The sequence below is a fragment of the Ochotona princeps genome, chromosome 6 (genome assembly GCF_030435755.1).
Source record: "Ochotona princeps isolate mOchPri1 chromosome 6, mOchPri1.hap1, whole genome shotgun sequence".
In the NCBI taxonomy this organism is placed as follows: Eukaryota; Metazoa; Chordata; class Mammalia; order Lagomorpha; family Ochotonidae; genus Ochotona; species Ochotona princeps.
The window spans coordinates 24,507,084-24,651,262 of NC_080837.1; the positions used below are offsets into that span (position 1 = coordinate 24,507,084).

Sequence of the window (144,179 nt, forward strand, 5' to 3'; positions counted from 1 at the left end):
AATTGTGTTGCAGTTTTAGTTTCTGTTTTAAGATTTATTGGAAAGGCTGGGAGAGAGAGGTGGGGAGAGGGGAGTGGAGAGTGCAGGGTGGAAGAACACGTCTTCAGTGTGCTGGTTTACTCCCCAGATGGCCACAACAGCATGGTCTAGACAAGGCCTTGTGCTCCCCAACCTGGAGGATGCCTCAGTCATCTGTGGCTGCCGGGAGGGCGTACTAGCAGGAAGCTGAATCTGAAACAGAACAGTGAGGACTGAGACAAGCACTCAGAGATGAGGCCGTTGCTTGCCCTGCTGTGCCACCAGGCCAGCCCCTGTGCTTTAGGACCTATTTCCTACATTCCTGAGCTCATTTGACTGTCATGTTTCTGAAATTATTTGGAACCAGTGTCTCCTTTCTGTTCAGATGCTGCCTCTGTGTCTGTGTCAATTAATTTGGAAATCTTAATGATGTGGGACTTAAACATCAACATGAGTAAGGATTAAAGTCTGTCACCCTATCTAATTTTCTCCTGTGGTGGGTTTGTTAAAGGGGCAGCAACAGTGTAATTCATTGCTCCTCACATTTCAGAAATTGAGATGATGCTGTCTTTAAGAAGACAAAATTGACAGGACATGAATGAATCATTTGGATGTTTAATTAAAAAAAAGTTGCTGCTATTATTAATACATACATACCATGTAGGATATATATTGCATGCTGCTCTGTTAATATGGTTTATATGTTTTATTATGTATAAGTTGTGTCATATAACCCATGCCATGCCTTTCATTATAGTTTGTAGTAAGACATTTTAAGAAAACAAAGTTGAGTCTGCTTAGGGAAAAAAATGAGGATTGATTGATTCATTCCATCATTTCAATTGGAAAGATTTGTACAGTTTGTTAAATACTTCAGACATGTCTGATCTCATGAATCTTTGAAAAAAATTATTTGGGGTTCAGTGAGGAAAATGTGCTAAATGGGAAATATGCTAACATTCAGAAATTAAGGCTGGGAGAGAGGCATTGTGGTCTAATTCAGTCATTTTCAAACTGTTTACACTGACATCTGTAAAACCATGTTTTACATCACGGCCCGCTATATTCATGGCTTCACTTTTTCTTTCTAACTAACAATGTATCCATTCATGCATCTGTCACCTATGTTGTATAACCAAGTTTCACAAAACAGTACCTAGCATACTAGACCTGAGCATTGTAACATTTTAAATGCTCTCTGTAGCCCACAGTTTGAGAAACCCTGGCCCCATGAAGATCATGAGCTGCAGAGGCAGACTTGGTGCAAATATCTGTCCTATATCTTTCCATGAACTTGGCAGTTACTTCTTCCCTTTCAATCTTGTCTTCATGTGTAAAATGAATGCAGTTGTTCTGACGAATGAAGACAGTTATGTGTAAAGGATGTGGCATGTGCACCAATGGGAAGATACCAAGATCATATTTTCTCATGCTTTTCCTTCTTCACCCCGCCATCGACTCACTGAAGGCAAGGCTGTTCTTGTGTACTTGCCTGTTCCGTGAATTGATGCAGTCTCTCGCTCCCTGTCATCAGCAATGGTCCAAGCAGGTGTTGGCTCTGAAGACAAGGTGAATAGCCTTGGATCACTCTCCCACCTTGCCTCCAGGCTCACCACAGGTTTGGATGCTGCAAGTTTCCTCCTCACTGTCCTTCGCCTGTACATACTGGAGGTTGGTTATGCTCCTCTTTGGCATCAGGCACCGTGCCCAGGGCTTCTGTGCTGTGTTATGGCTGCACAGGTTCCCAAATTCCCTCCCCCAGGCCTGCCCCTCTGGCACTCCAGAGACACAGCCTTAAGCACAGAGCTGAGGGACCTGGAGTGACTCAGCCTTCCCCTTCCCAAGGTGGACTCGGATCAGGCTCCTTCTGTTTTAGCTAAGTTAGAAAATTCCAATGTAACTAATATCATGTAAGTAGTTTTAAATGTTAGGTCTGGTTATTTTTGTTGTTGTTAGAAAAAAAATGCTATACATGCACCAAATTTGTTAAAGTGAGCACTTACGAAACAAAAAACAAATCCTTCTAAAGGTAAATACTTTGCTCCTATTTTTTTTTAAAGATTTATTTATTTTTTTGGAAAGGCAGATTTACAGTGAGAAGGAGAGACAGGGAGAGGAAGGTCTTCCGTCTGCTGGTTCACTCTCCAATTGGCCATAATGGCTGAAGCTGAGCCAGAACGAAACCAGGAGGGCCCAGCAGCGTGGCCTAGCGGCTAAGGTCCTCGCCTTGAACGCCCGGGATCCCATATGGGCGCCGGTTCTAATCCTGGCAGCTCCACTTCCCATCCAGCTCCCTGCTTGTGGCCTGGGAAAGCAGTCGAGGACGGCCCAAAGTCTTGGGACCCTGCACCCGTGTGGGAGACCCGGAAGAGGTTCCTGGTTCCCGGCTTCAGATCGGCGCAGCACCTGCTGTTGCAGCTCACTTGGGGAGTGAATCATCGGACAGAAGATATTTTTCTCTGTCTCTCCTCCTCTCTGTATATCTGACTTTGTAATAAAAATAAATAAATCTTAAAAAAAAATGAAACCAGGAGCCAGGAAACCAGGAAACCAGGGTCTCTTCCTGATTCTTCATGCAGGCTCAGGATCCCAAGGCTTTGTGCCTTCCTCTCACATTTTCCCAGGCTCCAGGCAGGGATCTGGAAGGGAAGTAGAATAGCTAACACATAAACTGGTACCCACATGGGGATCCTGGTGCTTGGAGGCAGAGGATCAGCCAATTGAGGCATTGTGCTGGGTCCCATAATCCTTTTTTTAAACCAGTAAGGGAAGCTGTGTGACTGCGAATCTAATGTGACCATTGTTGTTTCACCACTAACCAAATTTCAGTCTCTGTGTAACATGTGACAAATCCATCTGTAATTGTCATCTGGCACCACAAGTTTCATGCCCTGTGTATGCATACTTACGTGGCAATGCCATCCCTGATTCTGCTACCAGCTGACTTAGTTTTTAACACAATTCTGTGCTTATTCTGGCTGTGTCTCTACTTTGCTTCTTATCTACGCTTAGAACAGAAGAGTAAAAGTACAAAAAATGGCTACTTGAGACAACTATCCATGCCAAGGTAATGTATACATTGTATGGCATTTTAGATGAAAACAATTTTTATAAGGATATCCAGGTAAATTCTTCTGTGGTGTTCTGCAATCCTGGAACTGATGGTATACATGTTCTATAATTCCTGTCTACTTTCACTGGAGAATTCCCAAGGTCAGCAGCCTCCTATTTCCTGTAAACTTGATGAGGATGCGAGACAAGAGGGAGAGGAGAGAGCAAGAAGGCAAAAGAGCCATTGAACTGCACTTCAGTGTGGTGACAGAGAAACCATTAAATGTCTACCCCAACCCCCGGCAGTTATTTAGCCCTGGAACACATTATCTCCTATTCAGTCTGACTCCCAGATGATGATGGCTGATACCCAGAAACAGATTTCACTGCGTTAATGAAGCAATCAGATTCAACATATGGAAGCTTGCTGATTCCGAATCAAAGGGAGAAGTCACTTGCTAACTGCAAAGAACAGAGGCAAAGTACTAAAGGAAGTTACATACAATGTAGCCATTAAATGCAAAATTGCCACAAGGCAAGATGGCAAGACTTGAGTATTATGAAGTGCAAAAAGCTGCACAAACATTATATTTTAAACACTTCATCTATTTAACAAACTATGTACACTCTTCAGCTAAATAAGATGAATTGAGATTGGAGAGGCAGCACCGTACTGGCAAATCTCATCCTAAAGGCATCCATTAATATAAATCAACAGTAGCAATTTGGTTTGATCATTTATTCGCAGGAATCATTAAGGTTTATTAGCATAATTATTCCCCATGGGGTTTCATGTCGAGGAAATGAAAAATGACATTATCAATATTTAAAAGATAAGTGTGTAATGTTCAGAGTACTTAAGCAGGCATCTGCAGGTGGTGTCCAGCTGCAGCAAATTAGATTACATGTAGGCATTTTTTTCTGAATGAAACAAAAATTGTTTTAGTTGCTTCTTTTGAGAAAGCCACATTTTGGAAAACAATTTACTGTGCAGTTGGAAATCATAGTTCATACCTATTAACTCATCATCTTTCAGATTAACAATGGTTAACCCTGTTAGGTTGTAACTATTGGGCAGCATTAATCAGCATGATCAATCATTTCTTATTAGGAAGAGCTCACTTCCTTCGCCTCCTTAGGGCTTTTAGTAAAGACCTATAGATTAAAAGCTATTTTCTAAAGGATGTGAACTGAAGATTTCTCCTTAGTGCTGGGAGGGCTAAAATTACCCCCACCGCATTTTGTGTAGGTGGTGATCATTGATGCCGGGTGTGAGATAGATCATGCTAGACAAGTCTCAAAAGTATTATGGAGTCTTTATTAGCCAAGCTTGGTGATGGCGGGGCCCACTAGAAATTAGCAAATGACAAGTCCACGTGGTGATCTAATCTGAATCAAAACCTTAAGAGGAACAAATACTCATTACCTTGAAGTCCATTCATTAAACTGAAAACCTATGTCCCAGCTTCCCCAGCAATATAAGTTGCCCTAAGAGACGAGCAGCAAATAACCTGGACCCCCTTACAAAGCTGCAAACATGCACCTTTTCCTGGCTTCTCTGTCCATATTCCATTATTACTAGCTCTCACCTCTCCTGGAACTCTTGAAAGCACACAAATTAGAAATACAGAGCATCTTAGCGTTACCATCTTCCCTGACTGGCCCAAGCAGTGAGCAGAGGGTGAGGAATACAGACACACAGGGACCATGTTCAGAGACTACCTGTCCTCAGAGTCTGTCCACGGGAAGCCAGAGAGCAAGCAGGCACTGGGGAGGCCAAGAGTTGGAGTGGAAGAACGATGGAAGCCCTTGCTATCGTGGGCCTTTGTGGGGGCTTGTGAGGGGAGTGATTACACAACACAGTACTGCCCCCTCTCAGGTTCCAGATGATAGGAGAGCATCACAGGTGGGCAGAAAGGATCATGTAGGTGGGGAAGGTGTGGCTTTCAAGCTTGTAGCCCTGAACTAGCTGCCTAAGACCACAACAATAATTTACCATGCATTGATCTTTAATATTTTTTATAAATGCCATACAGTGCAAGATTATTCAGTGATTAAGACAAGTGTGCTATCAAGTCATGAAGAGTCTTGAAGGATGCTTCCATCCTCCAAGAAGTCAGCCTGCAAAGGCTTCATTTTGTGTCGCTTGACTCCAGGACAGTCTGGAGGAGGCCCAGGTATGGTGCTAGTGGACTGCCTCATGGTTCAGAGAAGGTCCAGAGGGATGTGCAGGAAGGGAGAGTCAGGGGTTCTTAGGATAGTGAAATTGTTCTTTGTGCTACTGTGAAGGGGCATACTATGGCTTTGTAGAAATCCGTAAAGCTATAAAAAGTGAACCTCAATGCAGAATAGGATCATTAATATTAATATCTAATGATTAATAATGTATCAATAGTAGTTCATCATTTATAACAAGCATATCACATACGTAAGGCTGATAATGGGGGAACTGAGTGAATGTGGAAATAGAACATAGGGACATTTTTTTGTGTCCATTTTTCCTAAAACAGATTTCTAAAACAAATCCAACCTGGGCCTGACGAGGTAGCCTAGTGGCTAAAGTCCTGACCTTGCATGCGCCGGGATCCCATGTGGGTGCCAGTTCCTGTCCTGGCTGCTCACCTTCCCATCCAGCTCCCTGCTTGTGGTCTGGGAAAGCAGTCCAAGATGGCCCAAAGCCTTGGGACCCTGCACCCACACGGGTGAGTACCAAGATGCTCTGGCCATTGTGGCCATTTGGGCAGGGGTAAGCCAGCAGATAGAAGATCTTTCTGTCTCTCCTTCTCTCCATAAATCTGACTTTCCAATAAAAAGAAATAAATCCTTACCCACCCACCCTTGACCCTAGTTACCCTAATCAACTATGTAAAAATCATCACAAATAAAAATAAGAATTTTTTAAAATCCCTGAGCAAGAAAAAAAAAATCTTTTTTAAAAGCCCAACCTTCTATGTTAAAAAAACGCAATAACTGTGAGTCTGTCATGTAAAGGGAAAAAACAGCTCATTATAATTGATTGGGTTTGTCTAATTTAGATTGATGTTCAGGTCAAAAATCCTTTCCTTAGCGGCTACTTTTTAAATTATGTAAGTCCTAGCATAGACATAGATAGGCTGGAAATAAGCAGCTATAGTACTTCAAAAAGTCTATGAAAAGATTGGATTAAAAGCTAAGGGTTTTTTTGTGTGTGTGTGTATGTGTATGCGTAAAATCATTTGAAATCCAGGATTGGTTTTTTTCATGATACGTATTTTCCCTGAAAATTTTGAAGAACTTTCATGTAACTAACAATTTGCCTTTTACTCAAAGGTCCTTAATCAGGAGGCCAGTAATATTGAAAAAATACATTCGTTTGCTGGAATTGTATGCAATATCATCATTTTGCTATTAGACCTGAAGTCCTGACCCACGCTGCTGGCTGTGTCACACTCATGTTCTCCACCACTACCGCAGAGACGGAGCCCTGGGGGCCTAGCTATGCCAAGAAGAGAAATCTTGGCAGGCTGCCTATGTGATCCTAAAGGTTGGTTTGTGCTTCTGTCTCTCTCGGACAGTAATGCCGCTGAGTGGAGCACCAGAGCTACCGGAGCTAAGCAACCATGTGGAAAATGGCCCAGGGACATGCAGCAGCACAAATGTTTGCAGCTCCCAGACATTCTTCTAAGGCTCAAGTTAAGCACATTGCATGCATGCTTCGTATTCTTTTCCTCATGATCTTGCTGCTTGCTGCATAAATGAGTGTCTTAACGCTCTTCAATAGAATTTCCAGCAGCGCTTATATCTGAGGATGTGTGGCCCTACTTTCGATTAGGACCCTACTTCTTCATTAGTGTACACTTTTTTTAAAAAATAGAAAGCCATTGCTTTAAAGTGGGGGGTCTTTTTCCAGGGCAAGTACGAGTACACTTTGACCAGGAACTAGCCCTGTACATCAGAGTCCTGTGAGGTGTCTGGTTCCCCTCACTTTTATGGTTAGGAAAGTGGTAACCATTCCATAGTTTGACTTTTTGAAAGTTCTGTTTTGCTTAGTTTCTTAATAGCTTATGTAGTTTCCCATTTATTTATACTAACCAATTGTGGTGCCTCTTTCCCTGTGCCCATTCCACGCACTGTTCATTGGGATAACCCGTCTAGTAATTCTGACACTCAAGTGACTCCATGCTAAACAGTCAGTGCTAAGCCATACTATGTTCGGAGTTCTGTGCTAGGCCAATGTGGGGAAAATTTAGATAATTAAGTGCATTTATACTATTGTTATACATAGTATACTGAAATATTAATTACATGCTTTAACAGGCAAGTGATGTTGATCAATTTAACTAAACTGATAATCTATATGTTGAGTGATATATTTTGTATGTTTTGTTAGTCTTTAACTTAAAACTATCCTTTCACAAAAATCAGCATGTTAGTGTGATATAGAGGTCTATGGGAAACGTGATTTCAGATTTAGAAAGTATGATACTATTTATTCTTAAAGATTTATTTATTTTTTTATTGGAAAGTCAGATATACAGAGAGGAGGAGAGACAGAGAGGAAGATCTTCCATCCGATGGTTCACTCCCCAAGTGAGCCACAATGGCCAGAACTGAGCCAATCCGAAGCCAGAAACTAGGAGCCAGGAGTTTCTTCCAAGTCTCCCACATGGGTGCAAAGTCCCAAGGCTTTGGGCCGTCCTCGACTGCTTTCTCAGGCCACAGGCAGGGAGCTGGATGGGAAGCGGGGCCACAGGATTAGAATTGGCACCCATATGAGATCCCGGCATGTTCAAGGTGAGGACTTCAACCACTACGCTATCGAGCTGGGCCCTATTCTTTTTCTTTTCTTTTTTCTTTTGAAAGATTCATAGAGAGGAGGACAGAAAGATCTTCCAGCTACTGGTTCACTCCCCGAACAGCTGCAACAGCCAGAGTTGAGCTTATGTGAAGCCAGGAGTTTCTTTTGGGTCTCCTACATGGGTGCAGGGTCCCAAGGAATTACGCCATCCTCCACTACTTTCCCAGGCCATAAGCATTGAGCAGGATTGTAAGTGGAGCAGCCAGGACAGAAATTGGCAACCATGTGGGATGCCAGTGCTACAGGTAGAGGATTAGCTTGCTATGCCACTGTGCTAGAACCACCATTTATTCTTCTAAAATGAATACTTGATGGTCATCTTTATATTTTGTTAATGATTTAAAGACATTTAAGTTAAGTTGACCAAAATGATTTGTTGGTTGGTTGCCAAAAAATCTGTTTGATGTGAAGAAATTGTAATGCATTTGGACTTTAGTGAAGTCTTGAAAAAGTCTCCAAGAAAACCTACAGAAATGTTGGTAGTGTGTTATTATTGGTGCATTGGTAACTAGTTAGATGATCATAGTCAAATGTGTATCTGTCCCACTGAGAAAGCTGTTAATACTGCTGTGGATCAGGGCTATGTCCTCACAGGCCTGTTTAAATGTGTATGATGTGTCTGAAAATAGTAAATATTGACTTATTTAGTGTGTAAATAACATGACTCTGGGAGGTTCTGAATTGCAAGACTGATGTATGGATATTTTGAAAAATAAAAGAATCAAGAGTGACAGTCAAGACTGTTAGCAGTGGATGCATTAAAGGAAGGGAACTGCTAGTGGCTTCTAGAGGATGAACATGGGAGAGAAAGGGATGGTATTGGCTTGTAGTTAGGACACTGGTTAATATGGCCCCATGTCTTCGGGGCCAGTGCCATGGTGTAGTAGCCTTAGCTTCCCCGTGGACACTGACACTCCATATGGGTGCCAGTTTAAGTCCCAGCTGCTCCACTTTCAACACAGCTACCTGCTTATGACCTGGAATTAATTCCTGGCTGTCAGCTTTAGCCTACCAACTCTTGTTCATTGTAGGCATTTTGGCAGTGAACAAGCAGATGGGAATGTCTCTCTCTCCCCCCCCACCCCCCTCCCTCTCTCTCCCTCTCTCTCTCTCCCTCTCTCCCTCTTAAGCAAGCAAATCATTTTAAAGGGATAAAGAAAAATATGAGAAAGTCAAAGATTTCCATCATATTTGATAATAGTTGGATTTTTCAAAGTTCTTTTTTTTTTATGATACAGCTCCTTAGGCTCAGGGGTTTCCCTCTTCCCCTCCCGCTGTTTTTTTCCTATATTGTAACACTAGATTCGTCCCACAACAACATCACAAGTCCTTCATTCTGCTATTTAAGCTGTATCCTGACACTGTAGGTATAGACAATGGTATAAAGCCCAGCAATCTAGTGTGAAGATATATTCAGCAGTTTCATTGGGAGTCCAGATAATCTGGATTTTAAAAGCAGTTAATGTAAAAATTTTATTTGTTGCAATCATTTCACCCTTGAGATGAAAGCAACAATGGTTATAGCAGTTAGGGATTGTGTTTGATTAACATTAGTACAATCCCAGGGAGGGGGATGGAAGCCTAGATGAATGTGCTTATGTTTCTTTGCTACGATGTGAAGTCAGGTATCAGGTAGCCTAGGGTTCATAGAGTAGCTCTGTGAACTTAACTAGCCAAGGCTTCTTCTGTGTTTCTGCTCATGAACAAGATGGGATCAGAGCTGCAGTCATCAGGTACTCTTACCAGGGGAGTAGAATGGGGAGTGCTGTGCAAGTCGATCCACACATAGGAAGGTCCGTTGGCAGAATGCAACTCAAAACCCCAGCAGAAGAGGCGTGCTTGTGAAAGGACCTTCCAACATTTTGTGGAGAGATGGAATTTTAAGGTAAGTGTAGGGGGAAGTAGTTAGCCTAATAGGGCTCCAGTCAGGCAGCCTGCATCCTACTTTGGAGTTCTTGGGTTCAATTCCTGTCGCCAGCTCCTAATTACAACCTCCTTTTAATGCAGACTCCGGGAGGCAGTGCGAAGGCCCGAGTAATTGAGTTCCTTGTATTCCCAAGCATAAACACAATTTACTTCAGCCTCTATTGCTTTATTCTAGGTATCAGTTTTTTTTTCTATATTCAGCTAGAAATAATGTGAGCCCTCAGATATTAAACATCAAGAAAACCGAATTTACATATGACCCAGTTGATAGCTATCATAGAGAACATTTTAAACCAATGGTGAATATATTTCAGGTTTAATGGAAAAGCAGACAGTGTACATGGAAAGATGGGGAACTTCAGCCGAGAGGATGAAGCAGGAAGATTGAACTGGCAATATTAGAGGGAAAACAAAACGTAGACATGAAGCGCATCTTTGACAGGTTCAGCAGAAGACTTAACACAGCTGAGGAAAAAGCTCCGCTTTCTCTGCAGCCTCACCAACATTTAATTTGGTTTTCTGTCTTTTCTTTCTCTTAAAATAGCCGTTCTTACAGAGGTGAAGTGATTATCTCCTTGTGACTTTGAGTTGATCTGCCTGATATGTAGTGACATTGTTTCGTTGTCTGTAGGTATATTTTTTTGTTTTCAGAACTAGCTATTCAGGTCTTTTGTGCATTTCTTAATGCGGTTGGTCTTTCTATGGAGCTTTTTGTGTTACTGATATATAGTCTGTATACTAATCCTTTCTTGGATAGGCAGCCGGCAAATATATTCTTCCCTGTGTCAGATGTCTTCACGCTGCTGCTTGATTCCTTTGCTATGAGAAGCTTCCTTTTGGTATAAGCCCATCTTGTCTGGTTTTGCTTTTGTTGTTTGTACTTTTGCAGTTCATCCAAGACATCATTGTATCACCTATACCAATTTCTTGAAGTGTTTCCTCTACAGTTTTTTTCCCCTAATAATTTATAATGTTGTGTAGGGCCCCCTGCATGTAGGCCTTCGATCCATCTTGAGTTGATTTTTGTATACGATAAGAGGTAAGGTCTTAATTTCATTATTCTACATAGTATGTTCAGTTTTGTGGGAACAAATTAATGAAAATACTCTCCTTTTTCCAATGTATGCTCACAGTACCTTTGTCAAAAACTAGTTGTCTGGACTCTGTTCTGTTTCATAGATATATGAATCAGTCTTTATTCTGGTGCCATACTCCTTTGGTTAATTTAATTTTATGGTGTCTATGAAATCAGGTATTGTGATGCGCCCAGCTTTTCGTTCTGCTCAGTATTACTTTGGCTATTCTCCGTCTTTTGTGCTTCTATATGAATATTAATATTTTTTCTAATTCCGTAGTGAATGTCATTTGTGTTTGGATAGATATTAAGTGTGCAGATTAGCAGTACTCATTATCGTAACTCATGAATAAGACACACTTTTGCATTTTTTGTGTACTTGATGTCTTTATTTTACTTAAGCTTATTCCTGTTATTAGTTTTCTAGCTATTCTGAGATTCTTTCCTAATTTTTCTTTCAGTAAGATCATTATTGTGCATAAAAAAACTGGTTTTACATTTTATGTTTGTTTTATGTGCATAGACTGAGTTAATCTGTTGTAACAGTGGTGGAGTGTTTAGGTTTTTCCATGCACGAAACGCTGCCATATGCAAATGTGGTTGTTCAGTTTTCCTCCTTTTCGACTTGCGTGACTTTGCTTCTTTCTCTTCACTAACTTGCTAATACTTTCAGTACTGTATTGAGTGGGTGACAAAAGTGACCAGTATTATCTTGTTCCAGATGTGTCTGATATTGGCAGTGGGTTTGTCACAGATAGCCTTCATAATTTTCAGTTATGTTCCTTCTGTACATAGCATAGTTATCATCATGAGAGGATGCTGAATCCTAGCAGATGTCTTCTCTGCATGAACTGAGATGATCATAGGATTCCTGTTCTTTATTTTGTAGTTCAATGCTTTATGATTATTGATTTGCAAATGTTAAGCCACTCAGGCCTCCCTGGGATAATTCTCACTTGATCATGATATAGATCTTCCTGATTTACTGCTGGATTCTGTTTGTCAATATTTTGTTGAGAATTCTTGCATCTATTTATGTAAGGAGCAACTCGAGCAGCGACCCCAAGACTGACCCTGCCATCCCGGTCCCAGTGTCCACCTTGAATATGTGCTTACCCAGCACTATCATCAATCCCCTAGGTTTCGTTCTCCTTAAGGCCCACTTGCCTAAGTAAACTTAGTGACCTTCAGGTTCAAACCATGCGCTCCACCAATCCGCTGAGGCGTTTATTCCTGGTGTCCACCCACGCCGCATCTGCCAATCCCGAGCCCCCACTGCCCAAACCCACCTAAGGCTATAGAGGTGCCTCTTCCCTTTGTCCTCTATCTGCACCCCCACTTTCTGCTGTCCCACAGCTACCTACCCCACTGAAATAAAAACCTCTCTTCTGGCTTGCTTATTGTGTCTGGAGTCTTGGGTTTGTGGCAGAAAAAGCTAACAATTTACATCAAGGACTTTAAAAAAAAAAAAACAAATCAAACCAAAAATAGCTATAAGCTTACCTGTTACTACTGTCTTTGCTGTATCTCACAATCTTCAATTGCTTCTAGTAATAGCTTTATTTCCACTTTTTCAGTGATTTAGTGGTCATCCAGTAGCATGTCGTTCAATATCTGTGTTCTGAATTTTCTGCTGTTTTTTTCTTGTTGATTTTTAGGGTTATTCCTTTATGCAAGAAGATACGTAAGGTTTTATTTTAAATTCTTGAATTTACTTAGACTTGATTTGTGAACTAATACATGTTCTGTCCTAGAAAATGTTCCTCGTGCTGATAAGAATGTGTATTCTCCAGCTGCTGGGTGAATGTTTTATGAATGTCTCATTTGTCCATTATCTCTTTAAGTAATGGTTCAATTCTGATAGATTTTTGTTGATTTTTTTTCCATCTAGTTGATTTGTAGCTTGATGACAATAGGGTGTTGAAGTCCCCTGCTTTTATTGGGGTCTCTCTCTCTTGTTGAATCATATTTGCTTTACATAATTGGATGGTCTAGTGCTAGATGCAAATATTTTATTATATATTCTTGCTGAATTACTACTCTTATGTAAGATTTTTTAAAAGATTTATTTATTTTATTACAAAGTCAGATATACAGAGAGGAGGAGAGACAGAGGAAGATCTTCCGTGCGATGATTCACTCCCCAAGTGAGCCACAACAGGCCGGTGCTGTGTCGATTCGAAGCCGGGAACCTGGAGCTTCTTCCGGGTTTCCCACGTGGGTGCACGGTCCCAGTGCACTGGGCCGTCCTCGACTGCTTTCCCAGGCCACAAGCAGGGAGCTGGATGGGAAGTAGAGCTGCCGGGATTAGAACCGGTGCCCACATGGGATCCCGGGGCGTTCAAGGCGAGGACTTTAGCCGCTAGGCCACGGCGCCGGGCCCTATGTAAGATTTTTTTAAACATTTCTGCTTAGCAGTCTGCTGTTAGTCTAATGAGGCTTCCTTTATTTTGAAATTTTTCTTTATCTCTCATAGTGTCTCATTGTCCTTGACAATTTGACTCTGATTTGTCTTGGAGAAAGCATTTTGGATGATCCTGGTGGGATCCTTTGAGTTCCCTCTATCTGGATGTCTATATTTCTTTCAAGTTTTGGGACATTCACTATTCTGTTTCATTCAAGGAGGTTTTCAATGCCCTTTTCCTCATTGTCTCCTTCAGGTATCAGTATAATACAAATATTTGTTTTCTAAGTGGTATCCCAAACATTTTTTAGGCTTTCTATTTTTTTTCAGGTATTTCATATATTTGCTTCAAATCAGGCTCTATTTCTAGAGAATCATTTTGTCCTTTGGAAGGTGTCATGCCTCTGCTTGTCTCCTTTGTCTCTGTGTGTTAGCTTTATGGAGGAGTATTCATTGGAAAGAATGTTCAGATGGAATGTGGGATATCCTCCAGACCCCATGGAGGAGATCTCTGGTGACTGTGGAATAGTGTCCAACGATCCCCATCTTGGAGCAGCAGGATTCCATCCCAGGTTTTGCTGGGGATTGTACACCAGCCTGTTCAAATCTAGGGAACAGGGGAACACAAATAGGGCCTTTCCAGGTCCCGTGCATGAGCACAGATGTCCCCAGGATGTACAGGACAGTCACAGACTCGCGGCTTCACTTAGCACTGTGGGGTCCTTATGTAGGTCCCTCACAGTGAAATCAGGTAACTCTGTAGAATACAGCTGCAAACTCAAATTCTCCAGGATTCAGGAGTCCTATTACACGGGTGCCTGGTTCTGCACTAGACCATGCACGCCTGGAGTACCAGTGGGTAGGGTCCTCCCCAGGCCTCACAAGGGAGTGCAGGTGGCCCTAGGACTTACAGCACCAGCAGTCCCAGCAGTGCAGGATGCAACGGGAGTCTTGTTACTCAGGACTCACAGGGTGAGTGCAGAGGACTAGCCTAACACAGACGAGCATGTGCAGGGCTCTCAGACCACACAAGTGAGTGCTGGGAATGTGGTACCAGCAATAGTCCTAGAGCTGCCACATGCAGGGGGGTTGTCCCTGGGCGTCTCAGGGCATGTTAGGGTGACACTGGGTCTTGTGCCCTGCATCCTGTGTTAAGAGATGCAGAAGAAAACTTTGTCAGGTTTGTTCCTCTGGCCTGAGCCTCAGGAAGCCAGTAAAGTAACTTCTCTGATGGCGCACAGTGAGGGAGCAGAGCTATGGGGAGCAGAAATTGTGCAACTTCAGGATGCAGCGAGGCCCTCTGTCTGCCTTAGAAATTACTGTGGCTTTGAGGGCTCCTGGTAGAAAGGGGGCTTCTTTTTTCTAAGAATGGGGTTCAGCAGCATTGTTTTTCTCTAAGAATGGGGAGTGGAGGAAGGATTGTGGTTTCCTTTTGTAGTGTGAAGTGGCTGTTCAGACTGTGCCATGCTCCTGTGTTAGGGCTTCCGGGCTGTGGCCATGGCCGGGGTGGTGGTGATTTCTGCTGGCCTTTGCCAGGCACCACGGCCTCCCCTCGGCTGGGGAGGCAGCGCAGGAGCCGCGGACTGCCTTACTCTTCTCTCCTTGCTGCCTTTCAGAGTCTCTGAGGTTTTTGAAATTCCCGTAACTACTGAAAATTTCTGTCTGTTGTATCCTGAAGACAAGGTCCTTGCTTTGCTGTCTGGCTTTGCTGTGTGGCCGAGGGGAGTCCAGGGCCTGTCTGGTCCTTCGTGTTGAGCTCTCTCCCTTCCCCTGGGCAGGTGTTTTATCATCTTATGGGTTCAGTTAATCTGTTAGTATTGCTGTTGTTTCTCAGTTTCACTGTATTTCTTAGCGCCTGTCCCACCCGAACGTGGCAGCAAGGCTGTGGTCACGGAGAGGCCTTTGGCTCAGGGAGGCCAGGGCTGTGGTCCCACGGGTGTAGCTCTCCTGTGGCTCCGTGCTTCCAGTAGATAGGTCTTGTTTACAGCTAGATTCTTTGTCCAAATTTCAGAGTTTGTCCTGATTTCAGCTGTATGACAGAAAAATGTTTTTTTTTTCTCATTCATCATTTTTTTTTCCTGATTGTAAAGCTCAGGTTGAGAACTAAGATTTTCACTTGTTGTATCTGAAACTGGATCTCCCTCCTATTTGTCACTACCTTTTCAGCAGACACATTGCGATTGTGCCATAGGATGTACTCTAAATTAGGACAGCGCAGCTCCATTAAATCATTTGAACTACTTGTTTTGGCAAAGATTTATTGTTTTATTGGAAAGTCAGATATACAGAGAGGAGAGACAGAGAGGAAGATCTTCTGTCCAGTGATTCACTCTCCAAGCGGCCACAATGGCTGGAGCTGAGCTGATCTGAAGCCAGGAGCCTCTTCTGGGTCTCACACATGGGTACAGGGCCACAGAGTCCCATGGCCCTGAGCCATCCTCGACTGCTTTCCCAGGCCACAAGCAGGGAGCTGGATGGAAAGTGGGGTTGCCAGGATTAGAACTGGCGTCCATAAGGGATCCTGGCGTGTGCAAAGTGAGGACTTTTAGCTTCTAGTCTACCGTGCCAGGCCCCAACTACTTTTTTTTTTTTTTTAAATTAAATATTTATTTATTTTTGTTGGAAAGGCAAAAAGGAGAGACAGAAAGAAAGATCTTCCATTTGCTGGTTCACTCCCCAAGTGGCTGCAGTGACTGGTGCTGAGCAGATCTGAAGCCAGGATCTTCTTCCAATTCTTCCACATGGGTGCAGGGTGCCAAGACCTCAGGCCGTCCTCCACTGCTTTCGCAGGACTCAAGCAGAGACGGAAGGGAAGCAGAGCAGCTGGAACACACGGAACCGGTGCCCATATGGGATGCCTGCCCTTGAGAGGGAGGATTAGCTAGTTGAGCTACTGCACCAGGCCCTTTGGAACTACTTTCAAAACAAATTTAATTTTGATAAGTTTCCTCTAAATATATTATCTCTAAAAATCCATTCTTGTCTTTACCATTCTTCCATTTACTGTTTTCTCTAATTTGTCAATGAAACAGAAATCAGACCAGCATCCTGTCGTCATCTGAGCTGCCGTCTGTTGGGTAACTGGACCACGTACAACAACAGTAGATACCTGTGGCTCGTGGCTTCTGCTTCCCAAGTTTCCAATGCTACCCTGGGAGATTTAGCCACTTTGCGCGGAGGCGGGGCCCCCCTGGGCTCCCTCACAGACCACGCAGGCCTTACGTCAGGACGCACGGCCTGAACTTCCCGCCCGAGCTGCCTGGGCCTATGGAAGCCGCGCTCCCGCGCGCGCCGGCGCAGCTCAGTGCCCATTGGGTGTTTGGGTGTCCTCGGGCGGGGCGCGCGGCGGCGGTTGCCGGGACACCGCGTCCACCGCGTCCACCGCGTCGGTGCAGCCTCCCCGGGCGGCCTCTGCGCGCCGCTGACCCTGCCTGGGTGGTCGCGGCAGCGGGACGGCGAGCTTGGCCCGTCGGGATGGTGAGCCTGTCGGGGGGCACTTGCACCTTTTCACGCCTGCTGTTAGTGGAGTGCTAGGTTAGAGCCGTGCCTGGGAGGTCGGAGTCTCGGGTGCTTATGTTAATGAGGCGCGCCTGCGGTAGTTTTCAGCTTTTTCACCCTGAAAACAGCCCTGGAAGACTTCGGAGCCAAGTGGAAGTAGAAGCGGCTGGCTTATTTGTGATGGGAAAACCTGAGCAGCACTGCGTGGCCGGGGCTGGTGAGAGGAGGCGACCCCGGCAGGCAGGGAAGAGCTGGGCCTGCAGAGCCCCGCTGCTTGCCTTTGAACCCTGGTCCAGGGCCGAGTTACTTTGCCTTTGCTTTACTTACTGGGTCCGCATATAATTTTCGGGGACTGTGCTAAAGTTAGGAAGGAAGCTACAGATTCTGCATTTATTACAATGGCTGATTTTATTTGTTTCGGAGTTTTACAGCAGCTTTTTATTTTAAACTAGGTTTTGGAATATCCTAAGTATGACTTTCCCCGCCCCCTCCCCTCCTGTTTTGTTGTCCTAGACTTCCAAAAGGAGAATCCTGAGCTTTAGTGAGAGGCACCAGAAATTGGTAGATGAGAACTACCGCAGGAAATTGCATGTTCAAGCCCTGCAAGAAATCGAGGCTGGGGTCAGAAACCAGGTGGTCAGGAACGAAAATGATAACCGCGCCGAGCAGAAGCGCTTCCTCCGGCTGTTGCAGGACGAGCAGTTCGAGTTGGATATGGAAGAGGCCATTCAGAAGGTACCAGATTCTGTTCATTGTTACCTTGTTTTTCCCTCCCTCCGTTGGTGCCTGGGAGATGAAAGCGAGTTGCTAAGGGCGGGATTGAGCAGACAGGCAGCGGCTGTGTGTCCTGAGGCCGTGCTGGTGTTGGGAGCTAGGCTGTCTGAGAGGCTGTGGCTGCTGCATGTGAGCTGCAGGACTGTGAATCGATAGCCTTACCTTAGGCTCCATCTTCAAAAGGAGGGTAACAGTCATGAGAGCATGAGGCTGCTAATTGTTCATGTCCATAGCTTTGTGGTGGCAAGTACAATTGTGCTGTTTCTATAAATGTCTAAGGGTAAAAAGCCTTGGGATGTGGCAGAGTGATAACCCCTTGAATAGGAGCCTAGGACTGCATATGGCTAGCCTGCCTACCTCTTACAGGAATGCATACTGATAGGTCACAAGCAGTTGTGCTTTGAAAATAATCGTTTTGCAGCTGGTAAAGCCCAGCACAGGCAAGAACCCTTAGAGCACACTACATGTTGAATGGGCATTAGAACACCATCAAACCTCACAAAAACAAGCAACAGTAATTGATTTTTGAGACATTACTTTTTAAACTTTTGAAAGATTTTTTTTTAACTTGAAAGGCCAATTTACAAAGATCTCTTTCATCCATGGGTTCTCTTCCCAAATGGCTGCCAGGGCTGGAGCTGAGCCAGTCTGAAGCCAAGGAGCCTAGAGCTTCCTCTGGGTTTCCCAGGTGGTTGCAGGGGCCTAAGGATTTCATCCATCTTTTGTGTCTTTCCCAGACACACTAGCAGGAAGTGGAGCAGATGGGACTTGAACCAGCGCCTGTGTGAGGTTCAGCACTGCAAGCAGAAGCATCAGGCTTAACTTGCTGTGCCACGATTACCTCCCTTGTGTCAGTTGTTGCTCTTGTTGTTTTGCTTTGTTTTATTTTAAAATATTTATGTATTTGAAAGAGTTAAAGAGAGAAGGAGAGAAAGAAAGGTCTTCCATCTGCTGGTTTACACCCCAAAAGGCCACCATGGCTAGAATTGGGCCTGCCAAACCCAGGAGCCAGGAAGTGCATCTCCCATGCAGGTGCTCAAGCGCTTGGTCTGTCTTCCTCTGCTTCCCCAGGTGCATTAGCAGGAAGCTGGATCAGCAGTGGGGCATCTGGGAAATCAGTTGATATGGGATGCTAATGTTGTAAGCAGTGGCTTAACCCGTGAGACCACAGCACTGGCTCCTGCAGTAGATTTTTGTTTATTTGAGAAGCAGAGAGAGAAAATGAACTACTACTATCTGTTGGTTCACTCATCAGATGCTTGCCACCTAGGGTGTCCAGTAGCAGGATGCTGGACTTGGGAACAGAGTCTATCCATGTGCGGGCATCGCACATGGTGTCTTAACCACGTTACCAAATGCCTTCTCTTGTCGTACCAATGGTACTGTATGTAGAATTCCCACACATTTAACAGCTTGGAACAATACAAATGTTTTACCTAGTTTCTGAGATCAGAACTTCTGGCCCTAGTGTTGCTGGGTTTTGGAATCAGGGTGATACTGCCTGCCTCACAGAATGGGTGTGGAAGGATTCGCTCCTTTTCCATTTTTGAAGTAGTTTGAGGAAACTTTGTGTTAGTTCTTCCTTAAGAGTTTGGTAGAATTCCAGTGAAGCCATCTGATTTTGGTATTTTTATTGCTGATTTAATTTCATTGCTCATTATTGATCTGTTTACATTTTCTGAGTCTTCATGGTTCGGTTTGGAAGGTAATGTTTATCCAGAATGTTAATATTCTGTTTTCCAGTTTGTTGGAACATAGTTGTTCATGATAGACCCTAACGATCCTTTGTATTTGTTTAATGTAGGCTGTGATGTCTTATTCAGCCCTTTTTGAGTCAGTTTTCTGCATTTAGCAAAGCATTTGTCAATTTTATTTGTATCTTCAAGAAGTCAACTCATTGTTTTAATCTTTTGCATTATTTCCTTATTTCATTTACTTATGCTATAATTTTTTCCTTCTGTCGGCTTTGTATTGGTTTGTTTAATACTTCAGATGTGTTCTTAGGTTGTGATTTTTTTTTTAAAGTGAATGTTTATTCTATAAACTTCCCTCTCATGACTACTTTGGCAGTTTCCATTAGGATTTGGTATGTTGTTTCTTTCCATATTCTTTTCTTTTTAAAATATATTTTTTAAATAGTTTAGAGAGGGTCAGGGATGGAGGAAGGTGGGTAGGACACATGTTCTGTTTTTTTTTTTCTCTTATGTCTCAGGAGATGGCCACTCCTCATTGTCAAACTACATCAGCGATTGGGTGTCGGGGAACAATCATTTGATGACACCTCAGAGACCCCAGTATGGGAAAGAGTGTTCTGAGGGTGTTGCTTGAGTGGTTTTGATAGTTCTAAGAAGTTGTTGGTTTCATCGCTCCAGGGTTGAGAAAAATCTTTCCGAAGTTTGTTCGTTGACTAAGCCCACCTTAGTGCACCCACAGACCCAGCAACATGCTGCAATAATTGACCAGAAAAATTGTCCAACCTGTTCTGCTTTCCATCCTCCGATGAGGCAGTTGACGTCCCCTGCTGGCTTAAAGGAGCTGGCCATCATGTCCTGCATGTGCATCTGGACATGCTGTCTGCCAGACAGGCATTAGCAGCACCCCACGGTCAGGGCACACATCCTGTGATTTTCCATGTGGCCAGGGTTTGACTCCAGTGGTCTAGTTTTGGAGTCCCCCCAAAAAACCTCATCATTATGATCTCACACTTGAGTCTTGTTTTCATCAGCCGGTGCAAGGTCAGGTGTGGTTTGTCCCGTGCACCAGCCAACACAAATACTGGTGGATGCAGCTGCCTGGTCATTCTGTACCAGCCCCATATCTCACACGAACCGACAGGTGCTGTGGTCCAGCCCAGCCAGCTCACTACACACATGGTTCTCGTACATACCAGCAGTATTATGACCTATTCGGGGCAACCTCCAAAACCCCCACTAGTTCTACCGCAAGCCCAGATTTTTGTGTGTGCCAGCCTCTGCTGCAGCCTAGCCTGGTCCAGCCCTCATCCCACTTAACTCTTGTGCACACTCATGGGTGCTATGACTTAGCTCAGCCTAACCTGCTCACAGACACTGCCCACAGATATGCCATCAGGTGCTGCCACGTTGTCCAGACTGGCCTGCTCCGAGCCCCTGTTCTTGTGCTCACCAGGGAGAGGTACAACCTAGCAGGTGAGTACCTGTGGTTCCCCTGCCAGGTATGCTCCCAGCCCTGCATGCCTGGAGGATATTTCACTAGGGAATACTGTGGTCCAGCCTGACATGACTTGCACCCTGTTCTGGCACTTGGTAACGGTGGCCCAGCCCAGCTGGCCTGTACCCGTTTGGGCTCTCATGTGTGCTAGTGAGGTGGAGAGGCAGTGTACCCCAGCCTGGTCCACCCCAGCCCTAGCTCTCATGCTCACCAGCAGGAGCTATAACCATCAGGAGAGTTCCCCAAGTTCCCCTACCAGGCCCACCCCCAGCAGTGGACCTCACATGTGCCAGCAGGTGCTGCAGCCCAGAATGACATGGCCAACACTCCAGTCCTGGCACCAACTTGTGGGTTTTGCAACCTAGCCTGACTGGCCTGCTTTCATCAATGGTGCTACAACCTATCCCAGTTTGGTCCATGTCTCCCTATTTTCTCCAACTGTTACAGTCCAAAATCGTCCCACTGTTGGTGAGCAAAGAACCGGACGTGGATGCAGTCAGCAAGCAGAGTTTATTGAGCTGGCTAGCCAGGGTCAAGCTTCTCACATGGACACACAGGACCAGTGGATGAAGCAAGACCCCGAGCTAGGGACAAGCCAGATTTTTATAGGCCAGTTTGGCCGTTACAGCTAAGCCCGCATCTGCGAAAAACACTCCAGTCATTTTAAAGCAAATATGAAACACTCCAATCAAATACAGGCAAGACTAAAGGCCCGCGAAATGCCTCAAGTCCCTATTCATCATGATAAGACAAAAACTGTTCTAAGCTAAGGGGTTACAGATGCAAAGCAAAAGGTAACATATCTGACATACAGGGCATGGGGCTATATGGGGCTATTCATTCTTACCCTTATCAAGGCCACAGACCCTTACATTCTGAGCCCCTGGGTGTGGGGCCCAAGTTATTTGTAGAACTTTTCTTTTTTTACTTTAAATTCAAGCTGCTTCTGACTTATTCAAACCACTTCTAATATTTAGACCTTTTAACATTTTGGTTGCCTCCAACACCACCACCCTGGCTCTCATGTGACCTGTTGGGTGCTGCGGCCTAGCCTGCTCTGTCCCACACCCATTCTGGCTGCTGCAAGCTGGAGCCTAGCTGAGTTTGTCCTGCCCACACACATGCTAAAGGGTGCTGCAGCCTTGCCCAACCTGGTCCACCCACAGACCCAGCTGCATCCCAGCAGGGGAGTCCTCAGAATTCCCCTCCCTGGCCCATTCCTAGTCCCATTCCTTCGACCCAGGCTGTATGGCCTACCTGTAGTCTCAGCTCTCCCTGGTGGGTAGTGCAGCCTAGCCCAACAGGGCATGACTCACACCCTGTGCCAGCAGGTGCTAAGGTCTGGCACAGCTTTGCCAGCCCTCAGACCTGGCCCACACAAATGCTGACAAGCGCTGCAAACTTGCCTGGCCTGCCCGCAGTCTCGGCTGTTGTGCTCACCAGCAAGAGGTGCAGCCTAGCAGGGCAGTTCCCCAAGTTCCCTGACCAGGCCTGCCTCCAGGCCCCAGATCTCCCACGTGCCAGCAGGGGTAGTGCCCTGCTTGGTATGGTCTGCCCTCATGTCCTGCGTTTGCATGTGCTGGTGGATGCTGCAGATCGCACCCCCACCCACCCCAGACTCCTGGCCCCAGCTTCATTGTCCGTTGGGTTCCTGTCAGGTGAGTTCTGTGGTCCAGCTTGGCTTTTGGCTTGTCACCACCCTCAGCTCTCCGCAAACCAGCAGGTACTGCAGTTCCACAAAAGCGAGTCCACAATTCCCCTACAGAATCTGCCCCCAAATCCAGTTCTCTTACATTTTGGTGGGTGCGGCAGCCCATCCTGACATAGCATACCCCCTGCTCCAACACTTCCGGGTAGGTATTACAGCCTAGCCCACTCAGGTGTGCCCTCAAGCCCCAGCTTTTGCATGTGCCAGTGGAATGTGGGTGCTGCTATTTTAGCCCAGTCCTGTCTCCCAGGTGGGTGGGTGCCTCGGCCTGACCCAGCATGCCCTCCGGTTTTCCTCCTCTAAAACCGCTGTCTCAGCCCCCTTGCCTACCTGTGAATGCAAGGAGTGGGGCTGTGGAACACCCCAGAAGTTACTCCTTCCGTCAGTCATACCCTCAGCCGTTCCAACTGCAATGTGATCCCAGACCTCGTTCCTTGGGCAATCTGCGGCCACCCCCACCCCACTACCTGTCTGTATGCTGGTGTAACAGGCTGCAGTTCCACATTCCCTGCCTTCTCCACATATGTATTTTTTTTTAGTAAAGAAGCAGCTCTGCTGGCACACTGGTACACGTAACACAGATTTGGCATTAACCAGCCCCAGAGTGTTTTCCAGCAGCTAGCTGATTTTCTCTCAGCAGTGTTAAGCACTTGCCCGAGGTACAAGGCAACCTAGACAGTTGCCCACAGCTGGGTTTCATTTTGATTATTTCAAGAAAATTTTAATTTTCCCTTTTTTTCATAAATCATTCTAAAGTATGTTGGTCAGTCTCCACATCTTTGTGTAATTCCTCGAGTTTATTTTGTTTACTTTTATACCATCGATGGACTGCCAGGATAATATCATGTTTTTGAGTGTCTTCAGTCTTACTTGGTGGTCTGTACTTGAGAATGTTCTGTGAGCTGATGTGAAGCATGCAACTTCTGCAGCTGCTGGGTGAAGTGGTGTCTAAGTGATGGCTTAGTCCATCTGGTCAAGAGTAGTTTTGTTTGGCTGTTTTAAAATTTTTCGTGTATTTTGAAAAAGAGAAAATGAGGAGAGAAGTCAGTCTTACCCTCCGGCACATGTTCCAAATTCCCACGGCAGCTGAACTTGAGCCGAAGCTGAGACTGGCTCTCAGGCGGGAGGCAGGGACCCAGACGCTGAAGTCCTCATGTGCCGACTCCACAGTGTGCATCAGCAGGGTGCCGTATGGTTTGAACTCAGGCACCCTTACAGGAATGACAAATGCTTGATCCTGCTGTATAGGTGAGTCGGTCTGTCTGTGTTGAATTTTCTGGGTTTTTTTGTGGGGTCTGCATGATCTCTCCATTGGTGGAGATGGGGTGTAGAAGCTCAGTGGTGATGATATTGGAGCATGTGTCTGCCTTTGAGCTAATAATTCTTGTTTTATAAAACTGGGCATTCCAGTATTAGTTATGTGTACATTTAGTCATAGCTTCTTTTTTAGTTGATCCTTTGACCATTATAATCACACTTAACCTCTACTTAGAGCTTTTGTCCTGTTTTAAAAGGAAGAAAGCAATATTGGTACAAGACTTGATTATCAAGAAAATAATTTTTGTCTTATGTCTATTTTGTTTCATATTAATATACCTACATCTGCTGCCTTGTAGTTTGTTTGCATGGGATATCTTTTTCCATCTTTTTCTCTCTCAATCTGAGTTTTTATTAGTGAAGTTGGTGTCTTAAGAGGCCAAATCTTTCCAGCCCCTGTTTTTTCCACCCACTTAGCCAGACTCTATCTTTTAGGCTGTATCATTTATCTTCAGATTCATTAATGCCAAATAATGGCTTAGTTCTATTATTTTTAGAATTTCCTTGGTGTATGCTGAATGTCCCTTGCTGTTTTTGTAATGAAGCCTAGGCTTCCTGTTTCATGAGAGCTGTCTGTAACACGTTCAAGGGCACCAGCTCAAGGCTGATGTGCTGATGAGTGCCATCCCTTTTTGTCTGCTTACTTGTCTTGGGAAGTTTTTTTCTTATTTCTCTTTTGTCTTTTGAAAAAATAGTCTTATCAGGTGAACTATTCTTGGCCACAGGGTTTCTTTAGAAGTTGGACTGTATCACTCCATTTCCTCCTTGCATATGAAGTTTCTGATGAAAAAATCCATAACTCCTTTAAGTGTAGCCTAGTGCTTTTCTCTTGGGAACTTCGGGATTATCTCTGTCACCCTTTGGAGAGTTTGACTGTGATGTGTTACAGTGATGATGTTTTCTGGTCGTGACTATTTGTGACCCTGAGTGTTGGCTGTGCTTTGATGTCCTGTCTTTCTCCAGGTTGGAGATATTTTCAGCTGTTAGATCATTGAACAGATTTTCTGTGCCTTTCTTCTTTCCCTCTGGAATTTCAATTTTGTGAATATTGGCTTATTTAATGGTCTCCTACAGGCTGTTTTGTTATTTTTATTCTTTGCAGTATTACAAATCATCTATTTTTGAGTTTAGATTTTTTTTTCTGCTTGACCTAGTCTGTTGAGGCTCTCACATTTTTGACTAATTGCTTTAATGTGTAGGAACTCTGTTGAGTAATTTCTCATTCATATCATAAATTGATCTCCTCAGCTCAGTTCGCTGCAGTCTGTCCTCTCCTGTGGTTGAGTATCCTCGTAGTCACTGTTTGGAATTCTTTGTCAGGCATTTCATCAGTTTCTGTGGAGTGCGATATTCAAGTGTAATTGGAATCCTTTGGGGACACATTTTTTCACATTTCTGGGTTGATTTTTGTGCCTCTGGTGGACCAGTTGTTTTCTGGCACTTGTGGTTTGAAGAGTATTGCTTGAAGCCGTGTCTTCAGCTGCCTGTTGGGTGGGCTACTTTGGCATTTGTTTGCTGCTGCGATGGAGCCTCTGTGTTTTGAGGGCAGTGGGAGCAGGCGCTTGGGAGGGGATTCTTCTTGGTCTCAGTAGGGACAAGCAGACCTTGGTAGTGGTTACCAGGGTTGTTGCAGTGCCAGGTGCAGGTCTGAGGCTTGAATGCTTTGCTGCCTGCCAACATGGAGGCAGGCTTAGGTGGTGAGATTGGGGTCTGTGATACCCACCAAGGTCAAAGTAAGTTTGACAAGGGACCCCTGCAGTCTGGGCTCTCATGACCCAGCCAAAGTGGACTGGCTGCTGTAGAGTGGGAGTCTGGGTCCCCCATCCCAGTAGAGGCAGGCTGCTAACGGGGACTGAGCAGGCCTGGGCAGATGTCTGCGAAAGCCAGAGCAACCTTGGGCCAGTGGAGCTGGGGTCTGGATCACTGACTGAAGTAGGGGTCAGCTGGGGAAGGGAGCTTTAGTGCTGAATTGTGCATACATACCTACCTATACTCACAAAAGCAGATGGGCTCGTGCATCAGGACTGGAGTCGGGTGCTTCTCAAAGTGGGGGCTGCTGGAGAAGGAAGCCTGAGCACCTAGTTGTGCACACTGAACTCACTGGACAGAGGCAGAGGCTTGATCCTGGCTGCTCAACAAAGCCAAGGGCCAGTGCAGTGGGCATCTCAAGCAGGTGTACATGAGGCACACCCACCAAAGTTTGTGCTCACTGGGGCTGAGCTGGAACTGGAGTCTAAAGCACTCGGCAAAGCTGAGGTGCCAGTGGGCAGCCCAGGCAGGTGTAGAGACCATATCCCCACCAAAGCTGGGATTTGCCCTGCTAACCCGGGGCTGGAGTTAGGGATGCGCACCTCCAGTGGGGCTGTGATGTGGAGGAGAGCCAAGGCAGGCTTTGTGAAACTGCACTCCCCTCCCCCACCCCTGGCGGACGGGGAGTGGCTGTGAGGTCTGAAGGACAGGGCTGTGTAGGGGATTTTGTCATTTAGGGTAGCCCGGTTTCTGACAGTGACTCTCCTCATAGTGGCGTCTTCCTGTGCAAGCCTGTGCCCTGAAGGTGGTGACACGTGAGCCCCTTCCCCGTTACGCAGCTACACAGTGTATTCCAAGCGGCTTCCCTCACTGGAACCCAAGCCTGCAATGAGGATGAATTCCCTGGCCTCACGGCTAAGGTTGCTGGAGGTGGGGTCCGTTGGGGCTCTCCTGCTTCCCTTTTGTCCTGCTGCAGGGACTGGCCATGGCCCTTGAGGACAAGTCTCTGCTGCAGGTGAGCTCTGCCATCCACTGCTGCCTATGGGCTTCCTCCACATCCCCATCTGAATTTGTTCTCAGCCCTGGACACCCACTTTGAAATGCAGTTAAGTACTTGTTATCCTGGCTCTTCTCCGTGGAGGAGATGATGAACCCTGAAATCTGTTTGAATATTTTCTTTCACAGTTTAGAATGGTATGGATTACTGGGATGTGCTGCAATGTGGATGAACCTTAAAAAACATTAAGTGAGGGGGCTGGCATTGTGGGGTAATGGGTAAAGCCGCTGCCTGCAATGCTGGCAGTTTGAGCCCGGCTGCTCCACTTCCAGTCCCGCTCCCTGCTAATGGTCTGGGAAAGTGCTGAGGTCCCTGCACCCATATGAGAGACCCAGGAGAAGTTCCTGGCCTCAGGCTGGCCCCTCCTTGGCCATTACAGCCAGTTGGGACGTGAGCAGCAGTTGGAAAATCTCTGCTCTCCTTCTCTCTCTCCCTCCCTCTCTTTTCCCTTCACCCTTCCCCTCCTTTCCCTCTCTAACTATGCCTTTCAAATACAATCTCTTAAAAAAATGGAGTGAAAGAAGCCAGACACAAAAGGCCACATGTCAGCATTGGATGATTTAGTTTATTCCTAAATGATCCGGAATAGACAAGTTCATACAGACAAGGTAGGCCGGGGGTGCAGGGTGGCTGGGCGTGCGAGGAATGGTGAGCGCTAACGAGTCTTGTATTTTGGGGTCATGCAAATATTCTGAAAATTGAAAATTCATGTCTGCACACAGACTTGTTGATTTGTGTCTTAAAATAAGACAAACATTTAGCTGTTGCTCTTAAGGTATGTAGATTTCTATTCTAAACAGATTCAACCTTCATGAAAAAAATTTGATTCTGGAGAGTCAGTGAGGTGTTCTCTCTCTCTTTTTTATTTAGGCAGAAGAAAACAAGAGATTGAGGAAACTCCAGCTTGAACAAGAAGAGAAGTTGGCTTCGGAATTGGCAAAACTAAAACACGAGAGTCTGAAAGATGAAAAGATGAGGCAACAAGTAAGAGAAAACAGGTACTTTGGGTTCCATAAGTTCCTTTTACTTATTCTTTAAATTTTCATGTAATTGTTAGCCTATGAATGTGAACTCCTTTAGTTTGTTAACTAAATCCAATGTAGTTAATATTTTGTGTTTAGTTAATATTTTGCCTGGGGTTACTTACTGCTTTAAGTCCTACAAATTTATTTGAAAAGAATTGCATTTATAGATGTGTTACTATTTACAATAGGAAATAAGTATCAGTTCTTCCTTCTCTTTCCTTTAAATGTATTTTTTAAATGATCCCTTAAAAAACAAGACTGCAGTGTCTGCGGAGGTGGCTGAGTGCTTTAGTCCTTGAACTAACTACAGTGGGCCTTTTTGTTTTCTTTCATAAATGGAGCTTTACCTTTAAGTGTTTTTCACTCAATGGTTTTAAAATGGTTTGTAACTCTAACTTTCATGCATTTGTCTTTATGTCACTCTTTCCAACTTAAAAACCCACTAAGTGTTTCCTCCTGTTAAGAATCCTTTGTTCCCTGTATAACACAGCTTCCAGCTTGCTCCGCTGCCTGGTCTCTTTAGACACGGCTTAGAGTTTTGATGCTCTTAACAATTTATCACAGTCATAATTAAGTATGATACTCCTGAAAGGCATCCCAAATGGTAGGACTGTTGACACTGTTCCAGAAATGCTTATTTTTGGTTTTAATTTTTATATCTTTATATATACAATACTTTTAGATTTTACATATTTAAATTTCTTTCAAATTTTAATTGTTCATTATAAAAACAGAGACACAGAAATCTTGCATTTGCTGGTTTACTCCCCAGATGGCTGTGATGGCTAAGGCTGGTCCAGACCAAAGCCAGGAGCCTGGAGTTGCCTGTGGATCTCCCATGTGGGAGGCAGAGATGCAAGTGTTCCAGCCATCATCTGCTGCTTCCCAGGGCTTGTCCAGAATGGGATCGAGGTGGAATAGTTGGGACTGCAGCTGTGCGTTCCAGTGTGGCAGACAGGTGTCCCGTATGGCAACATAAACACTGCCCCACATGCCTACCCCTGGAATAGGTTTAATGATGCCTAAGATGAAATTACCTTTCATTTGTTTTGACTTATTGAAAAAAAATTGTTTTTTTGAGATTAAGAATGACAGGCAGGGAAAGACAGACAGGGAGATCCTCCATTCGCTTGTTCATTCCCCAAATGGGTGCAACAGTCAGAGCCAGGACAAGCTGAAGCCAGGAGCCAGGAACCCCATCTTGGTTTCCACTTAATTGGCAGGGCCCCAAGCACTTGGGTCATCATCCACTGCTTTCCGAAGAACATTAGCGGGAAGTTAGAGCCAAGACAGGACTCAAAAAACCCTGGACTCAAGCCATAAGGGATCATGGCATAGCAGGAGCCGCTTCACCTACTGCACCACAATGCCGAGCCCTCAAATTCCTTTTTAGATACAGCCACGTGGCACTGTTGAGCAAAACCCAGGGCCACGGCCAGTGTTGCAGTACTGTGGGGTTAGACCACTGGTTGCTGAACTTGACCTGGCCCAGTCCTGGTTGTTCAGGCATTTGGGAAGTGAACTGGAAGATGGGTGATATCTCTCTGTCCCCCTCTCTCTCTTCCCCGCTCCTCTCCCTCTCCCAAGTTGTCTACCCCTTTCCTTCTGTGTGCGCACCCCCACATGTATGTAGCTCTCTCTCCTGTTCTGCCTTTGAAACAGGTAAGTCTTTGAAAAAATCCAAATTAATGCTATTGTTCACTTATAGCTTAAAATGTTGGAAATTTACTTTGATAGTGACATGATATCCTGGTTTAGTAGAACATTTTAGAATATTATGGTGAGCATCAGGGGGTTTCAGCCATTAAATTATGTGCTTGGCAGATGTACCCATGCATGTATTTTCTGGGTCAACAATGATAATCAAATTTTCTAAAAAATTTCTAATTCTTAGAACAGCAGGTAGATATTAGTAATAATTTTTTCTATCTGTATTACTAACCATTTATTTGTAAATTCACTTTCTTTTTGGATTCTACTTCTCCAGGCATTGTTAGTCATTATCATCTAAAGTTGAAACCATCCCACTTAATGGGTTCTGCTTTTTGAAATGAAGATTTCACTATGTCTCCTTCTTATGAAATGAAATGGCTTTCCACTAGACTAGCAGCTTGAGATAAATACTCCATCTGAGGACAGTCTGCAGAAATGATTAACAGTGAAATCTAGGAGGGGGAAAGAAGCCACTCCAGCGAGCCTGGTCTTTCTTTTGCAAGTTTCTGCTGATCCCAGATACATGGCTGAGGGTTAGAGCAGCGCCTGGCTGCCAGGCACGTGAGCATGTGCTTGTGCTACTGCACCGTGTGTCCGGGGCTTGTGCGTCTTATGAAGTTCTTCAAAAAGGCTGCAGAAAAGCAGAATTAAAGGTACCTTTACCTTGGTCTGGGAGGTCTTCGACATCCACACCTAGTTTTGTAATACATATTTTTTTTCTGTGATCATTTTGAAGTGCTCTCATGCTTTAACTCAGTAATGCAGGATTTGATTAATTTTAATAAATTTATTACAAATCTATATAGCTTTATAAATCTATATTATAGATTTATGGGTTATGATTTTCAACAGTTTAGTGGGAAATACTCAGAATAAAGTATAAAGAGACAAAATAATAGAAATATCCAGAGAGAAAGGAGATAAAAGTTCTAAGAGATGTATACTTTTATTTCGCGTAGAGGTGGTAAGAAAATGCTGACTGAAGCGTCATTTAAATGTTAATGGCCAAGAATTTTCTAAAAATGATAGATATACACAGTAAAGACTGAGAAGTATACTAGACTTGCCCTTTTTGTATTAGTCTACGATTGATTATGTATTTTTAAATTTATTTTTTACTGTAAAGTCAGATTTACAAAGAGGAGAGACAGAAGATCTTCCTTGTGCTGCTTCACTCCCCAGGAGGTTGCAGTGGCCAGAGCTGAGCCAATCCTAAGCCTGGAGCCGGGAGCTTCCTCTGGGTCTCCTGTGCAGGCGCAGGGTCCCAAGGCTTTGGGCCGTCCTTGACTGCTTTCCCAGGCCACAGGCAGGGAGCTGGATGGGAAGTGAAGCAATGGGGACATGAACCGGGTGCCATACGGGATCCCAGTGCATGCTTTAGCCAACTAGGCTACTGCATTGGGCCCCAATTAATTGTATATAACTTGCCATATATATTTATTACATAGCACAGTTTTAAGAATGCAAAAATAAGAATTACACATAGAATGCATGTTTTAATTATTTTAGAGTGTTAAGTGTGAGCGAGTGCTCCCATCTGCTTGTTCACCTCCTGAATGCCCTTAGTGCCAGGGACGGGGCTGCTTTGAAGCTTGAAATTTCATCCAGGTTTCCCACCTGAGTGGCAAGAATTGATTTGCCTAAGCCAAAAACGCTGTCTCTTGGGGACTGCACTAGCAGGAAGCTGTCATCAGGAGCAGAACTGGGGAGCCAGTGTGGGCCATGGTTGTCCTAACCAGTGTCAGCAGGCAAAATGCCCACTGCTGTAATTTGTGCTTAAATTCAGCAAAACCAGCTCAGAGACAAAGAGAGAGAATTGCCCTTATTAGTACTGTCTCCAGTTCCTTTCTGCTACCAGTCTAATTATGTCCTGGATTGAGAGCCAAGCTGTTAATTCAAAAAATAAGCCAGCTGAGATGGATTTAAAAAGCGTAAAATAATGTTTTCAGACGACAGTAGATTGAGCACCAGTACTCCTACACTGAAGGGAAACATAGAACTGCTGCGGTAGAGGGAAAATGATCTAAAGTGTAATTTCAGTGGGTAAATGTGTGGTAAATGTAAGTGAAAACTTGAATGTCTCAAACATTTATTACGTGTTGAGATTTAACATTTAAAAGCATTACAAATTTCACAAAATTTACTGAAGTACAATGTTCAAGAATTTTAATTATTTAGTAAATAGTAATGGATAACTTTTGTTAGATTTGAAACAAATATTCTGTGATCTCCGCAATAAAACTATGGAAAGGAATTTGTAATTAAAAGATAAAAGAGGAAACTTAAAACAAAAAACAGGAGAGAGCATTTAACATAGCAGGCTTTAGCTGCTGTCTTTCTAACAGTCCTGCTTACCAGTTTGGAACTTGATTAGTGTGTAGAAACTTGGGTTTTGAGAAGGTTCCCACCCCTCCAAGTGATATAATGACCAGCTTGGCTTCTGAAGACCAGAAGTATGGTCTGTGCTCAAAACCTATTCTTCTAGACGTATGTAGTAGGTAGAAGGTACATAGAAACCCTGGTTACAGGATCTCTAAACAGCTTCCCTGGAAGAGAATATTTCAAACACGTTGTCACAACTTGTTACTGGGGAATGAAATACATTCCTTGTGGCTCCGTGGATTATAACCCTGTGTGCCTCTTTTCCGATGTTGCTGTGTGTTCTTGCATTGTAATGAGTCAGAGCCAAGAGCCCTCAATGGAAGCCGAGTTATATGAGGCCTCCTAGTGAGTCATCTAACTGGAGATCGTAAAGGCAAGCAAAAAGAGGGAAATGATAACATGGGTTAGCAAGGACAAAGATGTTAAACCTGTAGACTTGGAATTCAGCGATATAGTAGCTGTTAGAAACATATTTGAGCAATTTACAAAAACAAGCAGTATGTTGCATGGACCAAAGTGTCCACAAGTTTTAAAGTGATTTTAATTTACATACAGGATGTTCTCGGGCCATCGTGGGATTAAACTACGTGTTAGTGACAAAAAAATAAACTATGCAGTCTTTGCTTAGATATTTTGAAATTTATTTCTTAGGCATTTATTTCTTTAGCCCTTAGACTAAAACATAATCAAAATTATAAAGAATTTTAGCTGAATAATAAGTGCCACATGGCTAAAGTTGTTGGGTGTAGTGATGTCAGCCAAGTGTAAGAGTGGTTAGCTGCAGGCTCACGTCCCTTTTACTGGCATCCCATGGACATCACGGGACAGGGAAATGGGCAGAATCAGCTGTGTAGGAACTTTAGACAAGATGGAGATTTATAGTAACCAAGAAAGAATCCAGAAAGCAGCAACTTAAGACCCTTTCAACAGTTTGGTGGTATTTCTGCTTCTGTAACCCCCAGCCACTCCCAGTTTGGAGGCAGCCTGGAAGACAGTAGCCAAGACTCCCAATGTGGGGCCCTGTCCCTTGTCGGGAGGGAGGGAGCACTTCTTATCCACCAGTTATGTCTGTTCTGGCCTATCTCGGGGCTGTGTGAAGAACTGACCTAACTCAGAACTCAGGCCAGGACCAAAGATTCTATCCCTGATAAGGATTTAACATCAAGAACATGTGAAGAGCTCCTACAATTGGACAGCAAAGAATCCACCCAGTTAAAAAGTGGGCAAATCACTTAAGTCAGCATTTCTGTAAAGATGACTCAATGGACAATATGCACGTGAAAACATAATCATTAGTCATGAGAAATGAAAAAACTGCAAGATACCATTTCATGCCAGTTAGGCTAGTTACAGTAAGAACAATGGAAAGAAGTGTTGGTAAGTTAAGACAATGCACGTGTTGCTAGCAAACATATAGGTGATGCAGGCACTGTGGGAAGAAGTTAACAGTTACCATGTGACTCAGCACTTCCACCCTCGGATACCTATGCAAAATAACTGAGTACTGGACACAGCAGACACTTGTATAACGGTGTTCAGTGCAGAACTGTTTATAATAACCAAGAGTAGAAAAAAAGAATATGGAAATAAAACCTAATCCAGGAGTTACCAGAGCCTAGGGAGAGGGGGGAATGGGGAGTTAGTGCTTAATGGAGAAAGTATTTCTATTTAGGCTGATGAAAAATTTGGGTAATAGTGCTAAGGGCTGTAGAACATTGTGACATTGTTGCTGGCGAAACTTGGTGGGCTCTTAGCTCAGTGTAGAAACAAAAAGCTGGGAAACAAGTATAAGTGTAACAGAATCTATTCAGAGCTAAGCGATAGGAAAGCACTGCCCCATGAACAAGTAGGGAAGTGGAGTGTCTGGACACTGGCTTTAGAGGAAATGGCTTGGGCTTTTTAGGTGGATTTTCTTCCCTTTTCTTTTCCTAATCACAAACATAGGGAGAGGCACAGGGGTGTCTAGATTGATAAAGAGGTGTCTTGAGTGAGAGTATTCAAGTGACTATCTTGTCCTGTTCTGGGCACATACCCTGCACCCTCCCATCCTCTGGTCTGAGCAGAGAAGCAGAGGGAAACTCCCTTCATCCTGGTTGTCTGGCAACCCCAAGGTCTTGGCACAGCCAGCCTATCCAGTGTACACAGTGAACTGTGCGATGGGGTTCAGGAAGTGGGGACCCCTCTCCTCTAAGGCCCTGGACCTGGCCTCATCCATTGTGTAGAACATAGGTTACATCCAGGAATTAATATTGAAACATAGCTAAAATGGCAAATTTTTGTAATATTACCACAATAAAATAATGCAGGATTAGAGAAATAAAACAATACAAAACAAAAAACGAAACTCAAACCTTGTATGTTGTCTTTAAAGCCATTCCTTGGGGCAATTTGTAATCTGAAATGATTGTATTAGAAAATAATATTCCACCTAGATTTATTAGAATATTCTCATCTGGAATGATTAAGAATGTAGGAAGCAGGCAATAACGAATAAAGGGCATAAAGGTGTGGCTTACAATGTAGAAATCCAAGACTTGTGTCTTTAAAAGGCTGATATGCTACAATAAGAAGGATGACAGCTTTGGTAATGGATAATATCACTGTAGAGCTGTACATTTAGCAGATGATTGCAGGATACTATGAACAGTTTTAGGCAAATAAATTGGAAAGTTTAGGCAAGATAAATTTATAGGTAATACACTTACAAAATAGGCATAAGAAATAGAAGCTTTAGTGTTCTTAGAACTTCTAAAGATTGCACTTCTATAATTGAAACCTTATCCACAAAAAAGTCAGGTCTGTGTGAACTTTAACATTTTGACAAAGTGATAACCAGTCTTACAGTTCCACAGAGCAGGAAAAGGAGACCTTCCCAATTTATTTTAATCAAATCCATACCTCAACAGTGTTTTAGGAGAAAATTATAGATGAATCTTTCTCCTGAATTCAACTGCTGTAGTCTGAACTAGTCTGTTAGTCTTCTTACCAAATGCAGTGAAAAGAACGGTGATACATCTTGATCAAATTCAGTTCCCCCCTGCTCCAGGAACCCACAGTTGGGTTTAATATTTTAAAATAATAAGTAAATACATTTCATTATGTGAGTAGGAAAAGCCAGTTGATATGAATCAGATTTTGTGAGAAGTCTAGTGACCTAGAAGTAAAAGGAAACTTAAAAAAGATACACTTCAAGCCAAATTGCTAAACAAGCTGGCTGTGACATGTGTGAGTGAGACAGTCTCTGCTCATCGTTGTGTTGCATATGCTAACCAGTGAGGTGACAGGAAAGAACCTAGCAGTAAAGGAATAAACCCTTCATCAGTCACACATGATATGCAAATCCAAAAGAATCTGCAGACACATAACAATTAGTAGCGTTAGTGGTGTTGCTGGATATGAAGTCGGTATACAAACATTAATGTATATCTGTAAATCAGTTCTAAGAAGTGAAATTTTAAGAGTGATCAGCTACTTAATAAAAACACCTAAACAAAAGATACTGAAACAAAACAAATAGAAACTATATGGATAGACTTTTAGAAAACCTGAATAACTGAAAGGATATGCCATGGTTATTGAAGACAATTATACAAAGATGTTGTACTCTATCAGGTGATTTATGGATTCTATACAATCTGAATCTGAATTTCCATTTGTTTTATTTAATTGTGAAGTTTGAGAAGTATATGGATATGCAGGGCACCAAGAATAGCCATCATGGTCCTTTTGTAATTTTTAGGACCTATTTGTTTATTTGAAAGAGAGATCACTTCTCAGCCTTTTGGCTAAGAGCAACCGTAGAAAGAGTACAGATCTTGCATGAGTTCACTCCCCAAATGGCCCCAGTGAGCCAGGGTGAAGCCAGGAGCCGGTAACTTCTTTTTGATCTTCCATGTGGGTGTTGGGGCCCAACCATTTGGGCCATCTTCTGCTCTCCCAGGCCCAATATTAGGTAGCCGGATAGGAAGTGGAGCAGCCAGGACTTGAACCAGTGCACATATGGGATATTGGCATTACAGGCAGCAGCCCCAAAGACAAAACCCAACTTGGAAGTGGCTTTCCCAGGATCTGAAGCCTGAGCATCTCCTGCAGTTGACAGCATGGTATTAGCACAGGAAACCAGAAAAGTATGTCCTGCTGCCTGAGGGCATCTATTACACGTAATGAATGAACTTCTCTCCTGTGGGTTTAAAGGTTAGACCAGCTGTCTATTGTCTTTACAGGAAAAAAAGTATAATCTTGTAGTTTTCTGTGAGATTTAATTTTCTTACAGTTCTCAAATTTAACTCCCATACCCCCCCCTTTTTTTTTTCATTGACAGTATTGAGCTCAGAGAACTGGAGAAGAAATTAAAAGCAGCTTACATGAATAAAGAAAGGGCAGCTCAGATTGCTGAAAGGGATGCCATTAAATATGAGCAAATGGTAATCATGTTTGTGGTCATTTTATGTTATATTTTATTATTTATATTATGTCTTATTGTTATGTGTGTTGCTTGTTATCAGATTTCTCTGAGCGGCTGTCAGAGGCACAGGCTGCTGTGCAGTAGCAACAGCCTCTTCAGGGACCGCCTGTGCCCCTCGGGCTCGGTCACTGATGATTCTTTGACAAGTTCAGATCAGTCTGTTACTTAACATGGTACATATATTTGAAGGTGTTACCACATTTATGTTTAAGTGTTTTGGAAAGTAAACTGTTTCACACTTTCGTATAAAAAGTTTATTTTATGAAAACCATCTTCCCATGTTTCTCTGTATCTTTATCACTTTTTCTAACGCCTCACATACTCCCAGCCACAGTTTAAGACTTTTTACGGACAAAGGAATTCTCAGACATACCCATAAAGGGTACAGGTGTAAAGGTAAGGCTTATTAAGTTGATGCTTAAAAGCAGACTGCACACCAGCACTTGTATTCTCTTTATCGTTACATATGAATGCATACATGTATGTATGTGTTGTGTGTTAACATTCACATACAGAAAATTACAGGGTTGAATATAAAAAAAGTTAAAGTACGATGTGGGCATCAATTATGACCATAAATAACACATTTACTATACATTATTGTATTTGTACTTTATTTGTACATTACTGTATTTCTATGCTTTGTACAGAAAATATCTGGAGGATTCTATACCATTCTGTGAGCAGCCATCATCTTAGGGGTAGCGGGAATGGTAGGAAAAGGTAGGGAAAATTCGTCTTCAAAGCCTAGAGTTTTACCCTTTCACAAATAAAATACAATGATGTACTCCAAGTTTGGGGGTTTAATTATGCTGGTAGTTGAGGCTACTAAGGGAGCTATAGACATTTTAATCACACTCTTAGGAGAGTTAATATTCTTTTCTAAAGAAAAACTGATCAAAATTAAAGCCAGATTCTAGCAGGACTTAAGCAAATGTGAGGATCTACTATTTGGCTAGCCTTAGTGTTCTTATCTGTAAAATGATCCCATTATGTTTCAGTAAGTGTGTGATGTCAATGCATACATGCTTTTTATTATTTTTAACAGCAGCTGATCAACAACTGAGCTAAGAAATAAGAAATTTGCCAGGATCAACTTAAATAGAAAAAAAAGATGCCTACCACTTAGGCAGCTGAAATAGCTTAATAGACTATTCCATATTTTACTAGTTGTATTTCAAATATGGACTTGTGAGGTAGCTGAGAAAGCTACCTGACAGCATAGGAGTCTCTCAAGGTCTGATTCACAGTTCAGGACTTTCAGGTGACAGTTGAGTTACATTACTTTTTATACAAATAATCAAAATGAGAATGCCAGAAAAGCATGGAAAATGTGTATTAGGAAATAACTATGCGTGAATTTCAAACTGTCCCTGTACCCAAATAAGCTTACTTTATTTTTTAAAGAGATTTATTTATTTATTTTATTGGAAAGGCAGACATACAGAGAGGAGGAGAGACAGAGAGGAAGATCTTCTGTCCAATGATTGACTCTCCAAATGGCCACAATGGCCCGTGCTGCGCCGATCCAAAGCCAGGAGTCAGGAGCTCTTCCGGGCCTCTCACGCGGATGCAGGGTCCCAAGACTTTGGGCCGTCTTCGACTGCTTTCCCAGGCCACAAGCAGGGAGCTGGATGTGAAGTGGAGCTGCCGAGATTAAAACCAGTGCCCATATGGGATCCTGGGCGCGTTCAAGGCGAGGACCTTAACCACTACGCTTTCGTGCTGGGCCCAAGCTTACCTTTTAATTCCACTTTTTAAGTTCCCCCTGTATTAGTTTTATGTAAGGTTTTTGCAAAATTCAGTTAGTTATATCTGTTTAAAATATTTTGTCATACTATGCTCAAACTTGAACGGAAAGTTTGCTTTTAATATAGAAACGTGATGCTGAAATAGCCAAAACCATGATGGAAGAACATGAAAGGGTAATACGGGAGGAGAATGCTGCAGAAGACAAACGGAATAAGCTGAAGGCACAGTACTACCTTGACTTAGAGAAACAACTGGAGGAACAGGAAAAAAGGAAGCAGGAAGCTTATGAGCAGTTGCTGAAAGAGAAACTCATGATTGATGAAATTGTCAGGAAAATCTATGAAGAAGACCAATTGTGAGTGTATTCCTCCTTTCTTACTATGCCTGAACATGAGCGCTAGACTCCCCATGGCTGCCTGTGAAAAGGCAGGCACCTGCAGCCACTGCCTGACGCAAGGGGAGCTGCTCGATACATGTCAGCCTTGCTCACGTAAATGGAGAGAAAGGCTTAGGTTCATCAGCGTGACAATTAGGAGATGGTTTTAAGTGGCCTAATGGTCAAAACCTCTGTTTTTCTTAAATATTACCATATGTCAGAACAGGTGGTCTAACAAATTTCTTTGGTAGATGCTTAAATGTAGGGTCCCCCAAACTAACATGAATAGGTTGTAACCCTTCAAAAACAAACACGTGAGAATATTAATATTAATAGAATATTAATAACAAAAACATAGCAGTAGTATATCCAGAAGATAAATCCTATCTGGCATATTTACTGGTACATAACATATTCATTGTGTGAATGTGTGAACACACTGTAAGCAGGAAAGATGTTTTCCCTCTTATTATTTCAACAGAAGGAAATAATTGATGTTTTTTATCATTTCTGCTAATGTAAAACTGTGCCCCTTCTTGCTTTTAGGGAAAGACAACAAAAGTTAGAAAAAATGATTACAATTCAAAAGTATATGGAAGAATTTCAGAAAGAGCAGGCTGTCTGGAGAAAAAAGAAATGTGAAGAGATGGAAGAAGAAAACAGAAAAATCATGGAGTTTACTAACATGCAGCAGCGAAGAGAAGCAGACCGAATGGCAAAAGTTCAAGAAAATGAGGAAAAAAGGCTACAGCTTCAGAATGCGGTATTGAAATTTCCTTTTTCTTCTTCTGACCCCATCAAATAACTTTATTCACACAGACATCCCTTAATGTATGAAGCCTCAGTCATACACGTTGGGGGATTCAGTGTCGAGGAACTTACATACAACATCTCGTACCAACCTGAGTAAACCAAGTACAAAGAATAGTCCTAGAAAGGTTGTTCACTGTAGATCCTAGATGACCAGCTTCTGTCCAAAATATAAGAAAAACAGATCAACTCGTATTTGGAACTGTGTCTGGCTTAAACCCTGGGCAGAAGCAGCCATGAAGTGCACTCCAGCTTAATTGCAGACCCCCGTGGGACACGACCGTGCCCCTTTATTTGCTTGCTTCCTCCTCTCCCTGAGAGAAAACAAGAGAAGGGCCCTCTGACAGCCCTGCCTTCTCAGGGGAGTGGGCTTGTCTCTTGATGATGGCTTGTGGGCACATGGCTGGCCAGTCCTGTCTCAGGCTTACAAGGTCTGTCTTGGAGGGCAGGAGCAGTGGGCACCAAGCATTAGGAGATGGCAGAGGCAGCACCCACCTCAACTGTGGTTGTTGTGGGACTGCAGGCCCTGAGGGACTCCCACCAGCTGTGTCTGGGGGTCACCTATCAAGGGAACACTCCAAGACCCGGCTGGAGTGACAGCAGTGTGTTGTTTGCAAGCATGAGTGCGCACATGGGAGGCACCCCTGGTGGGCAGGACTGGGCCAGGCAAGAGCAGCTAGGGCCCTTCTTCAGGGGGTCACACTGTGACTCCTGCTTTGCTGTGTTTCCAAAGAGATCCCAAAGCTGAAACCCAGACATACACATCCTACTGTGGTTTGTCTTCTGAGAAGGTACACAGCCAACAGCATAAAAAGGACATTCCACCTTGTCAGCTCTTTTCTTTGTCTCGGAAGAAGATAGACAAAAATAATTTATTGCTCCAAACACTTGTTTTCTAGGCTAGGAGGTGAGCGATGCCACATGAAGGAGCGGAAAGCCCCAGGGGGCGGGAACACCCAGAGTGGGGAGGAGCCCAGAAGCAGGAAGGCTGTGGGGAACGGACACGGTCATCCCGGGTGCAGCACCTCTTCCGTTCACTGGTTCTGGGGCACCATGGGCAGGCTCTGTGCAGGCAGCAAGCCCACACCATGCTGGGCTTGGTCCTCCAGCTGTAAGCAGAGTGTGAAATTACCATTTCTTTAGTACTGGCAAAATTCTGAAGCAGTCATGAAATTTGGGTTCTGTGAATACTGTGTGTTTCACAGCTGTCTCAGAAGCTGCAAGAAATGCTGCGGCAACGTGAAGAAATGGACCAAGTGCGACAGGAACTGTGCCAGGAAGAACAAGCTGAGATATCGAAGAAGAAACTGAAAGTAAGTTTTAGAAATTGAAATATTAAAAGAATATAACTTTGAGATGAAAGAAGTAGAAAGCTTTACAGCCAGTTATATTGATATTTATACTATATATAAATGGTATAAATACTACAGGTACAAGGTATTTTCCAGCTGGAAAAACAGCTAGACCCAGGCAACCATTCACAAATTACATTGTAAAAATAATGATGCATCCATGTTGCCTACAGTAAAGACAGTTTAAATGTTGAGAGACGGCTTAAAAGGATGGAGAAAATAACACTATGCAGGCACTAATCAAAAGTCAGTTGGAATGGCTTTGTAGGAAAGAGAATCAACTTAAGGAATTCATGGTGCTCCTGGGGTAGAATCATTTAGGGGATGTAATAGTCCTAAAGGCCTGTGAACCCCAATAATAAAGCTTGACAGCACGTGAAAGCAGCACTGACAAAAGTGAAAGAGAAACTTACAAACCCACAAGAGTTGATGATTTTAGTATTTATTTCTTGTTAATACTTAGCTTATGCAGTCAGAACCACAGGTATATTGTTAAACAGCATCAAAAGACTTGACCCAAATGACATCAGAGAATACTTCACCCAACAATACAGATTCCATTCAAGTTCACATGGAATGTTCACTAATATTGTAGAAAGAAAAGTTTTAAATAACAAAAATATCTGAAAATATTCTAACTAGCAAATATATTCAAAATAAGCAAGCAGAAAAGGAAGAAATCATAACAGGGATTATAAAAAGATTAAAAATACCTGCTGGTGCTTAAACAGTTTTTACAGGAAATTCATGCCTTTATGTATATATTAGAAAACAAGGAAGGTCAAAAATAATCTTCACTCTATACAAGAACTTGTACATAAATGTTCACAGCAACATTAATCATGATAGCCAAAAAGTGGAAATAAGGCAGGTTTCTGTCAGCTGAGGAATGGACAGTTCCCAGGTATTAGAATGTTATTCAGCCATTGAAGCACTGAGGTTTCTGACAGACACTGAAACACAGATGAACCTTTAATTATATCTTCACTCAGAATGCCTCAAACTCAGGTAAATGGGATCAAGCAGTTGCAAGCTATGGCAGTTGGCATCTGCCATTCCTTGGAACTTTCTCCGTGTGGCTGGTGTGTCCCTGCTGTGTCCCTTTAGCAGAGCAGCACTGCCTGGGGCGCCTTGCAGCGCTTTGTGACCATTCAGGCATTACAGGACAGCTTGAATGTGTCCATGTTTCGGTTCTCACATGAATCTGCTAATCTTCAAGTGCAAATTTTTATATAAACAAAAGTTTTATTTTGGGATTCAGTGCTTCACAGTCCATTAGCTGGGTTTGAGAATTTCATGTTAACAATTATAAACAAAACTGCCACAGTGTTTCCAGAGTAGCTTACCAATTAGCATGCCCATCGGCGGTGTGAGCAGTGTTAGTTTTTCTGCATTTTTTAAAAAAATTTATCTTATTGGAAAGGCATATATACAGAGAGGAGGAGAGACGGGAAGATCTTCCATCTGATGGCTCACTCCCCAAGTAGCCACGACGGCTGAAGCCGAGCCAGTCCGAAGCTAGGAGCTTCTTCCAGTCTGCCACATGGGTGCAGGGTCCCAAAGCTTTGGGCCGTCTTTGTTTTCCCAAGCCACAAGCAGGGAACTGGATGGGAAGTGGGGCCGCTGGGATTGGAACCAGTGCCCAGATGGGATCCCGGCACATTCAAGGCGAGGACTTTAACTGCTAGGCTATTGCGCCGGGCCCTTTTGCATTTTTCTCTGTGTGCTTATTTACCAGCTTCTTACGAGAAGTTTTCTTCATGTCTTACACTGATTTTCTAATTGGGTTGTTGTTTTTTGTTTATTGATGGGAGAGAGCTGGGATGGGTGGAATCATCCCAATTGGTAAGCCAAATGGCTAATATGAAGTCTTAGTGGCTAACTGCATTAAAAATGTAAAAGATACATGGACTTTTTACAGATACATTAATATAGTCCAGTTACATTAACATAATAAATGAATAGAAAGTGGACAGGAAGGATCATCATTGGATAAGTAGAATATCAGATCCCATTTACTGTAGGCAAAGGGTGTAATTTATAATGAAGGTAAAATAATCTTCCAGCTATCAGTGCACTGGAAGGTATAACTTCAAAAACAAATAGTAACATACTTGGTACAAGTTTCACAAAGTATAGCCTAATAAACTCACATATGTAAAAACATGTTTATATGTGTTTTCAGAGTTACATATTCTGAGTACAGAATTCAAGATAAATATATACAAATGTAAAAAGTCCTTAATAGAACCAATTTTTAAAAGATGGGGCAAAATGTTACTGTGAAATACTTAATTTCCAGCTTTTATGATCTATTCTAATGCTAAGCTTAACCAAATTATACCTACGTATATGGGAATGTTCATTGAATTAACTTTTACCTGTGTTGATTAGGAAGAAGCAGAAGAGAAATTGAGAAAGCAAAAGGAGATGAAGCAAGATTTTGAAGAACAGATGGCCTTGAAGGAACTGGTTCTCCAGGCTGCAAAGGAGGAAGAGGAGCTCTTCAGGAAAACAATGCTGGCTAAGCTTGCAGAGGACGACCGGATAGAACTAATGAACGCTCAAAAACAAAGGATGAAGCAACTGGAACACAGAAGGGCTGTGGAAAAACTGATAGAGGAACGTCGCAACCAGTTCCTTGCAGACAAAGTAAGAAAAGGATTTTTTTGGGTGGGGTGAGGGTTCATTGTCATTGACTAGCAACTGACTCATCCATTCATCCACTAAACCTTTCCTGAGACCCTTGTATGTCTGAGGCAGTGATACTCTCATGAGAAGCAGTCATTTAAAGTGGCACCGCACCATAGCTGTGTCTTAAAATCCTTTATTTTTCCAGTAACTCTGAGCAGCAGGTTATGCTTACATAGGAGCTTGCCTTTTGTTGTAGCAAGCTGATGTGTGTATTCCTATACGCATGTCTGACAAGAAGTGGAAAAAAAGTGATTGTGGTACTCATAACTTAAGGAAAAACACCATTTCTGTTACTTCATAGTAATTGTTGGCAAGAATTGATTTTTACTTCAAATAGTTTCCTTTAGTGTTCTTTGTTCAAGTGGGTTTTTTGGATATAACCATAAACTTTAAGCTCAAGCCATCTGTCTATTAGGAGCACGGAATATTTTGTGATTACCTTAATGACAGGAATCTTGCCTGGTTCTTCTGGACTCTAGCTGCTTTATACAGGTTTTTAAAATATATCTACATGAGAGGGTTCAGTAGTTAATGGAAATGTGTATTATGAAGATTATGCAAGGATTTTATATTTTGCATGAAAACAATTCCATTTTCATGAACTTCTTGATATACTCATGGTGTATCAAGTAAGTATATGTAAGTACACATAGATATGCTCATATAACTAATTCACATTTCTGAGAAAATATGTATCTTATAGATATCCCTGTTCACCATTTTTGTTTTAACTCCTGCTACATAAATATTGAATTTATTAGAAAATCCCTTTGAATATTTTTCCTATAATAGTTATGGCCAGGATTTTAGGGAAGCAAGTACCCATGTCTATCGTTTTTGTAACTTGTAAAACAAAATACATATATACCACTAACCTTTTTTTTTTTAACACCAATAACTCTTATAAGAACTACTCTTGCAGTGCAAAGATTTTTAAAAGAGTAATGTATTGTGTGACAACTAATAAAATTTGACTCTTATTCCCAGCAACGAGAACTGGAAGAATGGCAGTTGCAACAAAAAAGACAAGGATGCATTAATGCAGTCATTGAAGAAGAAAGGCTAAAACTTCTCAAAGAACATGCTGCACATCTGTTAGGATATCTTCCTAAGGTGAGTGAGCTTTGTCTCATTCTTCCTATCCTTGAATGGTGAGAGAGCTTATAGGGTTTGCTGTTATGATTGGCCAGGCGTTGACCATCTCTGCGCCCCTAAAACCCCTAAAGTTAGACATGGTCTTGGCACATTATTAATGGTACGAGTTAGGCTTAATCGATTATACTTTTAGCATAAAAGGCTTAAAATGGCTACTGTAATTCCTTGACATAGACTTTTATAAGTGAAATCACCATCCTCCAAATAGGAGAATCGGCATCTTCAGCCAGTACTAACCAAGGGAGAAATACAGGGAAGAGAAATTAGGAGCTATTGCTTGGGCACAAGATCTTCTGTTGGCAAAAAATATATATATATATATATGTAATTGACTTCACTTTCTAGGGGAATCTTTGGGTTTTGAATATTTGTAGGTGAAACTGTGAAGGTAGGAAGAGGGCCTAATGTCCCCAATCGTCCATATCATTATCTTACAATCTAAAAGATTTAAATGATCTTACTTTAAACAGCTATTTGCTACTTAGGGGGGAGGAAAAGCAGTTTCAGTGACTGAATTTAAAACCTAGAATCTTCCTGCATAATTGTTTGATTAGTAACAGAACTGAGAGAATTCCTTGAGAGCTTGTTTGGAGGTTCTAGCAGGGGAGCGCAGCTACTCGTATACCCTTGACCGAAGACCGGTCCTCCTCTAGCGGGGATGGTCGTCCTCTTCGACCGCGCGCGCAGCTTCGGGAGGGACGCACATGGAGCGGTGAGGGAGGAAGGGGACACCCGCCTAGCCAGCCAGATCAGCCGAATCAACCCTGGCGATCAATGGGGTGACAGATGTCGCAGCCAGATCGCCCTCACATCCAGAACTGAGAGAATTCCATGCAGGAATCCAGAAAGTTCCCTCTTGTAACTGTAGCCCTCCTCCTCTCATATTACAGCACTGTTTTAAAATATGCGGAGGGTATAGAATAATCCTATGACACGTTTCTACACCGAGGGATAAACTGGAAACTAATTTTAACAATATTGTATATGTGAATAACAGTTACACTTTAGAGTACTGATTTTTCAAATGTTAAGTGTGTCATAAATCTAAGTATATTTCATTACCTTCAAGGTAACTTAACAGACATATAGACCTAAGGTTTAGTCATCTTTTTAAAAACCACCAAAAGCAACTTGAAAAATATTTCTCTTGCAGGGAGTATTTAAAAAAGAAGACGACATTGATATGCTTGGTGAAGAGTTCAGGAAAGCATATCAGAAAAGAAACACAACTTGCGAAGAGAAGTGATGGCATCCAATTTGGCAAACCTGGATTCTTTTGTATGTAACCACTAGATGTCAGTGTAACTTGGATTTTATAGTTCAGTGGCATTACAAATTATAATGTGGATTTTCTAAATTATTTCATAACCTGTAAAAACAAGTAGCAGAAAGTTTTATTCAAACACAATCTGAGTACTTGAATTATATAATACCATATAATAAAGTTCCCTTTTTTTTCAGCTTATATTTACTTCTGATACCTCAAACTGAACTGTTGCCTTCTGTCTGTATTTTGCCAGGGAAATAAATATTTTAGAATTTTGTTTTAAAGTATCTTTGTGTGTCTGCTTTAAGGAAGGAGAAAAGAATGACAATGTGTCTGTAAATATAGAAAATTTCTTAGATAATTCTCTTTCATAAATGAAAGTCTGACTCTTAAGCAAGAACTGAAGTTTTAATTCTGCTTGTTTTTAGTTGATCTTATAAAATAGTTCCATCTCTAATTACATACCTAAGTAACATAACATTTTTATATCTCAAATCTATGGATTTCTTCACAACAATGCGTGATCAGAGACTTAAATCGTTTACATAAATTATGTATTTCCCCAATCAAGTGCCTTCATAAATTCTTCTTCGGTGAAAGATAACATCTTAGCAGCTTCAATATGCATCTGTTCATAAAAAAAACATTGTCCATTTTTAATCTCTGTAGGAATATCCACTGTAAATCCAGTAAGCATGCTAGATAGATCTGAATTGGTAATTAAAAGTAAACTTCAAAAATGTCATGGAAATGTTATGGAATATCTAGGCACAGTTTCTGCAAAAAACCCCAAACTTTTAATTCTTCTTACCAGACTTTTTTGAAGTCTCCTTGTAAACTCAAGAAACCATACACAAAAGCCTTTTTCTGCCAAACAGTGGTACAGCATCCACCTACCATTGAGAAAACTATTTAATACAGGTAATGCCTGACCTGTGCAATAAAGGGAAGTGACAGAACTGTACATTCCTGTCTTTTCTCTAACAGGTATCACATTTAGGGAAAGCAACAGGAGTGCCTTGCAATCAGTGTTTCCCCTTGAAGACGGGAAAGCGGCAGAAAGCTGAAGGGACTAAGTCATTCTTGGATGTGATCATTTCTGTAACTTGGGAATACCCACGGCACAGTAACCTATCTCATTTCCCCAGATTAATAATTTACTTACAAAAACATATTCTTATGTGAATATCAATGTTATATTCAATGTGTATAAAACATTTCATATAGATAACTTTGTGCTAAGGACATCAATCTAAGAATGTAACATACCTAAAGAAAATAAGCTAAACAGATTACTAATAGAAAGGTCTAAAAATTAGATCTAACAGTTTTACAGTATGCTCACCTTCTGTCGTTTTAAAACATCAATTAATTTTAATTGTTTCTTGAATCCTATCATTAACTCTCCTTTTTGTTTTTCCAGTTTCTTGTTTTCTACTCTTAATATTTCAATTTTTTTGTGTTCTTCATTTGCTATATCCTACAACAAAGGAAAAATATTTTTATATGCAGTCTTTTAATGGAAAAAATATCAGCAATAAATTTAGTGTTTTATACATACCAAATTTCAGTAACTTGATATAAAGAAATTTGGTAATTTCTAAGCATGCTTAGGTATATAAACTGCACAGTTTCAGTGTGTTTGAAGGTATAGGTGAGTCATCAGTGCTAAGCAGGAGGTGGGTACAGTAACGATGCTGAGGACAAAAGCACACTGAGACCCACTGTCCGCCAGCTTCCTCGGAGTGCTTTTCAGGTCAGAGGTTCACTAGAGACAGAACTCAGGCCTCACTTAGTGTGGAGAAAGCAGGCCTGCTGAGTGAACATTTCCAGCTGGGAAGCCCTTGAAAGGAAACACACACAATCTACATACACATTTCCCTCAAGTCTTTGGCAATCACCTCAACACAACAGGGTGAGACACCTATAGGACTTACGAAAAGAACGCTTGTGGTGTAAGGCAATAGAAAACTCAACTACTGCCCAACACTGACTTGCAATCTTGGTAAGAAGTAATTGAGTAGGTTGTGCAGCAGTTATTCCTGTGTGTAACATATGTACTGGAAATGTTAAAGGAGCTCTTGCACAATAAACCTGAAGGAAATCTACATAAAAACAAGGAAAAAAATAAGGATCAGTACTAGAAATAGTAATATGGGCTAAATCAAAATAGATTTCCTCTATAAAGACAGCACAGGAAGCTGGAACTTGAGCTAGAGGCTTTCAAGCCTGGCAGTCCAGTGTGGGATGTGCACAGCCCAAGTGGGGTCTGACCCACTCCAGACGTCCACCCAAGACAGTGCTTCAAGTGACGAAGGGAAAACCTATACACAGAAGTACTACACATCCTTCAACTATGTAGAAATTCAGACATTCCCAGATAAAGAAAAATTGAGGGATGTTACTACCATCATCCCCACCTTAGAAAATGCTAAAGGGAAATTCAAGTTGAAAAAAGTATTAGGTAATAACTCAATCATATGGAAATATAAACAGGGATAACATGAAGACCTGTATTGAAATTATATTTTTGTGACTTCACTTTTGATAGGATATAAGACAAAAAACATAACATGGAGGATACATTACGCTAATGGGTACACAAAGTATAAATGTATAATTAGTGGTATGTGGGGAACAGGCAATAAAGGAGTTTTGTATATGAAATTAAGTTGCTATCAGCTAAATAGTTATAGCTTTAAAAGTTTGTTATTCCCATAGTAACCATACAGATCTGCACAATGTACACAGAAAGATATGAATGGAGCCAAATTGTAAAGCATCAATTAAACAGTGATGTGAGCAGGCAGTAAGAGGGAAAGTAAGAGTGACAAGTTATGCAGAAAACAGCAAAATGGTGTAAGTTTTTCCCTGTTCATCTTATCTTTAAATGTACAGTGTAAAGTTCCTAACCAGAATATGCAGAAGACTGGATTAAGCAAATCAGGCAGGATGACTGAATAGAGATGCCCAACATTAGTCATGTCCAGGAGTAAGAACCAGAAACAAAAACAGCTGAATGCTGAGGTGAGGGTGCTGAAGACATGGAGACCTGACAGTGGCATACTGAATGGGAGGAAACCAGCAAACTGATCCTGGCTTCCTGGGCAAGGGAACTCCCCATTATAGCAGAAAGAGTCAGAAACCAAGTGACAGGCATCATCATACACACCAACATCCTAGCAACTGGAGGTTCTGTGTGGTTCATAGGTGTTTAGCCCAGTTAGGGGAGCTACTCAGAGGCTGCATTATAGCCTCGCTTCAGAGAAGGTTCCTGCATTGTCTCCCTCAAACTCTCACAGCCAAGGTTGCTGAAGCACAATTACATTCTTTGGGCAGACACATTGCAGCTCTGTGTTTAATTCAACCTACTTCACATGCATCCTGTAGGCACAACTGTAGCCATAACTGTAGCCATTCTGAGCTGCCTCTGGGCCTGAGAGCTTACCACAGTTTCTGTCCCCCACCCTGTCCCTGGCCAACCCACAGCCCAAGCCTCTGCTTGCCTAGAGTGTACAGCACCTCAGCTGCCAGCATCACTACAAAGAATTAACGCATGTTCTTCTGGTGTCACCACTCCGATTGCTTCAGTATCTACATAATGAGGCACTGCACCTTCACTGTTATGAGTACCACAACTGGCTCAGCCAACGAAATATCCATCCTCTCCTCTTTCGGGATAATGCACTCCAATGTTGCCACCATATGTGCTATGCACAAAGTCAATGATTAAAGCCAAAAAATCTAGGGAGATTTTACTAAAGCCCAGAACTAGAACTAAGGGGCCCAGTGTGATCCTCCAGCTCCAAGTGCTGGGATCCCGTATGGGTGCTGGTCTGTGTCTCAGCTGCTCCACTTCCCATCCAGCTCTCAATGTACTTGTGGCTTGGGGAAGCAGTGGAGGATGGCGAGTCCTTGGGACCCTGCACCCACATGGGAGACCCAGAGGAGGCTCCTGGCTTCACACCAGCTAAGCTCTGACCATTGGAGCCATTTGGGGAGTGAACCAGCAGATGTAAGATCATTCTGTCTCTCCTCACTCTAAAAAATCTGCCTTTCACATAAAAATAAACCTTAAAGAAATAACACAGGGATACAGGCATGACAGACAATACAAAAATGGCATCTCCTAGAAAGCTAGTAACTGGCAACAAACACCCCCCAAAAGTAGATTAAGTGCTTAACCAAGAGCCTAAAGGAATGATCTTAAAGTATTAAAAATATCTCATTTAAAAATGAGATGAGAATATAGACAGTTTCACACAGTTAGAAAAACAATGCTTTTATATGGGAAATTCAAGAGATTTGGAAGGAGGACAGACAGACTCAACAGGCAAGAACAAGCAGAAGAAACAATTATCTCATTTTTGAGGTAACAGAGGGGAAAATATGTAGACCCCAAGACCTTTGTGACATCCATTAAATGAAATATTAGAATTGTGGAGGTTTCTGAAGGTGAAAAGATACGGAAAACATATTCAAAAAAGTAGTAGCTGAAAACTTCCCTTTCTATTTGGAATCTCCAATTGTTAATAAGTACCGTTACGCAAGTAACCAAGGGATTCCAAATAGATTTGACTAAAGAGCATCCTCATGGTGACATTTTACCCAAACTGTCAAATTAACACATAAAAAGAATATTAAAAGCCACAAAAGAAGATGGCTAAGTTGCATTTAAAGGAAACATAAGACCAACATCAGATTTCTTAGCAGAAACCTTAAAGATCGGAGGAAAGAGAAACACACATATTCTGAATTATGAAAGGAACTTTGCAAGCCAAGAACACCATATCAATTGTTAAGTGAAAGACAAATAAAAGACTTATCAAGTAGGCTGAAACTGAGGGACTTAATTACCACCACACCAACATTATGAAAAATGCTTAAAGGAATCTTAGCGTCCAGGGGAAAAGAAAGATAACTATATTGGAAATGTGAAAATATGAAAGATACTTAGGAAGTAATAGAAAAATGAGTATTCTGGAAAAAACTGATTTCAAATTTGTCAGCACCAAAATAAACATCATTTAATTCAATTGTCCATATACTTTGAAGTGCCCTCATACGAAATCCATTAGAGGAGCAGATATATGAAACAGAAAAGGAATAAACTGTTATCAATAGTTAACCACAACAAGCTGAAAAGATGAACAAGAGGATGAAAAACAAAGGATATTCAAAACAGAATTTTTAAAGAACAACACTAAATCTTACTCAGGAAATGGATGAAAATGGCCTAAGTCTCCCAATTATAAGATGCAGATGGGCTGATCAGAAATAAGACCCTACAATTTATGGTATACAACTTCATGAGTCAAAAGCAAACAATATGAAAGGATGGATAAAGATACTTCATACAAATGGAAACTAAACTAAAGAGACTTTGCTGTAGGAAAAGATCAAGGTCACCATATAATGACCAAGGGATCAATTATTGAAGGTATATATGCACCTAGCACTAGAGCACCTAATTTCATAAACAAACATGAATCAAAATAAAGGAAGAATCAGGGTTACACAGTAAGGTAGCGGATATCAATACCTTACTTCCATCCCCAGACACATCTGATGAAAAATAAAATCAGTTAAACTGTACCACAAGCCAAATGATCTAACAACATTTTTGTGAATAATTTCCTTCAACAGAGTACACATTCCTTTCTTCTGCATATGGAACATTCTCCATGGTCATACCATACAGAGGTGTTGGGCCACAAGTCTCAGTAAAATTAAAATCATATTTCATTTCTGAACAAGGAATAAAACTAGAAATAGCCAGCATAAATTTAAGAAATTATACAAATATGTGAAGACTGAGCAACATGCCTTTGAGCAAACGATGAGTCACTGAAGAAACCAGAATGAAAATTAAAAATTTACTTAATAAATGAGGAAAAAAAAAACCATGAAACCTACAGGTACATGCAAAAGTAGTACTCAGAGGGAAGTTTAGAATAGTAAGTATCTATATTAGAAAGGGAAGTCTTGAGGCCAGTGTTGTGGTGTGTTAAGCTACTGCCTGTGATGCTGGCCTTTAAAAAAAGAATTATTTGTCATTCCGAAGGCAGAGAGACAGACCCTCCATCTGCTGGTCCACTCCTCAAAATGGTCATAATAGCTGGACTTCAAACTGAAATCAGAAGCTTCCTCCAGGTCTCCAATGTTAGGGCAGGGACCAAGGACTTGAGATATTCTCTTTCCCTGTCCATAAGCAGGGAGCTGGACTGGAAGGGGAGTAACCGGAACACAAACTGGTGCCCATATGAAACACTTGCACTAACAGTTGGAAAATAAATTGTTGAACCACTGCAGTGGCCACTCAATACTCTACTTCAGTTATGGGATAGAACAACCAGACATAAGATCAGTAAAGCAGGAGACTTGAACACCACTATAGACCACTTGCAACTAAAAGATGTACACTCCTTTGAGTAACAACAGCATACAGTTTTTTCAAGTGTAGATGGAATATTTTCCAAGGCAGAGGATAGCAGGCTACAAAGTAAGTCAATGTTTTATTTTTAAAGGTTTTATTTGAAAGAATAACAGAGAGGGAGCGAAAGAGAGGGAGATCTCTCTACTGCTTAACTGCTCAAATGCCAACATGCCCACAATGACTGGAGCTGAGCTGGGTTGTAGCAAGGAGCTGCTTGGGCCTACAGTAGGGATATGAACTAGTGCCCATATAGGATGTTAGTATTGCAGATGGCAGCTTTACTTGATATACACAACAGTGGTCTCTCAATACATTTTAAAATATATAGACCATATAAAGTAATTCCAATCATGGAATGAAACCCTAACAGTAGCAGAAGAAAAGCTAGAAAGTGCAGAAACGTGGAAGTTAAACAATACTCTCAAAGTGTCAATGGGCCAAAAATCACAAGGGAAATTAGGCAAATGAAATTAAAACATCATATATCAAAATTTAAGCTAAGATGAAAATCCAAAAGCTACAAACCCACTGCAAAAAGTAGATAGATCTCCAATCAACCTAACGTTACGCTTCAGGGAACTACAAAATGACATAGCTAAGTCCAGAGCCAGTGGAATGGGAAACAAATATTGGAGCAGAGATAAATACACTAGAAATCAGAAAATCAAATGAAAATGAGTTCTTCCAAGAAAAGACCAGCAAATAGGCAAAGAAGTATGGGTTCAACTATAATCAGAAGCAGAGGAGGAAACACTGCAACTCTTTTAAACAAAATGAATTATAATACAATGAAGAATGACAACCAGCAAGTAAGATAATGTACATGACATGGAAAAAGTTCTAGAAAATTCATAACATGCCAAAGCTCAATGATAAATCACTGTAATAGAGTTATCAATAATCCTCAAATCTCCCCCAAATTTGAACAGGACAGAAAAATCCAACCTGAGTCCAGCATAAACAGAAAATAAATCCAAAACCCTACAGAAAATAAGTCCTAATTATTTACTTCCTGTGAATATTCATGCAAAATTGCTTAAGAAAGTAGAAAAGTCAAATTCAACAGCATGTTAAAAAGATATGACATGCTTGGCCCACCAAGCTGCAACTGGAAGTGGGTGGACTGGGCAGGGCCAAGCAAACCTCAACTCACAAGAAATAACAGAAATCAGGCTGGAGCAGGTCATGCAGAACTAGGCTCTTACACCAACTGGTCTGCATAAGCCAGGGATACTAGGCCACAGCATTGAAGGAAAAGATTGAGAGGTGAGGGCCTAAGCTAACTGGGTCAGAGCAACCACTGGCATGCGCATAATCTAGAGCTGGGAACAGACTTGGTTGGAGAGCTGTGAGAGTACACCCTTGCTGGGTTGGGGTTTCCACGAGAGACTATGGGGGCTGGAATTGGGACTGCATTCTGGTCTGGATATGGCTGCAATCTCCCTTGGTTCAAGTGTGAACTGGGGCTGGACACACTGAGCCGGGCTAGATGCCAGCATCATTTGGTACTCTGGAGAACCTGGGTAGATGTAGGACAGACTAGACTAGATCTCTGCCCCTACTGAGTCATGTGTGAGCAGTGTCTGGGTATGGACAAGCCTTGGCTGGGCTGAAATATCCAACAGTAAGAACTGGAATGGATTGAAGGCAAGCAATGAGGGCTTGCCCATGGATCCACCAGTATGTGCAAAATCTGGGACACAGACCCTACAGGTGACTGCAATAACCATGATAGGGAGCAGCCCAGACCAGGCCAGGGAAAGATACTCACAGGTATACATTTGGCACAGGTTTGGAGCAGACCAAGCTGAAGCAGTTCACATCGCTGCTGGCGAATTTGAGCACCAAAACAGAGCGTGGGTCGGGCCAGGTTTGGTTGCAACAAAAACCAGTGCATATTATGGAATGCCAAGGTGAGGTGAGCCGTATCAGATGTGGTCGCACCACCCAAATAGCACACGTGAGAACCAGGGAGGGAGGGGACAAAGCTGGCAGGGGGAATGTGGGCTACCCTGCTGGAAAACCACTTCCACTGGAGAGTGTGAGTTGGGATGGGAGCAGACCAGACCAGGCTGGGCTGTAACACCTCTGGGCCTCATGTGATCTATATCAGGGAAAAGTCAGGTTGTGCTGACTGTTCCAACTGGTGCAAGCAAAAATTAGACTGGGTGAGGGATGGTTCGGCTTTGCCTCAGCATCATCTGGCAGAGGCTGGCACTAGGGGCTAGTTCTCTCAAGTTAAACCACAGAACCACCTGGAGAGTGTATAATCCAGGAGTGGGAGTGGCCTAGCAGGGAAATAGTGGGCACCTCCTTCTTGGGTTACCACTCTCACTGGAGAACATGAAAATCAGGACAGGGGCAGGGGTGGCTAGACAGAAAGGCACCTGCCAGTATGTGTGTGGGCTGCATAGTGGGGCAGGTTGGGTTGACCTACGCTTTAATGCCCACTGACATGCATGAGAGCCAAATGGGATTTGGGACAGACTGAACAAGCCTGCAGTACATACTGGCAAGCATGGGAATCAGGGTAGGAGGCAGGCCTGATGGGGGTTACGGGGAGTCGCACAACCAGGCTGCAACTCCCACTGGTTTGTGTGAGGGCCGAGTATGAAGTGGGCAGGATCCAGCTGGACTACAACACCCATCAGTACATGAGGAAGACAGGGCTGGAAACAGAACTGACCCAGAAATAGCAAACACCAGCATGTGCATAAGCTGATTGGGGTGATGGACTGTGTCAGACCCTGTCCTGGCAAGCACACATAAGAATCAGGTCTGGGATCACCTCAGATGAAGTTTCTTTGGGGATCCCTCCAACTGAACTGCTGATCTCAGAACCCCAACCATGAGGAGACTGTGTCAGCCAGTGAATTCTGAAGAGAATTCATCGTGCTTGGAAAGGTGAGATTGGCAGCAATTCAGAACTGTTGAACTATTAAAACTGCTTGAGCAGGACCCTCGAAGCATGCTTCACATCAGGGACCCGGGATAGGTTGGGAGGCTGGGTGGGGCTTTTCCTTTTGTTTCTCCCCTGACCCCAGATACAGGGGAAAAATGATGATATTAGTGTGGAAATAATGGTCTTACCCACTTTCCTATAGCTCTTGACCCTTTGTATCCTAATCAACTAGGTAAGATTATTTAAAAAAAGATATTACATGATGATCAAGTGGGCTTTTCCCACTGAAATACAAGGATGGTTCACAAAATCCAATATTAAACCACATTAACAGGCTTAAGAAAAACTCCATGTGATTATCTTGATGTACAAGAAGCATTTGACAAGACTGAATATACATGCATAACAAAAAAAAAACTACAATGAACTAAAAGGAATCCCTGGTTGACAAGTTTTTGTAAGACACCCCATGTCTGTGGGCTAGACAATAATAACATGAAGATGTCAAAACTACCCAAAGTGATATATAGATGAGATGCAATTTCCATTAAAATAACATTTTTCAGAAACAGAAAAATTCATTTATAAATTCATACAGAATCTCATGAGCCCCAAAAGGGCAAACCGATCTTGCAAACACTAAATGTCAAAGTCTCAGTAATTAAGTGTGGTGCTAATATTACAGACATACAGACCAATGGAAATGGAAAGTAGTGTTTAATGGGTGTAGAGCTCCAGTTTTTCCAAGATTAAGCTATTCTGCCAGCTCTACTTTCAGACCAGGGATGGTCTCTCAATGAAACTGTTGGATTTATCTGGTCAATAAGATGCTGGACTCTATGCATGGTACATGCCCACAATGAAGGAATCATGACTGGTTATAAACTGTACTACTGCAACAATGTGGAGGAATCCAACATGGGGGAAGGTTTGGGGGAATCCCAGAGCCTATGAAACTATGTCATAAATTTAAAAAAATAATAAAAAAGAGTTCTGCAAATTGGCTGTACAACAATGTGAATGTATGCAGCATTTACTGAATTCTGTGCTTAAGCATGTTTCAGAGTATAACTTCTAAGTGTAGCTTACCAACATTAAAAAACTGTAAATTAACAGTATATACTGGGGTTTAAGTAAATTATATTGCCAAGAAGAGCAAAAGGGGAGGCTCAAGTAATGGAAATATACTGGAAATATATGGAAACATTTGGCTAGGAGAGCTTAATAACATAATATTGCTCAAAAGCAGAATATGAAAAGTTAGAGGGTGTGAAATTTTAAAGATGCTTAAATAAATGTTAAAATGCATAGAGTAGTTCAGAAAATAACCCAATAAAGGATATCAATGGAGTCCTTTAAAAAGACAAAATTCAGGGCCCAGCATGATAGCCTACTACCTAGGGTTCCACCCTTGCATGCACTGCTAGGAACCCAGAAGGGCACCGGTTCATGTCCCTGCAAACCACTTCCCATCCAGCTCCCTGCTTGTGACCTGGGAAAGCAGTCAAAGACGGCCCAGGGCCTTGAGACCCACGTGGAAGACCTAAAGAAGCTCCAAGCTCCTGGTTCCTGGTTTTAGACCACCCAGCGGGAACAGGGTGGATTTCACAGCCCAGTCTGTCTCCTAGACCGTATCAGGCACCTTTTCGTTTAAGGAAACATAGGCCAAGAGACAGGACTGTGCATGCACTGAGCTGGGAGTGAACTCATTTCTGACTCAGCAAACTGCAACAACATGGTATCCCACAGGTTCCACCCAAGACGGGTCCAGTGGCCCTCAGACCTGATGGCCAGCAGATCAAGAATTTCAGTAGTGGAACATTAGGCGCATTTTGTACACTGTGGCAAAAGTTTTAGGACTGCAGGGGACAACAGTGAGCTGTGTGCATGTGGAACTCACTGAGTTCAGTGGACTGCACCGGTCCCGCAGGAAAATAATACCGACTATGGCATCACACGGGTCAAAATAGGTCCGTGTGGCCCTCAGACCTAATGGCCAATAGGTTCTGGCAAGATTACCACCACCAACAACCTAACTATATAGGAAACTTAGTGTCTCCTTAATCCTGGGACCTGCTTCAACTAGAAGTGGGAAAAAAAGTTGTACAGACAACGGTACAGCCACAGCACAGAATCACAGGAGGTCGAGAGTAGTGAGCAAGGAGCTGGGGCTAGGAAGACCATGGTGGAAATCTAACATAAGAACCCAGACCTCGAACTTGCTGGAGGGAGTAGCAAAACTGGGTGCAAAGAGCCGTGTACCAACTGCAATAAGTAAAATCGAACTGTAGACCTGTGGGTGACACAGCTTAGAAACCTGCCCCCCAAGGAGAAGAATCTGATAACCAGAAGTACAATGACCAAGAGCAAAGGAAGAGACAAAAGCTCAATGAGTATTACCAGAAACTCCCCTGTCAAGGAGCAAAACCCTATGCCAACCTCAGAGTTCACTGAGGAAGACACTGAGAAAATGGGAGATACAGAATTCAAAACACTTGTTATAAAGCTTCTTTTCAACAATAAGAACATAAAGCAAGCATTCAAGGAATTTAAGGAATATGTCACACTAGAAATGAATCAAATGAAAGCTGATACATTAGAAATTAAAAGCTGACACATTAGAAATTTAGACTACAGTGGAACAAATTAAAAGTATACTGGAGAGTCTCCAAAACAGAATGAAGCAAGCACAAGAAAGAATCTCAGAATTGGAAGATATTTCCTGTCACCAGGGGGAAGCAAACAAAAAGTTGAAAGCAGAGCTGGATCAGGCCAAAAAAAGCATTCAAGAATTGAAAGACACCATTAAGAGGCCAAATATAAGAGTTATGGGAGTCCCAGAAGGTGCAGAAAGAGAAACTTTGATTAAAGGTGTATTCAATGAAATAATAAGGGAAAATTTCCCTAATCTGGAGAAAGAATTGGGAAACAAGATCCAGGAGGGGCACAGAACTCCCAACAGGCTTGATCAAAAGCAATCTTCACCACAACACATGATAATCAAGCTCTATTCAACTGAACATAAGGAAAAGATCCTTAAATGTGCATGTGAAAAAAATCAACTGACATATAAAGGAATGCCAATTAAACTCACAGGAGATCTCTCACAGGAAACTCTACAGGCCACAAGAGAATGGAGCAACATATTCCATATTCTAAAAGCAAAAAATTGTCAGCCCAGGATAATGTACCCAGCAAAACTTTCCTTTGTCTTTGAAAATGAAATAAAATTCTTCCACAGTAAAGAAAAGTTAAAAGAATTTGCCTCTTTCAAACCTGCCCTACAAAGGATATTTCAAGATGTTCTCTTGACAGAGAAGAGGAATAGCACCTACCCAAACCAAAGGCAAATGGGAAGAACATCCCAGTAAAATGACAACAGAAGACTAAACCAATGAACAACCCATTCCTAAAATGACAGGACCAAATTACCATCCATACATATTAATCCTGAATGTAAATGGCAAAAGCTCAATCAAACGTCATAGATTAGTAGACTGGATTAAAAAACAAAACCCATCTATTTATTGTCTAGAAGAGACACACTTCACCAACAAAAATCAGCGGAAACTTTATCCCATGGATTTTGATTTTTTTGTTGTTAGTTTCATCTCTTCAAAATACTTTCTTCTGACTAAATTCTTCAATGACTCATAGATCATACAGTAGCATCATTTTCTTCAAGAAGGTTCTTTTCTTTTATATTTATTCAGTGACACATTAGTCATTCAAGTGGCATGTTATTTAACTTCATAGTGTTGTTAATTTCTTTTTTCTTCCTGTTGTTGATTTTGTTTTGTGGCTTTTCATTTAAGGGGATGTATAGTAGCTGTGTAATGGAGACTGTCATATCTAGTAACATGTTACTTAACTTCATGGCATTGTAAATTTCTATTTTTCTTCCTATTGTTGATTTTGTATTGTGACTTTTCATTTAAGGGATGTATAGTAACTGTGAAATGGAGACTAACATATCTAGATGTGAGGATACAATGCAGTATGCATCTCTACTTCCAGACTAAAGATGGACTCCCAATGAAACTGTTTAATATATGACAATTGATGCTGGACTCTCTGCCATTGTCCATGCCCACAATAATGGACATATGACTATGTATGAAGAACTATACTTTAGTGATGATATAGAGGAACTCGGTATGTGGGAGTTGGGAATTGGGGAGGGGATAAGGGAAATCCAAGGGACCTATGGAAATGTATCATAAAATGATGATGATAATACGATTAAAAAATAAAAAAATAATAAATAAGTAAAAGCCTAACAATACATAGATCCTAAAGGCCCGTCACTCATCCAGACGGCATAGCGTCTGGATCTGCCTCAGTGCCACATTAGAGTCCCAGGACTCCAGCTGATTGGAATTACATACCAGCCAACATTACCTGCGGCTGGATCAGCCAGCCTTAGCCTGTGAATCCTTCTTGGCAGTAGACAGGCCATAGCAGTGTGCACTTAGGTCTAATGTTTGCTGTGCTAATCTTTGTGGACTGCACGTTCCAGCAGTGATCTAGCCTTATAGCATCACTGGCCCTGTTACTGGCTGCTGGTGCCATCACAGCCCACAATGACCTTGTATTTTCCAGTTCATCATGAACAGGCTGTAAGTACAGATTTGTGACAAATCTTAGCTTGCAGTGTTTCACAGTGTCAACAAACCAAGAGCAGACATATGGCAAACCACAAGTCAGGGAACCATCCAGAGCTGAAATAACCGTAGTGCAAATAGAATCAGAGTAAATAAATACAAAAGACAAGGCAGAATTCCTACAACTACAAATGAAGCCAGATCATGAACAATGGAAAAAGAACTCTCCAACTGGCAGATGATGCCATATGCCAACAGGCATCAACATTCCGGAAACCAACACCTTTCCTGTTGAACAATGTAAGGTATCAGAAATCAGCCAGCTATGAAATGACATTAAAAAATACCTGGGCAAAAAAATTCAAAAACAGTTGTTTCTAGAAAAATTGATGAACTTAGGGAATACAAAAAATGGCTTTGTAGAATAATTTTTAAAAATTGGTATTTCTAACAAGTAAATTAAGTAAAATTAAAAATATGAAAGGCAGCATCAATTATCAAAATAAAAAACGATCAGAGCTCAAGACAGGCTATTTGAAAATACACAACTGAAGGAGGAAAATAATAAAGAGGAATAAAAACATGTGGGACAATGTTAAAAGAGCAAATATCTGAGTTAATGGGGTTCCACGAGGGACTTTAGAATACCCAAGGACTAGAAAGAAAACTCAGACATAATGACAAAATCCCTCCAAAACCAAAAAAGAAAGCTACAACTATTCCAGGCATAGGAATATTAGTGGCCACCAGTCAGGATTCAGTTCAACCAAGCCTACCCCAACATACGATTTAATCAAGCTCTCGTAAGACCCAATTCTCAGATCTGCAAGAGGGAAGATAAAACACGTAACGGAGTCCCAATTCATACCTAAGCGCATACTGGTGAGCAGAAACACTAAGTGGAAAAAGCAGGTTGAGGCTTTCATAGTATGAAAGAGAAAAAAATGACACCCAAGAATGCTGTGCCTAGAAAATTATTTTTTTCTAAGATTTATTTTTATTGGAAAGGCAGATTATATCTACAGAGTTAAATAAAGATCGTTCAGCTGATGATTCACTCCCCAAATGGTCACAACGGCTGGAGCTGGGTTGATTCAAAACCTGAAGCCTGGGGCCTCTTCCAGGGCTTTCTTGTGGGTGCACTGAGTATTCTTTTCTGTCCCTTTTTTCTATTTTAAAATAAATGTTAAATTGGGGGCCCAGCATGATAGCATAGTGGCTCAAGTCTTCGCCTTGAACACGCAGGGATCCCATATGGGTGCTGGTTCTAATCCTGGCAGCCCCACCTCCCATCCAGCTCCCTGCTTGTGGCCTGGGAAAGCATTCAAGGACGGCCCAAAGTTTTGGGACCCTGCACCTGTATGGGAGACCCAGAGGAGGCTCCTGGCTTTGGATCAGCTCAGCTCCAGCCACTGCGGCTGCTTGGGGAGTGAACCATCAGATGGAAAATCTTCCTCTCTGTCTCTCCTCCTCTCTGTATGTCTGACTTTCCAATAAAAAAATACATAAATCTTTTAAAAATTAAAGTTAAATTGGTATAATTCCAAAATAGCTTTTTATAACCAAGAGTTATTTTTCTATCCTTATTGTTAACTAAAAGGCAAAAAAATAAAATCCATAAAAGGCTTACCCAAATAAGCACAGAATCAAAACTTATTAACCACAAAGGATGATAATATTACAGTGGTAAATAAAACTAGAACAAGTTTCAAAATGGCAGCAGCTGGATTTTACCTGTCAATATTTACCTAAAATTTAGATTAAGTTCTCCAATTGAAAGACGGAAAGTAAATGAATGAATAAAGTAGAAAAAAATAAAACAAGATCCAACAATGTCCTTGATACAAGAAATCCTCAAAATATTAGCAAACGATACACCAGCAAATTTAAAAGCTGGTTCCACTGTGATCAACTCAAATTTATCCCTGGGATGCAAAGATTGCTGAGCAGATGCAAATCAATGTCAACATAATGCAGACTAAAAATATCAGTTCAGTAGATGAGGAAAAGGAATCTTATAAAATCTAACATTCAGAATGAAAATTTGAATAAATTAAGTATACAGGGAACACAACTCACAAAATACAGACAACATATAAAAATGACATCAGTTAAGGTAGCTCTTACAGGAAAACTGAAGGCTTTATAAGACTTTGTACAAGACAAAAAAGCCAATGTAGTGTCTGAAATCCTAGTCAGGGCAATCAGGCAGATCAAAGAAAATTATTTACAAATTAGAAGTGAGGAAGTCAAACTATAACTGTCTATGGACACAATCAAATAGAATACCAAACACTCTTCCAAAGATGTAGTAAAACAAATGAATTTTAACTATTGAATACAAATGCAATGAACAAAACCCAATTCTAAGCAACTGCAGAACTTAAGAAATGAAGAAAGCAAACCCCGTTACAATAGCTATCGACAAAGAAAAAAGACACCTAAACAAAAATTTAATGAGATGTGCAAGATCTCTGCAATGAAAACTACACAATTTTGAAAAAGAAAATGAAAGACACCCCATATTCATGTTTATAGACTGGAAGAATCAATATTGTGAAATGTCCGTGCTCCTTAATTCAATTTACAAATTTAGCATAATTCTTACCAAAATTTCAATGATCTTTATCACAAAACTAAAGAAAAACCACTACTCAAACATGTATGGGACCATAGCAAAACCTAAATAGACGAGACAGTCTTTATCAAAAGACACAACATAAGAGGCATCACATTGGCTGACTTCAAATATACTACAAAGCTACAGTCCAAGCAGTAGGGTACTGGCATAAAACCAGACAAACCAATCACTGGACTAGAACAGAGGATCTAGAAGTACACCCATGTATCTATGGCCAACTGATTCCTGAGGAAGATTCCAAGAAAATGGATTAGGAAAAAGCAGTCTTTTTCAGTAAGTGGTTCTGGAAAATTTTGGCTCTCCACAAGACTAAAAGTAGACTCCTATCTCTCACTGTCTACTAAAATCTATTCAAAATAGATTAAAGACTTAAATAAGACCTAAACCTTTGAAGCAACTAGAAAAATACAGCAGAAAACACTTCAGGATTTTGTGCATTTTGCCACGCAAAGCACAGAAAAAAGACAAATGAGATTTTATCAAACTAATGAGCTGCACAGTAAAGGAAACCAAGGAGTGAAGAGGCAACTTACAAGTTATACACTGATAATGATAAAAAATTAAAACCAGAGTACATAACGAACTCAAAAGCAAAAACCAAACCAAACCAAAACAAAAAACCCCTAACTATTTACAAAAACTAGATGCAGATCCTAATACACAAGGGAAGACATACAAAAGGCCAACATGCATTAAAAGAAGTTCACTATTTATCAGGGAAATGCAAATCGAAATCATAATGAAATACCAATTCCAGTTAGCCTGGCTATTATTTTAAAAGGCAAAATAAGTGTGGGTGAAAACATGGAGAAAAGGGCACACCCCTCTACTATTGGTGGGAACAGAAATCAGTACAGCTAATATGGGAAGCATGGGGGTTCCCCACCACAAAAACTAAAAACAGAACTATTCTATGATCCAGCAAGTCCACTACTGGGTTGTTTACCGCCCAACAACTCACAACAGCCAAAAAATGGTAACAACCTAATTGTTCATTGATTGATTGAATAAAGAAAACGTGGATCATACATACAACAAACTGCCACTCAGTTATAAAACTGGATGAAATCTTGTCATGTGCATTAATATGGATGGAAATACAATTTATGACATTAAGTGAAAAAAGCCAAGCACAGAAAGACAAGTAGATGTGTTGTAAAGCATGCAAAATGCTAAAACTGTGGGTATAATGGCTGCCACGAGAAGAAGTTTGGATGAAAGGTACTACATTACGATCACATAAGAGAAGTTCTGATTTTTCTATCACATAGGATGACTACACATAATAATGTATGGTATGCACCTACATAGAAAAAAAATGTATTCTGAATGTTTTCATCTTAAGTAAGTGTTAAATGGGGAGCAAGTTTTTAGCCTAGCCATTGTCCCACAACGGTGTACCTAGATTCCATCCCTGGCTCCAGCTCCTCAGTCCAGCTGGCTGTCTTCCTTACTCAAGCCCAATGTCGTTGTGCACAGGACATACCTGACTACATTCCTGGCTCCTGGCTTCACACCCAGCTTAACCCTGGCTATCGTAGCATGAACCAGCAGATGGGTGTTCTGCCTCACTGTCTTTCTCTCTGCCTAATAAATGTTAAAATAAAACACAATAGTAAACGTTTGAGGGGATGCACATTTTACCAGGATTGGTATACACAATGCATGCATGTATCAAAACATCACATGGTAACCATAAAGATGTACAATGTGTATGTGTCACTTAAAATGTTTTTAATTCTTTTAAAACATAATAAAGGGAAGGCAGTGAAACCCGAATTAATAAGCCACTAGTAAAACTGACCAGGAAAAGATGATAAAAATTACCATGACAAGAATGAGCACAGACGAATAATTTAATGGTCTAAGAGGAATATTTTCACGGGTCACAAGCATGTACTACAAGAAACTATTCAGGAGATTGCACAGAAAGATGAAACAGCTTTCTTCAGAAACACTAACACCCAAACTAAACAATACAGTCTAAATAGACTATGTATTTAAGAAATTGAAGGTTATGATGTTTGTACAAGAAAATGTCAGGCACTAAGGGGTTCCTGTGAGGACTCTACCAGACAGGCAATCAAGGAAAAATACATTTTACAAAAACTTTTCCAATAAGTTAAGATTTTCTAGACTAATAGTATGCAAATTAATTCAATGCAAACTATACAAGAAAATTACACATTACAAAGAGTTTAAAAGGAAACAGATTACAGACTAAAGCTGTGTTCCTTTGAGTATGTACATACAAAAACTAATTTTTAATATATTTATCCCAGCAATGTACAAAAAGGAGGAAACACCACTATTAAGCAGAATTTACCCCAGGAATTTATGGTTGTTTCAACATTTGAAAATCAATCTAAAAACACATGATTTTAATAGACTGAAGGAGGGTACTTCAAAATGTTCATGAAAAATGAAATTAAGAGAGAATGCATTTTTCTTTTTTACTTATTTTTTAATAATTTTACTTAGTTGATTAGGGAACAAAGAGAATGCATTTTTCCATGAACCTTTTTTAAGACCTCTCATATTATCTGAACAGGTGACAGAAAAAGCTTTTGTCCTAACACATATTCCTGATAAAATCTCTCAGGAAACTGAACCTTCAGTAAACTGTGAGCTAAAAATTTTAAAAATTTTTGAAGCATTTAGTAAGTTATAAAAATGATAACCAATGAAGAATATACAACAGGATCCATATGCAGTCCAGAAATTCCAACTTAATTTCTAGTTGTCCCTATACTGAAAGTGTGCTTATGACGGATCTTTGCAGAAAATCTCAAGGCATCTAGAATACAGTGAGTTTGGCAAAGTTGCAGGACTGAGCGTTAATATACAAAAGTAAATTTTCTTTTTTATGCTAGCAGCAGTGTGAAACTGAAAATCAAAAAAACCACTCAAAACAAAAAAAAAAAAAAAACAGGCAATTTTGAGAAACAAAATGCAAGACCCACAATGAGAACTACTGAATAATACTTAATTTGAAAGATACTGTTAAAAATTTCTGTTTTGCTAAAGCTGATCAATAGAATCAAATCAACTTCAAACAAAACTCCAATCTTACATCTGCTGGTTTACTTTCTGAAGGGTTGCAACACCTGACAGTGGAGGCTGCCCAAAGTCAGGAGCCTGCTCTGGGCCAGCCACATGGCTCCAGGCCCCAAGCACTTGGGCCATCCTCTCCTGCCCTCCGAGACCAGCAGGGAGCTGGATGCATACACAGGAGAGTGGTGCCACAGGCATGGCTTTACTGCTGGCCACAGAAACTGGGGATTATAAACTTTCTTTAGAAATGCAAGGGATGCAGAAGATAAAGCAGTTTATAAAGCAGTTTATAACGAAGTTTATAAAAAAGACATTTGTAGTTAGAGGACTCAAATTAATTTCAAGACTTACTATTAAGCTATAAGCACAACAGTACATTAGCAGCAAGAATGAAGGCATACAGGCAAATAGAAAAATGTCCCAGAAATAGAAAACAATCCAGGCAACTGATTTTTCACAAAAGCATTAAGGCAACTGAATCGTGAAAGCATAATTTTTTCAAGAAATGCATGTGTGCAAGAAGAAAAAAAAAAGCCCTTGATTTTAATCTGTCACAAACATAAAAGCTAAAAAGATACACACCTTCTTGGGCCAGTGCTGCAGCATAGTAAGCTAAGCCTCCACCTGCAGTCCTGGCTTGCACTTCTGATCCAGCTTCCTGTTATGGCCTGGGAAAGCAATGCTGAATGGCTCAAGTCCTTGGCCCCTTTGCCTCCCATGGGACGGTAGTTCCCATGGAAGAGGAAGTTCCTAGCTCCTTGCTTTGGATCAGCTCAGCTCCTGTCATTGTGGCCATTTGGGGAGTGAACCAGCATATGGAGGATCACTCTTTCTGCCTCTCCTTCCATCTGTAACTTTGTCTTTAAAATAAAAATAAATATTTTTAAAGCTTTATTTTATATTTTTCTTATTGGAAAGGCAGATACACAAAGAGAAAAATCTTCCGTCTATAGGTTCACTCCCCAAGTGGCCACAATAGACAGAGCTGAGCTGATCTGAAGCCAGGAGTCAGGAGCTTCTTCCAGGTCTCCCATGTGGGCACAGGGTCCCAAGGCTTTGGGCCGTTCTCGACTGCTTTCCCAGGCCATAAGCAGAGAGCTGGACTTAAGTGGAGCAGCTTGACATGAATTGGTGCTGATATGGGATCCTGGTCCATGCAAGGTGAGGATTTAGCCACTGAGCCATCGCTCTGGGCCGAAAATAAAACTCATATAAGGAAACCCAAGAGTGAATTTTAGGTACTCTTGAATTCTTTATTTAAGACATAAAAAGCATAAAAATCTAAAATGAATGCTCTTTAAAAGTAACCTAGTGTCTGGAGTCCTTGCCTCGCACATGCCCAGGATCCCATATGGACACTGGTTCTAATGCCGGCAGCCCCACTTCCCATCCAGCTCCCTGCTTGTGGCCTGGGAAAGCAGTTGAGGACAACCCAAAGCTTTGGGACCCTGCACCCACATGGGAGACCTGGAAGAGACTTAAGGGCTCCTGGCTTCAATTTGGCACAGCACCAGCCATTGTGGCTGCTTGGGGAGTGAATCAACACACAGAAGATCATCTTGTCTCTCCTTTCTGTGTATTTGTCTTTCCAATAAAAAGAAAATCTTAACAAAAAAAAGACAAAAAAAGTTACAAATGTAAAATGTGAACAGTGAGTAAACAGTCTAAATCTGGTAAAAGATGTATAGTTAGGATATATATAGAACTCTTATAAGTTGATATATAATAACGAATCCAGAAGCCTAGTTTTGTTTTTATTTGAAGGACAGAGTGACAGAGAGAGGTATTCTATCCATTGGTTCACTCTCCAAATGGCTCCAACCTCCAGAGTCAAGTTGATATTAAGCCAGGAGATTCATCCAGGTCTCCCAGCGGAGTATAGGGGTCTAAGGACTTGAGCCATCCTCTGTGGCTTTCCCATGCCATAAGCAGGGAACTGGAGCAGACGTGGAAAAGCTGGGACATGAGCTAGCACCCACAAGGGATACTGACACTGCAGGCGGAGGCTGATGCCTACTGGTTCACAGTGTCATTCCCAACAATCCAGTTAATGAGCCAAGAAGCTAACATTAAGGAAACCTACCCGGCTTGAGCTTGTTTGTAACAGCACATCGGTACTGACTCATTAATTAGAACAAATGTATCATCATCATGTGTATTTTAATAGAAACAAAGTCTGGAAGTTTTAGCAATGATTTGTACTAGCATCACAATTTTTCTGCAATCTAGCTTTCACCCAGTCCCCATTATCAGAAGGCATTTGCAGACTGAAACAAGTTCTATATGTATATTTCAGAAAGAAGGTATTTTATTTTATGCACATTAGTTCATTCAAATAATTCACTCACAAGGCAACATCTGACCAGCAAGTAAGACGCTGATTTTAAAAACCTCTGTCCTACTTTGACCTGCCAGATGCCGAGAGGCAATGGCGGGTCCTTGGATTGCGCTAGGTGTGCCAAACAGGACCTCCAACGCATGTAATGGTGGCCAGGAGGGGGATGGCAGCCTAGGCCTGTACCCCATTAGATGCCAAGAGCCACACACAGGTTCAGGCACACCAAATTGGTGCAGCAATCACTGCCAGCAGCATGCAGTGGTGGCTTGGGGGAGGTAAGGCAGCCTAAGCCGTGACCTGGGATTTTCACCCCGCCAGATGCTGAGATATGCCAGCGGGTCCTTGGGTCATGCTAGGCAAGCCCTGTATGCTTGCAGGTATGGACCTATAAGGTGTCTAGCAGAACAAATTAGACGACAACAATCCCAGCCAAAAGATGACAGCAAATATCTGGGTGAATGGAAACTGAGACCAACTGCGTCAGTCAATGGACACTGAAAGGGGTCCCTCATGCTGGGATTGGCAAGACTGACAACATTTCAGAAGTACCGAAACCACCTGAGCAGAACCCTTGCAGTATGCACCGCATTGGGACTCTGGCTTGATATCGAGTGGACATTCTCAATCCCTGGGCACAGCAGCAGTTGGGAGGCTGGGTATGGCTTCTTCCCTTATCCCCCATCAACACCTGCCCCTCAAAACAAGAAAGAAAAACAGAAAATTTGGAAACAATGATCACACTCACTTTCCCCTAACCCTTGATCCATCCCACTCCGACCAACTATATTATCATCTAAAATAAACAACAACACCCACCCTGTCCTATACTGGTGTCAGCTTCCAGCCAATGTAGACCTTGGGAAGTAGCAGGTGCTCAAGTAGTGAGTCCCTTCCACCGTGTGGGAGACTCAGCTGGAGGTGTTTGGTTTCAGTACTGCCTGCCAGCCCTGGCCACTGCAAGCATGCAAGGAGTGGACGATGCAGGACAGTGAGCTTCCTGTCTCTGCTTCTTGAAGAAAACAAACCCCTCTGTAGTCCCTCCGGTTTGAATCTCTCCCTCATTATTTCCAAGGAGTTACATGATAATCACTCTGCTTCTTCCTCTGCAATTTTCATTCCTTTGCAGCTTCACCTCCTCCCCATCACTTTACCACTGCACTAAAAGATTCTTTTCCAGTTCTCACAGACGTCATCCTCTTGGCAGTATTCAACATTACTGACAATTGGGAAATACTGCAATGCTTCAAGTCTCAGTTCTAGGGGCTTGCCTCTCCCCTCTCCTCACCCCTGTATTTACACAGAATTCCCCACTGTGTCTTCACATTTCTTCTTGGATCCCTTGGAAGAATCTCATGTAACATGTTCTAAAGGAGTCATAATCTCCTTCCTTAAACTGATTCTAGCATCTCTTACTCAGTTTGTGATAATAATCTTTCCAATCCTGAAAATCACAAATGAAAAATTCTTCTTTAGGTTTTCCTTTCCCACAACCCATACCCAGATGACCAGGAAGCCCTGGCAATTTTCCCTAACTGGATTCTGTCCATTTCCACCACTGTGACTTTATTCCAGTCAACACCATTATCACCTCTCAATTACCCGGCTGGGCTTAAAAAGTGTATCTTCACCATTCTGGCTCCTTTCCAATTGATTCTCTAAACTACATGATATCTGTACAGTGGGGATTTCTACTGCTTTTTGGATGAAATTCAAAATTGTTAACTATGGCCTAAAGGAGCTAGATGGTTTGACCTACACCTAGGTTTGAAGCCTCTTTTTGCCTTCTCTTTGCATCGATCCTTGTCTTTTTGGCTCTATAGATCAATTTTTTTTAAAAAAAAGATTTACTTATTTTCATTGCAAAGTCAGATATGCAGAAAGGAAGATGGAGAGGAAGATCTTCCGTCTGTTGATTTACTCCCCAAAGAGCCACAATGGCCAGAGCTGAGCCAATCCAAAGCCAGGAACCAGGAGCTTCCTCTAGGTCTCCCACGTGCGTCCAGGGTCCCAGGGTTTGGGCTGTCCTCGACTGCTTTCCCAGGCCACAAGCAGGAAGCTGGATGGGAAGTGGGGCTGCCGGAATTAGAACTGGCACTCATATATGATCCCAGCCCATGCAAGGTGAGGACTACCACGCTGGGCCCTATAGATCAATTTTTGTATACTAGTTCTTCTATCTGCAGTCTCCTCCTTGGCATCCAACTCCTACATAAGAAGGTACTGCAAAAAGTCCATGGAAAAAGGAATTAAAAGATAAGCTTGTGTGTAAAATATTTTGAATTTATAAATTTGGATCTCAGTTTAGAGAATTACATTTTTTTAAGGTACAAATAGGCCTGATTACCTACTCACTATACAATGTACCCTCTAAAGCAAAAAAAAAAAAAAAAAAAGTTGCACTTTAGTTTTGCTTGATGAAGTACCTATACTAATTTAGTTTTATTTGGTGGATTATCTAAATTGTTGACACCATTAGTAGTACAACTGTAAATATCACACTTTTAAGCCACTTTTACATGTCAAGTCTCTACTAAGTCTGACAGGACTGTGCCAGGCCCAGGCCCAAGTACATGGTTTAAATTGACTCACTTTTCATTTCAAAAGTTACTTTTGCTTTAAAGCCAAACTACTTGTTTCCTAACCTTGATAAAGAACACGTTATGGGCCCAGCATGGTAGCCTAGTGGCTAAGGTCCTCGCCTTGCACACACCGGGATCCCATATGGACACCAGTTCTAATTCCAGTGGCCCTACTTCCCTTCCAGCTCCCTGCTTGTGGCCTGGGAAAGCAGTCAAGGACGGCCCAAACCCTGGGACCCTGCACCCACATGGGAGACCCGGAAGAGGCTCCAGGCTCCTGGCTTCAGATCGGCTCAGCGCCAGCTCTAGTGATAGGAAATCTTCCTCTGTCTCTCTTACCCTCTGTATAACTGACTTTCCAATAAGAAAAAAAGAACACATTATTTTTAAAAAAAAGATCTTTAACTTTAGATGAGTGTAACGTAATCATTCTATTTTAAGGAAACCTGCTATTCCTCTGTCATGTTTTATTAAACATACAGACTTACATAGTTTCAATTGTCTCCTTTATCATAATTATAGGTGCAAAGTAGTAACAAACAAAATTTAGAAAAGATACACACAACACACATACACTTCAGGAAAATAGGTACTACATATCTCAGGAATATCACTCAAAGATTTGGAAGAAGACAAAATAGTTGAAAAATTAAAGCTTGACCTGATGTCAACATCATAGTAAACAACAAACATATTAATTGAATTAGTCATACATAACCAGATGTGAGATTTAGAAGCTTTTATCCTGGACAAATTTTCCATTGTGCTGATGGTTTTAGACTGAGTTGTTCCAACACTGCTGTGTTACTTGAATTTTCAAAATGACTGGCTATAGTAAGGAGAGTCATCTGTTACCATGGAAACAGTTTTCCTTTGTACTCTCCTAAAGTGATTGTGATCAAATCCACACTCAGCATGAGCACATCTTGATATTTACATGGTTACCCTTCCATTAATTTTTTTCCAAAATTCCTTTAAAATCCTCCAAACTGGAAATACTAATATCCATTTAATAACTTCTACTTCTATTAATCCAATTTATCATGCAACCACTGATATTCCTCCAACCCAGCATAAATATAAGTACAAACTATCTCACAGATGATATTTTATAATTCTGTAGTCATTATGTCACATATTTATTTGCCTTTGCTAATTATGTTAGAGAAACTACAGAAGTCAGTGTCATTCTGTTACTAATAAGTATTAAACTGAATATAATACATATTTTTGTTTATTTAATAAACTATTTTATTTAATAAAAATAAACAGTTCATAATTTCACCCACCAAATAATTATTAAAGTATTAAATATTATTCTAAAGGAGAAATTACCACACAATTTTATTATATTTTTAGGTTGACATAGAACCAAAACTTACATTCAGAATTTGTAAGACATTCAAAAGGTTTTTGCACACATCAGCATTTGAATCTTCATTTATTCAACAGCCATTAAAGGCACTGCGTGCTGACTGTAAGCCATGCACTGGGCAAACACTGAGTATGACGACCCCTACAGTAACTCACCAACAGTGCTATCACAATGAAGTTTCAGAACAAGCAGCGCAGCATCACCAGAGAAACTGTCAGAGCTCACCTGGACAGACCCTCAGCAACTCTGCAGGGCAGGCCCAGCAATCTTGGATTTAACATGTCCTCTGGGTGCGCACACATATTATAGTTTAGGAGTCTTTATCTTATAAAACAGCCCCTTTATGTTGTAGAAAATTGAGAGAGAATAATATTGCACTTTCCACATACAAACACCACTCTTTTTCCCCACTTAAATTCTAGTTTAAAAAGTGTCAATACTATAGGATGCTGGACTGTCTGACACCGTCTGTACCAGCATTGTTGGGCACTCTTAAATAACAGACTGATGGAATCATGATTCCTCATGAAGGACTATACTATTGTAGCAATGTGGGGAAAATCTGTCGGGAGGGATGGAGGGATTTTAGGGGAGAAATCCCAGTCTCTACGAAATTGAATCATAAAATTCAAAAATCCAAAATAAAAATTTAAACAAAAAGTATCAGATATATTCTACGAACACCCAAAGAAACATTTGTTGCATCAAGAAGTGAGTGAATCCTTCAAAGAGCACTGCTTGATGCCTGGGAAAGCAGTTGAGGATGACTCACTGCCTTGGGACCCTGTAAATGCACAAGAGACCCAGAACAGGCTCCTGGCTGCTAGATTGGCTTAGGTTTGGCCATTGCTGTCACTTGGGGAGGGAATCAGCAGACATGGGATCTTTCTCTCAGTAACTCCTTCTCTCTGTATATCTGCCTTTCAAATAAGTAAATAAATAAACCTTAAAAAAAAAAAAAAAGAAAGAAAGAAAAGGACCGTGCATGCATTTAGGGCTGTGTGTATACTTGGCTTACTCCCACAGTCAGCACTCTTCCTGAATCTTCAGCACCTCCTGCAGGTGATGGCTGGGGGGCTGCATGCCTGGCTTAACTCAGCCACAGCTTTCTTGGTTCCAGCACCAGCTCTCTTCCTGTGACTCTCGTGTTCTTCCCTTCAGGCAGTGGCTGGGGGTCAACACACCCAGTCTACTGCGAGTGTCACTACAGCCCGCCTAGAACTGGCTCCTGTCTCCTAGGTTAGCTAGAGTTCAGGAAACTCGGCTTAATCCCACAACCAGTTCTTCTCCCAAGATTCCAGTCTTTTCACCTGAGCACCAACAGAACTATATTCAGGGGTACACATGACAAACTGCAATGCCACCCTGAGCCCCACCACTGCTACCATCAAATATATTAAAAGAGGGTTCAGAGACACTGAACTAAGGTGTACAAAGGGAACGAAAGCCAGAGTAGCCTACCGAATTCACACCAAAGACCTTCAGGAAAAACCATCCACTCATGAAAACCACTCTTTAAAATCCACAGCAACGAGCCAATCCCAAAAGGTTAAATACCACATGTTTGCCTTAACATAAGATGAAAGGATGTCAATCCGGAAAGCAGTGCCTGTGTATTGCAATACTACTTTAACCTCAAACAGCCTGCAGCTAATACAATAAGATATTGTGATGTTATCAATGAACATGCAAAGTGAATCAGACTGCTTAGGATCTACATGAAAGAATTGTTAAACCTAATATACTTTTAAGACCCTATGTTATTCTGTAATGGGGAGGGAGAGCAGAGAAATCTTCCATTTCCTTAGAATGTGTGAGGAAGACGTAAAGTACAACCTATCAAGAGCATAATAAGTAATTCATAGACAACAGACTCGAATAAGCATTAAACAATAGTTAAACTACAAAGACATATAGGAGGAATCAAGAGCGATCCTGACAACCTCTTAACAGGAGGTCATATGCATAGAGCAGGGGGGGACACCAGAGTGGAGCAGGGGGACAGGAGGAGGCTGGTATCCCAACCCTAAAGACTCCCGGATCCTCACCAAGGACTATCAGTACAGGCACCAAGGACTACATCCCAACAGCCAAGGAGAGCACGGGGAATTGGAGTGCCTTCGGAGGCCGAGAACTCGGAGGTCACCCAGCCCCGTTGGGATCTACCACATGGGATGGAGAAGCCCAAATCCTTCTTTGCAGAATCCAAGGCCATCGGAACAACAGCCCTGAGTGGTTTGCAGAAGCAGAAGAACAGTAAACTTCCTTCGGGACTAGGGAGAGGAGCTTTTTCTGGTCCTTACTTAGTTCCAACTTTGGATCCCCACCCTCTCTTGCAATGAGCATCATGATCGCTCCAGAAACCCCTCAAAACAAACAAACAAAAAATCTAGAATAGACAGAGAACAAGGAAAGCTTAGAATCAGACAGGAAATGGTCAGCGTGGATTCACTTATACCTTACTAGGTAGGACACAAAGATTAGTTACTTTTCACTAGGGTATTGAAGAATTCTCTGCACACCCCTCCTGAAACGGTTCTAGCACCTCAATGGTTGACAAATGCCTTGTTAGATATATAAGCCAGTTTAGACTGTCCTAAAACCTGCCAAGTTCAGCAAAATTATGCGTCAACACAATAAACTGTTAAATACTAAAATGAAAACAGATGCGAGACAGCTGAATAGTACCCTATAGCCACTTTAAGGTGTATAGCAGCCAGTTCTGTGTACAAACAAAAACTGAAGCGTCAATGAAGTAGTCACAGGATGTGGATAAGAACTTGCATTGTTTTAACATACTGATTACTCAATACCATGTCAATTAATTCCACAATGCTGTAAATTGTTGTTGATGTTGTGCTGGGGCTTCTAATTGATCAGGATGATACTCTGCCAGCTCTACCTTCAGACCAGAGATGGTCTCCCCAAGAAACTATTCAATTTATCTGGACAATAAGATGCTGGACTCTATACTTGGTATATGTTTGCAACGAAAGAATCTTGGCTTAATTTGATCTGTAATACTGCAGCAAGGTGGAGGAATCCACCATGGGGGGAGGGCACAGGGAGGGGTTGGGGGAATCCCAGAGCCTATGAAAATGTGTCACACGATGCAACGTAATAAAAAAAAAAAATCCACGGCAACAACTGGCAAATCAGAGTTGCAAACATCAACACTGGGTCCCAGGAAGTATGAAGAAGCACAGCAACACCATGCACAGAAGAAACACAGCACCAGACCGCCAAGAAAAGGAGACTGGTGAAGTACCTAAGAATTCAGAAGATGATTCTTGGGATAAATACTCAATGAGATACAAGAGAAAGCACAAAACAGAATTCTAGAATCTATAAGAGAATAGCACCAAATCACTTTCAAAGAAATTCTCAATTAACAACAGACTTCTCAGCATAAACCTTATAAACCTGGAGGAACTATAGGTTTCATGTTCTGAAAAAGAAATTGCCACCCAAGAATATTTTATACAATGAAGCAGTGTGTACACAAATGAAGAAAAAAAATACTGTTCCCAAACAAGCAAAACTTAGAGGAATTTCTCATCACTGAATCAGTCTTACAAACGATGTTTCAAATATTACAACATACACAGAGAAGGACGACTATTATAACAACAATGTTGATGTATAAAACCTTCTAGGAAAAGAAAACAAGATATTGAAAGGAAATAAGACTTTTGAGGAAAATGGCAGGACTAAGTCATTATTTATTATGAACATATATGGAATAAATTCCCTATTTAATAGATATAGACTAGCTATATAAATTTACACACACATATATATGTTATATATATCAGTGATATGATTCCTAGCATCAGTTTACGTTATCAGCAAAGACAGATTGAAATTCCAAAGTTGTAAAAAGATTTTCCATTCAAATAGAAACTAAAAGTGTGCAGGAATAGCTATACTTACATCAAACAAATAATATAAACAGAGAATGAAGAAAGTCACAAAAGAATGATATATTGGTCAATTCAGCAAGAAGGTATCAATGATTTTAAATGCATAATCACCAAATTCTAAGCACCCAATTTAATGAAACCAACATTACTTCTAAGAATCAATGCAATCAGAGTGGTGGATTTCAATACCTCACTTTTATCAATAGAAAGATGACATGGACAAAAAAATCAACAAGAGAATGTCAGTAAAAACTACACTACCAACCAAACTCACGTAACAGACATTTCACCCAATAGCCAGAACTTTCTCCGGATTATATTACTTATTAAACCCCAAAATAAGCCTCAAAACATTGAAATACACAGAATTCAGATATTTATTTTCTTATCAGAATGAAAAAACTAGAAATCAACAAAACTCTACAAATAATCAAAATATATGGGTAGTAAACACCATGCTCCTAAAATGAACAAAGCGTCAATGAAGAAACAAAAAAATTTTTTTAATTCCTTCAAACTACTGAAAATGAAAATACAACATATTAAGTTACTAAGGATATAGTAAAAGTGGGACTCAGAAGGAAATGTATAGTAATAAGTTCTTGCACCCCAAAAAAGACATTTCATAGTACATCTGAAGAACCCAAATAAACAAAAACAAAATGAAACTAAAAGTTAAAGGAAAGAACCACAATATCATACACAGTAGGGGTTACTATAGTTAAGAATGATGTTGTTATGATTCTGTAATCAAAAACTGGAAAAGATGTGCTGGTAGATTCCAAACGCAATGAAAAGGAACTGGAAAGGCTACTTGTCTGGTATGATCCACTGCCACTGTGTATGCGTTAAATTACTGCACCGTGTCCTATATAATTTATCAGTGTGTGTTAATTACAAAGCTTAAAATATAAAGAATAAAAAATGACAGTATTAAAGACTATGAAATACAAAGTTCTCAAACTGCACATTGTAATTCCATTTTCCACAAATTTTTGGATTCCTTTGTACATACTGATAATGAAGCTATTTCATCTATTGTTCTACAAGAGTTGAAGCCACACTTGAGGTGTCAGTATCCCATATCTGAGTGCCTAATTCCAAACCTGGCCACCCTGCCTCCAACCAACTTGAACGAATTTTGGGAGGGATCAGATTCTGGGTCCTGTGCCATCTACATGGAGACCCAGACAGATTTTGGCTTTACACTTCAGCATGGCCTAACCTGACCAAGAGTCACTCTGCCTTTCATACAGATGAAAATAAACTTTAAGAAATTATACATTTTACTATTATTCTTTATATCTGCATAAAGGAAGTAGTTAGCAAACTGATCATAATCAAGGCTATTCTTTTTTTTTTACATACCATGTTGTTTTGCCTTAATTTGCTTAACTCCAATTTGTACTTTTCCGCTTCTTCCAGAGCTCTATTCAGGCGAACCTCTGTGGCGCTTTGACTAGTGGCAGCCTGTTTTTGAAGTCTTTTGTTATTTTCCAATTCCTATATAGCAAAAAGACAGAGAATATTTAAATCATAAATTGCTTTTTATAATTTTACAGCATTTCCCCTTTCCATATTCCTTGGATTGTCCCAAATTCTATAAACACACAACACACTTCAGAAAGCTCATGGAACTCATATACATAGTGTTTAAAAATCACCATGCATGGGCTTCAGCATGGGCTTTTTTGCCCCAAATAGTTACATTCCAAATTTTACTTCAGAAAATTATGTTAGAAGCTGAGAGCTAAATGATAAAGGTCTTGGGAAATTCTTGTCCCACATTGGTATTAGCAAAACAGACATAACAATTATAGCCACAGTGCTGGCAACGGAGCCCAGCAAACTAAGCCAGCACGACAATACTGGCATTCCATATGATCCCAAGTACCAGCTGCTCCACTTCGGATCAGCTTCCTACCAACACACGTGGGAAGGCAGTGGCACATGGCCAGATACTCCGCCATGGGAGATGGGCCCAGACCTGGATGCTGTAGTCATTTGGAGAGTCAATCAACAGATGGAAGAGCTCTCCCTCCTTTTGTTTGTCATCCTCTCTCACCCTCTCAGTTGCTCTGCCTTTCAAATAATCTTTTTTTAAAAAGTGTAGCTAATATGCTAAGCTTTCAAATTACTTTTAAGTTATGTATACATACTCAATATTTACTTTATGAGCCATTCTTTATAATTACAGCTCTTCTTTTGGGTGCCCCCCAAAGTTCCAGAGTAAGAGTAAATTCTCTCCTAAATAATGTTCTTGTGTAGAACTGACGAGATACATCATCTAAGGCAGTGTTCAGTAAACAAAGAGCATCCTATATTCACACTATAGACAAACACAAACTGCACACAGAAAAAATCAATTATTCTGCAAATCGATGGGTGAATTTTGCCTGCTTTTTCTTCAAACATTTTAGGATATTCTCTTGTAGAGTCAACAGGCCAATCTCTGAAGAAGCATGAACATTCAAAACACACCAAATTCTACCACAGTCTGGTACTTTTCAACCAGCATTAACTCCTACAGATGAAACAGCAGTACTGACATTTCTTGCACAAAGCCACCTCGTTTACCTCCTCTTGGTCATTGTTCAAGTGTCTTCTCCTGCCCTGATCCACTCCTCTGCCCCCTTCCCCCGCAGACCTCCTTTTTACCTAGCCAGCACCTACGTACAGTAGAAGACTGAGGTGAACAGTAAGGCTTCCCTCTCTGACACTCCCTATCTCCTCAGCTGGATCAGGTACCTTTTCTTCCAAGCTTCCACAGTGCCCTGGTTCAATTATCACAGTACCTGTTGTGTTTACCATTTACTTTGTCTTCCGCTGTACTCCAGCTACTTGAGGACAGGGAGTCTTAATTTCTGTATTCCCAGTGATCGGACGTGTTTACTAGACTATACTCATCCTGCAGTACTTAACCCACTCTTTCCTTCTATCCCCTAACAATGTAAGGCCTAATCCAGAGCTTTTTACAAAGCAAAAACCAAATAAATGTCATACAATTAAAATGCACTTAAAATGTTGTTGTGTATCTCTCTCTTTTACAATCTTTTTCCCCTGGCTGTATTACTACATTTTATTTGAAAACTGATCTCTTTGACTTTGAGTAATTAAGGGGAAAACAAAACAAAACAAAACACATGCTGCTCCTTATGTATGTTTCTAAACAAACCAAGCTGCGTATGGATACCATCTGCTATCGCAGCCTTCTTCACAGCATGGTGGGTAGCAGCTACACTAAGAGCTGCTCTGCTTTAGCCCACTGTTCATGTAGAAAACACAGACACCCTCATTAGCCGCAAAGTCCACACTTACTCTTGCTTTATATCTGCCCCGTCTTTAGACTATGTAAAACAATCGATGTTTTTCTCCGTCTAGCTGGTGACCTATAACCTGAAAAGCATTTTTCACTGCATGATTTCTCACCATCATGAATTAATGGCCAGAAGAACAGTGGAGTACGACAGACAGGTTATTATATGAGTAAACCCAATGAAGAAAGGCAGGGTCTGGCGCGACAGCCTAGTGTCTAAATCCTCACCTTGCATGTGCTGGGATCCCATAAAAGTGCTGGTTCGTGTCCTAGCTGTTCCACTTCCCATCCAGCTCCCTGCTTGTGGCCTCAAAAAGCAATAGAGGATGGACCAAAGCCTTAAGTCCCTGCAACCATGTGGGAGGAACAACTGGAAGAAGTTCCTGGCTTTCAATCGCCTTAGCTTCGGCTGTTGTAGCCACTTGGGGAGTTATTCAGTGAGTGGAGGATCTTTCTGTTTCTCCTTCTTTCTGTGTATATGCCTTTCCAATAAAAATAAATAAATCTAAAAAAAAGAGGAAAATCTTAAGAAAACTACAAGATACTTCTGTATTCAGTCACACTCAAGTACCTTTTACAAAGTGCAGACCAGGTACCAATATTATGAGAGTGTGCATCCTAAAACTAAAGTCACTATTGTAAATCTGCTAAAAAAAAACAAAAAACTAAGCAGTTTACACGATGTTAGACAAAATTGTTTTGAAAAATCTCAATTTCTGAGTTTTCCATTAGCTTTAAAAGAAAACTGAATGTCATAGAAAAACTAAAATATAGTTTTAAAATTCTAATACTGAGAATCAAGATGGCGGAATAGGGTAAGGACATGTTTAAACGGACGGAAAAACATTTAATCAGGATGAAGCAGAGAGGACATATTCCAGGAAATAGGAGAGGACAGAACAACAGCACAGGGGTACCTGAAGACTGATAGACACAGGAAAGCAGCGGACACAACAGTGTGGTGTTGCAGTGACTGATACTCCAGCAGCATTCAGCTAATGGCAATCTGAACTCCACCAGCAGCCAGAACTCCACCAGCAACCAGGTGGGAAGGGACTTTCACTGGGAGCTTTGGAGGTGAATCCAGACAAAGAACTGTCCGTCCTGCTGGTCCGTTTGATTTGACCAGGAGCAGAGACAGAGCAGCAGATCCCAGACGGGCAGTGTGAGAACAGGGTGGATTTCACAGCCCAGTCAGCCCCCTAGAGCTGAATTGGGCGTCATTTTGCATAAGGAGGCAAAGGCAAGGGAAAGGACTGAGCATATGCTGAGCTGGGAGTGAACTCATTTCTGACTCAGCAAACTGCAGCAATGTGGCATTCTACAAGTTCCACCCAAGACAGGTCCAGTAGCCCTAAGACCTGATGGCCAGCAGATCAAGAACTCTAGTAGTGGTACATCAGGCGCCATTTTGTACACTGTGGCAATAGCTTTAGGACTGCAGGGGAAAACAATGAACTGCGCATATACTGAGGTTGCGAGCACTCACTGAGTTCAGTGGATTGCGCTGGTCCTGCAGGAAAATAATACCGACTGTGGCATCACACGGGTCAAAATAGGTCCGTGTGGCACCCAGACCTAATGGCCAACAGGTTCCTGCAAGATCAGTGCCACCAACAACCTAACTATATAGGACACTGGTGTCTCTCTAATCTTGGGACCTGCTCCAACCGAAAGTGGGAGAAAGGTTGTGGAGACAACAGTGCAGCCTCAGCACAGTATCACAGGAGGTCGAGAGTGGTGAGCAAGGAGCTGGGGCTAGGAAGACCATGGTGGAAATCTAACATAAGAACCCAGACCTGGAACTCGCTGGGGGTTGTGGCACAATTGGCTGCAAGCAAAGAGTTGTGTACCAACTGCAATTAGTAAAATCGAACTGTAGACCTATGGGTGACACAGCTTAGAAACCTGCCCTAAGGAGAAGGCTCTCACCAGAAGTACAATGACCAAGAGCAAAGGAAGAGACAAAAGCTCAATGAGTATTACCAAAAACTCCCCTGTCAAGGAGCAAAACCCTATGCCAACCCCAGAGTTCACTGAGGAAGACATCGAGAAAATGGGAGATACAGAATTCATAAAACTCATTTTAAAGCTTCTGAACAACAATGAGATCAATGAGAAGCACATACAAGAGTTCAAAGAATTTAAGGAAGCAATAAAGCAAATCAAGACTGATATATCAGAAATTAAGAAGACAGCAGAGCAAATTAAAAGTACACTGGAGAGTCTCCAAAACAGAATGAAGCAAGCACAAGAAAGAATCTCAGAATTGGAAGATATTTCCTGTCACCAGGGGGAAGCAAACAAAAAGTTGAAAGCAGAGCTGGATCAGGCCAAAAAAGTATTCAAGAATTGAAAGACACTATTAAGAGGCCAAATATAAGAGTTATGGGAGTCCCAGAAGGTGCAGAAAGAGAAACTTCGATTAAAGGTGTATTCAATGAAACAATAAAGGAAAATTTTCCTAGTCTGGAGAAAGAATTGGGAAACAAGATCCAGGAGGGGGACAGAACTCCCAACAGGCTTGATCAAAAGCAATCTTCACCACAACACATGATAATCAAGCTCTATTCAACTGAACATAAGGAAAAGATCCTTAAATGTGCATGTGAAAAAAATCAACTGACATATAAAGGAATGTCAATTAAACTCATAGGAGATCTCTCACAGGAAACTCTACAGGCCACAAGAGAATGGAGCAATATATTCCATATTCTAAAAGCAAAAAATTGTCAGCCCAGGATAATGTACCCAGCAAAGCTTTCCTTTGTCTTTTAAAATGAAATAAAATTCTTCCACAGTAAAGAAAAGTTAAAAGAATATGCCTCTTTCAAACCTGCCCTACAAAGGATATTTCAAGATGTTCTCTTGACAGAGAAGAGGAATAGCACCTACCCAAACCAAAGGCAAATGGGAAGAACATCCCAGTAAAATGACAACAGAAGACTAAACCAATGAACAACCCATTCCTAAAATGACAGGACCAAAGTACCATCCGTACATATTAATCCTGAATGTAAATGGCAAAAGCTCAATCAAACGTCATAGATTAGTAGACTGGATTAAAAAACAAAACCCATTTATTTATTGTCTAGAAGAGACACACTTCACCAACAAAAATCAGCAGAAACTATATTGCATCAATTTTGCTGTTTTCTGCTAGTTTCATCTCTTTAAAACACTTTCTTTTGACTAAATCATTCAATGACTCATAGATCATACAGTAGCATCATTTTCTTCAAGAAGGTTCTTGATTTTCATTTCTTCAGTGACACATTAGTCATTCAGTCATTCATTAGTCAACACCTTCATGGTGTTGTTAATTTTTTTCTCCCTGTTGATTTTGTTTTGTGGCTTTTCATTTAAGGGGATGTATAGTAGCTGTGTAATGGAGACTGTCATATCTAGTAACATGTCATTTAACTTCATGGCATTGTAAATTTCTATTTTTCTTCCTATTGTTGATTTTGTATTGTGACTTTTCATTTAAGGGGATGTACAGTAGCTGTGTAATGGAGACTAACATATTCAGATGTGAGGATACAAAGTGGTATGCATCTCTACTTCCAGACTAAAGATGGACTTACAATGAAAATGTTCACTATATCTTGACAATAAGATGCTGGACTCTCTGCTATTGTCCATGCCCGCAATGATGGACTTATGACTGTGTATGAAGAATTATATTTTAGTAATGATATAGAGGAACTAAGCAGGTGGAAGGGAATTGGGGAGGGGATAAGGGAAATGCCAGGAGCCTACGGAATTGTATCAGAAAATGATAATAATAATAAAATGTAAAAACAAAATAAGGTGCAAGGGAAGGCTGTTCTGGCCTGCAAGCAAGAAAGGCTAAAAAAAAAAATTCTAATACTGTGAGCCTCATGAGAAAAATGGCTCTAATTCTTTCATAACTATGAAAGCATGTATCAGGCACACCGAAGGAGAAAAAGTGGAGAACGGGGTATGCACCAGAAGCCCAAAACAAAGGGCAGTTAATGCTGTTAAGGACACACAGCATAACAGTAATACAGATAGAAAGTAGTAAAATGATATAAATAAATAAATAAATAAATAAATAAATGATCAGAAACAGTTGGCCAAGGCATAAAAGCAATCTCCTTTAGAGTCAGAAGCCCGGGATTATGTTTGTGTACCTGAATACTGGCAGCAGAAACATCTGTATCCAATGGGTTTCACTCATTTATTTGGCATATTTACCAAGCACTTTATATGACAGACTCAAAAGGTAACTCGATTTTCAACTCTTCATGAAGCTTGCATTCCAGGAGAAATGCTAAGCAATACATACAACACCTGGTACTGATTAGGGCTACGAAGAGAAAATAAAGGTGGGTAAAGGAACAAAGTAACAGCAAGAGGGCCAATTATTCAGCTAAGCTGGTAGGGTCAGGGAAAGCCTTCTCTTAAGTGAAGACGTATGACTCAGGCGAAGATCTTGGGGGTAACATTTGAGATAACAGAAAAGCACAGGCCCTGAAGCAAGAAGCCATTTGGCACATCCAAAGTCACCTAAAAGGTGAGTTTCAACTGCATGGCACACATACTATGGTTGGTCCTGATAGGAAAAATGGATGAGGTTAGCTTAAGTGAACACTGTAAACCCTGCCTAGGGATTTGGATTTTGTTCTAAGTGCTATGGGAACCTTTGGGGTGTATGTGGATAACCTTTTAACGGTATATGTGGGTTATCTTAAGTTTTACAAGGATTACTGTGGCATTCCTACCGAGTATAAGAATACCAGTCTAGGTTACTGGACTAACACAAAAAAAAAAGTGACTTGGGCTTGATTAGCAGTCTGTCTTATGTAATTTGAAGACAGAACAGGCAGTACTTGCTGATGGCTTGGACGGAGGTATGGGGAAAGAGATGGATCAAAATGACTTTAGCTTCCTCTCCCTCAGATACAGAAAGAAGAAAATGTGTAAACAATGGTCTCGCCCATGTTCCCCTGATCCTTTATCCTTCCCACCTTGATCAACTACGTAAACATCATCAGAAATAAAATTTAGGGTCCAGCAGGAGAGCCTAACGTCCAAAGTCCTCATCTTCAACGCGCCAAGACCCCATGTGAACACCGGTTCTTATCCCGGCAGCCCCACTTCCCATCCAGCTTCCCGCCTGTGGCCTGGGAAAGCAGTCAAGGATGGCCCAAAGCCTTGGAACCCTGCACCCACATGGGAGACCCGGAAGAAGCTCCTGGCTTAGGACTGGCTCAGCTCCGGCCATTGCAGCTGCTTGGGGAGTGAATCATCGGATGAAAGATCTTCCTCTCTGTCTCTCCTCTTCTCTGAATATCTGCCTTTCCAATAAAAAAATAATAAATCTTTAAATAATTTAAAAATACAAAAATCAAATTTTAAAAACAAAAGACTAAAACTCTTTTAGTCTGAACTAGGGAGGAAAAGCAGGTTTGCAGAAAGCAGAGAAAAGAATCTTCAACAAAGTGTGAAGTTTAATGTATCAAATATGAGGCAAACAGAGGCTGGAGCTCAAAGAGGAGGTAAGAAAAGAATGTGACATCTACACTCATATTATATACAAAATTAAGTTGAAATACACACATACACACACGCACAAACCCACTAGTAGCAAACAGGTGAAAATCTTCAGAAAGTTGAGTAAAGATAGGGAGACAATTAAAATATGAACCAACTACAAGAAAACAACTATTGATTTTACTAAAAGGTTAAAACTGCTTTTTGAAACAAAGTCAAGTCAGATTGAAACTCAACTACAGACCCATGCACGTGCACACGCACACGTTTATAAGTAAACAGGAGTATCCTCCCATCGGGCAAATAACCTGGAAACACACTTCACAAAAAGATAACATATGAACGGGTAGTAAGTACTTGACAAGATATTCAACACCAACAGCTATAAAACAAACTCAATCACAATAAAGCAATACTTTTGCTCTAGAATGGTTTGAATTAAATATAAGCGAGGCTATAAAATAACCAAACACTCATGCATTGCCAATGGGAATATAAAATGGTACAATTTGGCACTTTCTTAAAAAGTTAGATACAATTTCCACCAGAAAAGGTTCTAATGTTAACTGGTGATCAAGTAAAATATATGTGTAGACAAATATTACTCAGGAACACAAGAAATGAACCACTGAATAATACAATTTATGAAAAACTTAGAAATACTACGTCAAGCAAAGAAGTTATACAAAAAGTACAAGTTTATGATTCTATCAATGTGAAATTTAACACATGTGAAATTTAATGATGTGAAAACAAAGCTGTGGTTAAAGAAGGCGGATGAGCAATTAATCGCCTGGGGCTAGGGTTAGGGGTTATAGATTTATGGGCAAAGAACACACAAGAAACTTGGAAAAGTGATAGACATTTTCTTTACCTTGATTTCAGTGGTGGATACCAGTGTGTGCTGACTTGTCAAAACTCACTGACTTATATAAACAAACATATTCTTACGATATTATTCAAAAAAAGTTGTTAAGGACACTATTAAAAAGCCAAAATCCCCAAAGCTGAAATTAATGCTGAAATTTATATTCCAGACAAAATCATAAGCATAAGCAGCTAAAAGAAGTTTAGATAAAATTTTCAGAATAGTTAGCTTTTGTGGGTTTACAGAAGCAGGGTCAAACTCAAACACAGTTACAGCATTCTGAGATGTGTTTCCAGGAAGACGTGAAAATTAACAGAATTAGAAAGGACAGGTATTCAACCTTTAGTTTCATTTAGGCCTTAAGAATTATGCCACTTTGGTTGGATGGATAAGGATCAAAACTAGTAATTTCAGAGCCACATTTTTATAAACCTGAAGACAGCCAATGCATCATAACTGCTTACTCATTCACTGTGAGTGGAAAGCTTCAGATTTAACTCTCTAAAGTGATGAGATTTTGCAATAGTTGTGTGCACACATGTTTTTGGCAAAAAGTCTCTGATTTGTGGAAGAACATGGGTTAAAATTGTTTAACCTGGTGTCACCCTGGGCAATTTCTGGTGTCACCTTGCGCAATCTGGTTATCTACTCAGGTTCTCCTCTGGAAAATGGCACAATTTATGTGACAGAACAGCACTGAAAAGTTCTTTTTGTTTCCTCATTCAAAGAGATAGGAAAAAAAAATCAATGTAGCTCTGTGAGATATGAACCCACTGACAGAGAACAGAATACAATAAAGGAAAAGAGAACAGACACCAAACAACACTAGCAGGATTCAAGAACAAGGTAATGATCATTTTAACCAGTTGGTGACAATGGGAATTGGAAACAGATTAATTAAAACAGTTGGAAGAATTAACATGACTATGACAATATGAACAAGAAAAGAATCAAGTGTGTTACCAAGTTGTCAAGATTGCCTGAGACTAGAACCAGGGTAGAGCAGGGCTACATGACAACAAACGGTGAAGTCAAGACAAATTAAAACACAGATGTGATATTGCTAGCTCTATTTCTTAGACCAAAAGAAACATGTGAATTAGGCATGCACTCTGAAATTGTCTAATAGCCACTTTCATTTTCCTTATAAATGTAAGCACACCACCACCTTAAGATACAACAGGTTAATTGTAATAACACAATAACACACTTTACTTAACGCAATGTATACAAGCTATTTTTTGTGTGACCAATATTTTAAAAATTAAGAGATGTTAATATATTTTATATTCAACTTTTTAAATAAAAATTCCCCAAACCTGATGCTTATCTTACAGTTAGAGCACATCACAATTTAGATTACAACGTATGGCACGTAGTTTCCACAGTGGACAGCACTATCCATTAGGTATGTTAACTTTTACTAATGAGTAGGTTAAAAATAACCAAGCAAGCAAACAAAAGGTCCTGTGGTACATCCATTCAATATTTGTACTCCTCAGTAAAAAGAAAGACTAAAACTGGATAAATCTGTAATGCTTTAAGCTCTGTGAAAAAAAAAATCAAGTTAAATTCAATCTGATTTTGTCTACATGACACTCAAGAAAAAGCCGAAGTGTAAGTACCAAAAACCACGCACTGGTTAACCAGGGAGGGTATTAGGAAGGCAGCCATGCTCACCACTATACCACCAACAAAGTACTAGGGAAGGTATTAAGATGAGGACTGGCCTAAATTCACAGGAAGCTATCTACTCAGGATGATGGAATCGTTCTTTATCTCAATTATGAAGATAAACTGTAAGCATTTATCAAAACTCATACAACTGCACACTAAAAGGGTGAATTTACTGCATCTACATCATATTTAAATAGATATTAAAATGTATTTCCAGAAGACAGTGCAGCTAAATAAGACTGAAACACCTAAAGTAGACTTATTTATATGGATTTACTTAAGAGAAATAAAATGCTATAGTATTCAAGTCTCAATAAATGTCATATTATACGATTTTTTATCATCACTATATCATACAAAGTAATCTTAATATGCTATTTTAGTTTTATCACAGTATATCTTAAAATAATTTAAAAGAATTAAAATATGTTTTCCCCTTAGGTATGACATCAATAATATATGGAAAATTAGATAAACTGTATCTCATCAATACAAAAACAAATCCTTGCTTAAAAGGATATCATAAAAAAAGTCAAAAGTCCACCCACTGCATGAAATATCTGCAAATCAAGTATCTAGTAAAGGATTTATATGAGGCTACTTAAAATTTTCATGGAAAAATAGAATTGAAGGTTAAGTTTATTGCAAAAAACTTTTTAAGCCCATGCAGTGACCTCAAGATCTGTTCTTTCCCTAAATTTCTTGAAGTGTCCTTGCATAGTGCATAAAAGTTACTAGTCAAGGGCCCGGCGGTGTGGCCTAGCGGCTAAAGTCCTCGCCTTGAACACACCAGGATCCCATATGGGCGCCGGTTCTAATCCCAGCAGCTCCACTTCCCATCCAGCTCCCTGCTTGTGGCCTGGGAAAGCAGTCGAGGACGGCCCAATGCATTGGGACCCTGCACCCACGTGGGAGACCAGAAGAGGTTCCTGGCTCCCGGCTTCGAATCAGTACAGCACCGGCCTGTTGCGGCTCACTTGGGGAGTGAATCATCGGATGGAAGATCTTCCTCTCTGTCTCTCCTCCTCTCTGTATATCTGACTGTAATAAAATAAATAAATCTTTAAAAAAAAATTTTAAAAATTACTAGTCAATAATAAAATGCCTATACACTGTTCAAAAACAAAGAATCTGAATAGACCTTATTCAAAGATACACAAAAGCCCAAAATACTTATGAAAAGAAAGCAATATTAGTATTCATTAGGGAAATTCAAATCCAAAGTATAAAGAGGAATCCTTTCACAACAGTACGATGACTACAATCAATAAAACAATCTAACATATGTTGGTGAGGATGTGTACAAACTGGAACTCCCTCGCACTGCTGATAGAGATATAAAGTGGTTTGCCTAATTTGGAAAGTAGTTGCAGTTCTTGAAAAGATTAAAACATAGGGTTACCATATGGTTCAACCATTGCACTACTATATATGTACCCAGGAAAACCAAAAATATTTATCACACAAAAACTTATAAATGAACATTTACAACAGCAGTATTCAAAAGTGTCAAACAGTGGGAACAACCAAGTATCTACAAACAAATGTGTTACTTCTACATTGTATCTCAATGAAAAGGAAAGAAGCAAATAGAGGCGTATCATGGATGAGCCTTGAATGCAGTAAGACAAAAAGGTCTGTCACAAAAGGGCACATACTGAATGAGTTCATGTGTATGAAATTTTCATAACACATAAGTCAAGACAGAAAACGGACTAGTGACTGCTAGAAGGGACTGAAAGAGGAGAATAAGGGCACAGCAGCTAAAGCGAGCACTGTGTCTCTATAGTTTTGAAATGTTCTATGGTTACACAGCACTGCACAGACTAAAAACCAATGGAGTGGGGCTTGGCAGCGTGGCCTAGTGGCTAAGGTCCTCGCCTTGATCCCATATGCCCGCTGGTTCTAATCCCAGCAGCTCCACTTCCTCTCTATCTCTTCTCCTCTCAGTATATCTGACTTTGTAATAAAAATAAAAAATAAAAAAAATTAAAAAAAAACCAATGGAGTATTCACTGAAACTGAAATACAGCCTGTGAGTTGCATCTCCACAAAGTTGTTAAAAATACCCTTCTGTATATGGGAGAATTTTGAGTACATACTAATAAAATAACTGTACTACAAAAGGTACCAAGTGTACAAATGGATAGCTTTAATAGCTGTAGATCTTTAACATTAAGAAAAACAAAATTACCCTTTCCACTGAAGATAACTGTTGTTGTAATCCATCACATTTTTTGTTTGCTTCTTCAAACAGAGTTTTATATTTTTCTAGTTGAGATTGTTGCATACCAATTGTTCGCTGCTGTCTCCCACAATCTTCTTCGAAATTTTTTACTTGAGTCTTTAAATTCTGAATTTCATCTTCCTACAGGTATAAAATTAAATACTGTGTTAAAAATACATAAAATCTGGTACTGAAAAGTGAAGAAAATAATAGCTGCTTTATATGATCCTTGATATTTATACAGATTTGCTTTTTTTAAAGGATCTATTTGAAGGTGAATTACAGAGATAGAAGGAGGTACAGAAAGAAGACAAGGTGGTCTTCCATGTACTAATTCTTTCTCAAATGGCAACAATGGACAAGGCTGGACCAGACTGAAGCTAAGGGCCTAAACGTCCATTCTGTATCTCCTATAAAGATGAAAGGAGCATAAAAAGCACCTAGACTATTATCTTATATTGTTCCTTCAGGCACATTAGCAAGAAGCTGGATCAGAAGCAGAGCAAACTGGGACTCAAACAGGCACTCACACAGGAATGTTGAAGCTATAGGCACAACGCCAGTCCTGATATACACATTTTCATTAGGAAAAAATAGGTTCCCTCTTCATCTTCAAAAATCAGTCTCATTTGCACCCAGTAGCTTATGATTTTAGGCCTAACATAAAATCTCCTAATTATAACAAATGTTTAAAGTTATCCAGCTCCATGAGAACTCAATTTCAATAAAATTTATACTAACAAATTCTGAATTTACAATATAACTGAATTGAATCTAAAAAAGCTATTCAAACAATGTAATAGAAATTGCTACCTAAATTTTTATTCTTGGATGTCAGAGCATCCTCTTTAGAAAGGTTTCAAAAACTTACTTTTTTATTACATTCGCACACAATATTATCCAACTCCTCCTGCATAACACGGAGTTTGGCCTTTAGAAATCTGATCTGTGCTTCTGTGGATTTAAACGATTACAGTCATTATCTTTTGTTAAATCTAAAACAGCATCAGTTATAAAATACAACATTATTTTATGGGAGAAAATGCTTAAGAGTTGCACCAAACTCCTTGGTAGATAAGGCACACTAAGAATACCATGTTTTCTATATTTCTGCATGTTAATATTAACAGAGAACAGATTAAATGCAGCGCACAAACACAATTCTCCCTGCAACCCACCCACCTTTGAGAAATAAACCCACCCAATAAGAGGGTACAGTGAGGGACTACACGTCAACATTGGACGTGAGCAAAGAAACAAAACCCTCCTCTGAGCGTCTGCACCACCAGCTTACATTCAAATTTAAGCCTGTAGACTGAATTCCTAAGTAGCATAGTAGTCCAAAATACAAGAAACAGAATTGAAAGTTCTCTCAGTAAGTAATGTCCCCAAGAGTTTGGCAGAAACAAACACAAATCTTGTCTAGCAAAACTCAACTTCAATCCCAGACACTGAGTGCAAAAATCCAGAGTGTAATACATGCCAATTTCTGAGAAAATAAAAAGTAATATATATGTTTTAGAAGATATATACTAATGTTTTTGTCATACTTTCTCCCACAAACCCTAAGACACACCTTTAGTAATTTCTCACCGAAGTTTATTTATGAAGTAATATTACCAGTAGGTCCAACAAGTAAATGAGATGCACATAATACTCATCCTTTACTCAGTTTCTCATCCAAAAGCTATGAATCCAGCCGAGAGAAAGCAAAGCTTGCCCTCACAGAGCTCCCGAGAGCACAATCAACTGCCCTTGAGAAGCCATTACAAATCCCAGGAAGCCATACATACACCAGTGAGGAACAAAGCACAAACTGCTCCGCTCACATTCCTGCTTTTTTGAGGTGCCCCTGGAGTGAGCACTGTGGGGGCTGTGACCCTCCTACAGCTCTCTGATCTCAGTGCCCCTCACCCCAGCCTCTCAGGTAATACAAGATAGAAAGGAAATGACAAAAATGTTGGCAATAGCTGGCATCTGGAAGGAAAAGTGAAAGAAGAAAATGAAAGCCTAACTTTTCCCATTTGCTTTTCTCCTCAGCTGCCAATACTATCTTATGGAGCTGAGTACCATCATGCCTAGAGACCCAAAGTGCTAACCTCCCTTCCTCACACCAGATTTAATCTTCCAAAACTTTCTGTTTCAAACATAATCTTCATTTCCTTCCATACATAACTCAGCAACCAGCAACTCTACACTATCATCTGGAATAAGAACACATAGCAAAGTCCTCGCCTTGAAAGTGCCGAGTTCCCATATGGGTGCCAGTTCTAATCCTAGCAGCCCCACTTCCCATCCAGCTCCCTACTTGTGGCCTGGGAAAGCAGTTGAGGACAGCCCAAAGCCTTGGGACCCTACAACCACGTGAAAGACCCAGAACAAGTTCCTGGCTTCTGTCTTTGGATCAGCTCAGCTCCAACTATTGCAGCTGCTTGGGGAGTAAACCACAGGACAGAAGATCTTCCTCTCTTGTCTCTCCTTTCTGTATATCTGCCTTTCCAATTAAAAAAAAACAAATCTAAAAAAAATGAATACATAGACCAAAGATGCTAAGAAAAATAGTGAGAGCAGACAAGTGATTCATCAGTAAGAAAGCAGTAGTATTTAAAGTCTGTCTGGATCCTGGAAGCAGGAACCTTTGGACAGGGCCACAACAGACTGTCTACTATGTACTGAGGAGCAGCACCCCATCTGCGCATCAAGACATCTTTGCAAACTGAAAAGGGACATCTTACTGTGCTTATCTTTTCTACCCATAACTCCAGAAAGTTTGATTAGATCAGAAAATATCATATATGCAGAAAATTGAATTTACTCCTTGCAATTAACTAGTATATAAAACAATCATTACATATACAAACTATCATGACCTGTCATAAAAACAGAATTTTAAAGATAACTTGGACCACCTAATACGAACTAGCAAATTTTCAAACAAAACAATTGTTACCGAAGGGCCACGTGGTTTGCATGAGATCATAACTGAATTAGTTCATACATACTCAACTGTTTGGTTTCTATTTCAATAACACAGGTGACTCCTTACAAATTCAAGTTTTACAGGCATTACTACTGACTTGCTGCTCATTTAATTTTATCTATTAATCTACTTACTCTGTTCACCATCACATACACCCAACTAGATTATTCTGAAATAAATTCATCACAATCCTTTTTTTTTTTAAATTTAAGAAGTTGTTCCCAAAGGTCTCTTCTTCCACTGTGACATAAAGAAAAACCTTTGATCGAAGACAACCTACCTGTCCCAATGTCTTTACTAACTCCAGAGAAAATATCGTCATCTACACATTCAGGCAAGCCTTCTTCCTCCAGCTGCCCTTCAATTCTGCTAATTGTTTTTGCAAGAGAAAAATCTGAGAAATCTTCTGGAATGGCAACATCATCAGCCGTGTGCATCTCTGAGTATTTTAATTTTACGCTGAAAAGGAAACAAAACACATTAGTGCATGTATGTTATAAACAGGATAGGCAGAACAGATAATGTTTACACAAACAATGAATTTAAGTTTTTAAATTTGTGACGAAACTAACTGCTACTTTCAAGTCCCATTAGAAGATATAACAGACTTTGGAACTTCGTGAATCATACACAAGCACCAAGTTTGGGAAAGCTAATGAGGCTATCTGGTTATCCTTTGAACCCAAACAAGTGAATAGCAAGATAAAGAATACCAAAAGTCTTCTGTTAGGTTAAATCTAGCACAAGGCTTTTGATTTTCCATGCTTCTCGATCTGACTATACAAACAGATACCACTCTGGGTATGAGTCTACAAAAAAAAGCACAACCTTTTCATAATAAACAATTATTACCCCAGTCAAGTTCAAAATGTTTTCTACCAACAAAAGCATTCTACGTTAAAACAAACAAACAAACAAAACCTCTTTGGATTCCAAGTTTATTTACAAGGCAGAGACACAGTGACCGAGACCTCTCATCTTGGGTTCCCTTCCCCAAAGCCCCCAAAAAGGGGCCTTGGTCAGCCCAGAGGAAGCAAGCAGGGGTACAGTCCTGGTGTCCCACTGCAGCCCAAAGCGTGCATCAGCAGGAATGGAGAACTGAGATGGGTGCTGGGACTCAAACTCAGGCATCCCAACAGAGGCCTTGGTGAACTCCAGTGAGGTCCAAACCTCTCCCATTCTCCCACAGAAACATTCCTAACCCAGATCAAAAATGAACCAGAATTTGGAATTGACTTTTAAAAAGGAAGTCAGGTGTTAATAGCCTAACACAAAAGCAAAGGCTTCATTCTCATTGGGAAGAAAAAAAAAACTGCTTGTCTTTTTAAAAAAGATTTGCTATTATTATTATTAATGTTTATTGGAAAGTCAGATACACAGAGAGGAGAGACAGAGAGGAAGATACATTCATTGATTCACTTCCCAAGTGGCCGCAATGGCCAAAGCTGTGCCAATCTGAAGCCAGGAGCCAGGAACCTCCTCCGGGTCTCCCATGCAGGTAAGGGGTCCCAAGGCTTTGGGCTGTTGTCAACTACTTTCCCAGACCACAAGCAGGGAGCTTGAATGGGAAGCTGGGCTGCCAGGATTAGAACCAGCATCCATATGGGAACTTGCTACACGCAAGGCGAGGACTTTAGCCACTAGGCTACCATGCCAGGCCCAACAACTTAAAAGTCTGAAAACAAGACAACTGTTTCCCGGGCATATATCTGTTCTGACGATTAAGATACTTGCAAGGATGCCTGTGTCTTACACTGGAGTACAAGGACTCAAGCACTCAAATCCCAGCTCTGCCTCCTGACGTCAACCGATGCAGATCCTGAAAGGGAGAAGTGATGGCTCAAGGAATCAGGCTGTGGCCACCCATGTGGAAACCTGAACAGAGTCCCAGGTTCTCAGTGCTGGCTCCCCCATCTGGGCCACGGCATGTGTTTAGAGAGTGAACCAGCAGATGAAAACATGCTTACATGCTTGCTCACTCATTCTCGCTCTGCCTCTCAAAATACATCTCTTTCCAGTTATGTATCTATGTATACATGCATGCAAGTGTGTGCCATATGTTTTTAATCAATTTCTTTTATGTTGTGTAACCCTGTATCTTTTCGTCTATTAATGAGTAAAGGAAAAATGAATATAACAATGTACAAATTGACAATACTTCTCAAAAATTACAATGTAACTATAAGTTTGGTTAAATAAAACATGTAAGAATAGATTACTGAAGATGCACAGCCAACTGGGGCAATCCAACCTTCTTCCTTTCTAGAAATCCTATCCTAGACAGCATCTTGGGCCCTTCTTATACTTACATTGCCAACATCATTCTTTCTCAAAATAAGCAATGGAATGCAGATTACAATTACACTACAGTCTTATTTACAGTATAGTCTGTTTGAGAGAACTTAGTAGAGAACAATAACAAGGATTATTAGAATTCTTTTCCAGTTCTAAGAAAATATCTCACTACAAATAGAATTTCAAGGATTTGAAATGCATGATTATCTTGAAAACAATACAGGTTGGGGAGGAGGGAGTTTTGGGAGGTGTTAGGGGAAATCACAGAGCCTCTGGAATTGTATCATAAAATTAAAATAATAATAAGAAGAAAACAAGAACATGTAGCCTGGTTTGGTAGCCTACTGGCTAAATCCTTGCCTTACACGCCCAGGACCCCATATGTGTGCCTGTTCTAATCCCGGCGGCCCGGCTCCCCATCCAGTTCCTTGCTTGTGGCCTGGGAAAGCAGTCAAGAACAGCCCAAGGTCTTGGGACCCTGCACCCACATGGGAGACCCAGAAGAAGCTCCGGGCTCCTGGCTTCAGACTGGCTCAACCCTGGCTGTTACAGCTACGTGTGGAGTGAACCACTGGACAAAAGATCTTTCTCTGTCTTTCCTTTCTGTAAGTCTGACTTTTCAATAAAAATAAATCTTTTAAAAACACACACACACACATATGTTATTACTTTCTGCTAAACTTATATAAGCAAAAAATATTTGAAATTATTGAACGTCAATGAGACCCATGAAATGAAATTTTTGTATATTTGGAATACAAAAAGATCTAGATAAACATAAGGAGGGTCTGGGATTGTGGCACAGTGGGTACAACTGTCACCTGTGACACTGGCACCCCATGGGTACCAGTTTGAGTTTCAGTTGCTCCACTACAAATTGAATTCCCTGCTAATGTGCCTGAGAAAGTAGCAAAATACGATCCAAGTGCTTGGGCCTCTGCATCCACATGGGAGACCCAAATGAAGCTCCAGGAGCCTGCCTTTGACAAGGCCCAACCCCAGCTGTTATGACCCAACGGGAGTGAACCGGGAGATGGAATATCCCTTTTTATTCCAAACAGCTTAATAATTAAGAACGATGATACTGGCTGGGGTTAGTGTTGTGGTACACCAGGTAAAGCTGTACCTGCCTGAGATTCCTGCATGCCAAAGGAGCCGGTTCATGTCTTGACTGATCCACTTTCAACTCAGCTCCCTACTAACAGCCCACAAAAGGCAATGGAAAATGTCCCAAGTACTTGGGCACCTCCCATCCACATCGAAGACCTGGATGAAGCTCCGAGCTCTTGGGTTCTTGCTTCAGCCGGGTTCTTTGCTGGCCATTGTGGTCAACAGGGAAGTGGATCAGCAGACAGAAACTGTTTCAGATTCTCTCTCTAAATCTGATTTTAAATAAACAAATCAACAATCTTTCTTGTAAAAAAGAGGATGGTATTTAGAATTATAACCCTGAAAACAAGGAGAGTAACATTTTTTTTCTACTTTTAAGATATTCAACAGATTTAACATAGTTCATAATTAAAATCCTAAAAATGTAATAATTTTCCTTCTCTTCCTCCTTTCTCGCTTCTGAGATTATATATTTCTAAGTTACATTAGGTGAAGGGCTTATTCTCCATCAAATAAAGAGTTCAACAAGCAAGAAGCAAAGGACTATAGTTTAGTGAGATTATACACAAGGACTACAAATAATAGTCAAATGGAATGATGACCATTTCATCTGTATAAAGTGCATTTTAGTAATCACCTGTAAGACTACAGTATACCTTGAATTTGCTTTCTTTCCTTTATTTAAAGAATGTGATTGGTTTTGAATCTTCTTTACAGGACCACTGTTTTTGGTCTTCAGCTACAAGGAAGGAATTTGAATTATTGATTACTGAAGAGTCTAACCACTTGACAAGGAGAGAAATTTGAACATATTAGGATTTGCAATTTTACTACAAAGAATTATTTTTTTCATGGAATTAATCAAATTGTATTTTCAATATTTCCAGAAATGCTTATCTGGAAAAAACCTAGACAGCACCAGAACTATGAGATTCAAGGAAAGGAACTACTGAAGCACACGCACATACCAGAACATGGATGTTCTGGTCACAGAATTTAGTTGTGCTGAGTCCCAGGCAGGCTTCTCGGGGCTCACGTGAGCCATTCCCTCGCCCAAAGTCTCTCTAAGTGTGGAACTTGTAGGTGTCAGTATTCAGCACCCAGAAGAGTTACCTCCACACTACAATCACTAAAATGAATGACTCTTCCCAATCACAGCCTTCAGAGGCGAGTACCATGCTTTTCCAGCGTCTTCTCTCTACTAAAACTTCAGAGGAAAAATTAAGTCTCAAGTTACAAACTCATTTCTTTACAACTCTCTCCACTGTATTTCCAAACAGGTCAGTGAAATTATGAAACAAAAAAGGATTCCATTTACTTGATGGACAACATATCATGCATGAACCCTGTCTGCGTACCAGGGAATATATTCTGAAATTATACCCCTATACCGTTTTGTCTAAATTCTAAATATTATCTCGATTTGGTAGAATGTAATTATCTTTATAGAAAGCCCAATTCCATACCTTAGTTTCCGACTGCAGACTGAGCTTCCCTTCAGATAATAGCCCTCTGCAGATCAGAAATAAACATTTTAGTAACAGATGAGAGCTGAAAGAAAGTTTACAGAACTTATATATAAAAGATACACAACTACTAACTAGACTGCTGTAATTCTGGCATAATTTATCCACATGTGAAATTTATTTCCAGTAAGTATTACAAACAAGAAGTGTTTCGATTAAGCATTCACCTTTTAGAATATATATATTAACACCAATACTTTTGTAGAAAAAATGTTGCACAGATTTTAATGAATGGAAATCATAAGTGGTGACTGGAGGCTACACACAAAGATTACCCATTTTAAAAATGATTCGTTACAGATTTGTTTTGTTATTTTTATTGTGAGCCTGCTCAGCATTCTCATTCCTTTGATGCATCTGAAGATTCTAGCAAGAGTTTGTTTCCCCAAACTGAACAAATGCTACAAAGTGATAGATTAGGCCTGTCTCAGTCACAGCTACACGTTTGGCACTTATAGTATGTGGCATTTAAGCTCTTAAATTGGTGTTAAATATTTGTCAAGTGAATAAATTTACCTCAAATGCAGTTCATTTTAAAGTACAGTTTTTAAAATAAGTTTGCAGTTTAAAACATCAAGCATTGTCAAGGGTGTACAACTATGGCCCGGAGCTAAATCTACCCCCCCGATTATTCACTCACCTGTTATCTATGACTGTATTCACATTACAACTACTAAGTTTTGTACTTTCAACACATTGCAACAGCTAAGATTTTGTACTCCAAGAACACACACACACAAAAAAAATATTTACTACCTGGCTCTTAATGAAATTTGCCTACCCATGAACAAATGTCTACAGCATCTATACTGATATATTTTAAAACATAAAACATTTTTATTTACTGTTACCATGTAAAATATTCAATCACATCCTCTAAGATTCCCTAACCATAAGGACAAGTGTAGCATTGTGGCGCATTAAGGCACTGCCTCCAACTCTGGCATCCCAAATGGGTGCAGTCTGAACCCTACCTAGCTACTCCACTTCCCATCCAGCTTCCTGCTAATACACTTAGGAAAGCAGCAGAACCTGACCCAACATCTTGGGCCCCTGTACCCAGAGAGAATATCCAGATGAATGATGGAAAATATTTTTGTCTCTTTCTGTTCCTCTCTCTGTAACTCTGCCTTTCAAATAAAAAATTTCTTCTTTGAAATTCTAACTATAGTAAAGGCTGCAAGATTTGTGCAATACTGAACACAAAGATATACATAGCTAATACTAAATACAACTTCTCATACTACAAAAAATATACTTGGGAATAATAAAAGACTCAAAGTATCTTAAAAGTACAGACTTAAAGAATCATTCTCACATATGACATGAACAAACGTCAAATATTTTCAAATTTTAACTGTCATCTTTTTATTTCACATGAATATTCACCATCTCCTTAACATATTTTCTTTTCCTTCCATTCTGTCCCCTCAACATCACAGCCCACACCCCCAAACACATCAACAACAACAAAAAAATCCAACTTTATCTGTCTCCTTCAGCTTTCAAATATTACTTTGCTGGCATAATTCCATGAAAATAAACGTGTTATGGCAAATTATTTGCAATATGATTAAAATGATGTATGGGTAAATCCCATTGACAGAAAAGTAGAAAGCATAAAGACTGTACTAATAGGAAACTAAATTTTGGTGCACCACATACTGTTGAAAAAAGAAAAATTTTGTGAGTTAAAGACATAATATGTAATACTCAACTATAATTTAGGTAGATCATTCATGTTCCAATCTGAACAGTTAATATCTGAACCGAATGACCTTTTGTCTTTCACAGCTTGCAACTAATCATCAATCACTATGATAAAAGTAGCAAAGAAATCTACCTGCTGCAGATAAATAGGTGTCTTCACCACTTCATTCTTAGGAAAAATTAAAGGTCTTATTTATTTTTGAAAAGCATACTTAGACAGGGAGTGGAGACAAACACAAGATCTTCCAAACACTGGTTTACTCCTCAAATAACTGCAATAGCCAGGGTTGGGTCTGGCCAAACTCAGAAGCCAAGAACTTCTTCTGGGTCTCCCACGCGTGTAGGGGCCTAAGCATTAGGCCGCTTTCTGCTGCTTTCCCAGGAGAATCAGCATGAAGTTGGATCAGAAGTAAAGCAACCAGGTCTCAAACCATCATCCACATGGGATGTTGCCACTGCAGGTGCCAGCTTTATCTACTGTATCACTATATCAGCCCCAAGATTTATTTTTATTCTTGTGAGACCAAAAGCTAGAAATCAATTGTTGCTGATGCTGTTCCAACCAGCTAATTGGATAGTCTTGCCCAAACTTACCTGCGTAAGGTTCATAAAATATTATACAGAATTACATATAAGGATTAGTTTCATGTTGTATGTATACACAAATACATGTATCAATGGTAACACAAATTTCAACGTCCTAATAAAAACATGTATGGTGCTGACATTGTGTGATATGTAAAGCTATCACTTGTAATACCAGCTTCCCATGCGAAAGCTGGATTTGTGTCCTGGTTATCTTACGTCTGATCCAGCTCCCTATTCATGTCCTGAGGAAAGCAGCATAGCATGGTCCAAAAACTTAAGTCCCTAACACACCCAAGACAGACCCAGATGAAGTTCCTGGCTCCTGATTTCAGCCTGGCCCAGTGCTGGCCATTATAGTCTTCCGAGCAGTGAACTAGCAGATGCAAAATTGCTTTCTCTCTGACTCTTCTATCTTTTCCTCTTTCATAATAAATAAATCTTAAAAAATCAAAGGCAACACATGGACAACTTCTTGGGAGTGCCACAGCTAAATGTGGAACCACATTATTTTTTCAGTTTTATTTATATAATTTATACATCATAAATTACACCTGCTTAAGATATGCCATTTGTTAAATTTAAGCACTTTTGTGTGACCACATAAACAGAAAAAGATTCCATTATCCCTAACAGTTTCCTTGTGTCCTTAGCAGTTCATCCTCTAACGCACTATCCAAAGCCTCAGAAAACTACTGCTGTGATTTCTACCCCTACAGTTTTATTTTCTGAAAATAACAATTGGAAACACAGATCATGTACATTTTTAAAATCTAGCTTCTTTCACTTGGCATTCAGGTTGTGAAATTATCAGTATTCAATGATGTTTACTGCCAAGTACTACTCCCTTCCATGATAATACCATAATCTGCTTATGCAACCACCAATTAATGGATATCTCAGTAGATTCCAGTTTGGAGCAGCTATGAATAACACTGCTCTGAATATTTGTATGAGGTTTTGTTTTCCTTGCACATACTTCATTTCTCTTGGGTAAATACTGAGGTAGGGAATTAATTGTTGGATTATATGTAACAATTATTTTTTGAAGATAGGTACGATGTTCTAATATTTAAAGAGCCAAATGAAGTGCCACTTTACTAAAACATTGCTTATTTGCCTGTAGACATATAAGTTGTTTGCACATTTGCCTAATTTGATTGTACACTTCAAAACCCTGGCTCCTGTTCTTAATGAGGGACTGGTAGCTGTTCTATGATTGAAGCAGCCACAAACAATTTCAACCTGCCGTATAGCTTCTTCATTGATACAACTGCTAGTGAGCCTCATTTCTTATTTTTAATTAGAAAGGCAGATTTATACAGAGAAAGAGACAGACAGCTCTTCCATCCACTGGTTCACTCCCCAAAATGCCGCAATGGCTGGAGCTGAGTGGATTTGAAACCAACAGCCTCTCCCAGGTTTCCTACATGGGTGCGGGTTCCCAAGGCTTTGGGCCATCCTCTACTGCTTTCCCACACCACAGAGAGCTGAATGCGAAGTGGAGCAACTGGGACACAAACCTGCACTCACTGGCATCCGGCATCCCAGAGCATGCAAGGTGAGGATTTAGTCACTAGGCTTCCAAGCTAGGCCCCTATTTTTGGTTTTGCTCAGTTCTATGTCCATTATCATACCCACAGTTCTCTGCGTAGTACAATTCATCATTATATTCCTTTATTTTTACCCTGAAGTTCTTCCTTAATTAATAAATGGGTTAAAGTTGTCATGTTCTTATGCCTTTACATCTTTACCATAAGCTGCTTTAGACAACTGATAAGTTTCTATAGATGTCATTTAATTTGGTTCTTGATACAAGGGACTTAATTGATTGGAAAGTTTTACCTGTAATTATGAAGGCCATATTTATTCTGTCTTTATCCTTAAGGTTGAGTTTTAATGGTACTTTACTTCTCAAACATTTTATTTCTAAGTCTAAAAGCAACAGACTCTACAATGCAAAAATCAACAAGGCTGGACAAAGGATAGAAAAATAGATCATTGGATGAGAAGTGAGAATCTAAAATAAAACTTAAGCCTGTGATCAACTGATTGTTAACCAGAGTATTAAGGCCATTACTAGCAGAAAGAACATGCTACTCAACACATAACACTGACAACTAAATATTCAAATGCTAAAGAATGAAGGTTGCTTCTTATTTCCTACCATACAAATTAACTCAAAACAGATCAAATACCAGAGTGAGAGAGTTAAAGCTGTAACTCTCATGAAACCTAAGGCATAATAAATCTTTATTGCCTTGAACTAGGTAACTAACAACTGTGTCATTTGTACTTGCAAAACAGCCAATTCTCTGAAATGTATTTCTTTTCTATAATACCACGCCAAACTCACCTGACAGCAGCGGACTGCTGATACCTAGTTGTCCAACCTCTTCCACTACAGCAAAAGCTCATTAAAAATGTGTCCTGCCTTGCAATTTAGCACAGGTATTGACAGTTTCACTAAATTCACTGCTACTGTATGACATTAACCTCCATTTTTACAGCCTTCAACACTAGCTTTTTTGCTGGTTGCCACCTAACTGCTAATTCAAAGCCACACTTTGAGTTTGCATTGTATCAGTTTCCAACTGAGTGAGAAAGGCTAAGAGTCACCTAAAAACCTCAGCATCTTGACACACTCAGTAGATACAGACCTCTCCCTTCCACGTATTCCACAGGACCACCTAGATAACCGGCTGGGAGGTTTTGCCAAGTGAAATTCCACAGATCTCCATAAAGAAAGTCAGCTTGCACTCCTCCGTTTGGCTGGGAGGAGGTTAATCCATCCTTGGTTTACAACCCGATGAAAAGGGTGAAAGACTTAGGATTTGGGTTATCACAACTGCCTCTGCTCTATGATTTTTTAGCTTCATTCACATGGATGCTGTGCTTTTCCTGTTACATTATTCCTCAATATTTCATAGTTCCCTAATTTGACAAGCCAAAAATTTACTTGAGATTCTAGAAAGACAAAACTGATAAATATTACATTTGCTAATTATTTACATTTACCTAATCATATGTAATTTTTAAAGCAAGGTAGCAGTTTGTGCATTTAACAAGCACTGACATTTTTTTTTACATGCCTTTGGTAAGTAGCATACCTTTCTAAGCTGCAGGGTTTTGAAGAAAATGTTTCAAAATAATTCTATGAAAATAACAACAGGAACATAAAAAGCTTGCATTGTGTGTTACAATCAAATAGTATTGGTTTATATATTGTGTATTCTTCAAGTTACATATTTTAAACTTTACCTTGAAAACTTTAATAGTAAAAGATCAGTTATCATTTACATCACTTACTTTAAACTGCAATCATCTCCCTCTTCATATGATTTGACGTGCGATGAAACAGGCCTAGAACGCACCTCTTGCTGATCTCGCTAGTTAGAGAAGTAAAATCATAAGTAAGAAAGGGAAAAAAGCCCACAAATCATCTTTTGTCATTTTAGCACCATTCCAAGTTTCTATGATATTAAAACACAGAATCTGAAATGCTATAGGAAGATTTATAAATACCAGTTTCACCTTTCACTTGTTCTCTGTTGTAAAACCATTCCTAAAGGAGAAATGTCCAATAAAAAAAAAAATCAGTCTTACTACGGGGCCTGGCATGAAGAACTTTCCAATAAGAAATAAGGTGGAGCAATCCACCATTGGGGGAGGGTTTGGGGAGGGGTGGGGGGGATCCCAGTACCTAGAAAACTGTCACATAATGCAATATAATAAAAAAAAAGAAAAAAAATCAGTCTTACTAGGAAATTTGCATAACAAAGCCTTTATGTATAATTTCTAACTTTTTCCCTTTAGTCTTTCATCTCCTGTTCCATGCAATGAAAATTGGAAAGACGCATAAGAAATGAAAAAAATTCATTTAATTAATATTTGTTTCAAATCAGGCAAAATTTCAATGTTGACAAGATATAGAAAAATGAAGGGCTTGGCACAGTAGCCTAGTGCCTAAAGTCCTCTCCTTGCATGCACAAGGATCCCATATGGCTAAACCTCCCCCTTTAAGCACCAGCATCCCATATGAATGCTGATTTACGTCCTGGCTGCTCCATTTCCTATCCAGCTCCCTGCCTGTGATCTGGGAAAGCAGTGGAGGACGGCACAAAGTCTTGGGAATCCTGCACCCACGTGGGAGACCCAGAAGCAGCTCCGGGCTCCTGGCTTCGGATTGGCTCAGCTCCAGCCATTGTGGCCATGTGGAGAGTGAACCAGTGGATGGAAGATCTTTCTCTCTGTAATTTCTTCTGTGTATCTGCCATTCCATAAAAAAAAATGTTTGCAAGGAAAGAATCTTGATTGAATTTGAACTGTAATACTGCATCAAGGTGGAGGAATCCACCAGGGGGGAGGGGAGGGGGAGAAGGAGGGGTGGGGGGATTCCCAGAGCCTATGAAACTGTCACATAATGCAAAATAAAAAAAAAAAAGTAAAAATATTTTACTGTAATGCACTAGCAAACTGTGACCATTTACACATATTACATGAAATGTTATATCCTTATTCCTAAGATAATGAAGAATTTGTACTTGTATAAGGTACTAAAATATTACCTAGATTTACTTTCCTGTCTATGAATTCCACTTTGAGTAACACAAGGAGTTAAAAGGAAGAACGACATTTAAACGAGAGTAAGTACTAGTAAAAATTTGAAAGCAGTCATTTAAACTCCTCTCACAAGGGCTACTCTAACAGATCAGCTGACGATGGGAATGCATAAGGGACTTTCTTAAACACAGGAATACCCAATTTGGCTTCAGAATGATAGATAACATGCTCAGATACCGTGCCTGGTGATATGTTTGCTGGATGGAAAACGTGATTCTAGTCTAACCCTAAGTATCTGGGTCATGTCCAGATGCAAAAGTTGAAAAAAACAAAATATATTCTCTGCATACCGCTAGTAACTTATGAATTATTTAACTCTCATACTAAAAAAGCTTCTGGAGTTAAGATTCTAACTAGATGACTGGAGAATGTAAAATTGGGAAACATTTCTCCAATAGTACTTAGAAAACTTGGCATATCCAAACATATAGACGTATAGATACATAGATACATAGATACACACACAAACACGAAATACATGTCTTTACTTACGATTACTTCTTCAGCTTGTCGAACCAGCTCAGCTGTTTTTGCCTCCAGTTCTGCATTTACACGCCTAAAAGCAGAAAGTTGAGACATACTGAAGATTCCTAACAATGGAAATAGTTAGACTTAAACGAATGACCTAATAAACTAATGCCGATCACTGACATGACATTTCTACTTAAGAAGACCTACCTTATAGGATTTATTATCCCCACTCCTCCTCTTACAGTAGGAATTCAAACACCATCAGTGCTGGCCTCTCTGCGGCCCTTTAACTTACTTCAGAGGTGAGGGGACTTCTCTCACTCAAAAATTTGGAAAGAATATAAACTGATGAGTTCAACCCAGCTGCACCTGTCCTCTTCTTGCAGTCGGCTTCCTGCAGAGAATGCAGGGCTCTAACCTGCTCCAGCCCAGAGTACAGGGGCAGGCAGGGTGGGGCAAGGTCGCTCTGGGAAGGGGTGCTGCTGTCACGAGGGAGGGACACCCGAACTCAGCTCTACATTTCAAATCCACCGTGCCAAAAATTAAAGTGACCATTCTGATCCTCACCTTCCACTATTTTTTTCAATCCACGTAGTATACAGTGGAAAGTATTATTTACCAGCATGGAAAGAAATTGTCTTTGAAAGTTAGCTTGCTTACAATTTTACAACCATAATTTCATTTCTAATTTTCCATCTAAAGCAAATTTTTACTGTTTTCCCACAGCCAACACAGGAAATGTTTATGTATCTGTATCTTTAAAATGCCACCATATTACTCCAATGAATCAGTTAACAGTATGTATTAGGCCACCCTTACTGTCAAAGTCCCCTTCTCACTTTTTTAAGGTTAACAGTACCATCAGCATCTTTCAAAATATCCTTTACTTTCCTACTGGAAGGTCACATTCTCAGACCATCTAGACTCTTTGGAAGTTAGAAAGGCAATAACACTGAATAATCAGAAATCACAAATCCCAACCCTAGGAAAAAGGGACACTACCATATCCTTTTGTAAAGCAATCTGATGTTTTAATAAATATTTTTATATCTTGAGATTATCTGGAGAGAATATTTACAAAACACTTAACAGCTGTATTTAAAATGCTGTTCATCTGAATTTCAAATTTTTCTAGCAAGGGTTATGAAGACTTAAAATAGAAGCCCCCAATCCTTACAGTAAATCAGAATGACTAAGAAAGAGTCGTCAACTCCAAATCCAAGGAAACACCAGATAAAATATGAAGGAAATACAGCTAAGCTCCAAACGCAGGCAAGGGACATGCCCTGGAACTAAATATAAAGTAGCAATTCAAAGTGAGAGCCATAAACAGGAACAGAGCCAAAATAGCTTAACAGATAGAGGCTGCTGCACCTGTGAGTCATGAAGGGCTACACCTGTGAAACACACAACCAAAACTCCACCCATAACTTCAGGTGAACAGAACAGAAGCGACAGCCATGGTGGAAGAGATTCTCTTGTGAGTAGTTGGAACACAAAGAGTACAATCTAATTCCCCTTTCCAGATGGTACAGGAACACCCTGCCAAAACTTCAATGTGGGAGGAAGCAGGTCTGGAACCTTTGAAATCTCTAAGCTAATAAAGCTAAATTTTAAACCACCGTACAGAGACATTTACTCATTCTGACAGCAATCGTACTGAAGTTTATTTTAAAGAAGTTACACAAAGAAACAAGCCGCAAAACAGAGAATTAACAAAATGAAAAGGAAAACTTGTACCATGAGAGGTTGAGACAAAACCAAGGAGGACTCTGTGATTAAGATCTTCATTTCGAAAAAACAAAGAACCGAAAATCCATAGAAAGCATTACAAAGTAACTCTGATTCTGGAAAAAGAGATCACACAGATGAAAACTAAAGTAAAGCAAAATTAAAACCTCAGTGAAGCTCCATGGGTATGTTAGGTGCTTCTTTATTTTGAACACACTACCCAGCTGATCATCAGCGTTGTCTTTCACGCTCTATTAATTTAGATCTACTGTGTTTCCTGATTCCTTTTTCTTCACATTTCTTTTTTTCAGGTTTACTGTTCTCTTTCCTGAAGTATAGACTATTCCGTACCTCTTTCTGCGAAGAGCCAGTCTTTTCTGAAAATTCAGTTACTTTGAACTTACTCTTTTTTTTTTTAAAGATTTATTTTTATTCATTTTATTACAGCCAGATATACAGAGAGGAGGAGACACAGAGAGGAAGACCTTCCGTCCGATGAGTCACTCCCCAAGTGAGCCACAACGGGCCGGTGCGTGCCGATCCGCGCCGATCCGATGTCAGGAACCAGGAACCTCTTCCAGGTCTCCCACACGGGTGCAGTGTCCCAATGCATTGAGCCGTCCTCAACTGCTTTCCCAGGCCACAAGCAGGGAGCTGGATGGGAAGTGGAGCTGCCGGGATTAGAACCGGCGCCCATATGGGATCCCGGGGCATTCAAGGAGAGGACCTTAGCCGCTAGGCCACGCCACCAGGCCCTGAACTTACTCTTAAATGACATTTTATCTCAACCCAATTATCACTACTAGAAGGGATAATTTCTAACTTTCTATTTCTGTAAAGACCAATGAAATGTTAAAAAAAAAAAAAAGTAGAAGAAGAAAAAAGGTTAGACAAGGCTGGCATGGTGGCAAATCACACTAATCTCCACCAGCAGTGCCAGCATCCCATACAAAACCAGGTTCTAATCCCGGCTGCCCCGCTTCCCATCCAGCTCCCTGCTTGTGGCCTGGGAAAGCAGTTGAGGATGGCCCAAAGCCTTGGGACCCTGCACCAATATAGGAGACCTGGAAGAAGCTCCTGGCTGCAAACTCTGGCTTTTGTGACCATTTGGGGAACGAACCAACTTATGGAAAATATCTCTCTCCCTCACTTTCTCTCTTTCAAGTAAAATAAATATTAAAAAATACATATATTAGCAAGAAAACTAAAGGCAGTTCTTTGAAAAGGCTAATTAAAATTTCCCAACCTAGTAGAGAAGAAAAAAATAAAATAAAATAAACCACACTGGAAAAAAAATACAGAAAAAAAGGTTGAATAAGAGGGGTACTTCAAAACATTCATAGAAAAATGAAATTAAAAGATAAATTTACACTAGTGCAAAAAATTTGAAATCCATAGTTTTAAACAAAACATTTTCCATGTTTTTGCAGATTCCTCCCTTAAAAGACTCCTAATATATGCCAGGATATAAAACAAGCATAGAGCAAATTCCTGAAAGCATACCTGAAACTATCAGAAACCAAAGTCTATTCTAAAAGCAACAGAGAAAAAAAATATATATATATAATAAAAGCAATAGTGACTCTAAATACATAAACAACCACTGAAAAAACTGAAATCACAAGCAAAAAGAATTCATCTGACAACAAAGAAAAAGATTGTTTCACAATTTTCATCAAGCAGCAATCACTGGTCCTAGAAGGCTTACAGGGCGACAAAAAAAAAAATCAGAGTAAAACTACCCAGCCTATTTCCCAAAAGTAGGATAATAACAGTAACACCAAAAATAACTAGAAGAAAATTTCATGTGTGCCTCAGGTACAAAAGATCCAAAGTAAAATCACAGCAACTACATCCCAGAGTCTTTACAGCAAAATGACCAGCCTGTGTCTGAGGCACTTGCTGAAACACTGAGGAAAAACATATTACCCGAATCCATTTCAGAAACGTGTTGAAGAACTTAACACTTAAGTTAGGAAATAAGGGTAGCAATTTCACTAAATTTGATAATGGGAACCTATTAAAACCCTACATACAACAAATCTCAAAGATAATGATAAATTATTTTAAAAGAGCTCCTTATGGAATAGAAAAAGTGATGATGAACTTCCTTATTAAAGATGCTAAAGTGACAGGGAAAAAAGTTGTGAACTCACGAAACTGCCATAATTTGCATATGATATGACTATCTTCATCAAACCCCCAAAGAAGTGTGCAGAATGAATTAGTAAATTTAGAAGTCAACCCTGAGCTATACAGAGGGTGGCGCTGCCAGCTGCATTGCTGACATGCCCTAAGGGCCATCAGCTCATTCACTATTCAGCTCCTGGCTCAAGGCCAGGGAAAAGCAATGGATGATGGGCTGTTTGGGCACGTGAGAGATCCCAACGAAGCCCCTGACTCATGTCTTCAGCCTGCTCTAATCCCAGCCTTTGCAACCATCTGGGGAGAGAACCAGTGGATGTAAGATCTCTCTCCTTGTAACTTTGACTTTCAAATAAATTTTTAAAACAAAATGAGTTATAAGGGCTGAATCTGTCTCTACATACAGATGTAACAGCAACATGCACAAGTCAATAACGTTCCTAACATACAAATTAGAAGTTACTCATTACAGAAATTATACATGGAACAATTTTTTTGCAGTAAAATGATAATTATTTAAAAACCTACTCCAAATACATATCCAAAAAACGCCAATAAAAATGTATCACAATACAGAAAAAAGTTTCATAAGGAAATCAGCTGTACACAAGTTAATCTATAAATGTAATTAGTGTTGGGAGGGCAGGGTACTTGCCCTATAAGTTATGTAACCTCATTGTTCTGCTCTCCATTTTCCTCATACCTACAGGAAACTTGGAAAATCTGCGCATTTCAATGATCAACATGTTCCTTAGTCTGAAGTAGCCATCATTTCCTCCAAGCATTTGACAGGCTGTAGCGCTCAAGGTTCTGCGCTGAGGTCCCTTAAGTGCTAGGTTCTGCTGATCACAGACACCCCAATATGCCTAACACCAGGGCAAGGAATGGCAATACAGCTGATCTTCATGAACTCACTCTTTCCCTTACTCTTCCGTATGGCACAAAGCGCTCTCCAAGACGGAGGCAGAGCCAGCACTACTCCCTTCACATACCTCCGTAGCCATCCAACCTTTACCATCCAACTTCTGCTGAACACAGCAGTCCCAACGCATGTCTACCCTGAAAGAGCGCTGTGACTCCAGCGACACAATCTCAAATAACTGGATGAACTTAATTAACACTGGTATCTAACACTATTGGGTTTAAATGGTAACAGATAGAACCATTTCAGTGCCGGCACAGATGCTACACACCTGTGAACGAAGGATGGCCTGGGCTGCTTAAGTTTCTCTATCCCGTTTGGTAAGGCAGAGGATGACAACGTGCCTCGTAGCCCGTTGGCTGGTTTAGCTCACCTGAGCACAATGCACTTCAGTCTTAATTTTACACATGGAACAAACGAAGTAACTATTTAACACTCTAAGGAACTGCCAGACTGTTTCCCAAGTCTTAAATGTTATTTACATACATGAAGACTTACCAATAATTTTTTTTTAATGGCAACATTAAGGAGGGAGGGAGACAGAGGAGAAGGAAGTCTTCCATCCACAGTTCCACTTACTGGTCCACACCAGGGATGAGCCGGGCCAAAATCAGGGGCCTGGGACCCCACCCAGGACTCTTCCGTGGGTGCCAAGGCCTCAATGACCTTCCCAAGTGCAGCAGGGAGCTGGTTTGGAAAAGGGGCAGCTGCGGCTCCCATTCTGGCTCCTACAGATGCCTACAGCACTGCCCAGGCCTTGACCCTCAGCCAGCCCCATTACTCTGAACAGGGAGTTGATAAAATACACTTCTGCAAGCGCATGGGAGATGGCAAATCAAACCTTTGCGGAACAGAGTTCAGTATAAAATGCGGAACCTTTGAATCGACTGTGACAAATTACACTAATTAGAAAGACAATGAAAAGGAACAAGGGGGTGGCTTACTTAACACGGTCAAGGAAGATAATTCGCACGACAAGGCATATTATCACCCAAAAGGAAGAGAAGGAAAAAAAATTTTACTAACAGGCCAGTAAGGCTGGAAAATTGGGGGAGGGTGGGAAGGAAGGCGCAAGATCAAATAAAACCTAGGCAGAAACCGGATGGATCAGGTTTGCAGTGCAACAGGAAACCCTGGTGGGTTTTTAACTCAAAACGCGCAAATGATTGCTCCAGGCTGTGTGAAACCTGCGGGGGTGTAATTACTAACAACAGATAAACAAGAGAAATCTTCCAACTCCAACCTGTGGACAAGAACGGTAATTCCACTTGCACGGAGAATTTCGAGGCCAAGCTCAAGAGAACGTTACAAGATGTAAACTCTTGGGCTTTGAGAGAAACCGAAGTACTGTAAACCAAACTAGAAATTCCTCCAACAGTGTCAACTACCTAAAGAATAAGTCACCTGGGGTCAACTTTCGCCCCCCTGCTAGTATTTTCTAAGAGACAGGTGAACGCACTTAGGGACAAAAAACAGACACGGGCAGGGGAGCGGGATGCACTGCCGGCCAGAGGGTGGCCCCAAATGCTACCTTCTCCAGGGAAGGGGCCTGTCGCCTGCCTGAAGGGGGTGAAAGGGAGAAGGAAAGGCTCCACCGCCTAATTCCTTACTTATATTCTTCCTCCTGAGCGAGGAGGTCCCGTCGAGGACTGGCAGGGTGCCGCCCGCGCGGCGGGAGCGGAGTCCCGGGAACGCTGCGTCCCTGTAAAACAGGCAACCTTCAGGCCCGAAGTTCACCTGGGTTAGGCGCCCCTGCCCCTCGCGTAGAACCCAACAGACCCCCGGGAAGATGGGGCTGCACTGACCCTCCGCACAACACTCCGTCCCGCCATCTTCCGCATGTGCGACGCGGTTACCGAGGCAACGACGCGTCTTCCCGCGAGAGTTTGCGCTTTCCGCTCCTGCTCTCGCTCCTCGGGCGGGGCCGTGGGCGCGGCGGATTCGAGAATCCCAGGTGAAGCCTCAGCTGAAGGAGTGCGTGCTTCAGTGGAGGGTGAGGAGCTCCCACCGCCGGAGCCTGGTCCGCCTCTAACACTCCCTAAGGGGCGAGCGAGGAAAACCCTGCCCCTGTGTGCTTTTCCTACCGTTACTGACCAATAGGATCTCAAATCCCGTTTCTGTAAATGCACTCTTCAATAGATTTTTTTAAAATTATGGTTTCTGACATTTACTGATAGCATGGTTAAGAGCTTAGGCCCTCTAATCAGCTGGTCTAAATTCATATTCTGCTGCCAAGTCCTGCCTGAGGGCAATCACTCTACCTTAGCTACTTAAGCTGTGAAACGGGATTAAGAAACGTGCTCAACTCACAGTTATTCTGAAGTGTAAATGAAATCATGCTTAGAACCATGGATGGAACACAGTAAAAAAAAAAGTTCATGGTCCCAATTATCGTGAAGTTGAGAGTCTTCGCAAGAATGATTCACTGAGCTTCTCAAGAATAGGAAGGTATCAATTGAGAAAGTACCCACACGTGAAAGAATGAATTGGCCCTTACCTTATATCATGTACAAATATCAAAATTGAAAAAAAGACTGCAATTTAAAAAGATAAAGCTTTGTATGCAGAACATGTCATTTGCAAACAGGAATAATTTGACTTCCTCCCTTCTGTCGTACCCAGATTTTGAGAGCCCCAGAAATCAGCAGGAGTCTGAAGTCGATCCAAGTGCACAGGACACTTTATTCAAGCTTGGTGTGTCTGAGCTTGGGTTCTTGGCTGAGAGCAGGCAACCGAGTGACTGACCAACCTTACCGGAGTGTGGCCCCTGAACACATTCACAGGGTTTTTATACACTTCAGGCCAATTTCACATAATGATACAGTCATGATTGGTCAGTTTAGCTGTTAACATTTTTTAAATATTTTTTTTTTTGGAAAGTCAGATATATAGAGAGAGGAGAAGAGACGGAGAGGAAGAGCTTCCGTCCAGTGATTCACTCCCTAAGTGACCACAACGGCCGGAGCTGAGCCAATCCGAAGCCAGGAGCCAGAGATTCCTCAAAGTCTCCCACGTGGGTGCAGGATCCCAAGGCTGTCCTCCACAACTTTCCCAGGCCACAAGCAGGGAGCTGGATGCCACACAGGGCAGGCAGGGGAGGGGGGCCTGCGGGGATGGGAACCCGGTGTGTTCAAGACAAGCACTTTAGCCGCTAGGCCTCTGCGCTGGACACTAACTGTTAACTGTTAAAAAGAACAAGTTGCTAGGTTTCTTTTGGCTCAGTAAACAGATTTCAAACAGGTGAATTTGGCGGGCTAAGCCAGGTGGTGGGGAACCATGGGGCAACGGCTTTGGGGTCACAGTATGAGTGACCAAGTGTTACCTAAAAGGCACACTGGGAGTCTTTGCCTGAAGGAATGCTCTGTCACCTTGACTTGCAAGCTGGTAGGCTGTGGGCTCACAGCTTCTCAGCTAAGCAAGCAAAGCAAAAGTTACAAAAGCAGAAATATTGTAGTTAGCAATGAGTGGTAGGCGATTAGCTAGAAATCTGATTTTCAGGTTTCTAACTTCTGATGTTTTTATCCCTCTGATTTCTTTTTCCTGCCTAATGCCTCTGGTTAAAACATCCAGAACTACATGAATAGCAGCTGTGCAAGTGGGCATCCTTCTTTGGTACCTGAACTAAAAACAGAGGAAAAGAAAGGGGAAAAGTTGGGGGAGAACGAAGAGATGATCAAAGTATTTTTTTTTTGTTCTTTCAAAAAATGCATAAGTTAGAAGTAAGGAGAATTTGCAGATTATGTATCTGATGAGTTTTTGTTTAGACTATATAAGCAATTATCAAATTTCAAACATTAAAATACAAAATTGCCAATTTTAATATGGGTAATGAATCATAAGTAGGCATTTCATATAGACAAAAGCATAAGCTCTGTGTCTTCACAGAAATGAAAATAAAACCTTCATGAAATATTACTGCCCACCCACCAGGATGGGCATTATCAAATGGATGAACTATAAAAAATGTAAGGGAGGATACAGAGAAATCCAAACCTTTCTATTCTGCAGGCGAGAATAGAAAAACTTTTCAACATTTTAGATCTTACAATAAAATTACCACATAAAAAAGCAACTCTTCTAGATACAGCCCTAGAATAAAAACTTATACAGGGCCTGGTGGCATGGCCTAGCGGCTAAAGTCCTCGCCTTGAACGCCCTGGGATCCCATATGGGCGCCGGTTCTAATCCTGGCAGCTCCACTTCCCATCCAGCTCCCTGCTTGTGGCCTGGGAAAGCAGTGGAGGACGGCCCAAGGCTTTGGGACCCTGCACCCGCGTGGGAGACCTGGAAGAAGAGGTTCCTGGTTCCCGGCTTCGGATCGGCGCACACCGGTCCGTTGCGGCTCACTTGGGGAGTGAATCATCGGACGGAAGATCTTCCTCTTTGTCTCTCCTCTCTGTATATCTGACTTTGTAATAAAATAAATAAATCTTTTAAAAAAAAAGACTTATACAAAAAAGTTATGCTCAGATGTGTACTGCAGCACTATTTGTAATAGCTGAGAAGTAAAAATAACTCAGATGGTCATAATCTGGCTAATGGCTGAATTAAAATGATATATTTATGCAGTGGCATGTGATTTAAAAACAAAAAAAGAAAAGATATTAAGCAAATGCTACAATAGGATTAAGCCTTGAAAGAAGTGGAAGAAGCTGTTAACAAAAAAGCAATATGCTATTTAATTTCATGCACATAGACCATATAGTATATGACTTCACCCCAAACATGACTGCATTCTAACGAGTAACTGAAATGTCCAGAACAGGCAAATCCATGAAGAAAGAAAGTAGATTAGTGATTGCTTAGGCCTGGCAGATGAGAGAGGCATGACTAAGGGAATGCACAGATTTGGGGGCTATTGAAACTGTTCTAAACTTTATCATGGTTGTGGTTGCACGGCTTGAATATACTACATGCCTGTGAATAACACACTATATATATGAGTGGCACATGGTGTAATGCTTCATGCAAGCTATTGAAACAAGTTATTTAAAGAGTCGAAGGATAGCAAAAAACAAAAGAGCAAAAGGACAAAGAGGAACATTACTTAAAGGCAGATCAAGGAGGACCTAAGGTTTGTTAGGTGAGGATCTAACAGAGTGTCAAAATACACAAGGCAACAATAGTTAGGAATGCAAGAAGAAACAGACAAATCCACCATTACACCTGGAGACTTGAGTAAGTATCTTTCAGTAATATATAGTCCAAGCAACCCTAAAAATTCGTAGATACTGATTTTAGGTGCTTTAAATAGCATCGTCAGTCATCTCGATCTCATTGACATTTTTAGAATCCTGTATGCAACATCTGCAGAATACACATTCTTTTCAAGGTCACATGGAACAGTCACCAAGATAGTCAACATTCCAGGTCATAAAACTGCTTTAATTTTCAAGAATAGAAATCACATTCATTTTGCAGGGCTGTTCTAACAAGTAGAGCCACAGAGCACTTTGGTCCATCCCTTCACAAGGGTAGTCTCGCAAGGTTATGATGGAGCTGAAAATTTCCTACCAACTACTGATGTAGCCACCATAACATAATAACACATTAGTCATGTGTTTGTAGTGAGGCTGGCATAAACAAACCAATTGTACTGTCAGTAGTATGAAACCACAGCACACAGGATTGTGTACGCGATGGAACAATTAATAATAAAAGTAACACTATTAAATTGTGTGTTTATTATATTACACTTTTTTATTTTTTTAATATATATTTTTATTATACTATTTATGTATCTGAGGTGAAGGGGGATATTGAGGGAGAATCCCCACCCAGTCTCCCACCCGCCCAAAGTCCCGGATATGGGGCATGCTCTGAGATACTTGCTCAAGTGGTCTTAATAGTCCCCCAGTTATGGATCGCTGCCAGTCACATCACTCCCAGCTTGATTAGGTCATTAAAGAATCCACTGATTGTCACAGTCCATCACAGAGTCTTCATTTGCCCAGTATTTCGCTGCCCAACGTTTAGCTGAGGTGGTTGATTGACCTGTTCTGTCCTCTGTCCTCTCCTAGCCAGGGCTCTGAGTCCAGCAGTTCGATTGGGGAGATCACCAAAGAAACTCTGAGGTATTCCCAGATCAGATTCCCGCATGTTCCAGCAAGCACCAGGCCCAGCACAGTCCATCGCCACGATCAGCTGGTGGTTGCAATCGCTGGGCTGGCTCCGCTCTCAGTCCCGACTTGCACTGGAACCAAGGGTGTTGCAGTCCAGCCTGGTTCTGCCCAGCACGCACTCGACTCTTTCATCAACCAGTGGGGACTGCAGCCCAGTCGGGGCGACCCACAATAACCCCCACCAGGCCCGCCCCCCACCCTGGCCTGCCAGTATGCATAGCAGACTAGTCCAGTCTGTCCCGCTTCCCGTTTGGCTCCAGTACCTGTCAATGGGCATTGAAGCTTAGTTCCCTCCAACCAACTGAACTATCCAGCCCTCACGGATATTGCTGAGTGCCTCTCCTTCTAGCCACCCCAGCCCCCGTCCTAGTTTTCATGCCCTCCTGCGGGAATAGTGACCCAAGAGGGGGAACCCCACCACTTCCCTCTTGGGTCTCTCTCAGCCCCGGTTTATGATCTCTTTGGGTGGTTCTGTGGTTTGACTTGACAGAATTAGCCCCCAGTACCAGCTTCTGCCAGCTGTCTGCTGTGGCTAAGCCCAAACAACCTTCACCCACTCCAGTCTATGCTAGAACCCGCAGGAATAATCAGCCCAACCTGGCTTTTCCCTGATCTAGTCCACATGCGGCGCTCAGGTGTTGCAGCCCTGCCCAGTCTGGTCTGTCCCCATCCCAGCCCACACTATCCAGTAGGAGTAGCTGTCCGGCGAGGGAACCAGCCCCTCCATCCCCCCGCCAGCTCTGCCCTCTCCCTTCCTGGTTCTCACGCGTGTTGGTTGGGTGCTGCATTCAAATCCAGTACAGGTAATCTCACCCTGGCATTCCATATCATGCACTAGTTTTTGTCGCGACCAAGCCTGGCCCGACCCACACTCTGCTCTGGTGTTCAGGTTTGCCAGTGGATGACATGAACTGATTCAGCCTGGTCCGCCCCTGACCCATGCCAAATGTATGCCAGTGGGAAACTTTCCATGGCCCATTCTGGGCTGTTTCTTATCATACTTCTTGCGCTTATTTTGCTCATACCAGGGGGGTCCATGAGCCAGCCCTTTTCAGTTCACCTTCTGTCCTAGCAGGAACAGTGGCTTTTCATGGCTGGCTTTCACCCCACTCTGGTTCCCGTTGCTGGATGTCTCAGCCTAGCCATGGCTCGTCCATACCCATGTATAGCTCACACATGGCTCAGTAGGGGATTGAGACCTAGCCAAGTCAGTCCCACATCCACCCTGGTTCCCCAGGACACCAGATGGTGCTAGGGTCTGGCCCGGCCCGGTGCATCCAATCCCAGCCATACTAGTGCCATGGGAGACTACAACTGTTTCCTAGTTAGAACGCAGCCCCCATTCCAGCCCACGTGCCCCTTGGTGGGAACCTCAACCCAGATAGGGTGTCCCCCCAGCTGTCCAACTTGGCCTGCTCCTAGCTGCAGATCACGCACCTGACAGTGGCTGTTCTGATTCAGCTTGTCTCAGGACCTCTCCTGTCCTGGCCTCTGCCCCAGACACCGTGGCCCAGCATCCATGACTAAAGTAGACCTGCAGGTGCAAGCGCAAAGAGTTACATGTCCCTATCACTGGCAATCGCCAGGAATTCATGTTTCACCTATACTAAAGTTGGCCTAATTCATAAGTGTCCCTGAGCAGCTATTACAAATCATGAAAGCCCCAGAGCTCACCACTGGGCGGCCAGCAGGCAGAGCCTGGCACCAATTGGTGCACTGGCCGCCCGAAGCCAAGGACTCAGCCACCACCTTGCGGCGTGGTTTTGGCTCGAACCCTTAGCCGGATTCCGCTTAGCCGAGGCGCCTCCCGGCAGCTGCCACCCTGCGAAGTGGTTCAGTCCGTCCCCGACCCCAAGAATGGAATCCGCCCTAACTTGTCCTGCCTCCATGGCGGCAGGACGGAGCCAGATTAGTCCAGCTCCCAAATTGCCCTCATGGTTTGTGAACCTACATTACAATTTTTATCATTATTTTCAAGTGCCATTATTTTAGAGTGCCTATTTAAAAAAATACTTACTGATTAGTATTTTTTTTAATTTATTCACTTGAAAGACTGTGAGATGGGGGGCAGGGACAGCGGAGAAAGAAAGAGAGATCTTCCATACTCTGTTTCTTTTCCCTAACATGAGAAGCAGCCAGGGCAGAGTCAGGCCAAAGGCAGCAGCCCAGAATGCATCCAGGTCGCCCATGTGGGTGGTACAGACCCAAACATTTGAGCCATCACCTGCTGCTGCCTTTCAGGGTGTGCTTTCACAGGAAGCCGAAATTGGAAACACAGGTGGGACTCAGACTCAGGTATCCCAAGTGGCATCTTGACCACCATGACAAATACCTGCCCTCTACTTACATTTTAAAAGGAAGTTTAGTATGAAACAGAATGCTGTGTTGTGCCAACAATAGCCTTGTAGCATCTCATATTTACCAGACTTACTGACCGCCTCATTTTCTTTTTGATGTATTGTCATATTGTTTTGGTCACCATGGTTCCTAATTATACAAAAATCTGCTGCTAATGTTGCCAGTAAGAGCCTCCATTGAATGAACTAAACACAAAACAGGATATAATGTGCTCATAGAAAACAAAAGTGGTGGCTATTGCTCCTGGGTCAGGCAAGTCCCATTCCACTATAGTTACAATTTTGACAAACCAAGTGGCAGAACCATTAAAGAGGGTGCTACATGGAAGGCAATAACAACAACAACAACAACAACAGCTTAAGAAAGACCCATGTAAGATATGGATAAATGTCTATGGGCTGGATTGGAAACCAACAGAGTATGCCCTTCCCCATACCATGGCAAGCACGGGCAAACTAAAGTTTGGCTGCAGTGTTGCAAGAGAAGGTTGGATCTGGCCATGCTGAGTTTACTACTACCTCTGAATAATTCAAGAATCATTATTCATTGCATCATATATCATCATCATCCAGTACAGCTTTTCAAGTGCTGATATGGAAGTGACGTAAGAATGTTTAGAAAACCTTGGTAAACTTACAAGTAATTGTAGGAAAATTACTTGTGAAAGCAAATCTTCAATGGAGATAAAATCTCCCAATTGTGGAAAGAGATACCTGAAAGGGCTTTTACCTATGGGTAGGCAAAGTCAATGCCAGGACAAATGTCAAGATCCTAAAGAACAAAATAATAATTTTGCTCAGGGGCCATGTTCAGGCGACACATTAAAATCTCTGTGATATGACACTGGGAGAAACCAGGGCCTTGAAGCTAATCAACAGGCTCACACTATCAGTGCACCACAGGAGCAATAAGAAGTCACAGATGACCTAACTCCTCTTCCAAGAGGCCTTTCTGGATTATTGTTCCAGGAGGATGGCAAAATTTTGTTTGGAGAATAACACACCTTTCAAGATGTTATGTATTATTGATAATGTTTCTATATATCCTACCTAACCTTCCTTGAGTGTGATCTTCATATGAAGACCAAACTGGTATTTCTCTTCCCAAATCCTTCCCCTTGGGTCCACCAAATAGATTAAGGAGTTATAGAAATTTTACGATCCACTACCAGAGGAGGATCTTTGTCCAGGTTATTGCTGCAACCGAAGAAGCCAATGGTGCAATTCTTGAAGGATTCCATTTGTGACCATATCAAGAGCCTTGCTTGGCTATGGGGTGATGTCAGCCAAGACTGTAGGAATGCATCTGGAAGACATTTGAGAGAGTTGTCCATTACTTCCCAAGATTTAGAAAGGATGAGAAAGTTGCATAGACTAGTAACTATGTGGTTTAGACAGGGGACAATTTTAAGGGAGATATGAGAACTTTTGAGTAGGTTGCTGGAAAAGGAATGCACAGAATCAAAAGAAAGGGAGACTGAAGGTGAATAATTGAAGTATCACCAAGAAAATTTACCCTGATATGTTTAATAGCAGACTCCTGAAAACATTTAAAAACCTGGCCACAGTACTAAAAAGTTATTATTTTTAAGCTTTTATTAAGTTTATTTTTATTGGAAAGACAGATTTATAGAAAGAAGGAAAGAGGGAAAGCTCTTCCATCCATTAGTCTACTCCCTAAATAGCAGTAACAGTGGGACCTGAGCTGATCTGAGGCCAGGAGCCAGGAGCTTCTTCAGGTCTCCCATGATGGCCCAAGGACTTGAGCCATCATCTGCTGATATACCAGGCCACAAGCAGGGAGCTGGATGGAAAGTGGAGCAACCTGGAGAAGACCCGCAGCTCATATGAAATCCTGGAAAAGTTACTATTCATTGAGAAGAATATACTTGGTGAATTATCTTCTTTACAAGGAAATCAATGATGAGAGCAAGAAATAACCAAGCAGGTAATCAGAAACATATTTTGGAAAGAGAGAAATCTCAGGGAGAGAGAGTCCTTCAGGAAGTGTCCAGAAGAAGGCTTGGAGACCACAGCAGAGGACAGCTTCGTGTGTGTTGTCAAGCAAAACAAACTTCCAGTTTTGTGTGGATAGGTAAAGGACACTGATGGAAAAGATCAAACTGCACGGCAAAAAAACCTCAAGGCAAAGGGTGAGTCAGTCATTGCCAGTATTCCTCTAGCCTGAGCATCTTCGATTTAACTGATTAAATGGGCCCCAGTTAAACAGAAGGTTGCCATGCTTACTACCACTACCCTAGAATTCCTAGGTAGGAAGACAGGGTCCAAAATTGGCATAATTTCATTTTTATTTAGAATCAGGTCATCATTACCAAGTGTGGCCAAATGATAACCAGCATGAGCAAACATATATAAAGATTTATATATTTTTATTGAGAAGTCAGATATACAGAGAGGAGGAGAGACACAGAAGATCTTCCATCCGATGATTCATTCCCCAAGTAGCCCCAATGGCCAGAACTGAGCCGATCTGAAGCCAGGAGCCTAGAGCCTCTTCCGGGTCTCCCACGTGGGTACAGGGTTCCAAGGTTTTGCACCATCCTTGACTGTTTTCCCAGGCCACAAGCGGGGAGCTGGATGGGAAGAAGGGCTGCCAGGACATGAACCAGCTCCCATATGGGATCCTCGTGCATTTAAGATGAGGACTTTAGCCACTAAGCTACCATGCCAGGCCCTGAGCAAATATTTTTATTTCAGTGGAATTTCTAGTCAGTCAGCTACGCTGATGCAGAAGAGGCAGTTCTTTTAATTTCCACATCAGGACCACTTTCAATGAATAAAAGAAATTGACTTTCACCATTTTTATTGTAAGATAAAATGTTCTTGTCTCTTTAAAGTGACCAAAGAAAATAATTTTGAGCAGACAACTATCACCTACCAGCAACAGCTCTATTCTCAGTTCCCTCATGAAGTTAAGTTTGTCAAAGAGGACTAGACCAAGGAGTTCCTCTGGCACCAGTCAAGTCGATATGTCAAGACATGTTCAAGTGGCAGAATCCCAGAAGCATTTACTATAAGGTGCAGAGAAGACGTCAAGGCCAGATCTTGATGTGCAGCATTGGTTAGCGGAGCAACAGGCAGGCACGCAAACCACCTGCTTCCCCAGGAGCTTCCTGAAATCCTAGCCTACAACATCAAGGAATTTGTGGTTCTGCTGGTGTGAAGTAACATTGCAGGGCAAGAGTTGCTCACAATATTTCCTCTAGTAGCTGCAAAGCCATCATGGAAAGAACAACCCAGCAGACCCCCTTAGACTGATCCCAACGCCACGAAGAAATGCAATGAAGAAAATGAATAGCTCATATGCACAATATTCACACAAGAAAATTTTCATTCTCAACCATATGTTCTGCTATTATCGCAAAAGTGAAAGTGAAATAAGGATACTTACCTATAAACAAAAATCCATATACTGATGCCAAAGTTCTTCCTAATATAAATACCACTAATACCATTAGGGTAAATATCATTACGCTACACTTGTACATAGGTTTAAATAAAAACAAATCGATCATTCCTAATCCAAAGATACAAAATTTGAAATGCTCTTCTGGGTCTCCCATGTGGTTACCAGGTCCCAAGGCTTTGGGCCGTCCTCAGCTGCTTTCCCAGACCACAAGCAGGGACCTGGATGGGAAGCAGGGCTGCTGGGAGTAGAACCGGTGCCCGTATGGGATCCTGGCAAGTTCAAGGTGAGAACTTTAGCCACTAGGCTCCCACCACTGGGCAGTGGTAGAATATATTTTGCAAAATGTGCTTTATTTACCAGAGAACTAGTGTGACTTGATATTTTTCTCAAGGAGTTTTGCAGATAGAAAAATGTGGTGACCTTTTTTTTTAAATTTAAAAATACCCAAAACTAGTAATAAACTCTGCTGTTTAAAACAGACATCGGATTTAACAAATCACATATATATACAGAAATATGTAAACCTATATAAACAGACCAAAAGAAAACCAAGCCAATTCGGGCAGCACAGTGGAATACATTTCATATTGGACTCTGTAATCTATTTCATATTAATTTATCTCTTCCAAGTTATAAATTCAGTAGAAAATTTCTAAATGTATATTCCAGCCTCACTTGCCAAAAAATTTGCTAACATAACTTCATATACGTGAAGTCTCATTTTTCTATTCACCCAAAACAAAAACACTACTACCATAAAAATATGGATTATCACTTCTATATTTTATGATAAATGTAAATTTTTGTTAAAGTCAAGCTACCTGTGATTTAAAATTTCTACCAGGAAAACATAATTTTACTTAAGTTTTAAGAAACATACTAGTCCAGTGCTAAATAATAGGTAATAATTCTGACCAAACATATTATATTTAAATATTACAAATATAGTATACATTGTAAACATATATTAATTTACTATTATATAGTGTTTAATCATAAGCATTTATAATATATTTTTTCAAAGATGTATTTATTTTTATTGCAAAGTCAGATGTACAGAGAGGAGGAGAGACAGACAGCAAGATCTTCTGTCCGATGATTCACTCCCCAGGTGACCGTAACAGCCGGTGCTGCACTGATCTAAAAGCCAGGAGCCAGGAACTTTCTCCAGGTCTCCCATGCAGGTGCAGGGTCCCAAGTCTTTGGGCCGTCCTCAATTGCTTTCCCAGGCCACAAGCAGGGAGCTGGATGGGAAGTGGAGCTGCCGGAATTAGAGCCAGCGCCCATATGGAATCTCGGCGCGTTCAGGGCAAGGACTTTAGCCACTAGGCCATGCTGCTGGGCCCAGCATTTATAATATTAAATAATTTATAAAACAAATGATTCATGTTGACAGTCACCATTAGCATTAAGCTTATATAACCTATTTTGTGAGACAGAAATGACTGCTGACTGCTCTGCCTCAGTAAGTCAACAGTGGGCAGCAAACAAGGCCATATTCCCATCCTCTTGTTCTTTGTTATGTATTTTTCAGCATCTGAAAAATACTTTTCATACACCATGTAATCAATGTTAAATGAGGTCAAGTAAGAGTACGTTTGATCTGTAGACCCACCTAGGTGTCCTCTGCAAAAGTTTTGTATGTTATACTTATGTGCAACACTGATTAGATCTAACTACAATTATGCATCTGACTTTGATCTGGCATCTTACAGATAACAAAAATGTCCTCAAGTCCTCAGAATACTCCTTTTTCTAGTGTCTTTCAGGTGATATGGTGTGCCTACTGAACAGCTGGAAAACTGTTGTAATTCAAGCCATGAGTGGAACACACTAATGATCTTGAAAGGGGTCATAGAAAACTTGAATTATGAAAAACCAAGTCTGGATTGGAATCATCAACGTTTAAAGTTGCATGCTATTTAAAATTTCTAACTCATAATTGTACGTATTTATGGGCTATAGAGTGGCATTTCATCACAACTCCACACTGTGTCCTGATTAAAATGTAGTAATCAACATTTCCCCTTCTTTGCCATGGCATTAAGATTGCAGATTTGGAAGATCTGTTTGTTCAAGGTACATACCAACTCATCATGAACTATATAATCTCTTACCATGCTGTGTAACACTAGGAAGTAATCCTGTGATATTACTTTGATTTAATACCCATTACCAACCTTCCTTTGTCCCCCACATCCCTTGGAGTCTCTGGTAATCACTATTTTATGCTCAGATTGAGTTTTCTTTGCAAACTATTAAAAAGAGAGGAACTCTGTCATACCACTTTTCTGAGGCCAGCATTATTCTGATACTAAAGCCAAACAAAGATACAACACAAAAGAAAACTACAAATCAATACCTTTGATGAAATTAGATGCAAAACTTCTCATTAAAATATCAGTAAGCCAAAACCAACACTACAACAAAAAGATCATACATCATGGTAAAGTGGGATTTACCCCAGGGAATGCAATGATTGTTCAACATTTGCAAATAATAAATCACATCAACAGAATGAAGCAGAAAAGCCATACAATCTTCTCAACAGATGCAGAAAAGCATATTTGATAAGAGTCATCATCCTTTCATGATGAACACTTTCTACAACTTAGTCATAGAAGGAACATACCTCAAAATTATAAAGGCTGCAAATCAATAGGGAAAAGTAAGTATGTCCTCTCAAGTTTAGAACAAGACAAGGATTTTCACTTTGACCATTCTTAATAAACCTAATATTGGAAGTATTAGTAAAAGCAGTTGGGAGAGAAAAAGAAATAAAGAGAATTGCGATGGGAAATATCTGTGTTTATAGGTGGCATGCTATACACAGAGAAGCCTGAACACTCTACTGAAAAGTTGTTAAAATGGCTATAGGATACTATTCAGCTGTCACTATTCAGTGTCTATTTTCATTTTAGTATTTAACAGTTTATTGTGTTGAAGCATAATTTTTACTGAACTTGGCAGATTTTGGGATAGTCCAAACTGGCTTATAACTTTTACAAGGCATATGTCACCAGTTGAGGTACAGAACACTATTAGGAGGGGTGTGCAGAGAAATCCTCCATACCGTAGTTACTTATTTTCGTGTCCTACCTAGCAAGGTATGTGTGAGTCCCCACTGATTGTTTCCTGTCTAGTTCTAAGCTTTCCTTGTTGTTCTCTGTCTATTCTAATTTCTATTGTTAAGAACAGGAATGATGGGCATAGACTTGGAATAGTAAAATTAGAGCATTTTGTCATCTATTCAATTAAAAATAACAAAAAAGTCCGAACAAAACTTGGTATATTGGAAGCACTCAAGAAAAATGAAGACTAAAAGTAATTTCAGGACTTGTATGGTAGCAATGTGTGTGGGGGGAGGAACAACATTATTGAAAAAATAAACAGATCAATTTTGAAAGTTAAAAAAAAAGAAAAGTTGTTAAACTGATAAATTTAGTAAAGCTGTAGGGCACAAAATCAATCTAGAAAAGCCACTATCATTTTTGAACACCAAAACTGGCCTTGATAAAAGCAAAATCAAGAAACTATTCCACTCACAATAATTACAAAATAAAATGCATGTTTGGAAATAAATATAGCCAGAGAAGCAAAAGATCTCTACAATGAAGATTATAAAACTGATAAATTACCAGATCACAAAGCAAATTTTTTACACCAAGATAAACTTTTCTTCTAAATCCATAAACTTTTTTGAAGGACCTACCTGTATCTCTCATATTGACTTGCTTGAATAAAGAAGTTTTTTTTTTAATGTTCTCTCTGATAAAAAAAGCAATCTTCATACAAAATACAAAAGAAATATGCGAGCAAATACATACAAATATTCTCATACATGAGTTGTATAAAAGAGGCTAGCATACCAGGAAGTGAAGATACGTTGCCATACACATCACTGCTCCAGATTAAAAGGAGTACTCTCAGTAAAATTGTTAAATGTGCCTTGATGGTCTATTAAAGTGAATCTGATAAACTGCAATAAAATCTAGAGGGCTTAGAAAATTAAAAGGTTTCATACCACCATACAGTAGTGTCAACACAACTTCTGAGATGAGGACAGTGTTTTTCTTTTGGAAGAAATGATTGAAAAGGACCCTCTAGGCAAATATTCCAAGGGCTTTGAAACTGAATATTAAATCTCAGTTCCACAAAAAGAGGTAAAGATAGAAATTTGAGAGCATAGTAAACTAAACATAATTCCTGGGCCTGGCATGGTCAAAGTTCTTAACTTGCATGCACCAAGACCCCTTATGAGCACTCCCAGCTGCTCCATTTCCCATGCAGCTCCCTGCTTGTGGCCTGGGAAAGTAGTAGAGGATGGCCAAAGTGGGGACCCGGTACCCACGTGAGAGACCTGGAAGAAGTTCCTGGCTCCTGGTTTCGGGCCGGCTCAGCTCCAGCCATTGCAGCCACTTGGCGGGGGAGTGAACTAGCTGATGGAAGATCTTTTCCTCTGTGTCTCCTTCTTTGCATAAATTTGACTTTCCAATGAAAATAATTCAATCTTTAAAAAAAAGAAAAGAAAATCATCCTGGATTAAAATCAGTATTTCCAAAATCACTCTGGCAGAATCGTAACATCTATTTAGATAGATTTGTTTAATTTAAGTTCTGAGCTATTATACTGGGAAAAAAAAGATTTTATAGAGTTGCAGATTTTTAGGGCCATAATGTAAAAATTATTATTATTAAGATTTATTATGTATGTATGTATTTACTTTTTAATTTTTATTTTTCATGATACAGTTCCCTAAGCGCAGGGATTTCCCCTTCCACCCACTCCCTCCTCTCTCCTACCGCTGTTTTCCCCTAAATTGTGACAATAATGTAGTCCTACAACAACAGTCACAAGTCTATTGTTCTTCTAAATACAAATATATTGAAAAGAAAATGTGTCAAATAAATGTTATTACTCAAATTTACAAATAGAAAACCTCAAAATAACTTTATTAAAGTAAATACATCACATAAAAAATTAGGAGTCAAATGGATAATATAAACATCAGTAAAGTGAAAGCAAAAACTATAAGCAATTGGTCTTAAACCAAACAAGCTACTTTTTTAGTAGAGATTAGTGAAGCCACCAGAAGAGCTTCAGGTTTGGTTATTAAAGAACAATAGTTTGAAGAGATCTTAAAACATATCGATGTTCCTTAACAAAACAGTAATTAATGTCAAATCACATTTTTAATTAAACTTTCTTTTAAATATATATACGTCTGTATATACATGTATATATTACATATTATATATCATATATATACCTTGACAACATGATACTAGACTTTACACCATTGCCAATACCTACAATGCCATAATACACTTAAATAACAGAATGTTGAACTTCTGTCGGTGAAGTAATATACTATTGTAATAAACATGGGGGAAAACAGAATGTGTGGTGGGGAGAATGGGGAGGGAGGAAAGGGAAGCGGAGTTAGAGGGGAAAATCCCTACACCTATAAAATCTTATCATGGAAAATAATATAATTTTTTTAAAAATAAGTGTTTTGTACTAAACTTCTAGTCAGTGCTTTTGATTTCTTCTGTTCTAAATGGAACCACTAAACTCTTTTTTTAAAAACTTCTAAATTTTTTTATCATACAATTCCATAGGCTCAGTATTTTCCCCTCCCCCTCTTCATCCCATCTCCCCCCCTATTGATTTCCCGTATAAAATTAGAATAGTATAGTCCTTCAACAACAGTCACAAGTCCATCATTCTGCTATTTAAGTGTATCCTGACGTTGTAAGTATAGACAACGGTAGAAAGCCCAGCATGCTATTATTGATATAGTTAACAGTTTCACTGGGAGTCCATCTTTGATTTGGAAGTAGAGATGCATAATGCCATGTATCTTTACTTCTTGGTATGCTAGCTTCCATTGCACAGTTCCTCTAGATAAATACATGCACACACATACATGTTTACATACACACACACATATATCTTTGCATTTTGCACAAAGTTTGCCTTTTATCAGAGAACATATGATATTTGTCCTTTGGAGATTGGCTTATTTCACTGAGCATAACGGTCTCTAGTTGGGATCATTTGTTGCAAATGGTTGAATTTCATTCTTTTAAATGGCTGAGTAGTATTTCATACAATAGATGTAACACAGTTTTTTATCCATTCCTCTGACCCTGGCATCTAAGTTCTTTCCATGTCTTTGCTATTGTATATCATGCTGCTGTAAATATAGGATTGCAGATCACTTGCTCATATGCAGATTTTAATTCCTTTGGATATATTACCAGGAGTAGGATAGCTGGGTTATACAGTAGATCAATTTTCAATTGTCTTAGCACTCTCCATACTGACTTCCATAGTGGCTTTATTAGCTTACACTCCCACCATCAGTGGAGTAAGGTACCTTTCTTCCCACATCCATGCCAGCAGGTGTTGTTAGTAGAGTTCTAAATGTACACCAATTTTACTGGAATTAGTTGGAACCTCAATGGAGTTTTTATTCATATTTCCCTGATAGCCAGGGAGCCTGAATATTTTTTCATATGTTTATCAGCCATTTGAATTTGTTCTTTCAAAGTATATCTGCTCATTTCCTTCACCCATTTCTTCATAGAGTTGTTTGTTTTGCTATTGAGTTTCTGAAGCTCTTCGTAAATTCTGGATACTAGCCTCCTATTGGTTGTGTAGCGTGTAAAGATTTTCTCCCATTCTGTTGGTTGCCTCTTTGCTTTGTTCATCATTTCCTTTGCTGTAACAGAAGTTTCTTAGTTTGATGTAATCCCATTTCATTTTTTTTTTTTTTTTTTGGCTTTGACTATCTGTGCTTCTGGTGACTTTCCTAAGCTGTCCTTACAAATGCCTATGTGTTGTAGAGTGCTTCCTATATTTTCCTTTAAATATTTCTGAGTGCAGATTTAGGTCCTTAATCCATTTATTGCTGATATTGTTATAAAGTGAGAGGTGGGAATCTCGCTTCTGCAGGCTGCTATCCAATTGAACCAACAGCATATGTTAAAGAGACCAAACTTGTTCTTTGGATTATTTTCAGTTCATGTGTTGAAAATGAGTTGGTTGTAGATGTCACAGCTCACTTGGGTTTTTTTTCTGTTCCATTGGTCTAATTCTCTGTTTCTGTACTGCTATCAGACTATTTCGATTATCACTACCCTGTAGTATGTCTTGAGATCTGGAATTGTAATTCCACCAGCTTTATTTTTATTTCTCAGGCTAGCTTTGGCTATTCGTGGTCTCTTGTGTTTTCAGATCAATTTTTGTATCATCTTTCCATTTTCTGTGAAGAATGTTGTTGCGACTTGATTGGGATCACTTATGTAGAGAATTATGTTATCTAGTAGATATGTTATCAAGTAGCTATAAGACACTGTCAAGGCAGTGTTAAGAGGAATGTTCATTTCAACCATTTATATGTCAAAAAATTAGGAAAGCACCAACAAATGGCCTACCATATGTTTGAAGAGGCTAAAAATACAACAACAAATCAGTTCCAAGATCAGCAGGAAAAAAATAATCAAAAGAAGAAAGGAAATAAGCCAAGTAGAGACTAAAAGAACAATGTGTAAGATCAATGAATCAAAGAGCTGGTTCTTTGAGAAAATCAACAAAATAAAGTCCACACTAGCCCAACCAATCAAAAAAAATGAGAGAGAAGATACAAATCAATAGAATCAGATAGAAAAAAGGAAATATAATGATGGATACCTCAGATATACATAGATTAATCAGAGAATATTACAAACAACTATACACGAACAAGTTGGAAAGCTTAGAATAAATGGACATATACAATCTACCAAAACTGAATGATGAGTCAATTAATAACTTAAGTAGACCTACAACAAAAATGGTGATTCAACTAGTAATTGAATCTGTCCCCCCCAACCAAGAGAGCCCTGGACCAGATGGCTTCACTGCTGAATTCTACCAAGAAATTGGGTCTCTGTCACCAAAATAGGGCACTCCCAGCTTTGGCCTAGTCTGGGAATCTGTTGCAGGCATTTAGAAGAATGAACCAGAGGATAAGAGCATTCTTTCTTACCCTGTCTGCCTCTCAAAACGATAGTTTAAAAATAAACATAACAAGATCCAATGTTCGGCATCTGATATGGGCACCAGTTCATGTCCTGGCTGCTCACTTTTGGCCCAACTCTCTTCTATGGCCTGGCAAAGCAACAGAGGATGGCTCAAGTCTTTGGGCCCTTGTGTCCACATAGGAGACAGAGGAAGTTTCTAGATTCCAGCTTCAGCTGGCCCAGCTCTGGCTTTTGTGGCCATTTTGGGAGTGAACAGCAGATGGAAGATTTCTCTGTCCTTTCTTTTTGAAACTCTGACTTTCAAGTAAATTAAATAAATTTTTAAAACAAAATCAAAGCTAAACAAAAAAGATTACATGTCCACTAACACTCGATTTGAGATAAGAAATCAGGTTTTGTGACCTTAATCAATTGTACTTTATACTGTAAAAATTTTAAAAATTAGAGAAAAATTTTTTAAACTTGCAAGCAGTAGAAAAATTTAATTGTCTATGTTTAAAAATAAAAATTTAGCTCTTAGAAGTGAAAAAATATGATGTGATGATTGATAGAAAAATCTTATTCTAATGTCATGTGTAATCAACTATTAAATGTATAAAAGTAATATAAACAATATAATTACAACATTGAGGTGAAACTACACTAGGTAGTAAAATCCATTATATATAAAGCTGTGCAGGTATTTTGGGGAGTAATCAGAAGATTGGAACTCCTGCAAAAAAAAAAACACCTTGAAATTTTTTAATGTTTTTTTCTCTCCCTTTTTTAACTAAAGAGACTCAGAAAAATATCTTCCATTCAGTGGTTCTCTCCCCAGGTAGGGGCAAAAGCCTGAACTTTTCTGATTAGGAGCAGGAGCCAGGAACTTCTTCTGGGTCTTCCATATGCTTGCAAGGTCCCAAGGACTTAGGCTATGCTGCACTGCTTTTCCAGGTCATAAGCTGAGAGCTGAATTGGAAGTAGAGCAGCGGGATATGAACAAGCACTTGCAGGTGGAGGGTTAGCCTCTTGATCTGTGGCACTGGCACCAAAATATTCTTCCAATATTTTCATATATTATGAATGTAGGTAATAAAGCTCAATCTTTATTAATTGGATAAATATTTCAGATTTGAAGGAGAATAATTGATACTTGCTGCACAAATAACTTATTTTTTAAAGTAACATAATTCTCATGAGAAATGAATACATTTGCAGATTTCCAGCCATGTTATGAAGTATCAGCTGAAAGGACAATAACAAGTACAAGGGTTGCTTTCAGCTACTACATTATCAAATAGAAGGTAAATCACTTAAATATATTTCAACCTATGGAAGAACAATGGAAAAGCTTACTTAACAGAAACGCATCAGTGAACATATAGTAACACACAGGTGTTCATTTATCCATCACTTCATCACTCAACACTTTCCAATACATTCCCATGGGTAACTGCTTTTAAACATGTAAATGGAAACTTCCTAGAAATGAAGTACATTATCCAAAATGCCAAAGTTACTTCTTTCTCAATCTTGTGTACTTTGAAAAGCTTTAAGTGCACTTACAGGAATGTTTTGAACACCAGAGTCTCCTAAAATACTTATCATGTGTCCTCTGTCAATCAGTTGAAGCATTAAGGATAACAATAGCATCTAAGATACCTTAACAACATTACACATAAGATCTTAGAGAAACCAAATAAAGAATTTTTTAGTCTTCAACTAAATAGTTCAGCTGAAAGACATATTGACAGAAAAAAAATACACAATGCTAAATAAAACATTTTCTCTTCACACAGCGGATTTCGTTAATCCATTCTTTATGCTTATTTTGAAAATGACTTATGAAACCTGAAACTCCTGCAGTTCAAAATCTTACCATCTCAGTCCATTTAAGATACAGGCTGAAACCAGGGGCTACAAACACTGGCTATGAGTCGTGTTTATGCCCAGCTAGAGACTCACAGATCACTCAAGAGTGAACCTGCTTTCCTTCATCATCTCCATCCAAACAGTATTACACAACATGCAAATGTTACCACACACACTGCCTTCCAAGACCTACATGGTTTTGATACTCTGCCTGTGATGTAACTATTTTTACACTCAAGTGGAACCACACTCTACAAAGCCAAAAGGCATGTGCCTACAGTCAGATGCCTCCTGCAAAGGAGAATGGAATTCTAAGCCTCCTGTGATTGTTTTCTGGAAAGGGGGCACTAAAATGTTCAACAGTGATAATATCCCATCATAGTTTCATTATCTCACTTGCAACAGGTTTAGGAGTTAAATCTTTCTTTGCTTTTACAAGAGATGATAAACATAACCACATACAAATTTACACGTATGTGTATTATTAAATGTAAAATTTATCTTTTTAGAGAGATATACAAAACATGGTTAAGACCTACAAATCATGGTTACCATCATAAATCATTACATGTATTTTTCCTTAAAAGAGGGGGAAATATTAATTGATACATAATTAAATTTTCAGGGATTCAGCAAGCAACGAAGAAGAAATTGACCAAGTGTCTTCTGAAACAGTGACTTTCAATGAAGCTATGGGGATATTCTTTTTTTTAAAAGATTTATTTATTTTTTGTGGAAGGTCAGATATACAGAGAGGAGGAGAGACAGAAAGAAAGATCTCTCCACTGATTCACTCCCCAAGTGACTGCAATAGTTGGAGCTGAGCTGATCTGTAGTCAGAAGCCAGGAGCCTCCTATGGGTCTCCCATGCGGGTGCTGGGTCCCAAGGCATTAAGCCATTCTTTGCTGCTTTCCCAGGCCACAAACAGGGAGCTGGATAGGAAGTGAGGCTGCCTGGATTGGAACCGATGCTCATATGGAATCCCGGCGCATTTAGCACCAGGCCTGTGAATATTCTATAGTCACAGGTCTTCCACCTAACTCCATTGCCACACTCACACTAAAAACACCTTTCTTTATATGTCTATCATTGTAATTTGAAACACATGCACACATCCCCTACAGATTCAATCCTCTGTTTCACTCCCCAAATATATTCAACAGCCAGAGCTAGACCAGGCAGGAGCCAGGAGGCCAGAACTTCTGGAACCCAAACACACAGCATAATCTGCTGCCCCTCCAAATGCATTAGAATGAAGTCAGACTGGAAGTGGGGAGTCAGGACTCGAACTGGCACTCCAATATAAGTGTGGACATTCCAAATTGCAGTTTAACCCACACTGCCACACTGGCCACTCCAACACATTCTTTCTTAAATACCCACCATCTGCCACATTCCTTCCTGGTTTTGGTCTCCCATTACATTTTTTACTTCAGTTACAGATCTTTTGAAAATGAATGTAAATGCAAGGTTTAACAATACACAGAGATGTATGACAACGATTTGGTCAGGGTTGTTCTGTCTCATCAATTCCAAAGGTTGTTCCAGAAACAGTACATGGAATTAGTTGATAAGAGAATCATCTAGGATCTGTGGGGGTACCATGTGGTCGCCTTCTTGAGTTCCCACCACAAGTACCTGTTCAGCAGGTTCTGGACTTCACTTGAGTTTCCAGTTAGGATTTCATTCTCACTGCTGTGTGTGGAATGCCTAGGACTCCACTCTACTTGGTTGCTTGCCAACATGATCCTACCACTAGCAAGCAACCAGCTATCCTGGCCTCTGAGCTCTATAATTTGAATATGAGAACATTATTCAGTTGCCAAAAGAGAGTCCTTTTTCAAAAGTATGTGTATGTTTTGCTTATTAATATAATGAAAAATATTTAGCGCCAAAATATTTAGTGTCAGATCTTGTGCTAAACATTAGAGATAGAAAGTTAAGTAAGCTAGGTTGTCTGCTCTCAAAATTTTGGGAAATAAACACACAAGTGTTTTAATTAAAATACAGCAAATAATACAGGAATATTTGGTACAGAAAGCCCAAGAGGAAGAAACCTAACTTTCAATCAGAAGAGGGAAAAGTGAGAGTTTCTCTGAGAGGATAATGTCCTGATTGTTGAAAAATAAATTTCTTCAGGTTAAAAACAAAAGCAACATTCAACTTCGAGCCTGGCTAAGTACCAATCTTCATGTAGAGAACCATAAACTCTGTACACACATAGGCCCACATACACATACTTGTAGACACTGCAGTGTTACCATCAGCAGGCTGTTTAAGAGGAGAAAATTAAAATGGGCAGAAGGGAATATCATGAAGAGTTTCTCATTTCCATAGTTTCAAGTCTGAGGGCAAGTTGTAATTGCCATAACACAGAGCAACTAAAAGTCTTTAGGCCAAATGAATGAGAAAGTAGGCTTAGCACAATGGCATAGTAGACTCTGGGACCAGCATCCTATATGGGCATTGGTTCAAGTTCTGGCTGCTTCACTTCTGATCCATTTTCAATAGAAAATGGATTATGTTCTTGGGCTCCTATACCCACCTGTGAGACCCACAGGACTCTGCTGCCTCTGGCTTCAGATGGGGCCAGTTCCGGCTGTTGCAGCCATTTGGGCAGTGAATCAACTGATGGCAGATTTCTGTCTCTCCTCTCTCTGTAACCCTGCCTTTCAAATAAATACCATATCCTAAAAGAAATGTAAGTAGTCATGATTAGTTATATATGTATATACATTCACATATATAAAATTTGTATATGAAAGATGAATTGGGGGAGAGAGGAAAAGCTCAAAAACCTATGTATGTAGTCTACTCAAATTTCCAGCTGAACTCTGAATACACATAAACAAGTAGATGCCAAGCGGTTCAAGTAATGATGATTATGAAACTTGAGATCTTTTCCAAGAGATACTTTTCAGATTAACTCCAGCCAACTGAATTTCATGCTTAAGCAATTCTATGGGAGACAACAAGACAATTCTGATGCTATATAACATTAGCATGCTCATTATCTCAGACACGATTCAAATTTACTTGATACATGAAGCAACAGAAAAATGTGTCTAATTCTCAAAATAGAGTTGCCAACACAGCCTTATCACAAAGTGACCCAAATGCTGAAATTAAACACAAGAATTTTAAAGGAGTAATTATAACTATATTCCCTAAAATTTTGAGAAATTCACTGCATAGGTTGGACAACAAAATGCGAATGACAAAGGAAAAGGTTCATGAACTTGAAAACAGGTTAACAGAAATTAGTTTGAACAAAAAATAAAAATAATATTAAAATCTGAGCCAAGGGACTTATAGGATACTACCAGTAGTTGTATCATACAAAATATGAGTTATTAAAGTCACAAAGGAGGAGAGAAATATAATGCAGAAGAAATATTTTATGAAATAACAGATATGAGTTTACCAAATTTAGTAAAAGAGGTAAATTTAGTTTTAAGAAACTAAGTGAATAACACAATAAAGTAAGATAATATAAAAATAAAAAGCAGTACAAATATGAAGTAAATCATACCATCAAAGTAAATTTGCCAGAACAAAGAAAAAAACCTTGAAGGCAGTTAAAGAAAATCAGCATATTATAGAAACAATTTTATTAACCACTGACTTCTCTTTTCAGAAGTAATAAAACATGTCATCTGGGCCCTGTGCTATAGCCTAGCGGCTAAAGCTCTCACCTTACATGTGCTGGGATCCCATATGGATGCTGGTTCATATCCTGGCTACTCTACTTCCCTTTCAGTTTCCTACTTGTTGCCTGGGAAAACAGTAGAGAACAGCCCAAAGCTTTGGGACCTTGCACCAGCATCTGAGACCCGGAAGAAGCTCCTGGCTCCTGGCTTGGGATCAGCTCAGCTCTGGTCATTGCAGCCACTTAGGGAGTGAACCAGCAGATGGAACACCTTTCTGTCTATCCTTCTCTCTGTGTTTCCTCTACATTTTCTTCCATTAACTTAAGCTTCATTTTTTAAATTTCAGTGCTTGATCCATCAGGAGTTGATTTTTTTTTAATATGGTGAGAAAAGGTTCTAACTTTCTTCCTCTACATATATACATCTGGCTTTGCCAGCACTATTTATTGAAGAGATTATCCTTTTCCCAGGAATGATCTAAGCAATTTTATCAAAAACCAGTTGGTTATATTTATACAGATTCATTTCTGTGTTCTCAATTCTGTTCCATTGATGTGTCAGCTTTTTTGTAGTACCAATCTGTTTTAATTACTACAGCTTTGTAGCATGCTTAAAGCAAGGTACCAAGATGTGTCCATTTTATCCCTCCCCCCTTAGGTTTGATTTGGCCATCTTTAGTATTACAAAATTCCATATGAATTTCAGATTTTTTTTCCTAATTCTCAAAAAGAATGTGATTGATATTTTGACAGGAATTGCACTAGAAGCTGTAGGTTGCTTTAGGTAGTATATTTACTGAGATGAAGTCTTTCTATCCATGACAAGGAATATCTTTCCACTTTTTACATGTTGTTGCTTTCTCTCATAAATTTATTATAATTTTCATTATAGACCACTTCTTTGCTCAGGTTTGATTTAGTCCTAAATATTTGTTATTTTATGTGTGTGGTTATTGTGAATACAATTTTTGCTTTGCTTTCTCCTTCAGCAAATTCATTATTGGCATATGGCCAGCTTTTTACATGTTTATTTTATAACTTGAAACTTTCCTGAATTATTTTTTAGTTATAAAACTTTTCATAGACTATGTAGGCTTATCTCATATTATATGCAAACATGGATAGCTTGACTTCCTTTTTTCCAATTTTAATGCCTGTTTTCTCTTTCTCCTCCTTGCTTATTTTTTTTTTTTTGCTAATACTTCCAATACTATATTGAGTAAGAGTGGTTAAAGTGAACATCAATGTCTTATTCCAGATCTGAGGAGAAATGCTTTCAATTTTTCTTCATTTAGTATAATACTGGCTATTACTTTGTCATATATAGTCTTTCTAATTTTAAAGCATTTCCCATCCATACCTAATTTAGTTTTTTTAATCATGAAATGATATTAAATCCTTTTTATTAAAAATACATGTATTTACTTACTTTCATTTGAAAGGCAGATTTTACAGAGAGACAGAGAGAAGGTCTTCCATTCACTGGTTAATTCCCCAAAAGGCTGCAACCGCCAACGCTGAGCTGATCCGAAGCTGGAAGCCAGGAGCTTCTTCCAGGTCTCCCACATTGCTGCAAGATCCCAAAACCTTGGGTCATCCTCTACCTCCTTCCCAGGCCATAGGCAGAGAGCTTGATGAGAAGTGGAGCATCCAGGACACGAATCAGTATCCACATGAGATGTTGGTGTCACAGGGTGGAGGATTAACTTGATATTCCACATGCTGGCTCCAAATGTTAAATCTTATTTAAAAAAATATTTATTATTTATTTTTATTGGAAAGGCAGATATTACAGAGAAAAGGAGATAAAGGGAGAAAGAGCTTCCACCCACTGGCCTACGCCCCAAATTGTGCCAATAATGATAGCTGAGCAGATCTGAAGCTAGGAATCAGGAGCCTCCTCCTGGTCTCCCACATGGAGGCAAGGCCCCAAGGTTTTGGGCCATCCTTAATTGCTTTCCCAGACCACAAGTGGGGAACTGGATGGGAAGTGGAGCAACTGGCAGATGAACCAGCACCCACATGGAATGCTATGCCTGGAGGTGGAAGATTAGCCAGTTGACCCAATGTTCTGGCCCTGGATGTTGAATCTTTTTGTTTTAAATTATTTTTTTAATAATCTTACTTAGTTGATTAGGGAACAAAGTGTCAAGGGCTACAGGGTGAAAGTGGGTAATACCATTGTTTCCACAGCAATATCATTTTACCCTGTATCTGGGGTCAGGGAAAAAAACAAAGGGAAAAGCCCCACCCAACCTCCCACCCATCCCAGATCCCCAACGGGAGGCGCGCTCCGAGGGTCCTGCTCATACAGTTTTGATTGTTCATCAGTTCTGGATTGCTGCCAATATCTCAGTTCCAATCGCAATGAACCCTATTCAGAATGCACTGGCTAACAGTCTCTTCATGGTTGGGGTTCTAAGATCAGCAGTTCAGTTGGAGGGATCTCCACAGAAACTTCATCTGAGATGATCCCAGGCCTGATTCTTGCGTGAGTTTGCTAGTACAGAGTCCGACACCATCTGTCACACGATTCAGCTTATGCTCATGCTGGTCATTGGGATTGCTGGGTTCATTCTGTTTCCAGTCCTGTCTTCCTCGTGAACCAACGGGTGTTGTAATCCAGTTCGATCCTGCCCACTTCATACTCGGTCCTCACGCAAACTGGTTGGAGCTGCAGCCTAGTTGGGTCGACTCCCCATAACCTCCACCAGTTCTGCCCCCTACCCTGGTTCCCATGGTTGCCAGTACACACCGCAGGCTTGTCAAGTCTGTCCCACATCCTGTTTAGCTCTCGCATGTGTCGATGGGCATTGAAGCCCAGCTCAACCCAACCAACCTACTATCCAGCCCACACACCTACTAGCAGGTGCCCTTCTGTCCAGCCCCCCCCCCCGTCCTGGTCTTCGTGCTGTCCAATGAGAGTGGTAGCCCCAAAGGAGGTGCCCACTATTTCCCTTCTAGGCCATACTCACTCCCAGATTATGCACTCTCCAGGTAGTTCTGGCATTAGACTTTGCAGAATTAGCTCCAAGTGCCAGCCTCTGCCACCTAGTACTGCGGCTAGCACAACCAACCCTCACCCACTCTAGTTTTTGCTTGCACCAGTCGGAACAGTCAGCCCACCGTGGCCCTTCCCTTATCTAGCCCACATGAGGCCCACAGGTGTAACAGCCTGCCTATTCTGATCTGCCCCCATCCCGACCCACGCTTTCCAATGGAAGTAGTTGTCCTGCAGGGGAGCCCACATTCCCCTGTCAGCTTTGCCTCCTCCCCCTGATTATCACATGTGCTGTTTGGGCGCTGCAACCACATCTGGTACGGCTCATCTCACCTTGGCATTCCTTATTGTGCATTAGTATGTGTTGCAACCGAACCTGGCTCGACCCACACTCTGTTCTGGCGCTCAGACTCACCAGCGAGTGATGTGAATGGGTTCAGCCTGGTCTGCCCCCAGTCCATGCCATGTGTATACCTGGATGTTAAATCTTACAACATACTTTTTCTGTGTCTAATGAGATGACCAAACACATTTTATCAAAGAGGTATCTGCGCCACCATGATTATACCTGCACTACCACTACTGTTCGAGTAGCCAAAATATATATTCAAAGTTCTATCAGTAGATAAATGGACAAGGAAAAAGTGGTATAGATATACATGAGGTGTTGATAAACTACAAAAAAGATTTAATTTTTGCCATTTTCAGTGAAGTGGTTGGCACTGGCAGGACATCATTTTTAGTGAACTAAGCTAGACAAAAGATAAAAAGACATGTATTCTACATTACATGTTTTCCCTTATATGTAGGAGCTAATTTTTTTAAAAATCAAAAACCAAAAATAAATAATGTCTGAGCATATGTATCAGTTTTGCTGCGATACAGTGTATTGCCAAACTTATATCTCTTCTCTACGTTTTTTAAGTAGAAGCCTAGATTATTAAGTTATTTCTTCCCCCAAAGTATTGTGTATTCTCTAGTTCCTTCTCAGCACTGTTTCATTAGACATTCTGATATGATGTGCTCACATTTTCATTCAGTTTAATGCAGTTTAATTTCCCTTCAACTTGCTTCTGTTACTCATAGATCATTTAAATACCAGTTGTCTATATTCCAAGTGTTTGGAGATTTTCATGTACCATTCCATTGCTAACAATTTGATTCTATTGTGGTCACAGAACATACTATACATAATTCCAATTCTATCAAACTTTTTGAGGTTTATTTCATGTCAAGATATTATCTAGGTGAATGCTTCATGAACACTTAAAAAAAACATATTTTACTGTCATTGCATTGGGTGTTCTATAAGTATCAATGGACTCCTATTTGTTGGTGACATTGTTGAGAACTATATTCTTGTGAGGGTTTAGTCTAGTTCAATTAATCATTTTAACATATGAATGTGAGTTTTTTACTTTTTGTTTGTATCAGTTTTGCCTCTCATGTTTGTATGTCTGTTATTCTGTATATAAACATTTGGAATTGCTATGTACTTTTGTTGAGTTAATCTCTCTTGGTTGACTATCTGTGTGGTCAGATTTTAAGTGATTTTCTTCTAGACAGCATTTAGTCACATACTATTTATAAGTCATCGTATGGGGCCTGGCACCATAACCCAGTGGCTAAATCCTCGGCTTCCATGCTCCAGGATCCCATATGAGTGTTAGTTTGTATCCTGGCTGCTTCACTTCCCTTCCAGCTCCCTGCTTGTGGCCTGGAAAAGCAGCAGAGGATGCCCACAGTCTTGGGATCCTGCACCTGGTGGAGGTTCCTGCCTCCTGGCTTCAGATCGGCTCAGCTCTAGCCATTGTAGCTGCTTAGAGAGTGAACCAGCAGATGGAAAATCTTTCTCTTTGTATCTCCCTCTGTAAATTTGCCTTCCCAATAAAAATAAACAAACCTTTTTATAAAAGTCATTTTATAGCTTTCAATCAGCATAGATATTTTACATATATTAGAATCACAGATTAAGTTAGTAATTTTATTATTTTATTGTTTCCTATTGGTTATCTTTTTTAGTCTCCATTTTTTATTTTCATGTATTTCTTTTTTTAAAAGATTTATTTTTATTTTTATTGGAAAGGTGGATATACAGAGAGGAGGAGAGACAGAGAGGAAGATCTTCTGTCTGATGGTTCACTCCCCAAGTGACCACAATGGCTGGAGCTGCGCAGATCCAAAGCCAGGAGCCAAGGGCTTCTTCTGTGTCTTCCACATGGATGCAGGGTCCCAAGGCTTTGTGCAATCCTCGACTGCTTTCCCAGGCCACAAGCAGGGAGCTGGATGGGAGGTGGGGCTGCTGGGATTAGAACCAGTGCATTAAGATCCTGGCATGTGCGAGGCGAGGACTTCAACTCATATGCTATCGCGCTGGGCCCTTCATGCATTTCTTTCGTACACTTGAAATTTTATTGGGACTCCACTTGATTTTTTATAATGACTTTCCATATATCTCCACTCTGGCATTTCTTAAAACAATTTCTCTAGTATTATATACAAATAATCACAGCTTTCTCATGCTATTACTCTATCATTTCAAATAAAAATATAGAAATTTTATCTATTGTAGATCTCTTTCCTGTTAGCATATAATTTGTAGGAACTTTTGCTTATATGGTGTTTACTGAATACCATATCAGAGAGCACAATGATTTTTTGCACTGTCTTAAGTATAATTTAGAACCCTATGAGAAGAAAAGCCTATTGTATCTACCCAAAAGTATGCTTACCATGTTCTTCCTTCCTTCCTGATGTTCCAAGGCTTTTCTGCTATTTGTCCTTTTCTGTTTAGAGAACTTCCTCTGCCTAATTTTTAAGGATTTGCCTAAAAGCAGCAAATTCTCTTAAGTGTGGATTCACTTGACAATGTTTTCAATTCTCTGTCATTTTAAAGGGACATTTTCACAAAGTATAGAATTATTATGGTTATACTTATAGTTTTTCTGCTACATATGAAAAATACTGAGTGCTATTGAGATCTTGTGCTATCTTCTCATGATAAATCTATTATTTATCATGTGAAGATTTACCATGATAAATCTAAGTTTTTTCCCCATAGATAAAAACCATTTTGCTCAGACTGATTTTAAGTGGCTTTATTTCTTCGTCTTTTTTAAACTAGTTTTTCTTGTTTTTACTTTCTACAAATTTAATCATGATTTATTTTGTCTTAATTTTCATTTATTTATTTACTTATTTGATTTAAATGGCAGAGAGACAAGTAGATCTAGAAGATTTTCTGTTTACTCACTTTCTAAATGCCTGAAGCAGCCAAGATTGGGCCAGGAGCCCAGAACTCTGTCTGGATTTTCCACCCAAGTGGCAAGGATCCAAGTGTTTGAGTTATCATCTCCTGCCTGCTGGGATATGCATTGGCAGGTAGCTATATCAGAAGTAGAGATACCAGGACTCAAATCAGGCACTTGATAAGGAATACAGGTACCCCAAGCAGCAGTGTGGCCACTGCACCAAATGCTCCTCCCTTTGCCTGTTTTGAACAAGCCTTGACTAGTAGGTGACTCTTGCTGCCTTTTGGTGGAATACAGAATTACACAATGTAAATCTACGAATTCACACAGATGGCATCATTAGATTATTTCTTTCTGTTTGGAACCCAATATCTCCTCTCTTCCAATTTTTATGCAGTTTCTAACACATTTTTGTTAACTATAATGGCCCCACTTTTTCTGCAATTCTGGAACTTAACTAATTCTATCTGTGTTTGGCACCCTTTCTTCAGCCTCCACTTCTTTTCTTTTATAAGATATTTGTTTATTTTGAAATTCAAAATTATGAGAGAAACAGAGAGAGAAATATCTTTCATATGCTAGTTTATTCCCCCAGACAACCACAACGGTCAGTGTTGGCAGAAGCCGGGAGCCAGGAGTTCTTCTGGTTCTCCCACTTCCATCGATTGGTTCACTGCTCAGAAGGCCAAAACAGCCACTGTGGCCAGGATGACTGGCTCTCGCACTGGTGTGCAGGGGATTAAACAGTTGGGATATTCCACTGTTGCTCCCAAGCTGTTATCAGGGAGCTGGATCAGAACTGGAGTATCTGCAAGTAAAACAAGCACCATGTGGGATGCAGTTAGTGGCTTTACCCATTGCACCACTACGCCAGTCCCTATTTTTCGCTTTTTAAGGAGACAGTACACAGTTCTTCACAATGACTGCAATGTATTTTATTTCCACAAACAGAATATAAGAGTTCCTGTTCTGGTATCCTCTCCAGCACTTTTAAAATTCTCTTTTTGATAATACTCATTCTGTCTCATTTATAGTTTTGACTTGTGTTTTCCTAATGGCTAGAGAAAATGAATTTTTTTCAAGTATTTTTTGGCCATTTGTATTTTCTCTTTCAAGAAATATCTTTTTCTCCATGCTTAACTAGATTATTTATTTTTGTTGGTGGCACTAATTCCTTGCCAGATGAATGGCTCATGTACCAGTCTGTTGAGTGTTTCCTTCAGTGTGCAGAAGCTTCTTGCTTTGACTTGCTCTCATTCATTTTTAAAACAGTTAATATTTAAATTGTAAATTTTATTTTATTTTATTTTATTTTTCTATTTTGCTGTCTGAGCTTTTGGGGTCTAATCCAAAAAAAATTTGTTGTTTTTACTAATGTCTTAAAGCATGTCCCTGATTTCTTTCCAGTATTTCAAAATTTCAGATCTTACATTTAAGTCTTTGATCTATCTTTGAATTTATTTCCGTATAGACTGAGAGGTAGTAGGTGGCTGTCAGGAATCAGTCAAAATCATGCAAATCAATTATTAGTTTTCCAAGTACCATTTAGCCAGCAGGTGATCATTTGGGGTTCCTTGGTTAAGGACCGATTGACTATGTAAGTGTAGATTAATTTTTAGGATCTCTATCCTCTTCCATTGATCTATCTGTCTATTTTGATGCCAGTAGTAAGCTCTATAGGTTACTCTACCACTGAAGTGTCTCTTGAAATCAGGTAGTGTGATATCTTTAGCTTTATTCTTTTGATCTCATACTGTGTTTTCCAAGATCTTCTATGCCTCCATATAAATTGTAAAATTTCTTCATAGTTAAGTAAAGAATGTCATTTAATCATTGGTACTTTGAAATCTGTAAATGACTTTAAGGGATATGGACATTTTAGCATCATTACTTTGTCCAATCCATGAACATTGGACATACCTCCATTTTTGTGTGCTTTTCTTCTTCACTTTCTTTCATTAAGGCTTTGTAATTTTCATAGCAGGGTTTTTCATATCCTTTATTAAATATGGTCAAAGGCATTTTTGGTAGCTATTGTGAATAGCATCACTTTCATATTTGCTTTCTCAGTGAGTTCATTGTCAGTATATTAAAAATGTTGCTAAGGGCCCGGCATGGTAGCTAGTGGCAAAGGTCCTTGCCTTGCATGCTCCAGGATCCCATATGAGCACCTGTTTGTGTTCTGGCTGCTCCGCTTCCCATCCAGCTCCCTGCCTGTGGCCTGAGAAAGCAGTCAAAGACAGCCCCAAAGTCTTGGGACCCTGCACCCATGTTAGAGACCTGGAGGAAACTGCTGGTTCCTGCCTTCAGATTGATTCAACTCTAGCCATTGTGGCCACTTTGGGAGTGAACCAGTGGATGGAGGATTTTTCTCTCTGTTTTTCCTTTTCTCTGTATATCTGACTTTCTGAAAAAAAATCTTTTAAAAATGCTGCTGAATAAATATATTGACTTTATCTCCTGCAATTTTATTGAATCTGCTCACTAGTTTCTACATTTTCTCAGCATAATATATATATGTCTATCATAGAGGACATTGCAAATGCTGACGAGAAGTATATATATTATGAAATTGCTAGATAAAAATTCTACAACGTCAGGTTCATTTGATCTACAGTTTATGTTTTGCTTTTTTATTGTTGTTGAATTATTCAATTGGATGATTCAACAATGTTGAAAGTGGGACATTGCAATCCTCTGCTATTACTGAATTGGAATTTCTCCCTTTAGAGCTAACCTTTATTTGTTTTATAAAACTGAGATCTCAGGGCTTGCCTCATGGCATTGTATACTAACCCTCCAAATGTGGCACTGGCATCCTATTTGGGATGTCTCAGCTGCTCCATTTCTGATTCAGTTCATTGCTTATGACCTAGGAAAGCAGCAAAATATGGCTAAGTCCTTAGGCCCTGGCATCCACTTAGGAGACTCAGAAGAAGTTACTGGCTCTTGGCTTCCAGCTCAGCTCACTTCCAACCACTGCAGCCATTTAGGAAGTGAATAAGTGGATCGCTGATCTCTCTGTGTGTCTCCATCTCTGTGTAACTCTGCTTTTCAAATAAAAAAAAATAAAATAAACCTTAACGACAAAACAAGCTGCAGTGTTCTTGTGTCAGGTTGTTGTAGCTTCTTACTGTATTGATCCATAATCATTATATACTAATCACCAGTTTTTCTTATGTTTTGTCTCAATGTTTATATTATCTCATACAAATTAAGCTGTTCTTCCTCATTTTGGGTTTCCATTTGCATGGAATATATTTTCTGCTCCATTAACTTTCAGTCTCTGTGTGGCTTTGCTACTTAAGTCAATTTCTTTCAGGGGCATATCATGG

General features: G+C 40.5%; 2 protein-coding genes across 4 annotated transcripts; one reads left to right on the forward strand and one right to left on the reverse strand.

Moving 5' to 3' along the window:
* Positions 1-16,656: 16,656 nt before the first annotated feature.
* On the forward strand, positions 16,657-45,832 carry MNS1 (meiosis specific nuclear structural 1). The gene is made up of 10 exons (XM_012928697.3): positions 16,657-16,788; positions 17,323-17,544; positions 27,474-27,601; positions 36,045-36,147; positions 38,066-38,295; positions 38,863-39,079; positions 40,332-40,439; positions 42,873-43,130; positions 44,160-44,285; positions 45,481-45,832. Exons 1-10 carry the CDS (start codon positions 16,786-16,788, stop codon positions 45,571-45,573), a joined length of 1,488 nt encoding a protein of 495 aa, XP_012784151.2. The 5' UTR covers positions 16,657-16,785; the 3' UTR covers positions 45,574-45,832.
* Positions 45,833-46,034: 202 nt separating this feature from the next.
* TEX9 (testis expressed 9) lies at positions 46,035-111,068 on the reverse strand. 3 transcript variants are annotated; one of them, XM_058665809.1, is made up of 12 exons: positions 110,958-111,068; positions 110,763-110,854; positions 104,376-104,439; positions 102,570-102,649; positions 96,906-96,951; positions 96,096-96,178; positions 92,315-92,493; positions 89,926-90,008; positions 89,022-89,195; positions 76,815-76,949; positions 46,940-47,074; positions 46,035-46,222 (listed from the first exon to the last, which is right to left on the reverse strand). In XM_058665809.1, the coding sequence occupies exons 1-12, from the start codon at positions 110,991-110,993 to the stop codon at positions 46,145-46,147; spliced, it is 1,185 nt and encodes a 394-aa protein (XP_058521792.1). In that variant the 5' UTR covers positions 110,994-111,068; the 3' UTR covers positions 46,035-46,144. The 3 variants fall into 3 exon arrangements, with proteins under 3 accessions (XP_058521792.1, XP_058521793.1, XP_058521794.1); XM_058665810.1 differs by lacking the exons at positions 110,763-110,854; positions 110,958-111,068 and adding an exon at positions 110,890-110,905 and having other exon boundaries at positions 46,042-46,222; XM_058665811.1 differs by lacking the exons at positions 96,096-96,178; positions 104,376-104,439; positions 110,763-110,854; positions 110,958-111,068 and having other exon boundaries at positions 46,042-46,222.
* Between the last annotated feature and the right edge of the window lie 33,111 nt (positions 111,069-144,179).

Coding starts and splice junctions, on each gene's coding strand:
- MNS1 (XM_012928697.3), top strand. Junction 39,080..40,331: donor GGCTACAGCTTCAGAATGCG/GTATTGAAATTT, acceptor TGTGTTTCACAG/CTGTCTCAGAAGCTGCAAGA. Junction 43,131..44,159: donor ACCAGTTCCTTGCAGACAAA/GTAAGAAAAGGA, acceptor TCTTATTCCCAG/CAACGAGAACTGGAAGAATG.
- TEX9 (XM_058665809.1), bottom strand. CDS start 110,993: ATGCGGAAGATGGCGGGACGGAGTGTTGTGCGGAGG. Junction 110,855..110,957: donor GACGGAGTGTTGTGCGGAGG/GTCAGTGCAGCC, acceptor CCTGTTTTACAG/GGACGCAGCGTTCCCGGGAC. Junction 89,196..89,925: donor TGTGCGAATGTAATAAAAAA/GTAAGTTTTTGA, acceptor TTATACCTGTAG/GAAGATGAAATTCAGAATTT.